This window comes from Arabidopsis thaliana, chromosome 4, assembly GCF_000001735.4.
Source record: "Arabidopsis thaliana chromosome 4, partial sequence".
NCBI classification, from domain to species: Eukaryota; Viridiplantae; Streptophyta; class Magnoliopsida; order Brassicales; family Brassicaceae; genus Arabidopsis; species Arabidopsis thaliana.
Window position 1 is genome coordinate 2,947,449 of NC_003075.7, and position 105,853 is coordinate 3,053,301.

The 105,853-nt window shown below is 38.3% G+C and overlaps 5 protein-coding genes and 11 pseudogenes across 17 annotated transcripts; 7 read left to right on the plus strand and 9 right to left on the minus strand.

Annotated features, from left to right (window-relative positions):
- Positions 1-11,645: 11,645 nt before the first annotated feature.
- Positions 11,646-16,296, plus strand: AT4G05612 (uncharacterized protein; the record flags this gene model as incomplete). Of its 2 annotated transcripts, NM_001160734.1 has the most annotated exons (19): positions 11,646-11,694; positions 11,974-12,042; positions 12,098-12,220; positions 12,508-12,556; positions 12,686-12,729; positions 12,864-12,932; positions 13,220-13,288; positions 13,395-13,466; positions 13,576-13,644; positions 14,110-14,178; positions 14,288-14,356; positions 14,821-14,889; positions 14,999-15,067; positions 15,177-15,245; positions 15,533-15,601; positions 15,711-15,779; positions 15,889-15,957; positions 16,067-16,135; positions 16,244-16,296. In NM_001160734.1, the coding sequence occupies 19 exons, from the start codon at positions 11,646-11,648 to the stop codon at positions 16,294-16,296; spliced, it is 1,287 nt and encodes a 428-aa protein (NP_001154206.1). The 2 variants fall into 2 exon arrangements, with proteins under 2 accessions (NP_001154206.1, NP_001154207.1); NM_001160735.1 differs by lacking the exon at positions 11,974-12,042 and having other exon boundaries at positions 12,152-12,220.
- An 8,446-nt stretch (positions 16,297-24,742) lies between these two features.
- On the minus strand, positions 24,743-27,832 carry AT4G05613 (annotated as a pseudogene; the record flags this gene model as incomplete). Its single annotated transcript has 1 exon — positions 24,743-27,832.
- A 6,815-nt stretch (positions 27,833-34,647) lies between these two features.
- On the minus strand, positions 34,648-36,243 carry AT4G05616 (annotated as a pseudogene; the record flags this gene model as incomplete). Its single annotated transcript has 3 exons — positions 34,648-35,108; positions 35,579-36,062; positions 36,148-36,243.
- Positions 36,244-37,602: 1,359 nt separating this feature from the next.
- On the minus strand, positions 37,603-38,001 carry AT4G05620 (Galactose oxidase/kelch repeat superfamily protein; the record flags this gene model as incomplete). The annotated part of the gene is made up of 1 exon (NM_116800.1): positions 37,603-38,001. One exon carries the CDS (start codon positions 37,999-38,001, stop codon positions 37,603-37,605), a length of 399 nt encoding a protein of 132 aa, NP_192471.1.
- Positions 38,002-40,999: 2,998 nt separating this feature from the next.
- On the minus strand, positions 41,000-41,374 carry AT4G05630 (B3 domain protein; the record flags this gene model as incomplete). Its single annotated transcript, NM_116801.1, has 1 exon — positions 41,000-41,374. The coding sequence occupies one exon, from the start codon at positions 41,372-41,374 to the stop codon at positions 41,000-41,002; it is 375 nt and encodes a 124-aa protein (NP_192472.1).
- Positions 41,375-42,557: 1,183 nt separating this feature from the next.
- AT4G05631 (uncharacterized protein) lies at positions 42,558-45,170 on the minus strand (the record flags this gene model as incomplete). The annotated part of the gene is made up of 10 exons (NM_148244.1): positions 42,558-42,740; positions 43,122-43,187; positions 43,663-43,764; positions 44,163-44,224; positions 44,307-44,332; positions 44,408-44,421; positions 44,494-44,576; positions 44,691-44,862; positions 44,944-45,066; positions 45,120-45,170. The coding sequence occupies 10 exons, from the start codon at positions 45,168-45,170 to the stop codon at positions 42,558-42,560; spliced, it is 882 nt and encodes a 293-aa protein (NP_680610.1).
- A 2,808-nt stretch (positions 45,171-47,978) lies between these two features.
- AT4G05635 lies at positions 47,979-52,460 on the plus strand (annotated as a pseudogene; the record flags this gene model as incomplete). Its single annotated transcript has 1 exon — positions 47,979-52,460.
- Positions 52,461-54,215: 1,755 nt separating this feature from the next.
- Positions 54,216-54,963, plus strand: AT4G05632 (uncharacterized protein; the record flags this gene model as incomplete). Its single annotated transcript, NM_148245.1, has 2 exons — positions 54,216-54,506; positions 54,661-54,963. 2 exons carry the CDS (start codon positions 54,216-54,218, stop codon positions 54,961-54,963), a joined length of 594 nt encoding a protein of 197 aa, NP_680611.1.
- Positions 54,964-54,990: 27 nt separating this feature from the next.
- Positions 54,991-56,987, minus strand: AT4G05633 (annotated as a pseudogene; the record flags this gene model as incomplete). Its single annotated transcript has 8 exons — positions 54,991-55,100; positions 55,347-55,446; positions 55,547-55,718; positions 55,830-55,913; positions 56,017-56,094; positions 56,141-56,209; positions 56,395-56,619; positions 56,695-56,987.
- A 360-nt stretch (positions 56,988-57,347) lies between these two features.
- On the minus strand, positions 57,348-60,012 carry AT4G05634 (annotated as a pseudogene; the record flags this gene model as incomplete). Its single annotated transcript has 1 exon — positions 57,348-60,012.
- Positions 60,013-65,829: 5,817 nt separating this feature from the next.
- AT4G05636 lies at positions 65,830-66,411 on the plus strand (annotated as a pseudogene; the record flags this gene model as incomplete). Its single annotated transcript has 1 exon — positions 65,830-66,411.
- A 1,320-nt stretch (positions 66,412-67,731) lies between these two features.
- AT4G05638 lies at positions 67,732-73,866 on the plus strand (annotated as a pseudogene; the record flags this gene model as incomplete). Its single annotated transcript has 1 exon — positions 67,732-73,866.
- Positions 73,867-75,235: 1,369 nt separating this feature from the next.
- AT4G05640 lies at positions 75,236-76,237 on the plus strand (annotated as a pseudogene; the record flags this gene model as incomplete). The annotated part of the gene is made up of 2 exons: positions 75,236-75,302; positions 75,681-76,237.
- Positions 76,238-84,278: 8,041 nt separating this feature from the next.
- On the plus strand, positions 84,279-85,943 carry AT4G05918 (annotated as a pseudogene; the record flags this gene model as incomplete). Its single annotated transcript has 1 exon — positions 84,279-85,943.
- A 2,894-nt stretch (positions 85,944-88,837) lies between these two features.
- Positions 88,838-89,956, minus strand: AT4G06196 (annotated as a pseudogene; the record flags this gene model as incomplete). Its single annotated transcript has 1 exon — positions 88,838-89,956.
- Positions 89,957-103,746: 13,790 nt separating this feature from the next.
- Positions 103,747-105,326, minus strand: AT4G06474 (annotated as a pseudogene; the record flags this gene model as incomplete). Its single annotated transcript has 1 exon — positions 103,747-105,326.
- Positions 105,327-105,853: the final 527 nt, after the last annotated feature.

Below are 105,853 nucleotides of genomic sequence, written 5' to 3' on the forward strand. Positions count from 1 at the left end.
TTGAGTATAAGAACTAGAACCGCAACCGTTTCCCAAAAGCTAAAGTAGTGTTTCCTTGTTAGAAGCTACAAAGCCAAAGACTCATACGGACTTCGGCTACACCATCAAAGTTTTGAGAAGCAATAAGAAGCTTGGTTAGTATTTTGGAGTCAAATAAGACAAGATGTTATGTGTTTGATTGAGTATAAGAACTAGAACCGCAACATCTTCCCAAAAGCTAAAGTTGTGTTTCCCTTCTAGAAGATACAAAGCCAAAAACTCATACGGACTTTGGCTACACCATCAAAGCTTTAAGAAGCAACAAGAAGTTTGGTTAGTGTTTTGGAGTAAAAAACGACTATATCTCATGTGTAGTATTGAGTATAAAAACTAGAACCGCAACTGGTTCCCAAAAGCAAAAGTAGTGTTTCCTTGTTAGAAGATACAAAGCCAAAGACTCATACGGACTTCGGCTACACCATGAAAATTTTGAGAAGCAATATGAAGCTTGGTTAGTGTTTTGGAGTCAAATATGACTAGATGTCATGTGTATGATTGAGTATAAGAACTAGAATGGCAACCGATTCCCAATAGCTAAAGTTATGTTTCCTTGTTAGAAGATACAAAGCCAAAGACTCATACGGACTTCGTGTACACCATCAAAATTTTGAGAAGCAATAAGAAGCTTGGTTAGTATTTTAGAGTCAAATATTACAGGATATCATGTGTATCATTGAGTATAAGAACTAGAACCGCAACCGATTCCCAAAAGCTAAAGTAATGTTTCTTGTTTGTAGATACAAAGCCAAAGACTCATACCGACTTCGGCTACACCATCAAAGCTTTGTGAGGCAATAAGAAGCTTGGTTAGTTTTTCGGAATCAAATATGGCTAGATGTCATGTGTATGATTGAGTATAAGAACTAGAACCGCAACTAATTCCCAAAAGCTAAATTAATGTTTCCTTGTTAGAAGATACAAAGCTAAAAACTCATACGGACTTCGGCTAAGCCATTAATGTTTTGAGAAGCAATAGGAAGCTTGGTTATTTTTTTGGAGTCAAATATGACTAGATGTCATGTGTATGATTGAGTATAAGAACTAGAACCGCAACCGATTCCCAAAAGCTAAAGTAATGTTTCCTTGTTTGAAGATACAAAGTCAAAGACTCATACGGACTTCGGCTACACCATCAAAACTTTGTGAGGCAATAAGAAGCTTCGTTAGTTTTTGGGAGTCAAATATGACTAGATGTTATGGGTTTGATTGAGTATAAGAACTAGAACCGCAACATCTTCCCAAAAGCTAAAGTTGTGTTTCCCTTCTAGAAGATACAAAGCCAAAAACTCATACGGACTTTGGCTACACCATCAAAGCTTTAAGAAGCAACAAGAAGTTTCGTTAGTGTTTTGGAGTAAAAAAAGACTATATGTCATGTGTAGTATTGAGTATAAAAACTAGAACCGCAACTGGTTCCCAAAAGCAAATTTAGTGTTTCCTTGTTAGAAGATACAAAGCCAAAGACACATACGGACTTCGGCAACACCATGAAAATTTTGAGAAGCAATAAGAAGCTTGGTTAGTGTTTTGGAGTCAAATATGACTAGATGTCATGTGTATGATTGAGTATAAGAACTAGCATGGCAACCGATTCCCAATAGCTAAAGTTATGTTTCCTTGTTAGAAGATACAAAGCCAAAGACTCATACGGACTTCGTGTACACCGTCAAAATTTTGAGTAGCAATAAGAAGCTTGGTTAGTATTTTAGAGTGAAATATTACAGGATATCATGTGTATCATTGAGTATAAGAACTAGAACCGCAACCGATTCCCAAAAGCTAAAGTAATGTTCTTGTTTGTAGATACAAAGCCAAAGACTCATACCGACTTCGGCTACACCATCAAAGCTTTGTGAGGCAATAAGAAGCTTGGTTAGTTTTTCGGAATCAAATATGGCTAGATGTCATGTGTATGATTGAGTATAAGAACTAGAACCGCAACTAATTCCCAAAAGCTAAATTAATGTTTCCTTGTTAGAAGATACAAAGCTAAAGACTCATACGGACTTCGGCTAAGCCATTAATGTTTTGAGAAGCAATAGGAAGCTTGGTTATTTTTTTGGAGTCAAATATGACTAGATGTCATGTGTATGATTGAGTATAAGAACTAGAACCGCAACCGTTTCCCAAAAGCTAAAGTAGTGTTTCCTTGTTAGAAGCTACAAAGCCAAAGACTCATACGGACTTCGGCTACACCATCAAAGTTTTGAGAAGCAATAAGAAGCTTGGTTAGTATTTTGGAGTCAAATAAGACAAGATGATATGTGTTTGATTGAGTATAAGAACTATAACCGCAACATCTTCCCAAAAGCTAAAGTTGTGTTTCCCTTCTAGAAGATACAAAGCCAAAAACTCATACGGACTTTGGCTACACCATCAAAGCTTTAAGAAGCAACAAGAAGTTTGGTTAGTGTTTTGGAGTCAAAAAAGACTATATGTCATGGGTAGTATTGAGTATAAAAACTAGAACCGCAACTGGTTCCCAAAAGCAAAAGTAGTGTTTCCTTGTTAGAAGATACAAAGCCAAAGACTCATACGGACTTTGGCTACACCATCAAAGTTTTGAGAAGCAATAAGTAGCTTGGTTAGTATTTTGGAGTCAAATAAGACAAGATGTTATGTGTTTGATTGAGTATAAGAACTATAACCGCAACATCTTCCCAAAAGCTAAAGTTGTGTTTCCCTTCTAGAAGATACAAAGCCAAAAACTCATACGGACTTTGGCTACACCATCAAAGCTTTAAGAAGCAACAAGAAGTTTGGTTAGTGTTTTGGAGTCAAAAAAGACTATATGTCATGTGTAGTATTGAGTATAAAAACTAGAACCGCAACTGGTTCCCAAAAGAAAAAGTAGTGTTTCCTTGTTAGAAGATACAAAGCCAAAGACTCATACGGACTTCGGCTACACCATGAAAATTTTGAGAAGCAATAAGAAGCTTGGTTAGTGTTTTGGAGTCAAATATGACTAGATGTCATGTGTATGATTGAGTATAAGAACTAGAATGGCAACCGATTCCCAATAGCTAAAGTTATGTTTCCTTGTTTGAAGATACAAAGCCAAAGACTCATACGGACTTCGTGTACACCATCAAAATTTTGAGAAGCAATAAGAAGCTTGGTTAGTATTTTAGAGTCAAATATTACAGGATATCATGTGTATATTGAGTATAAGAACTAGAACCGCAACCGATTCCCAAAAGCTAAAGTAATGTTTCTTGTTTGTAGATACAAAGCCAAAGACTCATACCGACTTCGGCTACACCATCAAAGCTTTGTGAGGCAATAAGAAGCTTGGTTAGTTTTTCGGAATCAAATATGGCTAGATGTCATGTGTATGATTGAGTATAAGAACTAGAACCACAACTAATTCCCAAAAGCTAAATTAATGTTTCCTTGTTAGAAGATACAAAGCTAAAAACTCATACGGACTTCGGCTAAGCCATTAATGTTTTGAGAAGCAATAGGAAGCTTGGTTATTTTTTTGGAGTCAAATATGACTAGATGTCATGTGTATGATTGAGTATAAGAACTAGAACCGCAACCGATTCCCAAAAGCTAAAGTAATGTTTCCTTGTTTGAAGACACAAAGTCAAAGACTCATACGGACTTCGGCTACACCATCAAAACTTTGTGAGGCAATAAGAAGCTTTGTTAGTTTTTTGGAGTCAAATATGACTAGATGTCATGTGTATGATTAAGTATAAGAACTAGAACCATAACTGATTCCCAAAAGCTAAAGTAATGTTTCCTTGTTAGAAGATACAAAGCTAAAAACTCATACGGACTTCGGCTAAGCCATCAAAATTTTGAGAAGCAATAAGAAGCTTGGTTAGTGTTTTGGAGTCAAATATGACTAGATGTCATGTGTATGATTGAGTATAAGAACTAGAACCGCAACCGTTTCCAAAAAGCTAAAGTAGTGTTTCCTTGTTAGAAGCTACAAAGCCAAAGACTCATACGGACTTCGGCTACACCATCAAAGTTTTGAGAAGCAATAAGAAGCTTGGTTAGTATTTTGGAGTCAAATAAGACAAGATGTTATGTGTTTGATTGAGTATAAGAACTATAACCGCAACATCTTCCCAAAAGCTAAAGTTGTGTTTCCCTTCTAGAAGATACAAAGCCAAAAACTCATACGGACTTTGGCTACACCATCAAAGCTTTAAGAAGCAACAAGAAGTTTGGTTAGTGTTTTGGAGTCAAAAAAGACTATATGTCATGTGTAGTATTGAGTATAAAAACTAGAACCGCAACTGGTTCCCAAAAGAAAAAGTAGTGTTTCCTTGTTAGAAGATACAAAGCCAAAGACTCATACGGACTTCGGCTACACCATGAAAATTTTGAGAAGCAATAAGAAGCTTGGTTAGTGTTTTGGAGTCAAATATGACTAGATGTCATGTGTATGATTGAGTATAAGAACTAGAATGGCAACCGATTCCCAATAGCTAAAGTTATGTTTCCTTGTTTGAAGATACAAAGCCAAAGACTCATACGGACTTCGTGTACACCATCAAAATTTTGAGAAGCAATAAGAAGCTTGGTTAGTATTTTAGAGTCAAATATTACAGGATATCATGTGTATATTGAGTATAAGAACTAGAACCGCAACCGATTCCCAAAAGCTAAAGTAATGTTTCTTGTTTGTAGATACAAAGCCAAAGACTCATACCGACTTCGGCTACACCATCAAAGCTTTGTGAGGCAATAAGAAGCCTGGTTAGTTTTTCGGAATCAAATATGGCTAGATGTCATGTGTATGATTGAGTATAAGAACTAGAACCGTAACTAATTCCCAAAAGCTAAATTAATGTTGCCTTGTTAGAAGATACAAAGCTAAAAACTCATACGGACTTCGGCTAAGCCATTAATGTTTTGAGAAGCAATAGGAAGCTTGGTTATTTTTTTGGAGTCAAATATGACTAGATGTCATGTGTATGATTGAGTATAAGAACTAGAACCGCAACCGATTCCCAAAAGCTAAAGTAATGTTTCCTTGTTTGAAGACACAAAGTCAAAGACTCATACGGACTTCGGCTACACCATCAAAACTTTGTGAGGCAATAAGAAGCTTTGTTAGTTTTTTGGAGTCAAATATGACTAGATGTCATGTGTATGATTAAGTATAAGAACTAGAACCATAACTGATTCCCAAAAGCTAAAGTAATGTTTCCTTGTTAGAAGATACAAAGCTAAAAACTCATACGGACTTCGGCTAAGCCATCAAAATTTTGAGAAGCAATAAGAAGCTTGGTTAGTGTTTTGGAGTCAAATATGACTAGATGTCATGTGTATGATTGAGTATAAGAACTAGAACCGCAACCGTTTCCCAAAAGCTAAAGTAGTGTTTCCTTGTTAGAAGCTACAAAGCCAAAGACTCATACGGACTTCGGCTACACCATCAAAGTTTTGAGAAGCAATAAGAAGCTTGGTTAGTATTTTGGAGTCAAATAAGACAAGATGATATGTGTTTGATTGAGTATAAGAACTATAACCGCAACATCTTCCCAAAAGCTAAAGTTGTGTTTCCCTTCTAGAAGATACAAAGCCAAAAACTCATACGGACTTTGGCTACACCATCAAAGCTTTAAGAAGCAACAAGAAGTTTGGTTAGTGTTTTGGAGTCAAAAAAGACTATATGTCATGTGTAGTATTGAGTATAAAAACTAGAACCGCAACTGGTTCCCAAAAGAAAAAGTAGTGTTTCCTTGTTAGAAGATACAAAGCCAAAGACTCATACGGACTTTGGCTACACCATCAAAGTTTTGAGAAGCAATAAGTAGCTTGGTTAGTATTTTGGTGTCAAATAAGACAAGATGTTATGTGTATGATTAAGTATAAGAACTTTAACCACAACTGATTCCCAAAAGCTAAAGTAATGTTTCCTTGTTAGAAGATACAAAGCTAAAAACTCATACGGACTTCGGCTAAGCCATCAAAATTTTGAGAAGCAATAAGAAGCTTGGTTAGTGTTTTGGAGTCAAATATGACTAGATGTCATGTGTATGATTGAGTATAAGAACTAGAACCGCAACCGTTTCCCAAAAGCTAAAGTAGTGTTTCTTTGTTAGAAGCTACAAAGCCAAAGACTCATACGGACTTCAGCTACACCATCAAAGTTTTGAGAAGCAATAAGAAGCTTGGTTAGTGTTTTGGAGTAAAAAAAGACTATATGTCATGTGTAGTATTGAGTATAAAAACTATAACCGCAATTGGTTCCCAAAAGCAAAAGTAGTGTTTCCTTGTTAGCAGATACAAAGGCAAAGACTCATACGGACTTCGGCTACACCATCAAAGTTTTGAGAAGAAATAAGAAGCTTGGTTAGTATTTTGGAGTCAAATAAGACAAGATGTTATGTGTTTGATTGAGTATAAGAACTAGAACCGCAACATTTTCCCAAAAGCTAAAGTTGTGTTTCCCTTCTAGAAGATACAAAGCCAAAAACTCATACGGACTTTGGCTACACCATCAAAGCTTTAAGAAGCAACAAGAAGTTTCGTTAGTGTTTTGGGGTCAAAAAAGACTATATGTCGTGTGTAGTATTGAGTATAAAAACTAGAACCGCAACTGGTTCCCAAAAGCAAAAGTAGTGTTTCCTTGTTAGAAGATACAAAGCCAAAGACTCATACGGACTTCGGCTACACCATGAAAATTTTGAGAAGCAGTAAGAAGCTTGGTAAGTGTTTTGGAGTCAAATATGACTAGATGTCATGTGTATGATTGAATATAAGAACTAGAATGGCAACCGATTCCCAATAGCTAAAGTTATGTTTCCTTGTTAGAAGATACAAAGCCAAAGACTCATACGGACTTCGTGTACACCATCAAAATTTTGAGAAGCAATAAGAAGCTTGGTTAGTATTTTAGAGTCAAATATTACAGGATATCATGTGTATCATTGAGTATAAGAACTAGAACCGCAACCGATTCCCAAAAGCTAAAGTAATGTTTCTTGTTTGTAGATACAAAGCCAAAGACTCATACCGACTTCGGCTACACCATCAAAGCATTGTGAGGCAATAAGAAGCTTAGTTAGTTTTTCGGAATCAAATATGGCTAGATGTCATGTGTATGATTGAGTATAAGAACTAGAACCGCAACTAATTCCCAAAAGCTAAATTAATGTTTCCTTGTTAGAAGATACAAAGCTAAAAACTCATACGGACTTCGGCTAAGCCATCAAAATTTTGAGAAGCAATAAGAAGCTTGGTTAGTGTTTTGGAGTCAAATATGACTAGATGTCATGTGTATGATTGAGTATAAGAACTAGAACCGCAACCGTTTCCCAAAAGCTAAAGTAGTGTTTCCTTGTTAGAAGCTACAAAGCCAAAGACTCATACGGACTTCGGCTACACCATCAAAGTTTTGAGAAGCAATAAGAAGCTTGGTTAGTATTTTGGAGTCAAATAAGACAAGATGATATGTGTTTGATTGAGTATAAGAACTATAACCGCAACATCTTCCCAAAAGCTAAAGTTGTGTTTCCCTTCTAGAAGATACAAAGCCAAAAACTCATACGGACTTTGGCTACACCATCAAAGCTTTAAGAAGCAACAAGAAGTTTGGTTAGTGTTTTGGAGTCAAAAAAGACTATATGTCATGTGTAGTATTGAGTATAAAACCTAGAACCGCAACTGGTTCCCAAAAGCAAAAGTAGTGTTTCCTTGTTAGAAGATACAAAGCCAAAGACTCATACGGACTTCGGCTACACCATGAAAATTTTGAGAAGCAATAAGAAGCTTGGTTAGTGTTTTGGAGTCAAATATGACTAGATATCATGTGTATCATTGAGTATAAGAAGTAGAACCGCAACCGATTCCCAAAAGCTAAAGTAATGTTTCTTGTTTGTAGATACAAAGCCAAAGACTCATACCGACTTCGGCTACACCATCAAAGCTTTGTGAGGCAATAAGAAGCTTGGTTAGTTTTTCGGAATCAAATATGGCTAGATGTCATGTGTATGATTGAGTATAAGAACTAGAACCGCAACTAATTCCCAAAAGCTAAATTAATGTTTCCTTGTTAGAAGATACAAAGCTAAAAACTCATATGGACTTCGGCTAAGCCATTAATGTTTTGAGAAGCAATAAGAAGCTTGGTTATTTTTTTGGAGTCAAATATGACTAGATGTCATGTGTATGATTGAGTATAAGAACTAGAACCGCAACCGTTTCCCAAAAGCTAAGGTAGTGTTTCCTTGTTAGAAGTTACAAAGCCAAAGAATCATATGGAATTCAGCTACACCATCAAAGCTTTGAGAAGCAATAAGAAGCTTTGTTAGTTTTTTGGAGTCAAATATGACAAGATGTTATGTGTTTGATTGAGTATAAGAACTAGAACCGCAACATCTTCCCAAAAGCTAAAGTTGTGTTTCCCTTCTAGAAGATACAAAGCCAAAAACTCATACGGACTTTGGCTACACCATCAAAGCTTTAAGAAGCAACAAGAAGTTTCGTTAGTGTTTTGGAGTCAAAAAAGACTATATGTCATGTGTAGTATTGAGTATTAAAACTAGAACCGCAACTGGTTCCCAAAAGCAAATTTAGTGTTTCCTTGTTAGAAGATACAAAGCCAAAGACACATACGGACTTCGGCTACACCATGAAAATTTTGAGAAGCAATAAGAAGCTTGGTTAGTGTTTTGGAGTCAAATATGACTAGATGTCATGTGTATGATTGAGTATAAGAACTAGAATGGCAACCGATTCCCAATAGCTAAAGTTATGTTTCCTTGTTAGAAGATACAAAGCCAAAGACTCATACGGACTTCGTGTACACCATCAAAATTTTGAGAATCAATAAGAAGCTTGGTTAGTACTTTAGAGTGAAATATTACAGGATATCATGTGTATCATTGAGTATAAGAACTAGAACCGCAACCGATTCCCAAAAGCTAAAGTAATGTTTCTTGTTTGTAGATACAAAGCCAAAGACTCATACCGACTTCGGCTACACCATCAAAGCTTTGTGAGGCAATAAGAAGCTTGGTTAGTTTTTCGGAATCAAATATGGCTAGATGTCATGTGTATGATTGAGTATAAGAACTAGAACCGCAACTAATTCCCAAAAGCTAAATTAATGTTTCCTTGTTAGAAGATACAAAGCTAAAAACTCATACGGACTTCGGCTAAGCCAATAATGTTTTGAGAAGCAATAAGAAGTTTGGTTATTTTTTTGGAGTCAAATATGACTAAATGTCATGTGTATGATTGAGTATAAGAACTAGAACCGCAATCGTTTCCCAAAAGCTAAAGTAGTGTTTCCTTGTTAGAAGTTACAAAGCCAAAGAATCATATGGAATTCAGCTACACCATCAAAGCTTTGAGAAGCAATAAGAAGCTTTGTTAGTTTTTTGGAGTCAAATATGACTAGATGTCATGTGGATGATTAAGTATAAGAACTAGAACCGCAACCGGTTCCCGAAAGCTAAAGTAATGTTTCCTTGTTAGAAGATTTAAAGCCAAAGACTCATACGGACTTCGGCTACACCATCAAAGTTTTGAGAAGCAATAAGAAGCTTGGTTAGTATTTTGGAGTCAAATAAGACAAGATGTTATGTGTTTGATTGAGTATAAGAACTAGAACCGCAACATTTTTCCAAAAGCTAAAGTAATGTTTCCCTTCTAGAAGATACAAAACAAAAACCTCATACGGACTTTGGGTACACAATCAAAGCTTTAAGAAGCAACAAGAAGTTTGGTTAGTGTTTTGGATTCAAAAAAAGACTATATGTCATGTGTAGTATTGAGTATAAGAACTAGAACCGCAACTGGTTCCCAAAAGGTAAAGTAGTGTTTCCTTGTTAGAAGAAACAAAGCCAAAGGCTCATACGGTCTTCGCCTACACCATGAAAATTTTGAGAAGCAATAAGAAGCTTGGTTAGTGTTTTGGAGTCAAATACGACTAGATGTCATGTGTATGATTGAGTATAAGAACTAGAACCGCAACCGATTCCCAAAAGCTAAAGTAATGTTTCCTTGTTTGAAGAACAAAGCCAAAGACTCATACAGACTTTGGCTACACAATCAAAGCTTTGTGAGGCAATAGGAAGCTTGGTTAGTTTTTTGGAGTCAAATATGACTAGATGTCATGTGGATGATTGAGTATAAGAACTAGAACCGCAACCGGTTTCCAAAGGCTAAAGTAGTGTTTCCTTGTTACAAGATACAAAGCCAAAGACTCATACGGACTTCGGCTACACCATCAAAGCTTTGAGAAGTAATAAGAAGCTTGCTTAGTATTTTGGAGTCAAATAAGACAAGATGTTATGTGTTTGATTGAGCATAAGAACTAGAACCGCAACATCTTCCCAAAAGCTAAAATAGTGTTTCACTTCTAGAGGATAGAAAGCCAAAAACTCATAGAGACATCTACTACACCATCAAAGCTTTAAGAAGCAACAAGAAGTTTGGTTAGTAATTTGGAGTCAAATAAGACTATATGTCATGTGTAGTATTGAGTATAAGAACTAGAACCGCAACCGGTTCCCAAAAGCAAAAGTAGTGTTTCCTTGTCAAAAGATACAAAGCCAAAGACTCATACGGACTTCGGCTACACCATGAAAGTTTTGAGAAGCAATAAGAAGCTTGGTTAGTGTTTTGGAATCAAATATGACTAGATGTAATGTGTATGATTGAGTATAAGAACTAGAACGGCAACCGATTCCCAATAGCTAAAGTTATGTTTCCCTGTTAGAAGATACAAAGCCAAAAACTCATACGGACTTCGGATACACCATCAAAATTTTGAGAAGCAATAAGAAGCTTGGTTAGTATTTTAGAGTCAAATATTACAGGATGTCATGTGTATCATTGAGTATAAGAACTAGAACCGCAACCAATTCCCAAAAGCTAAAGTAATGTTTCCTTGTTTGAAGATACAAAACCAAAGAGTCATACGGACATCGGCTACACCATCAAAGCTTTGTAAGGCAATAAGAAGCTTGGTTAGTTTTTTGGAGTCAAATATGACTAGATGTCATGTGTATGATTGAGTATAAGAATTAGAACGGCAACCGATTCCCAATAGCTAAAGTTATGTTTTCTTGTTAGAAGATACAAAGCCAAAGACTCATACGGACTTCGGATACACCATCAACATTTTGAGAAGCAATAAGAAGCTTGGTTAGTATTTTGGAGTCAAATATTACAGGATGTCATATGTATCATTGAGTATAAGAAATAGAACCTCAACCGATTCCCAAAAGCTAAAGTAATGTTTCCTTGTTGGAAGATACAAAGCCAAAGACTCATACGGACTTTGGCTACACCATCAAAGCTTTGTGAGGCTATAAGAAGCTTGGTTAGTTTTTCGGAGTCAAATATGACTAGATGTCATGTGTATGATTGAGTATAAGAACTAGAATCGCAACCGTTTCCCAAAAGCTAAAGTAGTGTTTCCTTGTTAGAAGATACAAAGCCAAAGAATCATAAGGACTTCAGCTACACCATCAAAGCTTTGAGAAGCAATAAGAAGTTTGGTGAGTGTTTTGGAGTCAAATATGACTAGATGTCATGTGTATGATTGAGTATAAGAACTAGAATCGAACCCATTTTCCAAAAGCTAAAGTAGTGTTTCCTTCTTAGAAGATACAAAGCAAAAGAATCATATGGACTTCAGCCACACCATCAAAGCTTTGAGAAGCAATAAGAAGCTATGTCAGCTTTTTGGAGTCAAATATGACTAGATGTCATGTGGATGATTGAGTATAAGAACTAAAACCGCAACTGGTTCCCAAGGGCTAAAGTAGTGTTAGAAGATACAAAGCCAAAGACTCATACAGACTTCGGCTACACCATCAAAGCTTTGAGAAGCAATAAGAAGCTTGCTTAGTATTCTGGAGTCAAATAAGACAATATGTTATGTGTTTGATTGAGCATAAGAACTATAACCGCAACATCTTCCCAAAAGCTAAAATAGTGTTTCACTTCTTGAAGATAAAAAGCCAAAAACTCATACAGACTTCTGCTACACCATCAAAGCTTTAAGAAGCAACAAGAAGTTTGGTTAGTATTTTGGAGTCAAATAAGACTATATGTCATGTGTAGTATTGAGTATAAGAACTAGAACCGCAACCGGTTCCCAAAAGCAAAAGTAGTGTTTCCTTGTCAGAAGATACAAAGCCAAAGACTCATACGGACTTCGGCTACACCATGAAAGTTTTGAGAAGCAATAAGAAGCTTGGTTAGTGTTTTGGAATCAAATATGACTAGATGTCATGTGTATGATTGAGTATAAGAACTAGAACGGCAACCGATTCCCAATTGCTAAAGTTATGTTTCCCTATTAGAAGATACAAAGCCAAAAACTCATACAGACTTCGGATACACCATCAAAATTTTGAGAAGCAATAAGAAGATTGGTTAGTATTTTAAAGTCAAATATTACAGGATGTTATGTGTATCATTGACTATAAGAATTAGAACCGCAACCGATTCCCAAAAGCTAAAGTAATGTTTCCTTGTTCAAAGATACAAAGCCAAAGACTCATACGGACTTCGGCTACACCATCAAAGCTTTGTGACGCAATAGGAAGCTTGGTTAGTTTTTCGGAGTCAAATATGACTAGATGTCATGTGTACGATTGAGTATAAGAACTAGAACCGCAACTGATTCCTAAAAACTAAAGTAATGTTTCTTTGTTAGAAGATACAAATCTAAAAACTCATACGGACTTCGGCTAAGCCATCCAAGTTCTGAGAAGCAATAAGAAGCTTGGTTAATGTTTTGGAGTCAAATATGACTAGATGTCATGTGTATGATTGAGTATAAGAACTAGAACCGCAACCGTTTCCCAAAAGCTAAAGTAGTGTTTCCTTGTTAGAAGATACAAAGCCAGAGAATCATAAGGACTTCAGCTACACCATCAAAGCTTTGAGAAGCAATAAGAAGCTATGTCAGCTTTTTGGAGTCAAATATGACTAGATGTAATGTGGATGATTGAGTATAAGAACTAAAACCGCAACTGGTTCCCAAGGGCTAAAGTAGTGTTTCCTTGTTAGAAGATACAAAGCCAAAGACTCATACGGACTTCGGCTACACCATCAAAGCTTTGAGAAGCAATAAGAAGCTTGCTTAGTATTTTGGAGTCAAATAAGACAATATGTTATGTGTTTGATTGAGCATAAGAACTAGAACCGCAACATCTTCCCAAAAGCTAAAATAGTGTTTCACTTCTTGAAGATAAAAAGCCAAAAACTCATACAGACTTCTGCTACACCATCAAAGCTTTAAGAAGCAACAAGAAGTTTGGTTAGTATTTTGGAGTCAAATAAAAGTATATGTCATGTGTAGTATTGAGTATAAGAACTAGAACCGCAACCAGTTCCCAAAAGCAAAAGTAGTGTTTCCTTGTTAGAACATACAAAGCCAAAGACTCAAACAGACTTTGGGTACACCATGAAAATTTTGAGAAGCAATAAGAAGCTTGGTTAGTGTTTTGGAGTCAAATATGACTAGATGTCATGTGTATGATTGAGTATAAGAACTAGAACGGCAACCGATTGCCAATAGCTAAAGTTATGTTTCCTTGTTAGAAGATACAAAGCCAAAGACTCATACGGACTTCGGATACACCATCAAAATTTTGAGAAGCAATAAGAAGCTTGGTTAGTATTTTAGAGTCAAATATTACAGGATGTCATGTGTATCATTGAGTATAAGAACTAGAACCGTAACCAATTCCCAAAAGCTAAAGTAATGTTTCCTTGTTTGAAGATACAAAACCAAAGGCTCATACGGACATCGGCTACACCATCAAAGCTTTGTGAGGTAATAAGAAGCTTGGTTAGTTTTTTGGAGTCAAATATGACTAGATGTCATGTGTATGATTGAGTATAAGAACTAGAACCGCAACCGTTTCCCAAAACCTAAAGTAATATTTCCTTGTTTGAAGATACAAAGTCAAAGACTCATACGGACTTCGGCTACACCATCAAAACTTTGTGAGGCAATAAGAAGCTTCGTTAGTTTTTTGGAGTCAAATATGACTAGATGTTATGTGTTTGATTAAGTATAAGAACTAGAACCACAACTGATTCCCAAAAGCTAAAGTTGTGTTTCCCTTCTAGAAGATACAAAGCTAAAGACTCATACGGACTTCGGCTACACCATGAAAATTTTGAGAAGCGATAAGAAGTTTGGTTAGTGTTTTGGAGTCAAAAAAGACTAGATGTCATGTGTAGTATTGAGTATAAAAACTAGAACCGCAACCGATTCCCAATAGCTAAAGTTATGTTTCCTTGTTAGAAGATACAAAGCCAAAGACTCATACGGACTTCGGCTACACCATCAAAATTTTGAGAAGCAATAAGAAGCTTGGTTAGTATTTTAGAGTCAAATATTACAGGATATCATGTGTATCATTGAGTATAAGAACTAGAACCGCAACCGATTCCCAAAAGCTAAAGTAATGTTTCTTGTTTGTAGATACAAAGCCAAAGACTCATACCGACTTCGGCTACACCATCAAAGCTTTGTGAGGCAATAAGAAGCTTGGTTAGTTTTTCGGAATCAAATATGGCTAGATGTCATGTGTATGATTGAGTATAAGAACTAGAACCGCAACTAATTCCCAAAAGCTAAATTAATGTTTCCTTGTTAGAAGATACAAAGCTAAAAACTCATACGGACTTTGGCTAAGCCATTAATGTTTTGAGAAGCAATAAGAAGCTTGGTTATTTTTTTGGAGTCAAATATGACTAGATGTCATGTGTATGATTGAGTATAAGAACTAGAACCGCAACCGTTTCCCAAAAGCTAAAGTAGTGTTTCCTTGTTAGAAGTTACAAAGCCAAAGAATCATATGGAATTCAGCTACACCATCAAAGCTTTGAGAAGCAATAAGAAGCTTTGTTAGTTTTTCGGAGTCAAATATGACAAGATGTTATGTGTTTGATTGAGTATAAGAACTAGAACCGCAACATCTTCCCAAAAGCTAAAGTTGTGTTTCCCTTCTAGAAGATACAAAGCCAAAAACTCATACGGACTTTGGCTACACCATCAAAGCTTTAAGAAGCAACAAGAAGTTTGGTTAGTGTTTTGGAGTCAAAAAAGACTATATGTCATGTGTAGTATTGAGTATAAAAACTAGAACCGCAACTGGTTCCCAAAAGCAAAAGTTATGTTTCCTTGTTAGAAGATACAAAGCCAAAGACTCATACGGACTTCGGCTACACCATGAAAATTTTGAGAAGCAATAAGAAGCTTGGTTAGTGTTTTGGAGTCAAATATGACTAGATGTCATGTGTATGATTGAGTATAAGAACTAGAATGGCAACCGATTCCCAATAGCTAAAGTTATGTTTCCTTGTTTGAAGATACAAAGCTAAAGACTCATACGGACTTCGTGTACACCATCAAAATTTTGAGAAGCAATAAGAAGCCTTGTTAGTGTTTTGGAGTCAAATATGACTAGATGTCATGTGTATGATTGAGTATAAGAACTAGAACCGCAACCGTTTCCCAAAAGCTAAAGTAGTGTTTCCTTGTTAGAAGCTACAAAGCCAAAGACTCATACGGACTTCGGCTACACCATCAAAGTTTTGAGAAGCAATAAGAAGCTTGGTTAGTATTTTGGAGTAAAATAAGACAAGATGTTATGTGTTTGATTGAGTATAAGAACTAGAACCGCAACATCTTCCCAAAAGCTAAAGTTGTGTTTCCTTTCTAGAAGATACAAAGCCAAAAACTCATACGGACTTTGGCTACACCATCAAAGCTTTAAGAAGCAACAAGAAGTTTGGTTAGTGTTTTGGAGTAAAAAAAGACTATATCTCATGTGTAGTATTGAGTATAAAAACTAGAACCGCAACTGGTTCCCAAAAGCAAAAGTAGTGTTTCCTTGTTAGAAGATACAAAGCCAAAGACTCATACGGACTTCGGCTACACCATGAAAATTTTGAGAAGCGATAAGAAGCTTGGTTAGTGTTTTGGAGTCAAATATGACTAGATGTCATGTGTATGATTGAGAATAAGAACTAGAATGGCAACCGATTCCCAATAGCTAAAGTTATGTTTCCTTGTTAGAAGATACAAAGCCAAAGACTCATACGGACTTCGTGTACACCATCAAAATTTTGAGAAGCAATAAGAAGCTTGGTTAGTATTTTAGAGTGAAATATTATAGGATATCATGTGTATCATTGAGTATAAGAACTAGAACCGCAACCGATTCCCAAAAGCTAAAGTAATGTTTCTTGTTTGTAGATACAAATCCAAAGACTCATACCGACTTCGGCGACACCATCAAAGCTTTGTGAGGCAATAAGAAGCTTGGTTAGTTTTTCGGAATCAAATATGGCTAGATGTCATGTGTATGATTGAGTATAAGAACTAGAACCGCAACTAATTCCGAAAAGCTAAATTAATGTTTCCTTGTTAGAAGATACAAAGCTAAAAACTCATACGGACTCCGGCTAAGCCATTAATGTTTTGAGAAGCAATAAGAAGCTTGGTTATTTTTTTTGGAGTCAAATATGACTAGATGTCATGTGTATGATTGAGTATAAGAACTAGAACCGCAACCGTTTCCCAAAACCTAAAGTAATATTTCCTTGTTTGAAGATACAAAGTCAAAGACTCATACGGACTTCGGCTACACCATCAAAACTTTGTGAGGCAATAAGAAGCTTCGTTAGTTTTTTGGAGTCAAATATGACTAGATGTTATGTGTTTGATTAAGTATAAGAACTAGAACCACAACTGATTCCCAAAAGCTAAAGTTGTGTTTCCCTTCTAGAAGATACAAAGCCAAAAATTCATACAGACTTTGGCTACACCATCAAAGCTTTAAGAAGCAACAAGAAGTTTGGTTAGTGTTTTGGAGTCAAAAAAGACTATATGTCATGTGTAGTATTGAGTATAAAAACTAGAACCGCAACTGGTTCCCAAAAGCAAAAGTAGTGTTTCCTTGTTAGAAGATACAAAGCCAAAGACTCATACGGACTTCGGCTACACCATGAAAATTTTGAGAAGCAAGAAGAAGCTTGGTTAGTGTTTTGGAGTCAAATATGACTAGATGTCATGTGTATGATTGAGTATAAGAACTAGAATGGCAACCGATTCCCAATAGCTAAAGTTATGTTTCCTTGTTAGAAGATACAAAGCCAAAGACTCATACGGACTTCGTGTACACCATCAAAATTTTGAGAAGCAATAAGAAGCTTGGTTAGTATTTTAGAGTGAAATATTACAGGATATCATGTGTATCATTGAGTATAAGAACTAGAACCGCAACCGATTCCCAAAAGCTAAAGTAATGTTTCTTGTTTGTAGATACAAAGCCAAAGACTCATACCGACTTCGGCTACACCATCAAAGCTTTGTGAGGCAATAAGAAGCTTGGTTAGTTTTTCGGAATCAAATATGGCTAGATGTCATGTGTATGATTGAGTATAAGAACTAGAACCGCAACTAATTCCCAAAAGCTAAATTAATGTTTCCTTGTTAGAAGATACAAAGCTAAAAACTCATACGGACTTTGGCTAAGCCATTAATGTTTTGAGAAGCAATAAGAAGCTTGGTTATTTTTTTGGAGTCAAATATGACTAGATGTCATGTGTATGATTGAGTATAAGAACTAGAACCGCAACCGGTTGCCAAAAGCTAAAGTAGTGTTTCCTTGTTAGAAGATACAAAGCTAGAGACTCATACGAATTTCGGCTACACCATCAAAACTTTGAGAAGCAATAAGAAATTTGGTAAGTGTTTTGGATTCAAATATGACTATATGTCATGTGTATGATTGAGTATAAGAACTATAACCGCAACCGGTTCCCAAAAGCTAAAATAGTGTTTCCTTATTAGAAGATACAAAGCCAAAGACTCATACGGACTTCGGCTACACCATCAAAACTTTGAGAAGCTAGAAGAAGCTTGTTTAGGGGGTGTTATTCGTTAATGGATTTTAATAGAATTGAAATCCAAGCCGAATCCACTGTTATTCAACTAATGATTCTATATCCAACTTTAAAATTTAGTGTTATTGGAACTCATCTTTGTAAATCATGCTTAATAGATTTTAAAGTTTGATGTTATTCAATTAAGATTTTAAATATTTCATTAAAATCCAGCGTTATTAAAAACTAAAAGACTTGTAAAATCTTTGTATATTAATTCATTTGAAATGAAACCTCTTTGGAGTTTCATGAGTAAATCACTAGAATCAAAATCCAAGACATATTGCAGAGATTTTAAAATTCATACAAACATATTCTTAAAAGCAATATCAGAAAACAAGTCTAAAGCTTTAAGAATTGACTTTAACTCCATAATTGAATAACACCACCTTAGTGTTTAGGATTCAAATACAACTAGATGTCATGTGTATGATTGCGTATAAGAACTAGAACCGCAACTAGTTCTTGAAAACCTAAGTATATTTCCTTGTTACATGATACAAACCAAAGACTCATACGGACTACAGCTTCAGCATCAAAGCTTTGAAAAGCAAGAAGAAGCTTGGTTAGTGTTTTGAAGCCACATACGACTACTTGTCATGTGTATGATTGAGTATAAGAACTAGAAACGCAACTGGTTCCCAAAAGCCAAAGTAGTGTTTCCTTGTTTGAAGATACAAATCCAAAGACTCATACTGACTTTGGCAACACCAACAAAGCTTTGACAAGCAAGAAAAAGCTTGGATAGTGTTTTAGAGTCAAAGCTTGGATAGTGTACTAGATGTCATGTGTATGATTGAGTATAAGAACTAGAATCGTAGTCGGTTCCCAAAAGATAAAGTATTGTTTCCTTGTTAGAAGATACAAAGCCAAAGACTCATACGGAATTCGGCTACACCATGAAAATATTTAGAAGCAATAAGAAGCTTGGTTAGTGTTTTGGAGTCAAAATGACTAGATGTCATGTGTATGATTGAGCATAAGAACTTGAACGGCAACCGATTCCCAATAGCTAAAGTTATGTTTCCTTGTTAGAAGATACAAAGCCAAAGACTCATACGGTCTTCGGATACACCATCGAAATTTTGAGAAGCAATAAGAAGCTTGGTTAGTATTTTGAAGTCAAATATTACATGATGTCATGTGAATCATTGAGTATAAGAACTAGAACCGCAACCAATTCCCAAAAGCGAAAGTAATGTTTCCTTTATAAAAGATACAAATCCAAAGACTTATACGGACTTTGGCTACACCATAAAAGTTTTGGGAAGCATTAAGAAGCCTAGTTAGTGTTATGGAGTCAAAATAAGACAATATGTCGTGTGTATGATTGAGTATAAGAACTAGAACCGCAACTGATTCCCAAAAGCTAAAGTAATGTTTCCTTGTTTGAAGATACAAAGCTAAATACACATACGGACTTCGGCTACACCATCAAAGCTTGGAGAAGCAATAAGAAACTTGGTTAGTTATTCGAAGTCAAATATGACTAGATGTTATGTTTATGATTGAGTATAAGAACTAGAACCGCCATCGATTCCCAAAAGCTAAAGTAATGTTTCCTTGTTAAAAGATACAAATCCAAAGACTTATACAAACTTCGGCTACACCATCAAAGTATTGCGTAGCAATAAGAAGCTTGGTTAGTATTTTGGAGTCAAATATGACTTGATGTCATGTGGATGATTGTTTATAAGAACTAGAACCGTAACCGGTTCCCAAAAGCAAAAGTATTGTTTCCTGTTAGAAGATACAAAGCCAAAGACTCATACGGACTTCGGCTAAGCCATCAAAGTTTTGAGAAGCAATAAGAAGCTTGGTTAGTGTTTTGGAGTCAAATATGACTTGATGTCATGTGTATGATTGAGCATAAGAACTAAAACCGCAACTGGTTCCCAAAAGCTAAAGTAGTGTTTCCTTGTTAGAAGATACAAAGATAGAGACTCATACGGATTTCGGCTACACCATCAAAACTTTGAGAAGCAATAAGAAATTTGGTAAGTGCTTTGGATTCAAATATGATTATATGGCATGTGTATGATTGAGTATAAGAACTATAACCGCAACCGGTTCCCAAAAGCTAAAATAGTGTTTCCTTATTAGAAGATACAAAGCCAAAGACTCATATGGACTTCGGCTACACCATCAAATCTTTGAGAAACTAGAAGAAGCTTGTTTAGTGTTTAGGATTCAAATATAACTAGATGTCATGTGTATGATTGCGTATAAGAACTAGAATCGCAACTAGTTCTTGAAAACCTAAGTATATTTCCTTGTTACATGACACAAACCAAAGACTCATACGGACTACAGCTTCAGCATCAAAGCTTTGAAAATTAAGAAGAAGCTTGGTTAGTGTTTTGAAGTCAGATATGACTACTTGTCATGTGTATGATTGAGTATAAGAACTAGAAACGCAACTGGTTCCCAAAAGCCAAAGTAGTGTTTCCTTGTTTGAAGTTACAAATCCAAAGACACATACTTACTTTGGCAACACCATCAAAGCTTTGAGAAGCAAGAAGAAGCTTGGATAGTGTTTTAGAGTCAAATATGACTAGATGTCATGTGTATGATGGAGTATAAGAACTGGAATCGCAGTCGGTTCCCAAAAGATAAAGTATTTTTTCCTTGTTAGAAGATACAAAGCCAAAGACTCATACGGACTTCGGCTACACCATGAAAATATTGAGAAGCAATAAGAAGCTTGGTTAGTGTTTCGGAGTCAAATATGACTATATGTCATGTGTATGATTGAGTAGAAGAACTAGAACCGCAACTGGTTCCCAAGAGATAAAGTATTGTTTCCTTGTTAGAAGATACAAAGCCAAAGACTCATACAAACTTCGACTACACCATCAAAGCTTTGAGAAGCAATAAGAAGCTTGGTTAGTGTTTTGGATTCAAATATGACTATATGTTATGTGTATGATTGAGTATAAGAACTAGAACCGGAACCGGTTCCCAAAGGTTCAAGTAGTGTTTCCTTGTTAGAAGATACAAAGCCAAATACTCATAGGGACTTTGGCTTCACCATAAAAGTTTTGAGAAGCAATAAGAAGCTTGGTTAGTGTTTTGTAGTCAACTATGACTAGATGTCAGTTATATGATTGAGGATAAGACCTAGAATCACAACCGGTTCCTAAAAGTTAAAGTATTGTTTCCTTGTTAGAAGATATGATAGTAGGATTTTTCTCAATTAATCGTAAAACACTATCCTGTCGTTGTAGTATTTTAAGATGTCAATCCAATCCGGTGTGATGCAAACAGATGAGATATGATTAGAAAGCTCTAAGTCAAGCCAAGTAGAGAGTCGGTTGGTTCTAACAGTCCTAGTATGCAATAACAGAAATGAAATGAAACTAAAAGCAGAAATGGCAATAGTAGGCAGGTAAATAACAAAGCAGAAATGATAACTGGCAATCAAATGGATATACGATTCTTAAGGATGGGGTAATCGAATAGTATGGTCTCCTTAATCTATTTAGGTGGTTGACAAAATTTCACGGTTATCCCTAGACAATAAGTTCAACAACAAATTAATTCACTCCCGTGATAGAAATCCTCAAGCAAAGCTAGACACTGATCTAATTCCCATTAGCGATCTCTAACTAAGTAGGTATTATCGAATCAACATGTTAAAGCCAATACCCTATCTACAACCAATCCCTTGGGGTAGAGTCAGATATCTCTGGAATTAATAGGATCCAACGCCCATTAAACGCCAGAAGGGATTCTAGTATTCTAAACTCAACCACCTAAAACGACCAAGTAAACCACAACTAATCTATTCCATCCTCAGAAATACAGTTCACTACTCAGACATAATCAAAGACAATAGCAAAACAACGATTGAAAACATTATAACAGAAATGATGAAAGACTTAGACGAAAACTGAATATCAAATACTTGAAAGTGAAAATACAAAGTCGCAGGAAAACACTGCGGCTATGAAAGTTGCAAAAAAGACAAGATAATAACGGATGCCTTCGGGAAAACCCTAAGAGGCAGTTTATGTAAGCGAGAAATGAAACAAATAAGGAAACTAGATATATAGCGAATCTTCACGTCATGACCCTGCGACCGAATGTGTCATTGGCATCTGATGGGCTGAAATGAGCTTCCATGTGATCGAGTATGTCATTGATCAAACTGGGCTTCAGGGGCTTCGCCTTGCGATCGAGTGAGATGCAGTGAAGTCGAGATTGAATGGTCCAACGACCCTGTGATCGAGTGCGATCGAGTGAATGTCATGAGGTGGTGATCGAGTGGTTCTGATGGGGTGATTCCTCCGGCTTCGCGATTGAGTGAAACTGAGCTGCTAGCTTCTCCGGGGTTGCGATAGAGTGATTTGCCCTGGCACGGCTCCGAGGCTGCGATAGAGTACTTTTGCCGAAGGTGTCATTGGGCTTTCTGACTTTCTGTTATGTTTCTCCTCTGTTTGAACTCAAAACGCATCCAAAGTACCTGAAAACAACCAAATATGCAATGCACATGCAATCCTAATGCAAAATCGTCCTTAGTATGCAGAACACACTAAAACTACTCCTAATGAGATTAAATGTGGACGAAACAATGACAAAGTGGTGAAGAATGAATGCCTAAATCATGCAAAGTATAGACATATCAACTCCCCCAAACTTAGTCTTTGCTTGCCCTCAAGCAAACAAGAAGACATAAGCGGAAGGAGAGGTTTGAAGTTGGGGATTCAGAACCAAAGCATGAGATATGACAATTAAGATCAATGTACCAGCTAACAGTTCTAAGATGCGAGGTGATCGACTTTTACATAAAAACTTTAGCCATTCTCTGTTATGATCCAAACCTACACTCAAATGCACAATGCGTCAAAAACATGAATCAAGATATGCATCGCTAGTGAACGCATTTGGCTAGTGACAGGTTATGAGACAAAGATAGTCCCTTTTAAGTGGTTCAGATTTTTATAGCAGGGGACTCTCAATGAAAAAGGACCGAGCTTTAGAAGAATGCTAAAGGTAAGTGCCAACCTATGCATACAAGAATAGCATCCCATCTACCCAATGACATAAACCGTGAATAACAAGAAGATGGTCCTATCTCTAAACCCAATGATGATCCTAAGTCTACCCTTTTGCACCAAAGGCATATTTCGATTTTTTTCTTGGATCAATGTTTCCTTTTCTTTTCTTTAGCTCTTGTTCTTAAGGAGAAGCTTTTCTTAAACTCTATGAGTCTAGTCTAATGAATTGGATTTTTCTTAAACTCTTATGGCTCTTATCATTTATTTTTATTTTTTTCTTTTCTGTTTTTGCTGCCATCTCTTTTTTTTAGAGCATATCTTAACAATTTTATGCTTCCCAAACATTTACTAGACCTCAATATGATTTTTAGCTTCCTTCTCCTAAAGACTCTAACCCATTTTTTCTTTCTTTTTCTTTTCACACTCAATCCCTATCCCCAAATAAGTTCCCACCTAGTCCTACTAAGTCCAAATATACGGATTGGAACTACATGAGATACTACTCTTGTCGGCTCAAACCTAACACGTTCTACCAAGCTCAATCCTGAAAATAGGCCTCACATGCTCTCATAAAATAACATGGCTTGAAAGAAGGATTGGTTAAGGGTGAACTACTCCAATAATAGAAGCAGCTACTTGGATTAACAAGAGTGGTGAATAAGTGAAAGAAAATCCAAATATGTATTCTATCCACGAGTTCAAAAACGATGCAAACATGATAATTATAAGTCAGATTCAAGTTCAAATTGACAGGGAAAAGGTGTCATGACATGCATCGAGTGGTGTCTATAGAACATGGTGCGGTTTTACTTCAAAGTCATTCAAATGCCTTAGAGAACTAATAACTCATTTTAGTGAATCATCATGCTTCAAGGCTAATTCCTCATTATCCCCTATGCATATGCAACAATCCTATATGAAACACTCTAAACTCTATCCTAAATGTAATGCAACTAAATGATCACTCTGTTTATGTGGAATTCATTTTCAAAAAAATTCAATTTTTTTTTTGTTTTTTCTCTATGACTTAGATGATATGCAGAGTCAAATGATATTCACAAAAACAAGTCAAATACGTCTTGAACCCTCCCCCAAACTTAAATTACACAGTCCCTTGTGTAATCAAAATTTGTGAAAGAATTCAAGATAAACACAGAAAAACAAAAACAAAAGCGGTATTTACAAAGGGTTTTAGTGTGTTACCTCAGTAGGCATGACCGGTTCTTGGTGTGGCTCCGCCATCTCCTCGTCATTGTGCTCGATCGCAACCCGAGCAGGTTGTGCAGCACGTCGCTCATGTGTTCTCCGACCCGACATTATCCAACCCTTGCTTGATGATCGGACCATCCTAGCGCTCTTCCGCCTCTTGTGCTCCATTGGCTCATGAGACTCGTGCCTTACGGGAACTTGCAGAACGGTGTGGTCCCTCTGTTGATAGGTGGATTGCCTTTGTAGGGCAATATTATGGCAGCTGGATGGCATGTCTTCAGGCGGGTTATCATTGAAGTCCTGACGGGCGTTTTCACTTCTCCTTGCGATTGAGTGGTTTGGGCAATTCCACTAGAAGACCACTCAATCACACCACTTCCATGTTGCGATCGAGTAGATTGACATTGTCGTTGAGAAAGATGTTGTCCCAAAACCACTAGATCGCACTCTCGAGCTTTTACTCTCATCTTGCGATCGAGTGATTCATCAAAAAAAAATTGAATTTTTTTATTTGAACACTCGGTTGCATCCCTGATGTTGCTCCAGCTGTTATTCATTTCCTGAGAATCAAAACCAAAACCAAAACAAATCAAAAGTAACTAAATAAAATAAAAACTATATACAGGGATAAGCATGGAACTTCCTCCCAAGTGAGCTTGTTTTAAGTCTCTAGCTTGACTCCTCACACTCATTAGGCTCAAGGAGGATGATAGAGTAGAATTGACGTCTCCTCTCCTTCCTTAGTAGATACAACATCAAATTCAGCATGCTCCCGTGACAGGTCTATAATTGAGTACTCAATGGCCCTTTCTTCGTAAGCTCCTTTTTCATCATCTGGATAGTCGTCTTTTCTAGACTGTTCTAATGTGAATTCACATCCTTCTTTTCTAACCATAGGAATAACTTCATCATTTGGGACGTCCTTGATGTCGAGTGGTGCTTGGTTGGCTTTCCCATGGAGCTCCTTGACTTGATCCTTCAGCTCTTTCACAGTGTGTGTTAGCTCTCTTATAGCTCTGTCGTGCCATTTAGACCTCTCCTTGAGTTCTAGCCAATCATTTGATGCCCTCATGCTTGACTTTAGCTGTTTGGTTGAGCACTCTAGTCGAATATCAATTGAGCCTTCCTCGTTCAATGCAACATCCTCTCTTTCTAACGCAATGACACCTTTAAAGATCTCTGATCCTGGTACTTTGTTGTGTGAGTCTAATGACATCTCATAGCTCAAGGTCTCACTGGAGAGAAATCCAGCTTCACTACTTTTGATCACAGGAGTTTGAAGGTGATCTTTGTTAGTAAGCTCCTCTAGCAGTTCATTAGCTAGCTGACCCATTTCTTCAACTAAGAAGGTTTGTCCTTCTATTGTTGGCTTCTTCATAGTGTCCCTGATTTCATAGTTCATTTTGAAATCCTCCCCCATATTAAGATTAATTTTTCCTTGCTTAACATCTATGACTGCTCCAGTTGAAGCCAAGAAAGGTCTTCCTAAGATCAGAGGATCCTTAGATTCTTCATCCATCTCAAGCACAACAAAATCAGTAGGGACCTCTACTCCATTAATCATTACTGACACATCCTCTAACTTGCCAAAAGGTCTCCTTGAACTCCTATCAGCAAGAATCAAGGTTAGGTCACAAGGCTTGTAGTGAACGAAACCCAGCTTCCTTGCCACAGAGAGTGGCATTATGCTGACTGAGGCTCCTAGATCACAAAGATAATTGCTGAAAGGCAATTGCCTAATGGAGCATGGTAGAGTAAAAGATCCTGGATCTTCCAACTTTTCTTGAACAATCTTCTTGCACTGCACTCATGACTTAATACCACCATTCCTTGGACTTCTTTGATCCTTTCTATAATTAGGTCTTTCACGTACTTGTGCTCGTCAGGTATTAGCGCGAGACAATCCACTAAAGGCATATCCTTTATCTGTTTTTCCAATAGGGCTCAATATTTCGCAACCAGAACTTTCTTAAATCGACCAGGGAATGGAAGTGGAGGTTTTTAAGGCGGTGGCACGAAGACTGTATCTTTGGTCTTTGCAGCTGTCGGTTTTGCAACGAAGGTAGTAGCTAGCGGAGCTTGTGGTCGAGTGCGATGACTGTCAAGGATGGGCTCTTTGATTGTTTTGTCAGCCAAAACATCATCTTGATAAAAATCCTCCCCCTCTAGAATAACACTGTCCTCAGTGTTTGAGGTAGGGACATGTCGAGTTGGCAGCTCTCGATCATGTCTGATAGTGATGGCATGGGCAGTGGCATACTCCTTTGGATTCATGATTGCTTTGCCTGAAAGCTGGCATGGGTTGTTGTTAACAGATGGTGAAGCGAGGATGCCTTCCACATATCTCATCCTAGTGCTCATTGATTCGAACTTGCTGTTAAGTTCGACACCTTGTCCGTCGACTTTGTTGTTTAATTCAGCCAGCTTCTTAGCGATTTCCATTGCTCATGTGGCTTGTCCTTGAATGAGCTGCTGGAGCATAGTCATTATGTCTGAATTCTGAGGCGCAGGTGCTTGTTGTTGATGTGGTGTGAAACCAGGTTGTGGCTGCTGTTGTTGATATCCTCCTTGAAACTGCTGCTTTGGAACGAACCCTTGGCTTTGGTTATAAGGAACAAACGGTTTTGGTTGGTTCTGCTGTTGTTGCTGCTGGGGATAAACTTGGTTTTGAGGGTTGGCGACATTGGTGCTTCTGTATGACAGATTTGGATTGGGTCTGTAATTGTTGTACCCTATGTTGTAGCCACCTTGATTCTGAACATAGCTGATTTCGGCACACTCATTAGTCTCCCCCACTTGGATTTGGAATACTTCGTCTTCAGAGACGAAGTGAACATGCTTCTGCTGCACTTGGAGGAGTTTGCTGATTTTTTCATTGAGAGCTTTAATCTCTCGGTGGTGCTTGTCATCAGATTCAGTACTGGTGTGGATGCTTCTTTCATAATCTTCATTGTAATTGCCATCCGTCTGAGCAAAGTTTTCAACTAGCTCCCATCCTTCTTCAACATCCTTCTTCAGGAAATTCCCATTTGAAGCGGTGTCAAAGAGCATTCGTATCTTAGGCAGGACACCTCTATAAAGTGGGCTGAGAAGAGAAGCTTTCTTAAATCCATGATGAGGGCATTTGGTTTGATAACCCTTAAAGCGCTCCCAAGCTTCAAAGAATCTTTCATTTTGCTTCTGAGTGAATCCGGATATCTCATTCCGGAGTTGGAAAAGTATTTTGCCAAGAAGGCCTTTTTGCAGTCATCCCAGGTCGTGATTGAATTCTGGGGTAGCGTCTTTTCCCACAGATGGGCTTCAACTCCAAGTGAGAATGGAAACAAGCGAAGCTTGAAACCATCTTCACTAACTCCATTGATTTTAGTAAGGCCACGGAGCCTTTCAAACTTGTCAAGATGATCTAGCGGATCCTCCATTGGTTGGCCATGAAACTTGTTCCCCTGAACTATTGCAATGAGACCGCTTTTGATCTCAAAGTTCTTGTTCTGTACTAGAGGTGGAACAATTCCATGACGCTGGTCGTGGTTATGAGGGAAGTCACCAGCACCAACGTTGGTAGGTTGCTCTTGCTCATCTACAACGTCAGCCATTGTGTCGGTTTCTGTCTGTTCTATCAGTTGGCGAGCAATACGGTCGATGTTATTGTTGAATAGGAGGTTCTGATTTCCTTGTGACCGTGTATGCATGCAACATATAGCAGCCGTGCTATAACAGATGAATCAAAGATGCGTCTGTAAAGCGGGTTGCAAGGTACCTGAAACACAAAGACAGAAAAGGCACAATGTTAGTAACTTGTGTAACAAAACCGAACTTGATCTTAACGTTTCTAATGATCTCAAATATAACAAACAAACACGAAACTGGCAACGGCGCCAAATTGATAGTAGGATTTTTCTCAATTAATCCTAAAACACTATCTTGTCGTTGTAGTATTTTAGGATGTCAATCCAATCCGGTGTGATGCAAACAGATGAGATATGATTAGAAAGCTCTAAGTCAAGCCAAGCAGAGAGTCGGTTGGTTCTAACAGTCCTAGTATGCAATAACAGAAATGAAATGAAACTAAAAGCAGAAATGGCAATAGTAGGCAGGTAAATAACAAAGCAGAAATGATAACAGGCAATCAAATGGATAAACGATTCTTAAGGATGGGGTAATCGAATAGTATGGTCTCCTTAATCTATTCAAGTGGTTGACAAAACTTCATAGAAGCTATCCCTAGACAACAAGTTCAACAACAGATTAATTCACTCCCGTGATAGAAATCCTCAAGCATAACTAGACACTGAACTAATTCTCATTAGCGATCTCTAACTAAGAAGGCATTATCGAATCAACATGTTAAAGCCAATACCCTCTCTACAGTCAATCCGTTGGGGTAGAGTCAGATACCTCTGGAATTAATTGGATCCAACGCCTATTAAACGCCTTCTGAGCGCTGGACGTCTGGACTCATATTCCACATTAGTCAGTGAAACAAGCAATAAGCGCAACTAATCCAGAAGGGATTCTAGTATTCTAAACTCAACCACCTAAAACGACCAAGTAAACTACAACTAATCTATCTCATCCTCAGAAATACAGTTCACTACTCAGACATAATCAAAAACAATAGCAAAACAACGATTGAAAACATGATAACAGAAATAATGAAAGACAAAATACAAAGTCGCAGGAGAAACACTTCAGCTATGAAAGTTGCAAAAAAGACGAGATAATAACGAATGCCCTCGGGAAAACCCTAAGAGGCAGTTTATATAAGCGAGAAATGAAACAAATAAGGAAACTAGATATATAGCGAATCTTCACGTCATGACCCTGCGACCGAATGTGTCATTGGCATCTGATGGACTAAAATGAGCTTTCCTGTGATCGAGTATGTCATTGATCAAACTGGGCTGCAGGGGCTCCGCTTGCGATCAAGTGAGATGCAGTGAAGTCAAGATTGAATGGTCCAGCGACCCTCTGATAGAGTGCGATCGAGTGAATATCATAAGGTGGTTATTGAGTGGTTCTGATGGGGTGATTCCTCCGGCTTCGCGATTGAGTGAAACTGAGCTGCTAGCTTCTCCGGGGTTGCGATAGAGTGATTTGCCCTGGCAGGGCTCCAAGGCTGCGATAGAGTACTTTTGCTGAAGGTGTCATTAGGCATTCTAACTTTCTGTTCTGTTTCTCCTCTGTTTGAAATCCAAAAGCATCCAAAGTACCTGAAAACAACCAAATATGCAATGCACATGCAATCCTAATGCAAAATCGTCCTAAGTATGCAAAACACACTAAAACGACTCTTAATGAGATGAAATGTGGACGAAACAATGACAAAGTGGTGAAGAATGAATGCCGAAATCATGCAAATTATAGACATATCAACTCCCCCAAATCCAAAGACTCATACGGACTTTGGCTACACCATAAAAGCTTTGAGAAGCATGAAGAAGCTAGGTTAATGTTTTGGAGTCAAGTATGACTAGATGTCATGTGTATGATTGATTATAAGAACTATAACCGCAACTGGTTCCTAAAAGCTAAAGTAGTGTTTCCTTGTTAGAAGATACAAAGCCAAAGTCTCAAACGGACTTCAGCTACACCATCAAAATTTTGAGAAGCAATAAGAAGCTTTTTTAGTTTTTTGGAGTCAAATATGACTAGTTGTCATGTGTATGATTGAGTATAAGAACTAGAACCGCAACCGATTCCCACTAGCTAAAGTAATGTTTCCTTGTTAGAAGATACAAAGCCAAAGACTCATACGGACTCCGGCTACACCATCAAAATTTTGAGAAGCAATAACAAGCTTGGTTAGTGCTTTGGATTCAAATATTACTAGGTGTCATGTGTATGATTGAGTATAAGAACTATAACCGCAACCGATTCCCAAAAGTTAAAGTAATATTTCCTTGTTTGAAGATACTAAGCCAACGACTCATACGGACTTCCTCTACACCATCAAAGGTTTGAGAAGCAATAAGAAGCTTGGTAAGTTTTTCAGAGTCAAATATGACTAGAACCGCAACCAATTCCCAAAAGCTAAAGTAATGTTTCTGTGTTAGAAGATACAAAGCCAAAGACTTATACGGACTTCAGCTACACTATTAAAGTTTTGAGAAGCAATAAGAAGCTTGGTTAGTGTTTTGGAGTCAAATATGACTAGATGTCATGTGTATGATTGAGTATAAGAACTAGAACTACAACCGGTTCCCAAAATCTAAAGTAGTGTTTCCTTGTTAGAAAATACAAAGCCGAAGACTCATACGTACTTCGGCTACACCATCAATGCTTTGAGAAGCAATAAGAAGCTTGGTTAGTATTTTGGAGTCAAATAAGACAAGATGTTATGTGTTTGATTGAGTATAAGAACTAGAACCGCAACATCTTCCCAAAAGCTAAAGTAATATTTCCCTTCTAGAAGATACAAAGCCAAAAAGTCATAAGGACTTCGGCTACACCATCAAAGCTTTAAGAAGCACCAAGAAGTTTGGTTAGTGTTTTGGAGTCAAATAAGACTATATGTCATGTGTAGTATTGAATATAAGAACTAGAATCGCAACCGGTTCCCAAAAGCCAAAGTAGTGTTGCCTTGTTAGAAGATAGAAAGCCAAATACTCATACGGACTTTGGCTTCACCATAAAAGTTTTGAGAAACAATAAGAAGCTTGGTTAGTGTTTTCCAGTCAAATATAACTGGATGTCATTTATATGATTGAGTATAAGACCTAGAACCACAACCGGTTCCGAAAAGTTAAAGTTGTGTTTCCTTGTTAGGAGATACAAAGCCAAAGACTCATACGGACTTTGGCTACAGCATATAAGCTTTGAGAAGCATGAAGAAGCTAGGTTAATGTTTTGGAGTCAAGTATGACAAGATGTCATGTGTATGATTGAGTATAAGAACTAGAACCGCAACCTGTTCCCAAAACGTAAAGTAGTGTTTCCTTATTAGAAGATAGAAAGACAAATACTCATACGGACTTTGGCTTCACCATAAAAGTTTTGAGAAACAATAAGAAGCTTGGTTAGTGTTTTCGAGTCAAATATGACTAGATGTCTTTTATATGATTGACTATAAGACCTAGAACCACAACCGGTTCCCAAAAGTTAAAGTTGTGTTTCCTTATTAGAAGATTCAAAGCCAAAGAATCATATGGACTTCAGCTACACCATCAAAGCTATGAGAAGCAATAAGAAGCTTTGTTAGTGTTTGGGAGTCAAATATGACTAGATGTCATGTGGATGATTGAGTATAAGAACTAGAACCGCAATTGCTTCCCAAAAGCTGACGTAGTGATTCCTTGTTAGAAGATAAAAAGCCAAAGATTCATTCGGACTTCGGCTACACCATCAAAGCTTTGAGAAGCAATAAGAAGCTTGGTTAGTATTTTGGAGTCAAATAAGATAAGATGTTATGTGTTTGATTGAGTATAAGAACTAGAACCGCAACATCTTCCCAAAAGCTAAAGTAATGTTTCCCTTCTAGAAGATACAAAGCCAAAACGTCATACGGACTTCGGCTACACCATCAAAGCTTTAAGAAGCAACAAGCAGTTTGGTTAGTGTTTTGGAGTCAAATAAGACTATATGTCATGTATAGTATTGAGTATAAGAACTAGAACCGCAATCGGTTCCCAAAAGGTAAGGTAGTGTTTCCTTGTTAGAAGATAGAAAGCCAAATACTCATACGGACTTTGGCTTCACCATAAAAGTTTTGAGAAACAATAAGAAGCTTGGTTAGTGTTTTAGAGTCAAATATGACTAGATGTCATTTATATGATTGAGTATAAGACCTAGAACCACAAACGGTTCCCAAAAGTTAAAGTTGTGTTTCCTTGTTAGGAGATACAAAGCCAAAGACTCATACGGACTTTTGCTACACCATAAAAGCTTTTAGAAGCATGAAGAAGCTAGGTTAATGTTTTAGAGTCAAGTATGACAAGATGTCATGTGTATGTTTGAGTATAAGAACTAGAACCGCAACTGCTTCCCAAAAGCTAAAGTAGTGTTTCCTTGTTAGAAGATTCAAAGCCAAAGAATCATATGGACTTCAGCTACACCATCAAAGCTATGAGAAGCAATAAGAAGCTTTGTTAGTGTTTTGGAGTCAAATATGACTAGATGTCATGTGGATGATTGAATATAAGAACTAGAACCGCAACTGCTTCCCAAAAGCTAAAGTAGTGTTTCCTTGTTAGAAGATTCAAAGCCAAAGAATCATATGGAATTCTCATTCGGACTTCGGCTACACCATCAATGCTTTGAGAAGCAATAAGAAGCTTGGTTAGTATTTTGGAGTCAAATAAGACAAGATGTTATGTGTTTGATTGAGTATAAGAACTAGAACCGCAACATCTTCCCAAAAGCTAAAGTAATGTTTCCCTTCTAGAAGATACAAAGCCAAAAACTCATACAGACTTCGGCTACACCATCAAAGCTTTAAGAAGCAACAAGAGTTTTGGTTAGTGTTTTGGAGTCAAATAAGACTATATGTCATCTGTAGTATTGAATATAAGAACTAGAATCGCAACCGGTTCCCAAAACCCAAAGTAGTGTTTCCTTGTTAGAAGATAGAAAGCCAAATACTCATACGGACTTTGGCTTCACCATAAAAGTTTTGAGAAACAATAAGAAGCTTGGTTAGTGTTTTCGAGTCAAATATGACTGGATGTCATTTATATGATTGAGTATAAGACCTAGAACCACAACCGGTTCCCAAAAGTTAAAGTTGTGTTTCCTTGTTAGGAGATACAAAGCCAAAGACTCGTACGGACTTTGGCTACACCATAAAAGCTTTGAGAAGCATGAAGAAGCTAGGTTAATGTTTTGGAGTCAAGTATGACAAGATGTCATGTGTATGATTGACTATAAGAACTAGAACCGCAACCGGTTCCAAAAACTTAAAGTAGGGTTTCCTCGTTAGAAGATACAAAGCCAAAGACACATACAGACATCGGCTACACCATCAATGCTTTGAGAAGCAATAAGAAGTTTGGTTAGTGTTTTGGAGTCAAATATGACTATATGTCATGTGGATGACTGAGTATAAGAACTAGAACCGCAACTGCTTCCCAAAAGCTAAAGTAGTGTTTCCTTGTTAGAAGATTCAAAGCCAAAGAATCATATGGAATTCAGCTACATCATCAAAGCTATGAGAAGCAATAAGAAGCTTTGTTAGTGTTTTGGAGTCAAATATGACTAGATGTCATGTGGATGATTGAGTATAAGAACTAGAACCGCAACCGCTTCCCAAAAGCTGAAGTAGTGTTTCCTTGTTAGAAGATACAAAGCCAAAGACTCATTCGGACTTCGGCTACACCATCAAAGCTTTGAGAAGCAATAAGAAGCTTGGTTAGTATTTTGGAGTCAAATAAGACAAGATGTTATTTGTTTGATTGAGTATAAGAACTAGAACCACAACATCTTCCCAAAAGCTAAAGTAATGTTTCCCTTCTAGAAGATACAAAGCCAAAAACTCATACAGACTTCGGCTACACCATCAAAGCTTTAAGAAGCAACCAGAGTTTTGGTTAGTGTTTTGGAGTCAAATAAGACTATATGTCATGTGTAGTATTGAGTATAAGAACTAGAACCGCAACCGGTTCCCAAAAGGTAAAGTAGTGTTCCCTTGTTAGAAGATAGAAAGCCAAATACTCATACGGACTTTGGCTTCACCATAAAAGTTTTGAGAAACAATAAGAAGCTTGGTTAGTGCTTTCGAGTCAAATATGACTAGATGTCATTTATATGATTGAGTATAAGACCTAGAACCCCAACCGGTTCCCAAAAGTTAAAGTTGTGTTTCCTTGTTAGGAGATACAAAGCCAAAGACTCGTACGGACTTTGGCTACACCATAAAAGCTTTGAGAAGCATGTAGAAGCTAGGTTAATGTTTTGGAGTCAAGTATGACAAGATGTCATGTGTATGATTGAGTATAAGAACTAGAACCGCAACCGGTTCCAAAAAATTAAAGTAGTGTTTCCTTGTTAGAAGATACAAAGGCAAAGACACATACAGACTTTGGCTACACCATCAAAATTTTGAGAAGCAATAAGAAGCTTGATTAGTGTTTTGGAGTCAAATATGACTAGATGTCATGTGTATGATTGAGTATAAGAACTAGAACCGCAACTGGTTCCCAAAAGCTAAAGTAGTGTTTCCTTGTTAGAAGATTCAAAGCCAAAGAATCATACGGACTTTGGTTACAACATCAAAGCTATGAGAAGCAATAAGAATTTTGGTAAGTGTTTTGGAGTCAAATATGACTATCCGTTAGTGTCGCTCTCACGGAAAAGTGACTTTGTCATCCGGTCCGTTGAACGGTTGCGCCCAGTTACGATTTGAATCGACCTTCGTTTGAGAAGCCTTGATTGAGGCTGTTGTATCTTGACAAAAGGTTGAACCTCCCAAAATCGTGAAGATTTTGCTCCAAGTAGCTTCTTCTTCATCGTCATCTGCCTCGGGGTCGCCCTAACCTCTCTTGGGCCCTTCAGGGTTTGCCGCGGGGACTGCCTACTCGAGTTTCGCCACAGCATTCACCTGCTCAACTCTGGCTTTCTCTACTTCTAAATATTCGATGGTCAAACCCCATCCAATTTCACCCACTAGGAACTTGGCCGCCAATTTAGCTCCAAGACTATGACACCTGGAAGTGTGACGACCGTAGCTCTTGTGCAACTCGCAGTATTGCAATTTAGCTCTTGTGCAACTCGCAGTATTTAGTCCAAGTGTAGGACTCTCTTCCTCGACCTCGGGGCGTGTCGGCTTGGTAATTGTGTGCTCCGGTGAAGTTTTGCCCCTCATGATGCACGAAGGTCCTGCCTTGAGCGCCCTTTTTCTGGCTCGGAGCGCTAGGTTGGGACTTATCAATTCGAGGTGTTTGCTTCGAAGGCTCGTGCTTTTTCGATAACAATTCCATTTCTTCCTCATGGGACATAATCTAAGGCTCAGTGCAGAGCGTCTTGGATCGTTTGCTGTTTGGATAGATTTAATTCCTTACGGAATTCAGACTTGTACCACAGTGCCTTTTTCAAGGGGGAGAGGGCCGCGACGTCATTGATTCCCTCGACTTTGGGTAGGGTGGACCTGAATTTTGTGAGGAAATCTCTGAGTGGCTCGTTTGGCTGCTGAGATAGCAACCAAAGGTCGGCGTCTGAGGTGCCTAGATCAATCAACACTGAGTATTGCTTAAGGAAAAACGTCGAGTGCTCTTGGAAACTGTAAACCGAATTCCCTTCAAGTCTCGAGAACCAATCCAAGGTCGACCCCTTCAGGTGCTCGACAAATAGATGACAAAGGCCAGCATCTCTTTCCTCCGGTCTGAATTTGGCCCGAGCTACAACTATTATGAAAGATTTGAGATGCCCCTTTAGGTCAGATGACCCGTTGAAATACTCGATCTTCATCTTTCATGGCTCTGAGATTATCGCGTTAGAGATTTTACGAGTAAAGGGCGTGTTCTGTGATTCTTCCCGGATGTGGTCGATGTTCGGAGCCGAGGAAACCGTGTTGTGCATCTGTGACCGTACGAGTTTCATCTTGGTTTCTACCTTGGCCAGGGAGAGTCTGATGGCTTTCATCTCTTGCTCCCTAGCGTACTCTTCTGCCCATCGGATGTTTTCTTCCGATTCCTCATCGTCGGAAGCTTCGATTTGATCGGCTCCAGCAGTTTCAGCTCGATGGTTGTGATTTTGCGGATCAAACGCCCCCACCTGGTTTGTTGGGTTCTGTTCTCCTAAACATGTCAATTCTGCTTGGGTTCCAACGAGTGCTGGTGCGATTAGCCGGGGTGGTCTCGTCGTTTTGCCAGGTGTAGCGATTACAAGCCTTGTTGGATTGAGGTCAGTCGTTACTCGACGAGCCTGAAATTGTTGCGCGCCGATGAGAGTGGTCCTCAGCTGTCCTTGGGAAGTAGCCGCCTGGAGCTGCTGCGCCAAAGATCGGTGCACTTTTTTCCTGGTCGTCCACCTTCTTCTAGAGTTGTGCCATCATGCTTCTCAGTTCTGCTAGGACTGTAGGAGCGGCAACCTCAGGAGCGTTCGTCTGGACTGGATGATTCGGGTTTCCCTCCACGTCGACAGTGTTAGCGAGGACCTGGTTGTTGGTCATTGCTTCTTGGTTCGATGGTTTTGTGTTCTTGGAGTAAGAGAAATCTAAATCCCCCCTCCTTCTAGCGCCAAATTGTTAGAGTCGAAACTCGCAAAGAAACAGTCTTCGCGAGAATCTCAAAGATCAACAATCGATAAGTAACCACGGATGGTGTTTTTGATATTATTAATTGGAAACGATGATTTGATCATGCAAGTGTTTAGAAATGTGATTAGAAAAGTGTTTAGCCTTCAAAGTCAGAGCCTTTTTGATAGTCTGAAGTTGAGAGCATTTTTTGTGTCCCCTTTTGCGAAGTCCTTGAGGTCCCTTTTATAGGCCAAGTGACCGCCTCCTGCAATATTCTCGGAAGATTTCCATTTATCTTTAAGTCGGCTAAAAAGGATCTTTGCAATAAAGAGATTTTCCTTATTCTTCGGGAGCTTCAGAAAAACTTTCAGATTTGACAATACCCTCAGAGATTCTCCAATATCACTTCCGGGTTTTTAGGAAATGATTTTTGGGACCTTCACAGAATTTGTACAAGTCTTTTCCTCAAGTAAGTATATGGTCTGGGGAACGCTGGATTTTGGCTTGGGACGAATACTGCTTGATAGGACGTTCACCGAGCCGATCCTAGACGATCCCCGAGGCATGCTTAAGCTTGGCTCGGGCGTGTTTCCTGGAATAACACTCGAACCGTTTGAGGGATTAAAGAGGTGTTTTCTTGAGGCCCGAAGTATTGCTTTCCCCGGCTCTGGGTGTGTTGCTTGGAATGACACCTGAGCCGGATAAGGACTCTCTCGAATCATTTCTACGCCTTTGACGGCGACGAACCTAGTTACCTAGGCGCTTATGACTCTGTTCGGCTCGGTTATTTGGGGGAAATAGGAAATCTGACCCCAACAATTATTCTTCTACTTCGTAACCAACAGCTCTTCGCCCCTCGTGGTGGTCAGGGATGTTGTTGGAGACGACATTAGCACATAGATTTTCCGCTGAAATTTTGAGATTAGGTTTTATTCATAGAAAAACGAAACTCTAAGATTAATCCCAGTCTTGGGCTTAAGCCCATAATTAGAAACCCTAAGCAGCTAAACATATGATATTAGAGGACAATAAGCCCATAAATTAAATCAAAAGATATAGTAGTTGAATTTACAGCTTAATATGGTATAAATCACATTCTAGATGAATTTAGCTGCTTTGGTTTGAATATAAATAATTAGGGATTGAAATAATGAGTGTAAAGACATGTAATTTTCATTAACAGGGTAGGTTTTGTATTTTAGACGATAATTCCATATGGAGTGTTTATAATCTAATTCATGCATGAGCACAAAGATATTCTTATATATGAACACTCTATGGGTGACATATGAGTTAATAAATCCTAGAACCAACCGCTATGAGACATAACCAGTGCGCAGGAGAAGAACTTATAGTTGGAGTTGGGACCAAAAGATTACAATTTGACTTGTTATTGGCTACGATTTGATTAGGTTTCATGTAGAGAGTGAACCAACGTGGATGAGATTCATTGGGGAAACGTAAGCAGACATAAAGACAACTCTCTATACGACCTAAGAGTGAGCGAGTCTTGTAAAGCTCCGGAGAAGCAATGAGTGATCGGAAGTTCTTCAAAACTAAGGAGAGAATCGAATAGTGCAATCTCGAGACATGGGCTAAGCAGCTTACTAACACATCATGAGGAAGGGACAAACTCTTTTTCTGCTTCCTAACCAATGGCTCTTTACCGTTCGTGGTGACTGGAGACGCCATTAGTAGTTAGATTCAACGCTGATTTGAAAATTAGGGGTTTTACATAGATAAGCGAAACCTTCCGGGCTCACACTAGCCCTAGTCTTGGGTTTAAGCCCTTATTAGAAACTTGATGCTATTAAAATCAAAAACAAAATCTCCTTTCGTACTTTTGGACTTGCCTCATCAAATATAAAGTTGACATGTTTGATTGCCAAAACAAAAACAAATTGGAGAAAACTCTCGACTTATGAGTAATAGGTAAAATATATATTATCATATAAAGCCCAATGGATCCATTTCTTATTGAGGAAGTAAAACATGATCTCTAGAAAATATAGTTAAGACTTATGATAGAAATATTAAACAACTTGATGAATACAACATAGAATACACAAATTTTCGGAATGAAATAATTTTAAAAAAGCAACTAAACATATTATACAAATGATTTTGCAAAGATCCATTCCATAAAGTAAGCAATCAAGAGTAGTTGGAAATTCAATCTAAAATGATTTTGCAAAGATCCATTCCATAAAGTAAGCAATCAAGAGTAGTTGGAAATTCAATCTAGAGTTATTGGCATCCCACCAAAACCCAATCATATCGTTTGTCTTGTAATTGTTTAGTTGGAGAACCATACTCTATCCATGAAATTGGAAATTTCCATTTAAATCTTCTTTTATGATAAGAGTTCTTATAATTAAATTCAAAATCGAAAAGTCCAAATAACCTATGAAAATATTCATAGGCCGGAATTAGGAAAGGAAACACTTTGGTTTCTACTATCTCTTTTGAGAACGTTATCATATTACTCAAACCTATGTTTGATGGTGTTTAATGTTATCAAGATGTTCCAAGGGCTGTCCACATTAAACGCGCGGCTTATCTGGATACAGCTCGGTATCTACCTTAAGTTAGAACACAAAGATCTATGGGTATCCAAGGGCTGTCCACATTAAACGCGCGGCTCATCTGGATACAGCTCGGTATCTACCATGAGTTAGAACACAAAGATATATGGGTATCAGTTTTAAGTGTTCTTTTTCTTAGAGATATCTAGGTAAGGTTTGGGTTAGAAATTTTGTTAATGTGTTAAGCATATATATAATGACACAAAGATATATTTTCATTGAGCATTAGTCAAACTTAAATCATATGCACACATATATATACCGATCAAATGAAACCTAATCCGCTTAGTTGAATAATTAGCAAGAAATAACAAACAAATCACTTAAATTTGTATTCAAAACCCTAAAACCCAAGAGAAAATGAACAAGGTTTCATTCATAAGCTTAGAATAGCGCAAGACTATATATATAGACAATAGTAACGAAACAAATACAACTTAAATTTTATAATTTTTTAATTCTAAAATATTATTTTGCAGTGGACCGTACATTTAAATCAAACAAAATAATAGCGTATACATAGATCATCCTAAAAAAATTAATCTTTTATTTAATTAACATATAGGCTCGCGATGTACCGCAAATTAATCTCTAACAAACATAAGGGATACACTTATATAGAAAATGAATTAATCTAATTATCTAACTAATAGAATCATATAAGATATATACATATCTCTAGAATATATTCATAATATCTTCTTGGATCATATGGATCTTCTAGATCCTTCTATAAGAACATGGATCTTTTTGTTTCTCTTTCTCTTGTTCTATGTTATTTTGGTTTAATTAATTTAATTGGTTATCTTATATACATTTTTGCAGCCATTTTGTGAAATAAATCCTGGAGTTGGAACTTATTTACAATGGCTGTCACCGGCTTATTCAATGCGAAAATTAACTACCAAATAAAAGCAAATCTTATTCAAAAGAATATGCTCTTATTCCATGGCCTAATTATTTTTGCCAAAATGGTTAAAAGATTTAAAAATTAAATAATCATTCGAAAGAAAACTTTAAATTGATTTAAATTATAAATATTTTAATAAAAATATTATTAAAAAAATAAAAAAATAATTTCACCGAACATGATTAGATAGTAGGACTAGATGGTATGACGTGTTTATAATATTATAATATATAAACTTTATAACAATTAAAGAAATATTTGAAAGAAAACTTTTAAATTGATTTGAATTAAATATTTTTTAAATTAAAGTATTATTAAAACAAAAATCACAAAATAATGTCTAATTTTACTGAACAGGGTTAGTGGTAGGACGGGTTTGGTCGACAGTATTACGAGATGGTATACTACAAGTGAAATCCATTAGATATGTTTAATTTCACTGTGCATGATTAGATGGTATGACGGGTTTTGATCGATAATAATACAAAACGATATACTACGGATGAAATCCTAGATATAACAATTAAAATCTATATATACATTATCTTAAACACTAAACAAAGCAAACAATATTAATAAAACAAATATCTACATATACATTTTATATAACAAATTTTATTAAAAACCTAGCCCCGCGGTATACCGCGGGTCAAAATCTAGTTAGTTATTATAGCAACTGATAAAAAAAATATAAATTAGATGCCGATTATGTATAATTCAGAAATGTCATCAGATTTGTTACAACATGCATATAACCTTTTTAAAAGCCAAAATATTTAGGCACATAGAAATTGTATTAGTTAGATTAACGCGTGTTAAAATAAATTAAATTTTAATACATATTAATTTTTGTTTTGCTGTCTTGATTTATTATTTATTGCAAATTATGAGAACTGTTACACAAATGATTCTACCACAAACAATTCCTTTTTATGATTTACTATCAAAATATTATATTAAATTTGAATGTATAGATAAAAAATTTGGAGAAATTGTTTCTCTCGACTCTTTTATTATTTACATATATTATCTTATAAATCCAAATATATATATTTATAAATATAAGAGAAAAACATGTTCTCTAGAAACAGGAATTAAACCAACATAATAAAACGACAACAAACTGGACTCGATCAGACAAACCCGGTATAGATGCATATCCGAGAAATGAAGTTGTGAAGATTCGCTCCATCAATTAAGCAACATGTTTGAAATTTAGTCTAGTATGACGAAGATCCCACCAAAATGCAATAGTATCGCCTGCTTTGTAATGTTTTCTTTTTAGAATATCATTCCATCCATGAAATTTAAAATTATTTCCATCTTGTCTTATGATTACATATGTTGTAATTTGAGTATCAATATCATACACTCCAATCATCTTTGGCTTGTCTTGAACTTGTAACAACTGGACGAGAGTACTTATCTCCATGAAAGGAAATAAATTGGTTTCTAGTAACGCTTTTGGCATCATTATCGTAGTACTCCTATCGACGTCAAATGGTGACAACGTTATCATGATGTTATATGGGTTGTTTGAGTCATACTGCTTATCTGGAAAATTCGCCATGAGTTAGAACAGAAAGATATATGAAAAATCGGGTTTCAATGTTCCTTACTCCGTAAAGGCTTATGCAAGGTTTGTATAAAAATATTTGTTTGTGTTAAGGGTATATATAGTGACAATAAGTTGTACTTATGTACGTGGTTAATTGTAATTAAGAGCTTATACCAATAGAGAGATACTATGTTTTCAAGTTAGATTAAAATTAATTAATTGAATATGTTTTGTCTTACCCAAATAACACTAATTTTGTTTGATATATAGTTTCATAATATTATGACATATATAGTTTTGTAGTTATTGAATTCTAACACGTGTTAAAGTGAAATAAATTTTGACAGGCTGACTTAACATCAAAAAGTTTTGAAGTAAATGTCATTTAAGTATTTGACATTTTTTTGGCTCATGTAGTTGTGAGCTTGCAAATTTAACTCTATAAGATTCTGTAAGATTTTTTTTTTACTTAAGACAATAAATAGTTTTTCTTTTTGACCAAACTATTGTGGCACATAAACTTTAATTACATTCATTAGAAATATGGGTAATATGTTAATCAGTGAATTATATGTTAGAATATATATACACAATATTTTCATGAGTATAATAGATTCATTATTAATTGAACATGTTTTCTCTTTCAACAAAAGTAATAGTTAAGTTTTAGGGGATATTATTGGTTTATGATTTCAAAGGAGTTTTATTGACTTAAAATGTCATGTAAAATATGTTGTTATTCAATCAAGATAATATAAAACTATGTTAATGTTTTGTGTTATTCATTTAAGATTTGTAAAAAGTAATCTAAAATCTTCATAAATTTGGGGTTATTGGATTCATATTCTTATAAAGTCAGTAAGAGTTTTGTGGTATTCAATTAAAACAAAAGAATCTCTTATTGTTAATGATTTAAATTATTATGTTATTGGTTCATGACTTTCTATATTTTTGTTTACAAAATAAAGTCATAAAAAGTAATGAAAAATATTATCAAAATAGAGAGATTGTTTAAGAAACTTTACAAGATTATTGTGAAGCCTAATCTATAATTTCCGATTAGAACTTGCGACTTAGTTTAGGGATTTGAAAGAAAATAGAAAAAACGCAAACAAAGAACACCGAGATTTTACGAGTTCAGGTTCCGGTGTGGAACCCTACGTCTCGCCGGAGATTGACTCCGGAATCCACTAGATCATAGCTCAAACTCGAGCTCATACAAGTGACCGTTACAATCGCTCACCGGATTACAGTCACTCTCAAGCTTTCTCTCACTCACCAACACAAAACCAGTTACTCTCTCTACCTCTAACTCTAAGCTCACGTCTCTCGTCGACTTGCGTAGTCTCGTTGTCACGCTTCTCTTATCTGTTTCATTCTGTTACATACTCAAAGAAGAGTAGAGAAGAAGAAGATACAGAGCCAATGATAAAAGACCCTTTTACCCTTCTAGTTGTGACTTATTACTAATCTCACGTGTGTGCTTCTCACGTGAGCCAATGAAGGAAGCTTGGGTCAAACCCTCTGATTGCTTCAGATACTTATCACACTTTAGCATATATCTTGAGATCGGATGACACTAAACCTTCAAATCTCCACCTTGTCATCGATCTTCTTCACGCTCCTTATCTAGCTTCTTGGATTCCATCTCCGGTACTTGAGCTTCACCGCTCATCTTGAACTTCACCGTTCAACTTCAATGCTTCCTTGAAAAATTGTTTCCTCAATGCATCTTAAAATCAACATGTCTTGATTCTACTTGAAGACTTCCTCGCAGCTGCTCCTTAGAACCCTTTAAACTTGCTCTAACCTTGACAACTCCAATCTTCACACTTCAACAACCATTAGTGAACATATCTTCGATGGAAAAAAAATAGCTGTGATGTGAATCACACCGACGTTCCCGAACCATCGACGTTCTAGTATCACTTCTTGAGTTGTGAACCAACTTTAACACAGACTTGTGTCAACAAAAAACTCATGTTTGCTTCACTTGTTTCCTTCACAGCCTGGATCCTTTTTTAACCTCTGCAGATCGATTCCTCGCTAGCCCTTTGATTCATTTCATGTGCACTGAACTTTGAATCAAATTCTCCCTTGAATCATTATGCAAAAATATCTTGGATCGCTTGTGCTTTTCTATCCTGAAACAGTCAATGATTCATCCTGCAAAACAATCTAAGCCAATAACCCGTTAGTAGTAAAATGTATTTAACTAGAGATTGTACTTACAGTGATTTGTTTGAACTTTGAGCATCACTTTGCACCGCCTATGTTACCAACAAAACATGCCTCCTAACTTTCACAGAGAAAGGAAAACTTCCGATACAACTCTTTTTGCTCAATCTGGTTCGAAACCCTTCTGAATCAGCAAACCCTTTCAATCCAACAGATTTGAACCCCTGTTAGCTTCTTTAAACTTGTCTCATATCAACACTCCTGTGACATGCCTGAGACTTCTCCTTTACAGCCCTTGAACTTCACTCTAGAACTTCTCGAAGTCGCTTCCTTGCTGCAAAAAAAACACTCTGCAAAACGTCCTCACGTTTGCAATCTTCACCTAACTTGGCACTTGCATCTTAAAACCATCAGAGATTAATCTGAATCCTTTCTTTATCCTCATAAGCTTCCTTTACATGTGCCTATTTGTTACTTCTTATGAAGCAAAAAAGGTGAACAGAACTTTTCCTTGTTCTACTTCTTCATTCTCATCCTATCTTGGATGAATTCTTCTCAGTTGCTATACCAGCTCTTATGATGAATCTTTTAAACCATGATTTATGCATTGCAATTCACGTACTTGAGGTGAATGAACCGCAGACAAATTCTTTGCAAGACCTTGCACTTGTCTCTTACCGTCTCCTAAGAGAATCACTTCAATAAACTTTTATCTTGAGCTTGTACTTCAGCTTTGCTGATCTTCTTAATCATGCAACTGATATACCAATGTCTGAACTACCATCAAGCATCCTTTAAACCTGAAAAACTTTCCTTTTAACTCCTGTTGCAACCTTCTTATGCTTGAACGTTTCTGACATCTCTTACCCGTTCTCGAAACTCTGTCTTCTTCACACACTTGACCAATCCGAATTATATCCAAACAGCAACTTATTTCTTCTCATAGCTAACACCTGATGCGTTGAAAACCCAGTATACTCAGACCTTGTCTTTGTACTTAAGATAACCGAGAAACTCCTCAACTCTAAAGCTCCACCTGAAATCACAAACCATCTTTTACGAACGTGTATTACTTCCCTGTAATACTGATGACTCCACCTGAAACTTTAAACCATCGATGTTGCTTGTATCTCTCGACATTAATTCTGACTTGCCGAGCGAACTGCCTCTTTGTCACTGTCTCTATAATTCTCAATCATAAAACCTTGTGCGCTTGACTGTATGAACCTTATCACTTGATATATCCATAATTCTTTCCACTTTGTAGCTACACCAACAGTCTCTTTACTCTTTAGCAGTTTGCTTCTAGAGAAGCTCTCAATCTGATTTTGTGATATTATATTGAATACTTTAGTCTTAGAGACCAACTGATCAACCACTACCTTGTTATAGCATTAGAACACTTGACTCTTCACACCCTTATACTGAATTTCTTCCACCATAACAGATGTCTCCTGGAACCATCTCACAAAGCACCACCCTTTCTTATTTGCAGAAATTCTCACACTAACTTGAATGTACCATTTCTGAAAACTCCAAAGAAAACACCCGAATGATGCTAGAGATTTATAAGCAGGACCTTTATTCTTGAGTCTTCATGTCTAGATGTTTCTATAACCAGCTGATCCATTTTTATTCTTGACTCTCATACTTAGCCATAAGAACCAGAAACCAACTTAAAATTTCCTTGGTTTCATTCTTACTGGTTTATACCAGTCACACCTTGATTTCCTTTTACACTAGATGTTTCTTCATCTGTAGACTGTAGTTGAGAATTGTTTGGTGCTTCTTGTGTCCTTGTTACTTTCTCTGTTTAAACAGAGAACACTAATACACAAACTCTTGCAGCCTTGTTTCATTTTTCCTTAAAACACTACTGCCACCAAACAAACACAAAACGATGCTGCAGCTTTAATCCATTTTCACTTGGAATGTCCTAGCTGCCACTAACTCAATGATGACCAGAATTTAACCCTTTGATTACCATATCCTTTTAGCTCTTCTTATCTCTTAAGAATCTGATAATTACCTCTGAGACTGAATCTTTGAAGAACCCTTACTCAAAACTCTTGTAATACCTTGAATTTTTCTGAATTATCAACCCACTTTGACTAAGCAGAATTCTTGATTATTCTTGAACGATCCTGCAAATTCTGTCTTTCAATACCGAGCCTTAACTGATGTCCAAACAACCATTAACCCAATACCAATCAAACAACCAAGGCGTCCCCAAGTTCCTAGACTTTTATGAGCTTCCAATAGCTGTTCTTTACTTATCTTGAACACAAGTTTGCATCAAAAAACTTCCACACTTCCTTAACCAGAAACCACACTAACCAAGTATCGAATCTTAGCTAAAAACTTGTGCAGTGAACATACAAACTTGTGCTTTACCAAATCTTGACTCCTTTATTTGCAGACATGTAGATACCAGAACATCACAATTAACCTTGTGACTTGCAGCGGATGCAAACTTAGTTTCACCAAGCTTTGAGTCTTCATGATGGTGACTTGATTCTGGTTTCAAGACTTCAAATCCAGTACTTGAACTCACACACTTCTTAAACCAGAAATCAAAACTTCTTGCTGGTGAATATTCCTCCACCTAAGCCATCACTAAACATTCTTCTTCTTACATCTCCAAAACTCGTAGTATCATTCTTTCTTTCCATCTGGACCAATTCTCCTTTGCAATTGCACTCACTAGCGAGTCTTTCTTGATCTTCTCGCAATGATGCAGACACAAAACAATTAGAGGAGATAACTTACAACTTCACAATCTTAGAAACTCGAAGTAGTCTTCAATACGATGAAACGTATCACCGTAAAACTTTCATCCTCCAAAACTCAAATAACATTGATCCAGACTACGAAGATCTTAAACTTTCGTGATCTCAACATCATCTCTTGTGAATTTCTTGGACTAGAAATCACAGTGATGTCAAACTTCAGAGTCTAGAAGAGAGAGAGAGTAACTTATCGACTAAACTGATTTCATAAACTTGAAACCATTTGATCCGGTTGGATCTTTCTCCGTGGAGGTTCTTTCCTCTAGCTACGACGTCTTCTTCCGAGAACAACCGCAGTCCAATTCTTCCTTCGCTCTTGACATCACAACATCTTCCGTTTTTCTTATCTTTAGTCACGATATCAACGAAACTTCAAATCCTCCGTTTCTTTCAATTCGCAATGCCTCTGCTTTCCATGAAATCGTAGAACATAGGCTCTGCTACCAATTTGTGAAGCCTAATCTATAATTTCCGATTAGAACTTGCGACTTAGTTTAGGGATTTGAAAGAAAATAGAAAAAACGCAAACAAAGAACACCGAGATTTTACGAGTTTAGGTTCCGGTGTGGAACCCTACGTCTCGCCGGAGATTGACTCCGGAATCCACTAGATCATAGCTCAAACTCGAGCTCATACAAGTGACCGTTACAATCGCTCACCGGATTACAGTCACTCTCAAGCTTTCTCTCACTCACCAACACAAAACCAGTTACTCTCTCTACCTCTAACTCTAAGCTCACGTCTCTCGTCGACTTGCGTAGTCTCGTTGTCACGCTTCTCTTATCTGTTTCATTCTGTTACATACTCAAAGAAGAGTAGAGAAGAAGAAGATACAGAGCCAATGATAAAAGACCCTTTTACCCTTCTAGTTGTGACTTATTACTAATCTCACGTGTGTGCTTCTCACGTGAGCCAATGAAGGAAGCTTGGGTCAAACCCTCTGATTGCTTCAGATACTTATCACACTTTAGCATATATCTTGAGATCGGATGACACTAAACCTTCAATTATGAAAAAACTCTACAAGAATAGTTTAAATTCTTTCATTTATTTATTTTCTAGGATTTGATTGAAGTCATCAATATTCCTTGTAAACTAAGAACCAATAACACCCCCTTAATATTTCATAATATTTTGACAAATATAGATTTATAAATAACTTGATTGAAACATATGTTATAGTACATGACATATTTTGATTTCACACAAAATAAACAATTAAAGTAAATCTGAAACTACGCCCAGAATATGTTGGTTATGTATTTGGACGTATATTAATTACTTGATTCTTTCCAAAATATCTTCCTTCTTAAGAATTTTGTTCTCTATTTATAATTTTGTTGGTGCAGATATGTAATTATATAAGATACCATTATATATTTTACGAATTTTATTAGATTTGTTACTCGTCTAGTATGTTATATAATTTTTAATTTTAGCAAAAATTTATCTGGCACCTAAATTTTGTATACTGTTAGATTAAGACAGGTAAACAAATAAAGTAATTCTTTTTATATGCTGAACACCATAAGAAAATAAAATAAAATCAAAAAATTATCAATTACTTAATATTTCATCTTAAATATCTCACATCGAAAATAGCAATGGTTTTTTTAATCAAAATTTGTCCTAATGGATTAAACATCATAAACACAATTCGTTTGGTTCCTCAAGCACACCATCCCTCCATTTTGCGGAGTTCAAGTCCTCTTCAAATGCAGTTTTTCCACAAAGTTATCTTTGCAGTTGTTTTTTTCTACCATATCCTCAATTTTTCTGTTGCTTTATTTGCATCTCCCAATGAAAGAGTGGCTCTAGTATACAATTTGTTGATGTGGCGATTGTCTAGTCCTTAAGTGTATTTGGGTTGGAATCCTGTTAAGGTAAAAGAGAAATATCAAGTGAGTATAGTTTCAAGATTTATTTGATGTCTTGTAATCACATTTTTACCATGTAATAATGAGAAATGTTTATTTTCGCAATATAAGAGAAGAAACAGAGAACAAAGGCATATATTTATGAAACTACACATTTAGTTCTAGAGTAGCATATTTATGCTTCATGATATATAACCCTATTCTTACTAATTTTAACTATGTTTTAGATATAAGTTTTTGAGTCTTTTTGTTATTTCTAGAGTCTTTTCATGTATTTTATGGAGAGGGACAACAATGGAGATGAGAAGACATTTTGGAGTAAAAGCTGAAGAAAAGAAGCTTTCTAGAGGAACAACTATGAGCTGAAGCCTCGCTACCGATCAACGATCATACCCAGACCTTTTTAGAGGAACAACTATGAACTGAAGCCTGGCTACTTTGCACTGGTAGGCAAGCACCCTTTCCATGGCTTATCTCACGAGCAGCCAATGGACCACATCGAGCATTTTGATGACTTCGTACTAAACATTAAGGCTAATGGAGTCTCTGAGGACTACTTACTGTGCAAGCTTTTCCCTTACTCACTTGCTAGGGAAGATGTTTCTTGGTTGAAGCAATTAAAGGCTAGTTCACTCACTATTTCTATCAAGAAGCATCAAGAAAGCCTTCCTGAACAACTTCTATGATGATGCTAAGTCTGAGAAGGTGCGGAACAAAATGTCTACCTTCACACAAAGTCAAAGAAGCATGGGTTCGCTTCAAGGAATATCAACGGGACTGCCCGCATCATGGCTTCAGCAAGGTACAACTTCTAGGTACCTTCTTTAAAGGAGTTGATTGAAGATACTATATGGCTCTAGATTCAGCGCGCAATGGTAACTTCAATACCAGGTATCCGACAGATGCTACATCATTGATTGAGAACCTTGCGTGCAAGAAGAGTACAAAGAACGCTGACTTTGAGAGGAAAAAGATTGCAGGAGCTGTTTCAAGGAATCAGATGGTTGAGGTACATGCTAAGCTGGATTCAGTTCATAACTTGCTTATAGGGAAGAAGCATGTACACTTTGCAGCTTAAGAAGAGACTATCGAGCCTGAGCTAGATTCAGAAGAAGGAGTCTTCTACATTGATGGTCAAGGTTACAGGAAGTTAGGACAACCACATGGCAACTTTAGTGGCAACATGTTTACAGGGAACCAGAGTTCTTCAGGCTTCACTCCAAAACCTTCCTTCTAGAAGACCTTTCCTTAGAAGAACTTCTAGAGTATTTATGGTAATTCATCTTACCAAAACTCCCCTCCACTCTCAGCCGAGAATAAGATGGAATCAATGCTTGAACAGATTCTTGAGGGTCAGTCCAACTTAGTTATGGACTTTGATGGCAAGTTTGATGCTATCTACACATATCTTAATGGGAAGATCCAAAATCTGAGCTTTCTCATGAATAAGCTAGTTGTTCAAATACCTCAAACTGCATAATCCATTAAGAGACAAGAAGGGTTTCTTCCTGGCACCCCTGATGCTAATCCTAGGAAGAGCTGCAATGCTATCATGGTCAGCATTAAAGAGGAAAGCTGTAGAGAGTGGGCTGCTATAGACGAGTTAGGACACGCTGCTGCAGAGTTGGTGTCGATCGACACACATCAGTGTCGATCAACACAAGGCAACCCGATCTGGGACGAATCAGATGACGAGACAGTGTCAAACAGGAATAGAGAGGATCGTTCGTCACGCGACGGTGTCGACCGACACTCATCTAGTGTCGATCGACACTAAACAGAACAAACACAACATGAGGAGCTCGCACCGATCTACTTTCCAGATATTTTATCAACTCCAAGGCGTCTTTCTAAGCTTGACAATAAGAAGTGCATTGCTGCAATGGAAAAGATATTGACAACCAATCCTTGTTTTGCTTCGGAGACTTCACATATCTATTTTTTGAACAGAAACAAATGGTTTGTCAAAAAGGGAATCAATTATGGAGAAAAACCAATAATCTCCAAGATATTGTGCCAACTGAAATCATCTGAGGTTACAAAGGACAAGCCAAGGAGAGTTGACATTGCTGGGTACATCCGTACTATCACTCCGAGTCAGAGATCCCAGAAGCTCCACGATCTTGGTAGCTTTGTTCTTGACTACTCGATATCTACTAGCAGATTCAGCCACTCCTTGTGCGATCTGGGATCAAGCATTAACCTCATGCCCAAGTTTGTTGTTGAGAGACTAGGCATGACCATCTACAAGCATACAAGGATTACTCTCCTCTTTTCAGATCGTTCCAAACAAATCCATGAAGGTATCCTCGAGGATGTCCCTGTGAAAGTTGGTAACTGCCTCATCCTTGTTGTTTCGTGGTCTTGGCATATGATAAAGAACTTAAGGATCCTCTCATCCTTGGTAGAGCTTTCCTAGCTATAGCTGGTGCTAGGATTGAGGTGAAGAAGGGTAGGATATCTCTCCACATATGTGATAAGGAGATGGAGTTGGGTATGGATGGTTCAGAATTCACATCGCCTATCAGTAGCATTGCCACCAACAAGAACAAGTCTTCTCTGGCTGCTCAGACTTCACTTTTAGAGCCAACAACAGAGACCCCTACAGCTTAGCCCGCATATGAGATTTGCAGAGAACCAGTGTCAATCGACACCACACCCCTTGTCGATTGACACCATCGCGATAGATGCTTCTGCACCTCCTTTAGAGCCCACACCTATTTCAGTTCCCTGTGATAGGTACTACACTATCTCTTCTCTTACTGTTCCTTTGATTATTTCTTTATATTGTTCGAAGTGTGCTTCACCGGTAAACGAGCATCGAGTTTCCCGAAAGCTAATTTTTCTGTTGATCTTGCAGGAAACGGAGAGAGTATCGAATCGACACAAACAACTGTGTCGATCGACACCAACTGCTGTACAAGGCCGATCTGTTTACATACCGCCTTGGAAGGCGCGAATGCAGCACAAGTCCTCCACCCCTCCATCCAAGTCCTGAACTCCTCCAAGTGAACCTATTGACTCTAATTAAGCGCTTAGTGAGAGGGAACCGAGTGGTATGATTTTTTTTCTTTTTATTTCTTTTATTTTTGGTTTATGTTTTCTTCTCTCTTCGGATTTGAATGCCACTGGGGACAATGATATTTAAGTCTGGGGGAGGCGCTTATTAACTATGCTTTTATTTTTGATTCTTATTATTTTTTGTGTTTAGAGTTATGAGTCATTTTATTTTGTTTTCTAAAAAAACATTTTTGTTTAGTCTAATTAGAAATCATGATCTATATTTCTTTAGATTATTTTCTGGTTGATGAATGCAGAAGGGTCAACTCAATCCGACTATTGGAAAATCCAGATAGCAAACCGACAAAGTTGAGGATATCCTGGTTTCCAACACAATCCATTACGGGTGGATCTAATCACACTGCTCTTCCATTTACCTCATCATAACGGTTAGTATTCATAGAACTTGACGTTTTGTTCATACCTGTTATTAAGACCTATGTGAAAAAGGAAAGTATTCCTCTCCCCTTATAAAAAAAAAAAAAAAAAAATGATATGATTTTCGGTAGTGTATAACGGTAGGAATGTTTTCCATGAACCAATTATTATACATTATTAGGAATGATCAATTACAACGGTTGGAAATATGGAAATATGTCAACGGTGTCAATAAGTCTGGGACGAGAAACAATACCAGAAAAATATAAAGAACGGTCGATTTATCATGGTATATTACAGGAATGAGTCTAGAAGGTTCTTGAATATTAGCTTGCTTGATGAGACCCAGCGATGAAAGCAAGGTGGATATAGTTGTGGAACTTAGGTATGGAATCTAGAATGTTGTGTAAACTTGTAGAGAAGTACATGTTGGTTAGGATTTGATTAGAATTACTAGGCATATGAATTTGGTTAGAATGATCATGGCAATAGACTATGTTGGGAGTTCCTTTGTTTTTAGAACCTCTTCCACGGGTTCGGCTTTTGTGTTTTGTTTGAGGGCAAGCAAAAGCTAAGTCTGGGGAGTTGAGATAACCCTATTTTTACTGTTTTAACTATGTTTTAGATATAGGTTTTTGAGTCTTTTTGTTATTTCTAGAGTCTTTTCAGGTATTCTATTGAGAGGGACTACAATGGAGATGAGAAGACATTTTGGAGCGAAAGATGAAGAAAAGAAGCTTAAGGACGAATTCACTTTCAAATCCAGTCGAGAGTATCGATCAACACACTCTTGGTGTCGATCAACACCAGTTGCGGCCCAGAGAAATCCATGATGCTTTTAAGTTTGAAGAATTGAAAATTTGACCCAGAAGACTTCCTTATTTTCGTTATTAGTCCCTGCACATTTTTAAGGTCATATATATAGTTTTAAAAGTCATTGTTTAGACATATCAAGCTTTTTATCAAGCTTTCTATCAAGCTTTTTATCAAGTTTCCTAGCAACCAAGCTATTCATCCCATGTTTTCAGAGTTTCATCAGATTTTCAATAACTGTGAAGAAATCTTTTCTAACTCTTTTCTCTACTGATTTGTTTATGCTTTCTTACTCATATATGTTGTGTATTTCATCCATCATGTCTGAGCAGTATGCTTGTTAGGGATAGGGTTTCTCACTAGGGATTCATATGATTTAGTAGATCGCCCCCTTTGCTTGGTTATTTGTAGGATTCTTCATCTTTAGTTGTTCTTAATGCTAGTTCTAGAGTAATTAACTAGAACTTGATTCCAGATAATAGATATACCCACCATAGGTATCTGTTACCAGAACTACTATTTGAAGAGGCTGGTTTATAGGTGTGTAATAAGAATCGGCCTATCTACTAAGGTGAACTTATCAAACTCGGTTAGCATGCATGTTTAGGTATAGGATTTCACGGCACATCACCGGAAATCTTAGCTCTAGGCATAGTGAGTTTCATGGAACATCACCGGTTATTCTGATATTAGAGTTTGAGTTTAAGAACAGTTGGATAACAACCTAACGATATCTAGACCTACTAATCATTGGTTCCTGAAAATACTCTAAACTTCACAACCAACAAACCTGCTTTTTGCTTACTTTACTTTCTTTTTATTTTTTCTTACACTCTTCTAGCTTAATCTTGATACTTAGCTCATTGTGTGAACAAAAGAACTTTGTGGAATCCGACCTTTAAATATTGTACTCAATCTGTTATTTGAGAGAGAGGTTTTAAGGCAATTTGAACTATATCACTTCACATGAATCAGAAACGAAAGTGCTTAAACAAAACATAATAATCACTTTGTGGCTTTTTAAACAAATTAATATTTGTTACAGAGTCTTAGATTGATTGATATAACGTTAGGGGATCACCAATACGGAAGTAGAGTCATATTGTAGGCGCAAGAACCATGAGAATTGTAAAGAAATCGATGTTTGTAAAAATTAGTTTTGTCATGCTTAACGGTCTAAATCAAATGACACATACCATGACTATAGCGATTCTGAACCGTTTTAGAAATAGCCTGGGTAGAATCGTACAGGTGACAAGTACTTCGCACGGGCCGATCCAGGTTTAAGCACCAAACTCGTCCCTCCAACCTGCCCACGCATAGTACCGTCCCTCCAAATCCCAATATCCGGCTTGCCAACCTTTTACCGGGAAAGGGAGTTATGCGGTTCAGACAAAACCTTATATCATCAACCATCCCCATTTGTTTTTAGAAAACCTTTTTATACATAGTATAATATGATAAAAATCGCACAAACAATCATATAAGGTTTCCGGGGATCCCGTTTCACAATACATAATACACAATAGTAGTCTTTACATTTATACCCAACAATCTACACCAAGAACCTATTGTCCCAACGACCCTCTATGGTTTTTCCCCCTAAGGTCACCTGCAACAGAAATGGTGGAATCATGAATATAAGTACTCAATGAGTTCGGCGCCTAATCTCAGAAGCTAAACAACCCAACCCATAACAATAAACGTTAGTTAAGCAACAAGCAACAAGCAATCAATATGCAATAATAATGCAATATAATGGATGCACGGGTAAATGATAACAATGCAATCATATGGCCATGTGAACGATCCTTCCCATCAAACCAAGTGAACAATCCGCTATTAGCCACCAAGTCTACAAGCGATGTACCACATGGGACTACCACAACATGTATCCTCGTTGCATCGTCATGCAACACTCGGCCCCTTGGGAGCGACCTAGTCTCGCTGAGTCGAACAAAACAGGGAAGCGCACTCGAACACCACAAACTCTATATGCATTTAACTAAGCTACGACAAAGTGTACTTGAAGCATCAAGCATACATGACGTAAATGATAATTCTTATTAATTCTATGATCAATCAACAACAACATCAACAAGCACATAATCATCAAAGCAAGCACATAAGGTAACTCATGTGCCACCACACATGCTTCGGAACTCACTATGATTAAGCGGATCGGATGAGAGTGATCACTTAGCGGAATGACAACGTCGATCGGGAACTTCTGGTTGATCGCGAAGACTTCATCTACCTTCGGAAACTGATCGTCGGATGGTTCATGGAAACTGCTACACCGTTTGGAATTCAGTCGTCCACCTCTACCGTCGGCTTCAGGAGCGGTCGTCACTTCACGAAGATTTTGAATCTATCTCTCTCTCTCTCACGATTTCTGTTTAGCTCCAAAGCCTTTGTTCTACTTATAGAGGAGGAGATTCGACCCATGATGGACAAATGTCGTGTCTTAGGTGACGCAAAACCCACAAGGACACTCTTCCTCTGATTGGCTTGGAGTTTGCGTCGTCCAACCCTATGGGACACGCCACCTTGTCATTGGGTCATAGTTTGTGTCGCCCAACTCATGGCAACACTCGTTCTCCATGATTGACTCGATGTTTGTGCGGCGAAGCTCATCATTACCTCGTTTTGTCCAAAAGAGGTAACTTGCCCAACGATTCGCTCAGAACTGAAATATTGCCTTGATTTCGCCCAAGGAAGATAACTTATACCATGGGCAATATCTTTCTTTTGATTGGGGCAGAGATATAATCATTGTGTCGATCCTGTAAATAAGGTGGACTTTCTCTCTCCGACCAATGATTACTTTTCTTACGCTTTTTCCTCGATTTTCGGAATTTATGCTTCAAATATTTCTCTAAATTCGACCGTTCCAAGAATCATCTAGGCCACAAGTTAGGCCGTCCTCAACCATGGAACGCTCACATGGGAGGGTCACAGCATTCCCCAGTTCCATGACCAAAACTGACTTAGTCAAGTAAGAGGATTTTACTTAGCATTCCAATTATAAGTCTTTTCCCAAGACCTTACAACCCCTTGGCATATAACTCCGACTCAAAATTTCTTACCACAACCGCCCCTATAGTCAATGACCGGGTCACTACATTCACCCTCTCATTATAATTCGTCCCGAATTCCCAATGAGATAAATTGTCGACGTTCTTAACTTGGTTAGAACTTTCACTTTTTCTGTGGGGATCCAGCAAGCCAATCTTGAAGGTCTTCTCCTTCTCGATTGAACTTCGCGTGAGCATGACAAGGCAAGTCCGCGATCTTTTCTCTCGATCCGGTTCCTTTCATTCCACCATGCCATCTTATAACTGGTCGTCTAATTCTCAAAGATTCTGTTACTTGAGACTTAAACTCTGGTACAGGTGCTGAACATCCTCCAACAATCCAAGTTGTGCAAGTGTGGTCAAGCATGGATAACTCGTGCTACAAAACTCTAAGTTTGAAGAGCCTGATATATTCCTCAGCAGGCTATACATCAGGTTTGTGCAGAAGTTTGGTGGCTCAGTGAGTATGCTCAGGCATGTACTCGTCTTCCTGATCCTCATCTATAAGCTCATACCTCTCTGTCATTGCTCTCTTCCCTCGAGCTATCTCAGCTTTTCTTCTGAAGCTATCATATTCTCTGTTCTCTCTCTAGCCTCGAAGATGACGACTCTATCTCATCCATGTTGTAGTCTGGATCAACTGAAGAACTACCACTGTAATTACTCATGATTCTCCTGTAGAAGATTTAGAACTCAAAACTCAAATGTCAATATATTAGTCTCAAAGATAACAATGAAACCAAAATTGTTATCAACAGGCAATGAAATGGACCGAATTGGACGAGTACAATCTTGTACTCGAGTAAACTAAGCTGTTCCCGAGTTCCTTTTACACGAATTGGATCGAGTAATGTAGAGACCGCGGTTGAATAACTTTTCTGAAGTCGAGTGGGTCTGCCGATTTGCTAGTACCAGCGGTGGAGTGGTTCCTCAGTGAACCGGAATTGAAGCCTGGAATCTTGAAACGTGAAGCTTGGTCGAGTGGTCGGCTCCAGGAGGTCGAGTGAAACGTTGAGGTCGAGTTCAGCCGGTAAAGTCCAGAGGTCGAGTAATCCTTCGGTGAGCCGGAATTGGTATGGTCGAAACTACAAGTCGACGGTCTAGTCTTCTCTTTGTAATTGAGTAGTCCCTAAGACTTCGATGGTGAACGAGGTAGGGACTCGACTGCGGCGGCGCAGAGGGATCCGAGTAGATTGAGAACAGAGTAACGGTGAACAGCAAGGTGAGAAGGTCGAGTAAAGAAGCAAATGAACTCGGTGACGGCGGCGAAGCGGTCGAGTGCCTTTCCAGTGGTCGAGTAATCTGATGGGGTCAAGTGCGATACAGTGAATCGTGGTGAGGTGCGTTGAGGAAGAAAGGTTGAATTAGGTCGAGTGGTTGAAAAATGAAGATAGGTAGGTCGAGTGATTTTCGAAAGATGTGGTGGAAGTTGAGTTTGACATTCTCTCTCCATCTTATTTTTAGTGCGTGGTTCACACTCTGTTGACTGAGAAAAACTGCAGAAAATCTACTGTAAATTGCAGGAAATCCTTTAAAGTCTCTGTAGCTCTTGTTGGTCGAGTACAAAGATGATTAAAATTTTTTTGGGTTTTAAACATCACATATACTTGACTGATGTACTCGAATTCAGGGGCTCCCGATGCAACAGAAAACTTTCAAAATTTTGCACTCCACCAGGCAATACACTCGATCTCCAGGTCTTCTGTAGAGTAACAGTTTTGAATTTTTACTCTATCTCCACGTTGTTCCTTTGTTCTTGAGAACCACAAACACAACTAAGACAAATCAAAAATAACAAGAAAAGAAAAAATTATTTACAGAGATAGTCATGGGACTTCCTCCCAAGTGAGCTTGTTTAAAGTCATTGGCTTGACTCCTTTACTCCTTTAATCATCAAGAAGCTCCTAGAGATGAACCGATGTCACCATTTACTGTGAAATCTCCACTCTTACCAGCTAGAGTGACTGCTCCATAAGGACGAACCTCAGTGATACAGAAGGGGCCAGACCATCTGGATTTAAGTTTTCCTAGAAAGAGTTTCAAGCGAGAGTTTAATAGCAGCACCTGATCACCAACTTGGAAATCCTTGGTGATGATCTTTTTGTCATGGAAAAGCTTAGTTCTCTCCTTGTAGATTTTAGAGCTCTCATAAGTTTCTAAACGGATCTCATCGAGGTCACTAAGTTGGATCAATCGCTTCTCCTCAGCAGTTTTTATGTCAAAGTTTAGAAGTTTTACCGCCCACATTGCTTTGTACTCGAGCTCAACAGGTAGGTGACATGATTTTCCATAGAGAAGATTGAAAGGAGTTGTACCAATGGGGGTCTTGAAAGCTGTCAGTTAAGCCCATAATGCGTCATCGAGCTTTGCAGACCAGTCATTCCTTGTAATCCCAACAGTCTTTTCCAGAATTGTTTTTATCTCCCTGTTGGAGATCTCAACCTGCCCGCTCGTCTGTGGATGATAGGGAGTGGAAACCTTGTGCTTTACTCCATGATTCCTCAGGAGGTTCTAAAAAACTTTGTTGATGAAATGCTTCCCACCATCACTGATTACTACCTTGGGAACTCCAAATCTCTGGAAGATTATGGTCTTGAACAGCTTCAGCACAACTTTTGCATCGTTGGTAGGACTAGCAATAGCTTCGACCCACTTTGATATGTAGTCTACGGTAACCAGTATATACTTGTTACCGTATGAAGATGGGAATGGACCCATGAAATCAATCCCCCATACATCAAAGATCTCAACTTCCAAGATTGGATTCTGAGGCATCTCATTTCTTCTTCTGATGTTGCCTTTTCTCTGGCATGAATCACACTTTGGAACAAACTCCTGAGCGTCCTTAAATATTGTTGGCCACCAAAAGCCTGCTTGAAGAATCTTTGACATTGTCTTGAACGTCGCGAAGTGACTAGCATATGCTGAGCCATGGCAATGCAGCAGGATACCTTCTACTTCATCTTCTGAGACGCATCTCCTATAGATCTTATCTTTACAGAGAGTGTAAAGATAATGCTCATCCCAGTAGTAATGGTGGATGTCTCTGAAAAACTTCTTCCTTTCATAACTGGTCAGGTTGGGAGGCTCTACTCCGCATGCCAAGTAATTGACGTGATCAACATACCATGGAGATCCTCCTTAAACAGCATTCAAGTGGTGAAACTCTTTCCCACTGTAGCTCCCATTGAATCGTCTATTGGAATGGGTTCTTCAATTCTCATCCTTGACAGATGGTAAGCTGCACCATTTTCAATACCTTTCTTATCTACTATCTCCATGTCAAACTCTTGCAATAGAAGTATCCATCTGAACAGTCTTGGTTTAGTATTCTTCTTGGCATACAGATGCCTCAAGGCGGCATGGTCTGTATAGATAGTGACCTTTGATCCAACCAAATAGCTTCTGAACTTCTCAAATGCGAAAACAACAGCTAGAAGCTCCTTCTCAGTTGTTGCATATCTTCCTTGAGCTTCATCCAACGTTCGGCTGGCGTAATATATGACATGAAGCTTCTTGTCTATTTTCTAGCCTAAAATAGCTCCTACTGCGTAATCTGATGCATCACACATGATCTCAAATTGATAGTCCCAATTAGGCGCTCGAACAACAGGAGCAGATACCAAACCATCCTTGATGGTGTGAAAGGATTTGAGGCAGTCCTCATCGAATTCAAATTCGGTTTCCTTGCACAATAGTCTGGTTAACGGCCTGGCTATCTTGGAGAAGTCTTTAATAAATCTTCTGTAGAACCCAGCATGACCAAGGAAACTTCTTCTGTCCTTCACCATTTCTGGTGGCTGCAACTGCATCATCACTTCAATTTTCCCTTTGTCAACCTCTATACCCTTTTCTGATATCTTGTGACCCAACACTATGCCTTCCTTCACCATGAAATGACACTTTTCCCAATTGAGAACAAGATTCGTCTCCTCACACCTGCTCAATAACCTGCCAAGACTCAACAAACATGAGGAAAAAGAGGGGCCATAGACCAAAAAATCGTCCTTGAAGACCTCCACCATCTCCTCGAGTTAATTTGAAAATATAGAGGTCATACACCTCTGAAATGTTGCAGGAGCATTGCATAAACCGAATGACATTCTTTTATAAGCAAAAGTTCCATAAGGACATGTGAAAGTAGTTTTCTCTTGATCATTAGGGTGAATTGGTATTTGAAAGAAACCACTATATCCATCAAGAAAGCAATAGTATGGGTGATTAGCTAAGCGTTCAAGCATTTGATCAATGAATGGTAAAGGAAAATGATCTTTCCTAGATGCAACATTTAGCTTCCTATAGTCAATGCACATTCTATGACCAGTTACAGTTCTAGTAGGGATCAGTTCATCCTTTTCATTTTTGACAACAGTCATTCCACCCTTTTTAGGGACGCAATGCACTGGAGAAACCCAAGTACTATCAGAGATAGGGTAGATGACACCAACATCAAGCAGTTTCAAAATTTCTTTTTTCACTACTTCTTTCAACTAATCCAAGTCCAGCACGACCCGCTCCCTGGAGCTACACAAAGGAGAGCATGGATGACCTTGTCTCCACCTACTTCACCTAAGGTAACACCACCACCACCATTGTACATACCATAGCATTTTTATTTTTCTTTGTGTGTTTCGTGTTTTGGTCTTGAATTCTTTCTCAGATTTTTATTACACAAGGGACTATGTAATTTAAGTTAGGGAGAGGGTTGAAGACATGTTTAACATTGTGTTCACTTTTCTTATTTCATATTTTGCATCATCTAAGGTAGAGAAAAAACCACAAAAATTCGAAAATTTTCAGGAAATGATTTCACAAAAACATAATGTCATGTAGATTGCATTTCATCTTAGGATTGTATATAGAGTGTTTGCTTTTGGGATTGCTCATTTGCATAGGGGATAATGATGACTTCAAACCGTTAAGCATGTTTTGATTCAATGAAGTAAGTTCAATGCCCAGGTTGTTAGTTCTCTGTTGCATAACCGATTGTTTCTCTGAAGTAAGACCGCACCCTGCTTTGAATTTACAACTTGACTATACTGCTTTGATTCGAAACTCGCTTATCTTATGCCATTCCCTATCTATTAGAAGCTGAACTGAATTTGCAATTATCATGTCTATGCATTGTTTGTGAACTCATGGCTAACATATACATATTTGGATTATCTTATTTACTTCACCACCCCCTGTTAATCCAAGTAGCTGACTCTCATTTTTAGAGCAGTTTCCCATACCCTGAGCCTAGCCTTATTTCAAGCCAAAGATAATTTGTGTGTGATTGTGAGGTCTTTTTCGATTGAGCTTGGTATAACGTGTTAGGTATGAGCCGACAAGAGCAGTCATTCATGTAGACCTAGCCCACGCTTTTTGGGTTAGCTAGGACTAGGTGGAGACTTGTATTTGGGATTAGGATTGTGTATGGATTGAATGGGAAAGGGAATAGGAATGAAAAGAAAAGAAAAAAAAAAGAGAGTAAGAAGTTAGGCATTGTGATTCAAAGAAAAGGGTAAAACGCCCTCTATGCTATAAGTTTAGAAGAAAAGCCTTAAGTTTACCAAAGTTTAAAACCAAACCCGCTAGACTCTTGAATCATTTTAAAGAAGCACCCTTGAGAACTTGAACCAAAAGAGAGAAAGAATGAGAATAAGGGTAGAGTTAGGACATCTAAGGGAGTGGGATCATCTTCTGAGCTTTCATAATAGATGGGAGTCTGTTCTTGTATGTGTCCGTTGGCTTTTACCTTTAGCATTCTGCTGAAGCTCAATCTTTTCTCTGAGAGTCCCTTGTTATTCGACCAAATCATTAGAGGGACCATTTTTGTCTCTTACCCTAAGCCTGAAACCAAGTAAGTTCATAACCATTGCATTGATTGATCCACTGTTCGTGCTTAATGAATGTTAAAGGGAATTGGTTGATGTGAATGCTTGAATAGATTAAGGCAGGTTGTTAGGTTGCATTGTGACGAGTATGGCTAAAGTTGTTAAGTAAGGGTCTATCATCTTGCAACCTAGAATTAGCTACCTGGACAGTGAGCTTACCCATTCTATATGCATGCTTTGGTTTTTGAATCCCCACCTTCAAACATCTCCTTCAACTTAAGATTTTTTGTTTGCTTGAGGGCAAGCAAGATATAAGTTTGGGGGATTTGATAACACTTTATTTTACTCATTTTAGGTGTGTATTTATCATCATTTAGCTTTTTGATCACTCATTGTATCATATCATTTTGCATCACATTTAGCTTATTTTGCACCCTTAGGCATTTAGGATCATCTTGCATACATATTGCATGTTTGGTGTGTTTTCAGGTGCAGAAGGAGCATAGAAGGTGATAACACTGTATTTTACTCATTTTAGGTGTATGATTATCATCATTTAGCTGTGCATTTGCTCATTGTATCATATCATTTTGCACCATTTTAGCTTATTTTGCATTCTTAGGCATTTAGGATCATCTTGCATATGCATTGCATGTTTTGGTGTGTTTTCAGGTGCAGAAGGAGCTAAAAGGACTCTACTCGATCCATTTACTCGATCCAAGCAGCTACAGAAGAGGCATCAATTCACTCGACCTCTTTACTCGATCCAGGCAGCTACAGAGGAGACTGCAATTAACTCGACCCCTTTAGTCGCTCAAGGCAGCCTCAGTGGAAGCAGCAGATTTATCTACTCGCCCCTCCTACTTGATCCTCTACTCGACCCATTTACTCGACCAAGGGTGACCAACTCTACAAGACTTGTTGATCTATCAAAGCGTCTTTGGATCCTCCTCATTCCCCACTCAACCAGACATCTAAGCATATATATAGGAGAGGAAGGAACATCTACTCGACCAATTGATTACTCGGAGCATAGACACAAAGGCGCAGACTTTGCAGCACCCTCTTTACTCGATCCCCAAGATCGAGCATCCTCCCAAACCGCCTCAAGTCTCTTGTCTTCTAGTGAATCTAGGGTTTCAACATTTTACTATAAATTGATCACTTTGGGGTTTGTCCAAAGAATCTATCTTTTATCCTTTAGTTTTTCTTTGTGTTTATGAATCTTCAAAACTTAATTACTCTTAATCTATTTCGTTTTTGCATTTAGTTGTTTAAGTAAATTTGTTTAACTTGTTTAGATCTACATTTTGGTATGATTTTAATAATTTCTGGGTTTGTGTTCTTGAGAATGTTGCTTGAGTAGTGATTAAGGTTCTTGAGGATGGATTAGATTAGGGTAATCTCTAGGTAAGTTAGGTGGTTAAGATTAGGTTAGAACCCTTCTGGGTTCGCTTGGCCCATATGCGGTTTTCGTTGGCTAATGTGGAGATTCGATCATAGACGTTTAGCGTCCAAAAGACGTTCAAATGGATGTCAAATCTACGAATTCCAGAGATTTGTAGACTCGACCAAGACATTGGCTTGTCTGCTTATTGGCTTTGGTAGATTGTTTCTTAAACCCTGCTCTGCTATGTTTCATCAACGACAGTTGAGATTAGGAAGTGGTAGAGTTATGGGGGTCTCTGTCACGACAGTGGACTGACCCGATTTTTGAATCTATCGTCAAGGGTATCTACCTTTCACCTATTAGCCATCTAATGAACCCTAGAGTTGCCCTTATCAATGAATCCATCCTTAGAACTTCTATTAGATTTATTTGTATTCCTTGTTGATTGCACTTTTATTTACCTGTTATTTGTATCCCCTTTTGATTGCATTTTAGTTACTTTAATTCGTCACCTGTTGGTTCTACTCGACCCAATGATCGAGTAGGGCTCTTAAGCTCTCATTTTTACTTGTTTGAATCCTGACCTAGGATAGTTACTAGAAACCCACCATCATTATAATCTGGCTTGACTTAGTTGCTTATATCCACATCTTGATTGCGAATAAGAATATGAGAGGAAGAAGCAACTACTCGACCAATTGATCACTCGGAGCATGGACAGAAAGGCGTAGACTTTGCCGCACACTCTTTACTCGATCCCCAAGATCGAGCACTCGCCCAAACCGTTCAAGTCTCTTGTCTTCTAGTGAATCTAGGTTTTCAACATTTTAGTATACATAGATCACTTTGGGATGTGTCCAAAGGATCTAGCTTTTATCTCTTTGTTTTTCTTTGTGTTCTTGAATATTCAAAACTTAATTACTCTTAATCTATTTTGTTTTTGCATTTAGTTCTTTGAGTAAAGTTGTTTAGCTTGTTGGTCTCTGTCACGAGAGTGGATTGACCCGGTTTTTGAATCTATCGTCTAAGGTATCTGCCTTTCGCCTGTTAGCCACCTAATGAACCCTAGAGTTGCCCTTATCAATGAATTCATCCTTAGGACTTCTAATCTTCTTAGATTTATTTGTATTCACCCCTGATTGCACTTTTATTTACATGTTCTGTTGATTGCATTTTGGTATGATTTCAGTAATTTCTGGGTTTGTGTTCTTAGTTATGATGCTTGAGTAGAGATTAGGGTTCTTGAGGATGGATAAGATTAGGGTAATGTCTAGGTTAGTCAGGTGGTTAAGATTAGGTTAGATCCCTTCTAGATTCGTTGGCCCCTATGCGGTTTTCGCTGGCTAATGTGAAAATTCGACCATAGGTATCCAGCGTCCAAAAGACGTTCAAATGGATGCCTGATCTACGAATTCCACAGATTTGTAGACTCTAGACCAAGAGATTGGCTAGACTGCTTATTGGCTTTGGTAAATTGTTGCTTAAACCCTGTTCTGCTATGTTTCATCAACGAGAGTTGAGATTAGGAAGTGGTAGAGTTATGGGGGTCTCTGTCACGAGAGTGGATTGACCCGGTTTTTGAATCTATCGTCTAGGGTATCTGCCTTTCGCCTGTTAGCCACCTAATGAACCCTAGAGTTGCCCTTATCAATGAATTCATCCTTAGGACTTCTAATCTTCTTAGATTTATTTGTATTCACCCCCTGATTGCACTTTTATTTACATGTTCTGTTGATTGCATTTTAGTTCTTAAATTTGTTGCCTGTTGGTTCTACTCGACCCAATGATCGAGTAGGGCTCTTAAGTTCTTATTTTTGCTATTCGAATCTTGACGTAGGATTGTTACTAGAAACCAACCATCTCTATAATCTGGCTTGACTTAGTTGCTTCTGTACACATCTTGATTGCTAGCAATAACAGTGGACAGGATTGACAGCCCCTATAGCTGCATCGACATGTTAGTGGTTAAGGGTAATTGAACTGAACACACCACACTTCAGCACATAAGTAGGCCTAAAAAAACTACTTATAAGAGTATAAGAAGCAAAACCGCAACCTGATCTTAAATGCGTAGGTAGTGTTTCCTTGTTAGTAGATACAAAGCCAAAGATTCATACGGACTTTGGCTACACCATCAATGCTTTGAGAAGCAAGAAGAAGCTTGGTTAGTGTTTTGGAGTCAAATATGATTTGATGTCATGTGTATGATTGAATATAAAACTAGAACCGCAACCGAATCTTAAAAGCCTAAGTAGTGTTTCCTTGTTTAAAAGATACGAAGCCAAAGACTCATACAGACTTCGGCTACACCATCAAAGCTTTGAGAAGCAAGAAAAATCTTGGTTAGTGTTCTGGAGTCAAATATGAATTGTAGTCATGTGTATGATTATGTATAAGAACTAGAACTGCAACCGGATCTTAAAAGCCTAAGTAGTGTTTCCTTGTTAGAAGATACAAAGACAAAGATTCATACGAACTTCGGCTACACTATCAAAGCTATAAGACGCAAAAAAAAAAAAGCTTGGTTAGTGTTTTGGAGTTAAATATAATTTGATGTCATGTGTATGATTGAGTATAAGAATTAGAACCACAACCGAATCTTAAATGCCCAAGTAGTGTTTCCTTGTTAGAAGATACAAAGTCAAAGACTCATACGGACTTTGGCTACACCATCAAAGCTTTGAGAAGCAAGAAGAAGTTTGGTTAATGTTTTGGAGTCAACTATGACTTCAGGTCATTTGTATGATTAAGTATAAGAACTAGAACTACAAACGAATCTTAAAAGGCTAAGTAGTGTTTCCTTGTTAGAGGATACAAAGCAAAAGATTCATATAAAATTCGGCTACACCATCAACGCTTTGACAAGCAAGAAGAAGCTTGGTTAGTGTTTTGGAGTCAAATATGAGTAGATGTCATTTGTATGATTGAGTATAAGAACTAGAACTGCAACCGGGTCTTAAAAGCCTAAGTAGTGTGATATGTCTATAATTTGCATGATTTCAGTGTCCATTCATCATCGTTTTGAGTCCAGTTTCGTATCATTCATCACAGTTTATATCATTTCTCATCATTCTTGCATACTTTGCATGATTAGGATAACTTTGCATACATATTGCATTTCTGAGTTGTTTTCAGGTGATTTGGAGCTGTTTGCAAGCAAATTGGAAGAAACGAGCCAGAACCAGAAGACATACTCGACCCCCAGGTCGAGTGACTTTAGAGCCATTCTTCCCACATACTCGACCCCCAGGTCGAGTGACTTTGGAGCCATTCTTCCCATCCACTCGACCACCAGGTTGAGTAACCTCAGCTCAGGCCACTCGATGACACTACTCGACCCCCTGGTCGAGTATCACTTCGCCACACTACCTGACAACACTCGACCGTTCACTCTACCAAGTTACTCGACCCCCTGGTCGAGTATCATCACTCACCACCATCAGCATCACTCGACCGGACACTCGATCACGTCTTCACAGTCTACTCAAATCCGCACTCAACCAGACAAGCTGAGCACAAGGAAGAGAAGAGGAGAAGACAAAGTGTTTGGAAGCGGCCTGGACCTCCATCGGATCAAGAAGCCCATCTCGGCCCATTATCTCTCTATGGGCCGAGCGATTAGGTTATTGGCCCGTCTATTATCATTTTATTTCGTTTTGTATAAATAGATGTCTTAGGGTTCTGTCCTGAGACATCTAGTCGACATTGAGTTTTTGCTTCAGTTTTATTTTCTGTTTTACTCTACTGCGCCGGTTTTGCTTCGGCAACCTGTAATTCGAGATTTTTCAAAGTTATTCAGATTCCGCATTTGATTTCATCTGTCATCTTGTTTCTCTACTCTTTATCTCTTTACTTATGCAATATTATCGTTTATTTGCATTTATGTCTTTTAGCATGTTGTCTGAGTAGTGACTTAGAATTCTTAGGGATAGGATAGAGTAGTTGTGGAATCCGTAGTCTGTAGAATGGTTAAGTTTTAGAATTGATTGAATCCCTTTAGGACTAGTTGCGTTTACTGCTTATTTCTTTCTGATCAATTGGAATTCGATCCCAAGCATTCCCGCACCCAGAAGGTGTTTGATGGAATGCTTGATCCACTAGTTCCTGAGATATGCGTCTCTATCCCAAGGGATTGGCCGTTTAGAGCGTTTATTGACTTTATCAGTCTGTTCTTATTGCCTGCATAGTTAGATTCCGTTAATGGGAATTAGTCTGGGCTAGCTTTGCTTGAGGATTTCTATCACGGGAGTGAATTGATCTGTTGTTGAACCTGTTGTCTAGGGATAGCTTGATTGCGCTTGTTAACCATTCGAATAGGCTAGGATACCACTCTACTCGATTACCCTATCCTTAGGCATTTCTCGTCTATCTTATTTCTCTGTTTTATCGTTATCGCTTAATCGTTCTCATTGCCTGTTTCTTAGTTTTTACAATCACTCGACCATCTTACTCGACCACACCCAGTGTCTGGCAACAGACTGTGCAGTCGAGTAAGATTATCTTGTTTCCTGTCTATTACTCGACCAGTATACTCGACCACACCCAGTGTCTGGCAACACACTGTATAGTCGAGTATAGCTGTTTCATATCCTGTCTGTTACTCGACCTGTTACTCGAGAGATTTTAGTAATTCTGTTATTGCTTCTAATTTCTGCATGTTCGCTTAGGACTGTTAGAAACCCCAAAACTGTTATTACTTGGCTTGACTTAGTGACTTCTGATCACATTTCATCTATTTGCATCACACCCATTTGGATTGACACCTAAAATACTACAACGACATGATTGGTGTTTTATGATAATTGACCATAATAACCTATTATCAATTTGGCGCCGTTGCCAATTGGGTGTTTGTTTGCTATATTTGAGATTTCAGAATATTTAAGATCAAGTTCTTTTTAATTTTCTCTGAAAGTTACTAACTTTGTGTTTGTCTGTTTTGATTCAGGTACTACGAATCACCAGCTTCACCAGTTGGTACTCGTTGTATGCAAACACGGTCACGAGGAAATCAGAATCTCCTGTTCAACGATAACATCGACCGTATTGCACACCAACTCAGAGCACAGACAGAAACAGACAAAATGGCTGCAGTTGTTGATGAGCAGGTGCAACCAAACAACATAGGTGCAGGCGATGCACCACGCAACCACAATCAGCGTAATGGCATCGTGCCTCCACCTATGCAGAACAACAACTTTGAGATCAAGAGCGGTCTCATTGCCATGGTTCAGAATAACAAGTTCCACGGCCTCCCTATGGAGGATCCACTCGATCACCTGGACGAGTTTGATAGGCTCTGCAGCCTAACAAAGATCAACGGTGTCAGTGAGGATGGCTTCAAGCTCAGATTGTTTCCATTCTCTCTTGGAGACAAAGCACATTAGTGGGAAAAGTCACTTCCTCAAGGCTCTATCACCTCCTGGAATGACTGCAAGAAAGCCTTCTTGGCTAAGTTTTTCTCAAACTCCAGGACTGCGAGACTAAGGAATGATATCTCCGGTTTCACTCAGACGAATAATGAGACTTTCTGTGAAGCATGGGAGCGCTTCAAAGGTTATCAGACGCAATGTCCTCATCATGGTTTCTCCAAAGCTTCACTTCTCAGCACTCTCTACAGAGGTGTCCTTCCCAAGATCAGGATGCTTCTAGATACCGCTTCTAACGGGAACTTCCTCAAAAAAGATGTTAAGACGGATGGGAGCTGGTAGAGAACTTGGCTCAGTCGGATGGCAACTATAATGAAGATTATGACAGACGCATCCGCACCAGCTCTGATTCTGATGAGAAGCACCGCAGGGAAATGAAAGCCATGAATGACAAACTGGACAAGCTACTCCTTGTGCAACAGAAGCACATTCATTTTCTGGGTGATGATGAGACGTTCCAAGTTCAGGATGGGGAGACTCTGCAGTCAGAAGAGGTCAGCTATGTGCAGAACCAAGGAGGTTACAACAAAGGTTTCAACAACTTCAAGCAGAACCATCCCAATCTGTCTTACAGAAGTACAAACGTTGTAAACCCGCAGGACCAAGTCTACCCTTCACAGCAGCAGAATCAACCCAAGCCCTTTGTTCCTTACAACCAAGGTCAAGGGTATGTTCCTAAGCAGCAGTATCAGGGCAACTATCAGCAGCAACTTCCACCACCTGGGTTCACACAGCAGCAACAACAACCAGCTTCAACAACTCCAGATTCAGACTTGAAGAACATGTTACAGCAGATTCTCCAAGGGCAAGCAACAGGAGCAATGGATTTGTGCAAAAGATGGCAGAAATTCACAACAAGGTTGACTGTAGTTACAATGATATCAATATCAAGGTTGAAGCACTGACATCTAAGATCAGATACATAGAAGGCCAAACTGGGTCGACCGCAGCACCCAAATTTACAGGACCTTCCGGAAAATCAATGCCAAATCCAAAGGAGTACGCTCATGCTATCACACTTAGAAGCGGTAAAGAATTACCCACAAAAGAGAGTCCGAACCAGAACACTGAGGACAGTGTAGATCAAGATGGGGAGGATTTCTGTCAGAATGGAGATTCCGCTGAAAAAGCAATAGAAGAGCCTATACTCGACCAACCTACTCGATCACTAGCTCCTGCAGCATTTCCTCTTGTTGAAAAACCAGTTGCCGCCAAAACCAAAGACAACGTCTTCGTTCCCCCACCTTACAAGCCCCCACTCCCATTTCCTGGGCGATTCAAGAAGGTCATGATACAAAAGTACAAAGCTCTCCTGGAGAAACAATTGAAAAATCTTGAAGTCACGATGCCTCTTGTCGACTGTCTTGCACTTATACCAGACTCTAACAAATATGTGAAAGACATGATTACAGAGAGGATCAAAGAAGTCCAAGGAATGGTGGTGCTAAGTCACAAATGCAGTGCGATCATTCAGCAGAAGATCATTCCAAAAAAACTAGGAGATCCTGGTTCCTTCACCTTACCTTGCGCTCTTGGCCCTTTAGCCTTCAGCAAGTGCCTCTGTGATCTAGGTGCATCTGTGAGTCTCATGCCTCTCTCTGTGGCAAAGAAACTGGGCTTCAACAAGTACAAGCCCTACAATATATCCTTGATCCTAGCTGACAGATCTGTTAGGATTCCCCATGGTCTGCTGGAGGACTTACCAGTCATGATAGGCATGGTCGAAGTACCGACAAACTTTGTGGTTTTAGAAATGGATGAAGAACCCAAAGACCCTTTGATACTGGGAAGACCATTTTTAGCTACAGCTGGAGCTATCATTGATGTTAAGAAGGGAAAAATCGATCTTAACCTCGGGAGAGATCTCAAGATGACCTTCGATATCACCAACACCATGAAGAAGCCTACGATAGAAGGAAATGTTTTCTGGATTGAAGAGATGGATATGTTAGCTCACGAAATGCTAGAAGAGCTGGGAGAAACAGATCATCTACAGAGTGCTCTAACAAAGGATAGCAAGGAAGGAGATTTACATTTGGAGACTTTGGGGTACCAGAAGCTGATAGATGAACACAAAGCAGTTGAGAATCCAGGAGAGTATGAAGATTTGGGTGAAAGAGCAAGGGAGGAATATATACTCGACCACATCACTCGACCAACAGCCCATTCGGTGTACTCGACCGAGCTACTCGACCACAACACCTTCTCTGAGCCAACTTAGTATCCGATGACTGGTCTGAACTCAAGGCACCCAAAGTAGATTTGAAACCGCTACCAAAAGGGCTAAGGTACGTTTTTCTTGGACTAAACTCTACTTATCGTGTCATAGTGAATGATGAGCTAACTGCTGATCAAGTAAACCTGCTGATAACTGAGCTCAAGAAGTATAGGAAAGCTATAGGATATTCGTTAGATGATATTAAGGGGATTTCACCCACCTTATGCACCCATAGAATCCATCTTGAAAATGAATCCTACTCTAGCATTGAACCTCAAAGGAGATTAAACCCTAACTTGAAAGAGGTTGTGAAAAAGGAGATACTTAATCTATTAGATGTTGGGGTTATCTACCCTATCTCTGATAGCACTTGGGTATCTCCAGTTCATTGCGTTCCTAAAAAAGGAGGTATGACAGTTGTTAAAAATTCTAAAGATGAACTGATACCCACTAGGACTATAACTGGACATAGGATGTGTATTGACTATAGGAAGTTAAATGCTGCCTCTAGAAAAGACCATTTCCCATTGCCCTTCATTGATCAGATACTAGAAAGATTAGCAAACCATCCTTACTATTGCTTTTTGTATGGTTATAGCGGATTTTTTCAAATCCCTATTCACCCAAATGACCAAGAAAAAACCACTTTCACTTGTCCTTATGGGACCTTTGCTTACAAGCGTATGCCTTTCGGTCTATGTAATGCACCAGCTACTTTTCAGCGGTGTATGACTTCTATTTTCTCGGATTTGATAGAGGAGATGGTAGAGGTATTCATGGATGATTTTTCTGTGTATGGCTGTTCCTTCTCCTCGTGTTTGTTGAACCTGTGTAGGGTACTTAAAAGATGTGAAGAGACAAACATGGTGCTGAACTGGGAGAAATGCCATTTCATGGTTAGAGAAGGCATCGTTTTGGGCCACAAAATTTCTGAGGAGGGAATAGAGGTTGATAAGGCTAAGGTTGACGTGATGATGCAGTTACAGCCACCAAAAACTGTCAAAGACATCAGGAGTTTTCTTGGACATGCAGGATTTTACAGAAGATTCATCAAGGATTTCTCCAAGTTGGCAAGACCGCTCACCAGACTGCTGTGCAAGGAAACCGAGTTTGCATTTGATGATGAATGTTTGACAGCCTTTAAGTTAATCAAGGAAGCTTTGATCACTGCACCAATAGTCCAAGGTCCAAACTGGGACTTCCCATTCGAGATCATGTGCGATGCTTCAGATTACGCAGTAGGAGCAGTCTTGGGCCAGCGGATTGATAAAAAGCTGCATGTGATCTACTACGCGAGCAGAACGATGGATGATGCACAAGTAAGGTATGCCACTACAGAGAAGGAACTGCTAGCTGTGGTATTTGCATTTGAAAAATTTAGAAGCTACCTAGTGGGTTCTAAAGTGACAGTCTACACTGATCATGCTGCTCTGAGGCATATATACGCGAAGAAGGATACCAAACCTAGGCTGTTGAGATGGATCTTATTGTTCCAAGAGTTTGATATGGAGATAGTTGATAAGAAGGGAATTGAAAACGGTGTAGCTGATCATCTGTCTAGGATGAGGATTGAAGACGAGGTCCCTATTGACGACTCCATGCCAGAAGAACAGCTAATGGCAATTCAGCAACTTAACGAGAGTGCTCAAATTCGGAAATCACTCGATCAAGTATGTGCAATTGAAGAAAAGCTTCTGTGGTATGCTGATCACGTCAACTACTTGGTTAGTGGTGAAGAGCCTCCGAATCTGTCGAGCTATGAGAAGAAGAAGTTCTTCAAGGACATTAACCATTTCTACTGGGACGAACCTTATCTCTACACACTCTGCAAAGATAAGATCTACAGGAGATGTGTCTCAGAAGACGAAATCGAAGGCACCCTATTGCATTGCCATGGGTCTGCCTATGGTGGCCACTTTGCAACGTTCAAGACAGTGTCGAAAATCCTGCAAGCTGGTTTTTGGTGGCCATCAATGTTTAAGGATGCTCAGGAATTTATCTCGAAATGTGATTCATGTCAAATAAGAGGGAACATCAGTAGAAGGAATGAGATGCCTCAGAATCCGATCTTAGAAGTTGAGATCTTTAACGTTTGGGGAATTGATTTTATGGGTCCGTTTCCTTCTTCTTACGGGAACAAGTACATACTGGTCGCAGTAGACTATGTATCAAAATGGGTGGAAGCCATAGCCAGCCGCACCAATGATGCTAGAGTTGTGCTAAAGCTGTTCAAGACAATTATCTTCCCTAGATTTGGAGTCCCGAGAATTGTGATCAGTGACGGAGGGAAACATTTTATCAACAAGGTTTTTTAGAACCTTTTGAAGAAGCATGGAGTAAAGCACAAGGTAGCCACTCCTTATCATCCACTGACGAGCGGGCAGGTGGAAATCTCCAACAGAGAGATAAAAGCAATTTTAGAGAAAACAGTGAGAAGTACAAGGAAAGATTGGTCTGCTAAGCTCGATGACGCACTATGGGCTTACAGAACAGCCTTCAAGACCCCTATTGGCACGACTCCTTTCAACCTCCTCTATGGAAAATCCTGTTATTTGTCTGTTGAACTCGAGTATAAAGCCATGTGGGCAGTTAAACTCCTGAACTTCGACATTAAAACCGCCGAGGAGAAGCGGTTGATCCAACTGAACGATCTCAACGAGATTCGCTTAGAAGCCTATGAGAGTTCCAAAATCTACAAGGAGCAAACCAAGTCTTTCCATGACAAGAAGATAGTCTCAAGAGATTTTAAGGTTGGTGATCAAGTGTTGCTGTTCAACTCTCGCCTGAGGCTTTTTCCAGGCAAGCTCAAGTCTAGATGGTCTGGTCCTTTCTCTGTTACTGCAGTCCAACCTTATGGTGTTATCACTCTAGCTGGAAAGAATGGAGACTTCACAGTCAATGGCCAGCGGCTCAAGAAATACATGATAGATCAGTTTATTCCAGAAGGAACCTCTGTTCCTTTGGAGGAGCCTTTAAACGCCTAATGAGTATGAGGAGTCAAGCTAGAGACCTAAAACAAGCTCACTTGGGAGGAAGTCCCAAGCCTACCTTTGTACATATCTTTCATTTTCCTTGTTGTTTTTGATGCATCTTGTTAGTGTTTTCAGGAGATAAGTTTGAAGAGTTGCTGGAAATAGATTCTGGCTTTGAAGGAACAGCAATACACTCGACCACAGAGCAATCAAACTCGACATTGTTCTGGCTTCTTCACACCAGGAAATCACTCGACCACACCCTATAGAGACCGAATGACGATGTGGTCGAGTATAGCGAATGATGTAGTCACGACTTCTCCAGTCCCGTAGCTTACGCGACCGCGGTGCTGGCCGCAGCAGAAGAAGAGAGGTCGAGTATCATCATAGCGGTGCTGGCCGCGACGAAGGAGCAAAAGTCGAGTACCCCCAGGGGGAAGCTGAGACACAACAGGGAGATTCTTCGATGGCCTGGGAGCAATCACAGGCAGCTATTGACGACCAACTCCGCTCCTTCTTCCACTGAGGTATGCACCTCACTCCACCACTGTAATATACCATCTCTTGTTTTTATTTTGTTTTTGTGATGTGTTTTGTCCTGAGTACTCTCTTCCAAATTTAGTCACACAGTGGACTGTGTGATTTAAGTTTGGGGGAGGGCTCAGGAAGTGTGTGTTGCATTGTATATAATCTTGAGTCTGCATTCATCTAAGGCATAGAAAAACTAAAAAAATTGAAAAATTTCAGAAAATGGTTTCACAAAAATAGAGTGTTCATGTAGTTGCATTGCATTTAGGATTGAGTCTAGAGTGTTTCGTTTAGGATTGTTGCATATGCATAGGGGATAATGATGAGATAGCCTTGTAAGCATTTTGGTTCACCAGATAAGCTCAGTGCCCTCGTTGTTAGTTGTTTGATGCGTTGTCATTGAAATTGAAGTAAAACTGCACCATGCCTAGATTGCTCTACTCGACCACACTGTTAGGATCTGATATGATTCCCTATCAATTTGAACTTGAATCTGATTTAGAATTATCATGTCTTGGCATCGAATTTGAACTCATGGATACCCTAAAATACTTGGATTTTCTTACTCATTTTAACCACTCTTGTTGATCCAAGTAGCTGACTCTCCTTATTAGAGCAGTTAACCCATACCCAAACCTGAACTTTCTTTCAAGCCCTATATCACTTGTGAGTGTTTGTGAGGTCTTATTTCGATTGAGCTTGGTAGAAAGTGTTAGGTTCGTAACGACAGAGATAGTGTCTCATGTAGTTCTAGTTCGCGTTCTTCGGACTAGATAGGACTAGGTGGGCGCTTATATCATGGGTTGGGATGTGTTTAAAAGAAAAGAGGGAATTCATTGTTGATGAGGAAAGGGAAAGAATTCTAGGGGAAGTAAGCTAAAGAAGTTAGAAAAAAAATCTAGTAAAGGTTTTGGGAATGTTAAAGAAAAGAATGAGGTTCTTGTTAGCTAAAGAAGAAGGGTTAAAAGCCTTTGGTTTTAAAGAAAAAAAAAAACAGGAACCTTAGTTGTTAAAGAAATCCAAACCCGCTAGATGTATCAGAGCGTTGAGAAAGCTTCTCCTTGAGTTAAGAGAAAAGAAAAGAATGATATGAAAAAGAGTTTGAAAGATTCATGAGTGCAAAGGGTAGAGTTAAGTTGGGACAAGAGTTGGGATTACCATTAGAACTTCATTGTTATACTCTGGGTAGATGGGATCTTATCTTTGTATGCATAACCTGGGACTTACCTTTAGCATTCTACCAAAGCTCAATCATTCTTGAGGGATCCCCTGTTACTTAAGCCTATTCTGTTAGGGACCATCTTTGTCTCTTGACCTTCACCTTAGCCAAATGAGTTCATTCATGATGCACTGCTTGATTCACATTCCAGAACTAATGAATGTTAAAGGGATTGGTAGATTTGAAAGCATGTGTAGGTCGAGTATAAGAGACGGATTGATTGATAACAAGGCATGACTAACGTTTTTGAGTAATATTCAATCATATCGCATCTTAAAACTACCAACTTGGACATTGATTTTATTTGCTCTATCATATGCTTTGGTTCTGAGTCCCCGCCTTCACTCCTCTCCTTCAACTATGTCTTCTTATTTGCTTGAGGGCAAGCAAAGACTAAGTTTGGGAGAGTTGATATATCTATAATTTGCATGTTTTCAATGTCCATTCATCATCGTTTTGAGTCCAGTTTCGTATCATTCATCACTGTTTTATATCATTTCTCATCATCCTTGCATACTTTGCATGATTAGGATAGCTTTGCATACATATTGCATTTCTGAGTTTTTTTCAGGTGATTTGGAGCTGTTTGCAAGCAAATTGGAAGAAACGAGCCAGAACAAGAAGACATACTCGACCCCCAGGTCGAGTGACTTTGGAGCCATTCTTCCCACATACTCGACCCCCAGGTCGAGTGACTTTGGAGCCATTCTCCCCATCCACTCGACCACCAGGTCGAGTAACCTCAGGTCAGGCCACTCGATGACACTACTCGACCCCCTGGTCGAGTATCAGTTCACCACACCACCTGACAACACTCGACCGTTCACTCTACCACACCACTCGACCCCACGGTCAAGTATCACTTCGCCACACCATCACCATCACTCGACCATTCACTCTACCAAGTTACTCGACCCCCTGGTCGAGTATCATCACTCACCACCATCAGCATCACTCGACCGGACACTCGATCACGTCTTCACAGTCTACTCAAATCCGCACTCAACCAGACAAGCTGAGCACAAGGAAGAGAAGAGGAGAAGACAAAGTGTTTGGAAGCGGCCTGGACTTCCATCGGATCACGAAGCCCATCTCGGCCCATTATCTCTCTATGGGCCGAGCGATTAGGTTATTGGCCCGTCTACTATCATTTTATTTCGTTTTGTATAAATAGATGTCTTAGGGTTCTGTCCTGAGACATCTAGTCGACATTGAGTTTTTGCTTTAGTTTTATTTTCTGTTTTACTCTACTGCGCCGCTTTTGCTTTTACAACCTGTAATTCGAGATTTTTCCAAGTTATTCAGATTCCGCATTTGATTTCATTTGTCATCTTGTTTCTCTACTCTTTCTCTCTTTACTTATGCAATATTATCGTTTATCTGCGTTTATGTCTTTGAGCATGTTGTCTAAGTAGTGACTTAGAATTCTTAGGGATAGGATAGAGTAGTTGTGGAATCCGTAGTCTGTAGAATGGTTAAGTTTTAGAATTGATTGAATCCCTTTAGGACTAGTTGCGTTTACTGCTTATTTCTTTCTGATCAATTGGAATTCGATCCCAAGCATTCCCGCACCCAGAAGGTGTTCGATGGAATGCTTGATCCACTAGTTCCTGAGATATGCGTCTCTATCCCAAGGGATTTGCCGTTTAGAGCGTTTATTGACTTTATCAGTCAGTTCTTATTGCCTGCATAGTTAGATTCCGTTAATGGGAATTAGTTTGGGCTAGCTTTGCTTGAGGATTTCTATCACGGGAGTGAATTGATCTGTTGTTGAACCTGTTGTCTAGGGATAGCTTGATTGCGCTTATTAACCATTCAAATAGGCTAGGATACCACTCTACTCGATTACCCCATCCTTAGGAATTTTTCGTCTATCTTATTTCTCTGTTTTATCGTTATCGCTTAATCGTTCTCATTGCCTGTTTCTTAGTTTTTACAATCACTGGACCATCTTACTCGACCACACCCAGTGTCTTGCAACAGACTGTGCAGTCGAGTAAGATTGTCTTGTTTCCTGTCTGTTACTCGACCAGTATACTCGACCACACCTAGTGTCTGGCAACAGACTGTGCAGTCGAGTATAGCTGTTTCATATCTTGTCTGTTACTCGACCTGTTACTCGACCACATCCTACTTCTGGCATCAGCCTGTTGTGGTCGAGTGATTTTAGTAATTCTGTTATTGCTTCTGTTTTCTACATGTTCGCTTAGGACTGTTAGAAACCCCAAAACTGTTATTGCTTGGCTTGACTTAGTGACTTCTGATCACATTTCATCTGTTTGCATCACACCCATTTGGATTGACACCTAAAATACTACAACGACATGATTGGTGTTTTAGGATAATTGACCAGAAAAACCTATTATCATAGTGTGTCCTTGTTAGAGGATACAAAGACAAAGACACATAGAAACTTCTGCTACACCATCAAAGGTTTGAGAATCAAGACGAAGCTTAGTTGGTGTCTTGGAGTCAAATATGACTAGATGTCATTTGTATGATAGAGTATAAGAACTAGAACCGCAAAAGGACCCAAAAATGTAAAGTAATGTTTCCTTGTTAGAAGAGACAAACCAAAGACTCATACGGACTTCGGCTACACCATCAAAGCATTGAGACAATGAAGAAGCTTGTTTAGTGTTTGGGAGTCAAATATAACTTGATGTCATGTGTATGTTTTAGTATAAGAACTAAAACCGCAACCGGATCTTAAAAGACAAAAAAGTGTTTCCTTGTTAGAAGATGCAGATCCAAAGACTTATATGGACTTTGGCTACACCATTAAATATTTGAGAACAAAGAAGAAGCTTGGTTACTGTTTTGGATTCAAATATGACTAGAGTTCATGTGTATGATTAAGTATAAGAACTAGAATCGCAACCAGATCCCAAAAGCTAAATTAGTGTTTCCTTGTTAGAAGATATAAAGCCGAAGATTCATACTGACTTTCGCAACACCATCAAAGCTTTGAGAAGCAAGAAGAAGTTTGGTTAGTGTTTTGGTGTCAAATATGACTAGATGGCATGTGTATGATTGAGTATAAGAAGTAGAACCACAACTGGATCTTAAAAGCCTAAGTAGTGTTTTCTTATTAGAGGATACAAAGCCAAAGACTCATAAAAACATCTGTTACACCATTAAAGGTTTGATAAGCTAGAAGAAGCTTAGTTGGTGTGTTGGAGTCAAATATGACTAGATGTCATTTGTATGATTGAGTATAAGAATTAGAACCGCAACCGGATCCCAAAAGGTAAAGTAGAGTTTCCTTGTTAGACGAGACAAAGCCAAAGACTCATACAAACTTCGGCTACACTATCAAAGAATTGAGCAGCAAGAAGAAGCTTGTTTAGTGTTTGGGAGTCAAATATAACTTGATCTCATGTGTATGATTGAGTATGAGAACTAGAACCGCAACAAGATCTTAAAAGCCTAAGTAGTGTTTTCTTGTTTAAGATACAAAGCCAAAGATTCATACAAACTTCTGCTACACCATCAAAACTATAAGACGCAAAAAAAAAAGCTTGGTTAGTTTTTTGGAGTTAAATATAATTTGATGTCATGTGTATGTTTGAGTATAAGAACTAGAACCACAACCGGATCTTAAAAGCCCAAGTAGTGTATCCTTGTTAGAAGATACAAAGTCAAAGACTCATACGGACTTTGGCTACACCAACAAAGCTTTGAGAAGCAAGAAGAAGTTTGGTTAATGTTTTGGAGTCAACTATGACTTCAGGTCATTTGTATGAGTAAGTATAAGAACTAGAACTACAAACGGATCTTAAAAGGCTAAGTAGTGTTTCCTTGTTAGAGGATACAAAGACAAAGACTCATACAAACTTCTTCTACACCATCAAAGGTTTGAGAATCAAGAAGAAGCTTAGTTGGTGTCTTGGAGTCAAATATGACTAGATGTCATTTGTATGATTGAGTATAAGAACTAGAACCGCAAAAGGATCCCAAAATGTAAATTAGTGTTTTCTTGTTAAAAGATACAAAGCCTTAGACTCATACGGACTTCGGCTACACCATGAAAGCATTAAGAAGCAAGAACAAGCTTGTTTAGTGTTTGGGAGTCAAATATGTCTAGATATCATGTGTATGTTTGAGTATATGAACTAGAATCGCAACCGGATCTTAAAAGCGAAAGACGTGTTTCCTTGTTAGAAGATGCATATCCAAAGACTAATACGGACTTCGGCTACACCATCAAATCTATGAGAAGCAAGAAGAAGCTTGGTTAGTGTTTTGGATTCATATATGACTAGAGGTCATGTGTATGATTGAGTATAAGAAGTAGAACCACAACTGGATCCCAAAAGCTAAAGTAGTGTTTACTTGTTAGAAGATACGAAGCCGAAGATTCACACGGACTATGGCAACACTATCAAAGCTTTGAGAAGCAAGAAGAAGCTTGTTTAGTGTTTGGGAATCACAATAACTTGATGTCATGCGTATGATTGAATATTAGAACTAGAAGCCCAGCAAGATCTTAAAATCCTAAGTAGTGTTATCTTGTTAGAAGATACAAAGCCAAAGACTCATACAGACTTCGGTTACACCATCAAAGCATTGAGAAGCAAGATTAAGCTTGTTTAGTGTTTGGGAGTCAAATATGTCTAGATGTCATGTGTATGTTTGAGTATAAGAATTAGAACCGGAAGCGGATCTTAAAAGCCAAAGAAATGTTTCCTTGTTAGAAGATGCAGATCCAAAGACTTATACGGACTTCGGCTACACCATCAAATCTTTGAGAAGTAAGAAGAAGCTTGGTTACTGTTTTGGATTCAGATATGACTAGAGGTCATGTGTATGATTGAGTATAAGAACTAGAATCGCAACAAGATCCTAAAAGCTAAAGTAGTGTTTCCTTGTTAGAAGATACAAAGACGAAGATTCACACGGACTATGGCAACACCATCAAAACTTTGAGAAGCAAGAAGAAGCTTGGTTAGGGTTTTGGTGTCAAATATGACTAGATGTCATGTGTATGAATGAGTATAAGAAGTAGAACCACAACTGGATCTTAAAAGTCTATGTAGTGTTTCCTTGTTAGAGGAGTCAAAGCCAAAGACTCATACAAACTTCTTGTAACGCCCGTGTCCCGCAACAAGGTCTCACACTTCTTCTACACCATCAAATGTTTGAGAGGCTAGAAGAAGCTTAGTTGGTGTCTTGGAGTCAAATATGACTAGATGTCATTTGTATGATAGAGTATAAGAATTAGAACCGCAATCGGATCCGAAAAGGTAAAGAAGTGTTTCCTTGTTAGAAGAGACAAAGCCAAAAACTCATACGGACTTCGGCTACACCATCAAAGCATTGAGAAGAAATAAGAAGCTTGTTTAGTGTTTGGGAGTGAAAATAACTTGATGTCATGTGTATGATTTTATATTAGAACTAGAACCCCAACAAGAACTTAAAATCCTAAGTAGAGATTTCTTGTTAGAAGATATAAAGCCAAAGACTCATACGGACTTCGGCTACACCATGAAAGCATTAAAAAGCAAGAACGAGCTTGTTTAGTGTTTGGGAGTCAATGTAATGTGTATGTTTAAGTATAAGAACTAGAATCGCAACCGGATTTTAAAAGCGAAAGAAGTGTTTCCTTGTTAGAAGATGCATATCCAAAGACTTATACGGACTTCGGCTACACCATCAAATCTTTGAGAAGCAAGACGAAGCTTGGTTACTGTTTTGGATTCAAATATGACTGGAGGTCATGTGTATGATTGATTATAAGAACTAAAATCGCAACCGGATCCCAAAATCTTAATTAGTGTACCCTTGTTAGAAGATACAAAGCGGAAGATTCACACGGACTTTGGAAACATCATCAAATCTTTGAGAAGCGAGAAGAAGTTTGGTTAGTGTTTTGGTGTCAAATATGACTAGATGTCATGTGTATCATTGAGTATAAGAACTAGAAGCGCAACCGGATCTTAAAAGCCTAAGAAGTGTTTCCTTGTTAAAAGATACAAAGCCAAAGACACATACGGACTTCGCCTACACCATCAAAGCTTTGAGAAGAAAGAAGAAGCTTGGATAGTGTTTTAGAGTAAAAAATGACTAGATGTCATGTGTATGATTGAGTATAAGAACTAGAACCGCAACAAGATCCCAAAAGGTTAAGTAAAAGTAGTGTTTCCCTATTCGAATATCCAAAACCAAAAACTCATAAGGACTTCGTCTACACCATCAAAGCATTGAGAAGCAAGAAGAAGCTTGTTTAGCGTTTTGGAGTCAAATATGACTAGATATCATGTGTATGATTGAGTATAAGAACTTGAACCGCTATCGGATTCCAAAAGGTAAAGTAATGTTTCGTAGTTAGAAGAGACAAAGCCAAAGACTCATACGGACTTCGGCTACACCATCAAATCTATGAGAAGCAAGAAGAAGCTTGTTTAGTGTTTGAGAGTGAAATTTGTCTAGATGTCATGTGTATGATTGAGTATACGAACAAGAACCTTAACCAGATCTGAAAAGCCAAACAAATGTTTCCTTGTTAGAAGATGTAAATCCAAAGACTTATACGCACTTTCGCTAGACCATCAAATCTTTGAGATGCAAGAAGAAGCTTGGTTAGTGTTTTGGTGTGAAATATGACTAGATGTCATGTGTATGATTGAGTATAAGAAGTAGAACCACAAGTGGATCTTAAAACCTTAGTAGTGTTTCCTTGTTCGAGGATACAGAGCCAAAGACTCATACAAACTTTTGCTACACCATCAAATGTTTGAGAAGCTAGAAGAAGCTTAGTTGGTGTCTTGGAGTCAAATATGACTAGATGTCATTTGTATGATTGAGTATAATAATTAGAACCGCTATCGGATTCCAAAAGGTAAAGTAATGTTTCGTAGTTAGAAGAGACAAAGCCAAAGACTCATACGAACTTCGGCTACACCATCAAAGCATTGAGAAGCAAGAAGAAGCTTGTTTAGTGTTTGGGAGTCAAACAAAACTTGATGTCATGTGTATGATTGAGTATAAGAACTAGAACCGCTACACCATCATGTGGATCTTAAAAGCCTAAGAAGTATTTCCTTGTTAGAAGATGCAGATCCAAAGACTTATACGGACTTCGGCTACACCATCAAATCTATGAGAAGCAAGAAGAAGCTTGGTTAGTGTTTTGGTGTCACATATGACTAGATGTCATGTGTGTGATTGAGTATTAGAACTAGAGCCGCAATAAGATCCCAAAAGCTAAATTAGTGTTTCCTGGTTAGAAGATACAAAGCCGAAGATTCACACGGACTTTGGCTTCACCATCAATGCTTTGAAAAGCATGAAGAAGCTTGGTTAGTGTTTAAGAGTCAATTATAACTAGATGTAATGTGTATGATTGAGTATAAGAACTAGAACCGCAACCGGATCCCAAAAGCTAAAGTAGTGTTTCCTTATTAGAAGATCCAAAACCAAAAACTCATACGGCCTTCGGCTACATCATCAAAGCATTGAGAAGCAAGAAGTAGCTTGTTTAGTGTTTTGGAGTCAAAGATGACTCGATGTCATGTGTATGATTGAGTATAAGATATAGAACCGCAAACGGATCCCAAAAGCTAAAGTAGTGTTTCCTTGTTAGAAAATACATAACCAAAGACTCATAAAGACTTTACTCTACAAAAGGCCTAGAGATCGAGTACACAATCCAGTGGAGTGCAAAATTTTTGAAAACTTTTTGTTGCACTTGGAGACCTTGCATTCTGTTATCATCTTGCTATTACTCAATTGCTATCATGTTTTCATTCTTATCATCGTTTATGCTTTATGCAATGATGTCTGAGTAGTGACTAGGTTTCTGAGGATGGGTTAGAGTAGTTAGAATTCGCAGTATGCTATGTGGTTGAGTTTGATTTATAGATCCCTTCTGGATTAGTTGTTCTTAATTGATATATCCCTATTTTTACCGTTTTTAATTATGTTTTAGGTTTAGGTTTTAGAGTCTATTTGTTATTTCTAGAGTCTTTTCTAATCCTTTTCAGGTCTTTACATGTTTGGGATGCATTTGGATATTATGGAGCATCCTAGAAATCAACTGACAACTTAAGCTGCAGAAGCAATCTGGAGACGAAAACGCACGTATTTGAGACGCAACTTATTGATGTTTTGAAGATTTTCAAATTCGGCCCAGAACTTTCTCCTATGTTTAATTAAGGCCCAACACGTTTTAAAGACATTTATATAGTTTTTAGGTCATTGTTTTAGACCTAAGCTTGGAGAGGCTATTTTATATCTCTTTTGTACTTTGGGAGCAAAACCCTGTAGAAACTCCCTTTGGATCTTTCTTACTCTTTTCTCTTGTTATTTTCATCATTGATTTCTTATTCAGACTATGATTTGTGTTTCTTTGATCATGTCTAAGTTATCCACTTGTTAGGTTTAGGGTTTCTCATTAGGGATTTAGATGATTTAGTAGATTGCCCCCTTGTTAGGTTATCTGTAGGATTCTTCATCTTGATTATGCTTAATGTTAATTCTAGAGTAGCTAACTAGAACTTGATATTAGATAATAGGTATGCCCGCCATAGGTACTTGTTATTTGATCCATCATAGATGAACATAGGCATTTAAGAAAGAACATGTAGGCTCATAGAAGGGCTCTTCTTTAGATACTAGGTGAACTAATCAAACTTGATAATAATGCATGCTTTAGTTTAGGATTTCTCGGCTTCTCCGGTTATCTTAGCTCTAAGTATAGAGAGTTTCGCGGAATGCCACCGGTTACTCTAAAATCATAGTTTGAGTTTGAGAACGGTTCGATAACAATTTAGTTATTTCTAGATCTACTATCATCTATTTCCTGAAAATTCCCTAAGGCTGACGCTTTTATTATCTTGTTTTACAACCATCCAATCGATTGCTATTGCTTAATTTTGTTTCCCTTTATTTTATTTAGTGTTTTACTTAGCATAATTCGATTTGCCATTAGTCTATTGCGTGATCCGAGAACTTTGTGAATTCAATCCCTAAGTGCTGCAACCGACCTCTTTATTTGAGAGAGTGGTCTTAAGATTAATTTGACCTATATCAAATTTGGCGCCGTTGCCGAAGTTCTCTTTTATTCACCATTAGACTAGGTGTAGAATTTAGACTAGCTTTTATTTTTCTTTATTTTGTTTCTCACGCGTTTTCTTTCTTCTTTTTCCTGTGACAAGGGAGTTAAAAGATGGAACGCAACAAACTGCTGGCAGATTTCGACGATAGTGTCGACCGACACCAACTAGGTGTCGATCGACACCATCTGCAGAACAAACCAGCTACCATAGGCGACTTCAACAGAGCTGATCTTTTCTACTCCAATCTATCAGCGATCCAGCTACCTCCTTTTGCAAGAGAAGACTTTGCTATTCACCATCTACAGAACAGACCAGCTACCATAGGTGACTTCAACAGAGTTGATCTTTTCTACTCCAATCTATCAGCGATCCGCCTACCTCCTTTTGCAAGAGAAGACTTTGCTATTCACCATGCCTACTATACTCTTGTTTCACGATGAAAGTTTCGAGGACATTCTAATGAATCACCACTAGATCATCTGGAAGTCTTCGAAGACTTAGTGTCCTCAATCAAAGCAGCAGGTGTACCAGCTGATTATCTTCTTTGCAAACTCTTCCCACATTCTCTCGCGGGTAGAGGAACATTATGGCTGCGACAGCTAGAACCAGGTTCACTAACCAATTGGACTGACACGAAGAATGCATTCATGATCCACTTCCTTGATGATTCAGTGACAAAATTACTGCAGGAGAAGATCTCTTCTTTTTCTCAAGCTCCAACAGAAGGTTTGAAGGCAGCTTGGATCAGATTCAAATCCTATCAGAGAGAATGTCCTTATCATGGTTTCCAAGAGAGCCAACTCATCAATATCTTCTAAAGAGGGATAATCATGCCATACCAGACTCAACTTGATGCAGCAAGCTACTGTAACTTCATGACAAGAACTACTAGTGAAGCATTACTCCTCATTACCAATGCTTTAACTAGTCTTTCGACACATGAATTTGACACCGCAAGCAAAGAGACTCTTGTTTCAGCAATTTCTGCTCCTTCCCAAGCCCCCCCCCCCTCCTCCCTCATCAGAGACCAGAATGGAGTCTATGTTTACGCAGCTTCTTGCAGGCTTCACAAAGGTTGATAGCAAATATGATTCTCTCTCCACAAAGCTTGAAAGCAAACATGATTCTCTCTACACATATATAAATAGCAAGTTTGACAATCTACGCTCTCATATCTCCGAGCTATCACCTCCATTAGCCTCTATCAATGCAGTCACACTACGCAGCGGAAAGCAACTCAATCCAATACTTCAGCGCGAAAGTTCAGCTCGGACTTCATCTATTCCAGTTGTAGGAAATGTCTCACTGTTAATCGATACATCAGGGTGTCGATCGACACCAATTAATCTTGACGACTCTGTTTTGACTTTGTCGAGTGGAATCGATAATTTCGTAGAGGAGGCACTAATTCTCGATGGTATCGAACGACACCCACCTCATGTCGATCACACCAACACCAAACAGACAGGCCAGTGTTGACATTTGACAGAGCATGATTGATTCCAGACAGTGGTGTCGTTCGACACTCACCTAGTGTCGATCGACAATGGACTCAGACACCACCTATATGCCTTGCATCTCCACCTGTCACTAGACAAGTCTACACACCACAAGTTCCTTGTCTACTGCCTTGAGTGTCTAAGCATGAGATTCCTGAGATGCATTGCATGGGTATCATGGATGAGACTCTACTTCAGTTGCCTCCGGTTGATATAGATAAGTTATCACCCCCTCTTCAGAGTGATATGCTACGAGATGATGCTCCAGAGAATTAAGATGACAAGACAAAGATAATGGTTGTCTCAGAACAGGTACTCAACAACACCAAGCGTCCACATGAAGCAAGCTCCAGATTCGTTGTTGAGAATCGATCTATAGAGATGGCTAAGCCGGAGTTCTTTGTTAGAGCTAGTTTTCGGGTTGAGTTTAGTGATGATACTCCAGGCACTACAGCCACGTCTCCCACCGCACCTCTACCCTTTGCTCCACCTCCGAAACGGCAAAGCTACTCACCTCCTAATTTCGTCAATAAGTGTTTCAAATCTCCAAAAACTGCAGGTTCCACTTAATCCGACTATTAAAAAATCTCTACCCTTTGGAATCATGATCTATATTTCTTTAGATTATTGTCTAGTTGACGAATGCTGCAGGTTCCACTTAATCCGACTATTAAAAAATCTAGATAGCAAACCAACACACTTGAGGATATCCTAGTTTCCAACTCAACCACTAAGGCTGGAGCTAATCTCACAGCTCTTCGTATTACCTCTTCAAACGGTTAGTATTCATAGATATTGACTTCGGCTACACCATCAAATCTTTGAGAAGCAAGAAGAAGCTTGGTTAGTGTTTTTGTGTCAAATATGACTAGATGTCATGTGTATGATTGAGTATAAGAAGTAGAACCACAACTGGATCTTAAAAGCCTAAGTAGTGTTTCCTTGTTGGAGGATACAAAGCAAAAGACTCATACAAACTTTTGATACACCATCAAAGGTTTGAGAAGCTAGAATAAGCTTAGTATGTGTCTTGGAGTCAAATATGACTAGATGTCATTTGTATAATTGAGTATGAGAATTAGAACCGCAACCGGATCCCAAAAGGTAAAGTAGTGTTTCCTTGTTAGAAGAGACAAAGCCAAAGACTCATACGGACTTCGGCTACACCATCAAAGCAGTGAGAAGCAAGAAGAAGCTTGTTTAGTGTTTGGGAGTCAAATATAACTTGATGTCATTTGTATGATTGAGTAAAAGAACTAGAACCGCAACAAGATCCCAAAAGCTAAATTAGTGTTTCCTTGTTAGAAGATACAAAGCCGAAGATTCACACGGAATGTGGAAACGCCATCAAAGCTTTGAGAAGCAAGAAGAAGCTTGGTTAATGTTTTGGTATCTAATATGACTAGATCTCATGTGTAACATTATGTATAAGAACTAGAACCGCAACCGGATCTTAAAACCTTAAGAAGTGTTTCCTTGTTAGAAGATACAAACCCAAAGACACATACTGAATTCGGCAACACCATCAAAGCTTTGAGAAGCAAGCAGAAGCTTGGATAGTGTTTTTGGAGTAAAAATGACTAGATGTCATGTGTATGATTGAGTATAAGAACTAGAACCGCAACCGGATACCAAAAACTAAAGTTGTATTTCATTGTTAGAAAATACAAAGCCAAAGACTCATACTGCCTTCAGCTTCATCATCAATGCTTTGAGAAGCATGAAGTAGCTTGGTTTGTGATTAAGAGTCAATTATAACTAGATGTAATGTGGATGATTGAGTATAAGAACTAGAACTTCAACCGGATCCCAAAAGCTAAAGTAGTGTTTCCCTATTAGAAGATCCAAAACCAAAACCTCATACGGAGTTAGGCTACACCATCAAAGCATTGAGAAGCAAGAAGAAGCTTGTTTAGTGTTTTGGAGTCAAATATGACTAGAGGTCATGTGATGATTGAGTATAAGAACTAGAACCGCAAACTGATCCCAAAAGCTAAAGTAGTGTTTCCTTGTTAGAAAATACAAAGCCAAAGACTCATAAAAACTTCTACTTCACCATCAAAGATTTGAGAAGCATGAAAAAGCTTGGTTAGTGTTAAGGAGTCAATTATAACTAGATGTGATGTGTAGGATTGAGTATAAGAACTAGAACTGCAATCGGATCCAAAAAGCTAAAGTAGTGTTTCCTTGTTAGAAAATACAAACCCTAGACTTATACAGACTTCGGCTACACCATCAAAGCATTGAGAAGCAAGAAGAAGCTTGTTTAGTGTTTGAGAGTCAAATTTGAGTATAAGAACTAGAACCACAACCGGGTCTTAAAAGCCAAACAAATGTTTCCTTGTTAGAAGATGTAAATCCAAAGACTTATACCGACTTCGGCTACACCATCAAATCTTTAAGAAGCAAGAAGAAGCTTGGTTACTGTTTTGGATTCAAATATGACTAGAGGTCATGTGTATGATTGAGTATAAGAACTAGAACTGCAACCGGATCCCAGAAGCTAAACTTGTATTTCCTTGTTTGAAGATACAAAGACGAAGATTCACACGGACTTTGGTAACACCGTCAAAGCATTGAGAAGCAAGAAGAAGCTTGGTTACTGTTTTGGAGTGAAATATGACTAGATGTTTTGTGTATCATTGAGTATAAGCACTAGAACCGCAACCGGATCATAAAACCCCAAGAAGTGTTTCCTTGTTAGAAAATACAAAGCGGAACACACATACGGACTTCGGCTACACCATCAAAGCTTAGTGAAGCAAGAAGAAGCTTGGGTAGTGCTTTGGAGTCAAAAATGACTAGATTTCATGTGTATGATTGAGTATAAGAACAAGAACCGCAATATGATCCCAAATGCTAAAGTAGTGTTTCCTTGTTAGAAAATACAAAGCCAAAGACTCATACAGCCTTTGGCTTCACCATCAAAGGTTTGAGAAGCAAGAAGAAGCTTGGTTAATATTTAGGAGACAATTATAGCTAGATGTAATGGGTATGATTGAGTGTAAGAACTAGAACCAAGGGCTGTGAGACCCAGTCCCGGACGTCTCGGCGTCCGGCGACCGTGTACTCAAGTTTGCGCCTTCTCCCGGCCGAACCTCTTAATTTTTTGCGATTAACCATAGAATTGCCTTTACGAGGCTAAATTCTATATTTGCTTTCTTATTACACAGCGGAAGTCTTTCTAACCTTGGTTTAATACACATCGTTGGAGCCATGTTGTAGTTAACAATCAAAACTGGCCAGGTGCTATACTTAGTGTTTTGAATAGAGAACGGATTCATCCCATCAGTAGAAAGTCCCAATCTCAGGTTTCTAGCTTCAGCAGCAAATTGTGGCCATTTATCATTCACTTGAGCCCAAGCCAAAGAGTCTACAGGATTTCGCATTGTACCATCATCACTAGCATTACTGAAATGCCACCGTAGATCCTCGGCCATTTTCTTGGATCTAAACATTCTCTTAAATCTATCCTTGATTGGAAAATACCTCAGTACCTTAGCTGGAATCCCCTTCTTCTCTTCACCTGTGTGTTTATCCCTTTCCCATCTGGAAGCATTGCATCTTGGACAAGTATCCCTCAGCTCATACTCCTTTCTGTATAAGATGCAATCATTCTGACAGGCGTGAATGATATCATACCCAAAACCAAACATCTTCAGGATGTTTGATCACTAAGCTCATTTGATCTTAGTGATCTCATTTGTTGATGTTGGCAGCACATTCTCTCCTGGTAGTATGTCGTGCACTAAGCTCAAAAGTTGATCAAAATAATTCTCTGACATCCCACTCTTCACTTTGATGCGGTAAAGCCCCATAATTGCAGACACCTTAGTGTACTTCGGACAGCCATGATATAGTGGAGTTTCAGCTTCCTTTAACTTCTCCCTAAAATCAGCTTCTTCTTTTGTTTCTGGCTCCTTACTATCATCTTCATTCTGATTCTGAGAATCAGAATGGACGTCTCCATCAAAATAAACTGTTCTAATCAGCTCATAAGCTTCACATTCACTAGTAGTACTACTAGGCTCAACTTCTAACTTATCAGCTCGTATCTCCCCATGCTTACTCCAACAACTATTTCTCTTGTATTTATGGTCCATTCCCTTAATAACTAGATGCTCCAAAATAGTCTCAATTGGTTGATGACACAGATTCCGGCAATCAATACATGGACAAAACATTTCAGCATGATCTCCCAGACTTCTCGATGATGCGTAAACAAAAGTTGTTGCTCCTTTCTCATACTCAATGCTATTCCTTGGCAGCCATACCCATGACTTATCCATTTTTAAAAGACCACCAAGCTCCAACCCCATATATATGATATTACTTATATATATATATATATATATATTAGCATTCAGCTATATAAGCAAACAAAACTCAAAGAGCAAAGACAAAATGAGAAATTTCATAAACTCAAGTTCACTATCAATTCAAGTTCTGTGTTATTACTCAAGTTCAAATTCAAAATCAATACTCAAGTTCAAAATCGATACAAGTGAATACTCAAGGTCAATTTTATAAGAAACACAAATCGATACAAGTGAATACTCAAGTTCAAAGCTATATGACATTCAAAATCGATACAAGCTAAGTGAATACTCAAGTTCAATTCTATTAGAAACTCAAATCAATACAAGTGAATCCTCAAGTTCAATTCTGAAAGAAACTCAAATCGATATATGCAAACTAAGAACTACAGAAATCTATTCAAACTAAGTCAAAATAACATACCTGTCAAATAGAAACCATTGAAATCTTCGAGACACGGCTACCAAAAGCTTCTGAGAACCTGAAAACGAAACCCTAAAACTGATTAAAACCCCAAATCGATGCTCAAACAAGAGAATTTGGACATGCAATCCCTAAATCGATTAGAAAAGGCACATAACCTTCTCAAATTAGAAACAGATCTGTGACTGAGAAGCTAAGGAGTAGCGAGAGTCGTCAAGAGAGATTGAATAGAGTCGTTGAGCAAGAACACGAACACAAAGTGAGACAGAGAGAAGAAGAATCGATTAGAGCAGAACATGAATAGGGAAGAACACGAATAGGGAGGGAAACAGTCGAGAAAGAACACAAATAGTTTTTTCACTTAGAATATTTTTAGGCTAATTTTTTTGTTTCGGCGGCAACAAAATTAATCCGCGCTATTACATTAGGTAGCGTTTAATTAATGGTAATGCTATAGAACAATAACCCTAAATTCAAAAACATGACCCGCGTCATTTTTTATTTACCGGGTACGAGATTATAGCGTTGTGAAATTACCAAACGCTATAAAAGTTTAGCCGGTTATAAATTATAGCACAACATGGTTAACTGCTATATTATAGTGCTATAAATAATCCATATTCTTGTAGTGGTTCCAAAAAGCTAAAGTAATGTTTCCTTGTTAGAAGATACAAATCCAAAGAGTCATACGGACTTCGGCTACACCATCAATTCTTTGAGAAACAATAAGAAGCTTGGTTAGCGTTTTGGAATAAAATAAAACTAGATGTCATGTGTATGATTGAGTAGAGGAACTAGAACTGCAACTGGTTCCCAAAAGCTAAAATAGAGTTTCCTTGTTAGAAGATACAAACCCAAAGAACCATACGAATGGCTACACCATCATAACTTTGAGAAGCAATAAGAAGCTTGGTTAGTGTCTGAGAGTTAAATACGACCAGATGTCATGTGTATGACAGAGTATAAGAACTTGAACTGCAACCGGTTCCCAAAAGCTCAAGTAGTGGTTCCATGTTAGCGATACAAAACAAAAGCTTCATACGGACTTCGGTTACACCATCAAATCTTTGAAAAGCAATTAAAAGTTTGGTTAGGGTTTTGGAGTCAAATATGACTAGATGTCATGTGTATGATTGAGTATAAGAACTAGAACCGCAATCGGTTCCCAAAAGCTAAAGTAGAGTTTCCCTTCTAAAAGATACAAAGCCAAAGACTCATACTGACTTCGGCTACACCATTAAAGCTTTGAGAAGCAATAAGAAGCTTAGTTAGTGTTTTGGAGTCAAATATGACTAGATGTCATGTGTATGATTGAGTATAGGAACTAGAACCGCAGCCGATTCCTAAAAGCTAGAGTAATGTTTCCTTGTTAGAAGATACAAAGCCAAAGAGTCTTACGGATTTTGGCTACACCATCAAAGCTTTGAGAAGCAATAAGAAGCTTGGTTGGTCTTTTGGAGTCAAATATGACTAGATGTCATGTGTTCGATTGAGTAACAGAAATAGAATCGCAACTGGTTCCCAAAGGCTAAAGTAGTGTTTCCAAGTTAGAAGATACAAAGCCAAAGACTCATACGTACTTCTGCTACACCATCAAAGCTTTTAGAAGCAATAGAATCTTTGTTAGTGTTTTGGAGTCAAATATGGCTAGAGGTCATATGTATGATTCTATATAAGAACTAGAACCGCAATCGGTTACGAAAAGCTAAAGTAGTACTGTTTCCTTGTTAGAAAATACAAACCATGAGACTCATACGAACGGCTACCCATCAAAGCTCTGAGAAAAAATAAGAAGGTTGGTTAGTGTTTTGGAGTCAAATATAACTAGATGTCCTGTGTATGACTGAGTATAAGAAATAGAACCGCAATCGGTTCTCAAAAGCTAAAGTAGTGGTTCCTTGTTAAAGATACAAAGCCAAAGACTCATACGGATTTCGGCTACACCATCAAATCTTTGAAAAGCAATAAAAAGCCTGGTTAGTGTTTTGGAGTCAAATATGACTAGATGTCATGTCTATGATTCTATATAAGAACTAGAACCACAATTAGTTCCTAAAAGCTAAAGTAGTACTGTTTCCTTATACTCAATCATACAGATGATATCTAGTCATATTTAACTCCAAAACACTAACCAAGCTTCTTATTGCTCATACACTTTGATGGTATACTAACAAGAAAACATTATTTTTGCTTTTGGGAACAGATTCATGTTCTAGTTCTTATACTAAATCATATACATGACATCTAGTCATGTTTGACTCCCATACACTAACCAAGATTCTTCCTGCTTCTCAAAGCTTTGATGGTGAAGCCGAAGTCCGTATGAGTCATTGTCTTCGTATCGTCTAACAAGGAAACACTACTTTAGCTTTTGGAACCGTTTGCGGTTCTAGTTCTTATACTCAATCATACACATGACATCTAGTCATATTTGACTCCAAAAAACTAACCAAGATCCTTATTGCTTCTCAAAAATTTGATGGTGTAGCCGAAGTCCGTATGCGTCTTTGGCTTTGTATCTTCTAACAAGAAAACACTACTTTAGCTTTTGGGAACCAGTTGCAGTCCTAGCTGTTAAACTCAATCGTACACATGACATCTAGTCATATTTAACTCCAAAACACTAACCAATCTTCTTATTGCTCATAAACTTTGATGGTATAGCCGAAGTCCGTATGAGTCTTTTGCTTTGTATCTTCTAACTTGGAAACACTACTTTAGCTATTGGGAACCTGTTGCGGTTCTAGTTCTTATACTCAATCGAACACATGACATCTAGTCATATTTGAGTCCAAAAAACTAACCAAGCTTCTTATTGCTTCTCAAAGCTTTGATGGTGTAGCCGAAATCCGTAAGAGTCTTTGGCTTTGTATTTTCTAACAAGGAAACATTACTTTAGCTTTTGGGAACCGGTTGCGGTTCTAGTTCTTATACTCAATCATACACATGACATATAGTCATATTTGACTCCACAACACCTATCAAGCTTCTTATTGCTTCTCAAAGCTTTGATGGTGAAGCCGAAGTCCGTACGAGTCTTTGGCTTTGTATCTTCTAACAAGGAAACATTACTTAAGCTTTCAAGATCCAAGTTAGATTCTAGTTCTTATACTCAATTATACACTTGACATATAGTTATATTTTACGCTAAAACACTAAGCAAGCTTTTTATTGCTTTTCAAAGCTTTGATGGTGTAGCCAAAAATCCGTATCTTTAGCCGAAAACCATTAATTTAGCTTTTGGAAACTGGTTGCAGTTCTAGTTCTTAAACTTCCTCTTGCTTCTCAAAGCCTTGATGGTGTACCAAACTCCGTAAGACTCTTTGGCTTTGTATCTTCTAACAAGGAAACATTACTCTAGCTTTTAGGAATCGGCTGCGGTTCTAGTTCCTATACTCAATCATACACATGACATATAGTCATATTTGACTCTGAAACACTAACCAAGCTTTTTATTGCTTCTCAAAGCTTTGATGGTGTAGCCGAAGTCCGTATGAGTCTTAGGCTTTGTATCTTCTAATAAGGAACCACTACTTTAGCTTTTGGAAACCAGTTGCGGTTCTAGTTCTTATACTCCATCATAGACATGACATCTAGTCATATTTGACTCCAAAATACTAACCAAGCTTCTTTTTGCTTTTCCTAACTTTATTGGTGTAACCGAAGTCCATATGAGTCTTTGGCTTTGTATCTTCTAACAAGGAAATATTACTTTAGCTTTTGGGAACTGGTTGCGGTTCTAGTTCTAATACTCAATCATACAAATGACATCTATTCATATTTCACTCCAAAACACTAACCAAGCTTCTTATTGCTTCTCAAAGCTTTGATGGTGTAGCCGAACTCTATATGAGTCTTTTGCTTTGTACCTTCTAACAAGGAGATACTACTTAGGCTTTCAAGATCCAGTTGAGATTCTAGTTCTTATATTCAATCATACACATGATATGTAGTCATATTTGACTCTTAAACAATAACCAAGCTATTTTATAGCTTCTCAAAGCTTTGATAGTGTAGCCGAAGTCCGTATGAGTCTTTGGCTTTGTATCTCCTAATAAGGAACCACTACTTTAGCTTAGTGTAGCCGAAGTCCGTATGAGTCTTTGGCTTTGTATCTCCTAATAAGGAACCACTACTTTAGCTTACGGAATCCAATTACGGTTGTAGTTCCTATACACAATCATACACATGACATATAGTTATATTTGACTCCAAAATACTAACCAAGCTTCTTATTGCGTTTCTAAGCTTTGATGGTGTAGCCGAAGTTCGTATGAGTCTTTTGCTTTCTAACAAGGAAACAATACTTTAGGTTTTGGGACCGGTTCCGGTTCTAGTTCTTATACTCAATCATACAAATGACATCTATTCATATTTGACTCCAAAAAACTAACCAACCTTCTTATTGCTTCTCAAAGATTTAATGGTGTAGCCGAACTCTGTATGAATCTTTTGCTTTGTATCTTCTTACAAGGAGATACTATTTAGGCTTTCAAGATCCAGTTGAGATTCTAGTTCTTATACTCAATCATACACATGACATGTAGTCATATTTCACTCTGAAACATTAACCAAGCTTTTTATTGCTTCTCAAAGCTTTGATGGTGTAGCTGAAGTTCGTATGAGTCTTTGGCTTTGTATCTTCTAATAAGGAACCACTACTTTAGCTTATGGAAACTAGTTGCGGTTTTAGTTCTTATATTCAATGATACACATGACATCTAGTCATATTTGACTCCAAAATACTAACCAAGCTTCTTATTGCTTTTCCAAACTTTATTGGTGTAACCGAAGTCCGTTTGAGTCTTTGGCTATGTATCTTCTAACAAGGAAATACTACTTTAGCTTTTGGGAATTGGTTGCGGTTCTAGTTCTTATACTCAATCATATAAATGACATCTACTCATATTTGACTCCAAAACACTAACCAAGCTTCTTATTGCTTCTCAAAGCTTTGATGGTGTAGCCGAACTCTATATGAGTCTTTTGCTTTGTATCTTCTAACAAGGAGATACTACTTAGGCTTTCAAGATCTAGTTAAGATTCTACTTCTTATACTCACTCAAACACATGACATGTCGTCATATTTGACTCTGAAACAATAACCAGCTTTTTTATAGCTTCTCAAAGATTTGTTGGTGTAGCCGAAGTCAATATGAGTCTCTGGCTTTGTATCTTCTAATACGGAACCACTACTTTAGCTTATGGAAACCAATTGCGGTTTTAGTTCTTATACTCAATAATACACATGACATCTAGTCATATTTGACTCCAAAATACTAACCAAGCTTCTTTTTGCTTTTCAAAGCTTTGATGGTGTAGCAGAAGTCCGTATGAGTCTTTGGCTTTGTATCCTTTAACAACGAAGCAATACTTTAGCTTTTCGGAACCGGTTGCGGTTCTATTCCTTATACTCAATCATACACATGACATCTCGTCATATTTGTCCCAAGACACTAACAAAACTTCCTCCTGCTTCTCAAAGCTTTGATGGTGTACCAAACTCCGTATGAGTCTTTTGCTTTGTATCTTCTAACAAGGAGATACTACTTAGGCTTTCCAGATCCAGTTAAGATTCTAGTTCTAATACTCAATCATACACATGACATATAGTCATATTTGACTCTGAAACACTAACCAAGCTTTTTATTGCTTCTCAAAGCTTTGATGGTGTAGCCGAAGTCCGTATGAGTCTTAGGCTTTGTATCTTCTAATAAGGAACCACTACTTTAGCTTTTGTAAACCAGTTGCGGTTCTAGTTCTTATACTCCATCATACACATGACATCTAGTCATATTTGACTCCAAAATACTAACCAAGCTTATTTTTGCTTCTCAAAGCTTTGATGGTGTAGCCGAACTCTATATGAGTCTTTTGCTTTGTATCTTCTAACAAGGAGATACTACTTAGGCTTTCAAGATCCAGTTAAGATTCTATTTCTTATACTCACTCAAACACATGACATGTAGTCATATTTGACTATGAAACAATAACCAAGCTTTTTTATAGCTTCTCAAAGATTTGATGGTGTAGCCGAAGTCCATATGAGTCTCTGGCTTTGTATCTTCTAATACGGAACCACTACTTTAGCTTATGGAAACCAATTGCGGTTTTAGTTCTTATACTCAAAATTACACATGACATCTAGTCATATTTGACTCCAAAATACTAACCAAGCTTCTTTTTGCTTTTCAAAGCTTTGATGGTGTAGCAGAAGTCCGTATGAGTCTTTGGCTTTGTTTCCTCTAACAAGGAAGCAATACTTTAGCTTTTCGGAACCGGTTGCGGTTCTAGTCCTTATACTCAATCATACACATGAAATCTCGTCATATTTGTCCCAAGACACTAACAAAACTTCCTCTTGCTTCTCAAAGCTTTGATGGTGTACCAAACTCCGTATGAGTCTATTGCTTTGTATCTTCTAACAAGGAGATACTACTTAGGCTTTCAAGATCCAGTTGAGATTCTAGTTCTTATACTCAATCATACACATGACATATAGTCATATTTGACTCTGAAACACTAACCAAGCTTTTTATTGCTTCTCAAAGCTTTGATAGTGTAGCCGAAGTCCGTATGAGTCTTAGGCGTTGTATCTTCTAATAAGGAACCACTACTTTAGCTTTTGGAAACCAGTTGCGGTTCTAGTTCTTATACTCCATCATACACATGACATCTAGTCATATTTGACTCCAAAATACTAACCAAGCTTCTTTTTGCTTTTCCTAACTTTATTGGTGTAACCGAAGTCCGTATGAGTCTTTGGCTTTGTATCTTCTAACAAGGAAATACTACTTTAGCTTTTGGGAACCGGTTGCGGTTCTAGTTCTAATACTCAATCATACAAATGACATCTATTCATATTTCACTCCAAAACACTAACCAAGCTTCTTATTGCTTCTCAAAGCTTTGATGGTGTAGCCGAACTCTATATGAGTCTTTTGCTTTGTACCTTCTAACAAGGAGATACTACTTAGGCTTTCAAGATCCAGTTGAGATTCTAGTTCTTATATTCAATCATACACATGATATGTAGTCATATTTGACTCTTAAACAATAACCAAGCTTTTTTATAGCTTCTCAAAGCTTTAATAGTGTAGCCGAAGTCCGTATGAGTCTTTGGCTTTGTATTTTCTAATAAGGAACCACTACGTTAGCTTATGGAATCCAATTACGGTTGTAGTTCTTATACTCAATCAAACACATGACATATAGTCATATTTGACTCCAAAATACTAACCAAGCTTCTTATTGCTTTTCCAAGCTTTGATGGTGTAGCCGAAGTCCGTATGAGTCTTTTGCTTTGTATCTTCTAACAAGGAAACAATACTTTAGGTTTTGGGACCGGTTCCGGTTCTAGTTCTTATACTCAATCATACAAATGACATCTATTCATATTTGACTCCAAAAAACTAACCAAGCTTCTTATTGCTTCTCAAAGATTTGATGGTGTAGCTGAACTCTGTATGAATCTTTTGCTTTGTATCTTCTAACAAGGAGATATTATTTAGGCTTTCAAGATCCAGTTGAGATTCTAGTTCTTATACTCAATCATACACATGACATGTAGTCATATTTGACTATGAAACATTAACCAAGCTTATTATTGCTTCTGAAAGCTTTAATGGTGTAGCTGAAGTCCATATGAGTCTTTGGCTTTGTATCTTCTAATAAGGAACCACTAATTTAGCTTATGGAAACTAGTTGCGGTTTTAGTTCTTATATTCGATCATACTCATGACATCTAGTCATATTTGACTCCAAAATACTAACCAAGCTTCTTATTGCTTTTCCAAGCTTTGATGGTGTAGCCGAAGTCTGTATGAGTCTTTTGCTTTGTATCTTCTAACAAGGAAGCACTACTTTAGCTTTTTGGAACTGGTTGTGGTTCTAGTCCTTATACTCAATCATAGACATGACATCTAGTCATATTTGTCTCCGAAACACTAACAAATCTTCTTCTTGCTTCTCAACGCTTTGATGGTGTAGCCGAACTCCGTATGAGTCTTTTGCTTTGTATCTTCTAACAAGGAGATACTACTTAGGCTTTCAAGATCTAGTTGAGATTCTAGTTCTTATACTCAATCATACACATGACATATAGTCATATTTGACTCTGAAACACTAACCAAGCTTTTTATTGCTTCTCAAAGCTTTGATAGTGTAGCCGAAGTTCGTATGAGTGTTTGGCATTGTATCTTCTAATAAGGAACCACTACTTTAGCTTTTAGGAACCAGTTGCAGTTCTAGTTCTTATACTCAATCATACACATTACATCTAGTCATATTTGACTCCAAAATACTAACCAAGCTTCTTATTGCTTTTCCAAACTTTATTGGTGTAACTGAACTCCGTATGAGTCTTTGGCTATGTATCTTCTAACAAGGAAATACTACTTTAGCTTTTGGGAACCGGTTCCGGTTCTAGTTCTTATACTCAATCATACAAATGACATCTATTCATATTTGTCTCCAAAACACTAACCAAGCTTCTTATTGCTTCTCAAAGCTTTGATGGTGTAGTCGAACTCTGTATGAGTCTTTTGCTTTGTATCTTCTAACAAGGAGATACTACTTAGGCTTTCAAGATCAAGTTGATATTCTAGTTCTTATACTCAATCATACACATGACATGTAGTCATATTTGACTCTGAAACAATAACCAAGCTTTTTAATAGCTTCTCAAAGCTTTCATGGGTTAGCCGAAGTCCGTATGAGTCTTTGGCTTTGTATCTTCTAGTAAGGAACCACTACTTTAGCTTATGGAAACCAGTTGCGGTTTTAGTTCTTATACTCAATCATACACATAACATCTAGTCAGATTTGACTCCAAAATACTAACCAAGCTTCTTATTGCTTTTCCAAGCTTTGATTGTGTAGCCGAAGTCCGTATGAGTCTTTGGCTTTGTATCTTCTAACAAGGAAACACTACTTTAGCTATTGGGAACCGATTGCGGTTCTAGTTCTTATACTCATCATACAAATGACATCTATTCATATTTCACTCCAAAACACTAACCAAGCTTCTTATTGCTTCTCAAAGCTTTGATGGTGTAGCCAAACGCCGTATGAATCTTTTGCTTTGTATCTTCTAACAAGGAGATACTACTTAAGCTTTCAAGATCTAGTTGAGATTCCAGTTCTTATACTTAATCGTACACATGACATGTAGTCATATTTGACTCTGAAACACGAACCAAGCTTTTTATTGCTTCTCAAAGCTTTGATGGTGGAGCCGAAGTCCGTATGAGTCTTTGGCTTTGTATCTTCTAATAAGGAACCACTACTTCTGCTTATGGAAACCAGTTGCGGTTTTAGTTCTTATACTCAATCATACACATGACATCTAGTCATATTTGAGTCCAAAATACTAACCAAGCTTCTTATTGCTTTTCCAAGCTTTGATGGTGTAGCCGAAGTCCGTATGAGTCTTTGGCTTTGTATCTTCTAACAAGGAAGCATTACTTTAGCTTTTCGGAACCGGTTGCGGTTCTAGTTTTTATACTCAATCATACACTTGACATCTAGTCATATTTGTCTCCAAAACACTAAGAAAGCTTCTTCTTGCTTCTCAAAGCTTTGATGGTGTAGCCGAACTTTGTATGAGTCTTTTGCGTTGTATCTTCTGACAAGGAGATACTACTTAGGCTTTCAAGATCCAGTTGAGATTCTAGTTCTTATACTCAACCATACACAGGACATATCGTCATATTTGACTCTGAAACACTAACCAAGCTTTTTATTGCTTCTCAAAGCTTTGATGGTGTAGCCGAAGTCCGTATGAGTCTTTGGCATTGTATCTTCTAATAAGGAACCACTAGTTTAGCTTATGGAAACCAGTTGCGGTTTTAGTTCTTATACTCAATCATACACATGACATCTAGTCATATTTGACTCTGAAATATTAACCAAGCTTCTTATTGCTTTTCGAAGCTTTGATAGTGTAGCCAAAGTCCGTGATAACTAGGTTTTTATGCCTAGTTATTTGCAGAAGTGTGGTGTGTTCAGTTCAATTCCCTTTAAACACTAACATGTCGATGCAGCTATAGGGGGTGTCAATCCAGTCCACTGTTATTGCTAGCTATCAAAATTTGTACAGAATCAACTAAGTCAAGCCAAATTATAGAAATGATTGGTTTCTAGTAACAATCCTAGGTGAGGATTCAAACAAGCAAAAATATGAACTTAAAAGCCCTACTCGATCATTGGGTCGAGTAATACCAATAGGCAACAAATTTAAGAACTAAAATGCAATCAACAGGTGACACAAATTACAGGTAAATCAAAGTGCAATCAGGGGGTGAATACATATAAATCTAAGAACAATAGAAGTCCTAAGGATGGATTCATTGATAAGAGCAACTTTAGGGTTCATGAGGTGGCTAACAGGTGAAAGGGAGATACCCTAGACGATAGATTCAGAAACCGGGTCAATCCATTCTCGTGACCGAGACCCCCGTAACTCTACAACTTCCTAATCTCAACTTTCGTTGATGAAACATAGCAAAACAGGGTTTAGAACCAATCAACCAAATTCAATAAGCAGTCTAGCCAAACTCCTTGTCTAGAGTCTACAAATCTCTGGTATTCGTAGATCCGGAATCCATTTGAACGTCTTTTGGACGCTGGATACCTATGGTCGAATGTCTACATTAGCCAGCGAAAACCGCATAGGGGCCAACGAATCCAGAAGGGATCTAACCTAATCTTAACCACCTGACTAACCTAGAGATTACCCTAATCTTATTCATCCTCAAGAACCCTAATCACTACTCAAGCAACATACTCAAGAACACAAACCCAGAAATTATTGAAATCATATCAAAATGTAGATCTAAACAAGCTAAACGACATTACTTAAAGAACCAAATGCAAAAACGAAATAGATTAAGAGTAATTAAGTTTTGAAGATTCAAGAACACAAAGAAAAACTAAGAGATAAAAGCTAGATCCTTTGGACAAATCCCAAAGTGATCTATTTATACTAAAGTATTGAAAACCCTAGATTTACTAGAAGACAAGAGACTTGAGGATGTTTGGGCGAGTGCTCGATCTTGGGGATCGAGTAAAGAGGGTGCTGCAAAGTCTGCGCCTTTGTGTCCATGCTCCGAGTGATCAATTGGTCAAGTAGTTGCTTCTTCCTCTCCTATTCTTATGCTCAAATGTCTTGTTGGGAATCAGGAGAATCAGAAGACGCTTTGAATGATCAACAAGTCTTGTAGAGTAGGTTGCCCTTGCTCGAGTAAACTGGTCGATTAGAGGATTGAGAAGGAGGGTCGAGTAAAGTCTGCTGCCTCCTCCATGGCTGCCTAGATCGAGTAAACCGGTCGAGTAGAATGCTCTTATGCTTCCCTCCTGGTTTGATAGAGTAGAGGGTCGAGTAGAATGCCTTGTAAGCTCTTTCTGCACCTGAAAACACACCAAAACATGCAATATGTATGCAAGATGATCCTAATTGCCTAAGTGTGCAAAATAAGCTAAATGTGATGCAAAATGATTTGATATAATGAGTGATCACTAAGCTAAATGATGATAAATACACACCTAAAATGAGTAAATTACAGTGTTATCAACTCCCCCAAACTTATCTCTTGCTTGCCCTCAAGCAAACAAAAAATCTTAAATTGAAGAAGAGGTTTGAAGGTGGGGATTCAAAAACCGAAGCATGCATATAGAACTGGTAAGCTAAATGTTCAGGTAGCTAATTCTAGGTTGCAAGATGATAGACCCTTACTTAAAAACTTTAGCCATACTCGTCACAATGCAACCTAACAACCTGCCTTAACCAATTCCCTTTAACATTCATTAAGCACGAACAATGGATCAAGCAATGCAATGGTTATGAACTCAATTGGTTTCAGGCTTAGGCTAAGAGACAAAAATGGTTCCTCTAATGATTGGTCGAGTAACAGGAGACACTCAGAGAAAAGATTGAGCTTTAGTAGAATGCTAAAGGTAAAATCCAATGGAAACATACAAGAATAGACTCCCATCTACCCAATGATATCGTATGATAGCTCAGAAGATGATCCCAGTCCTATAGGTGTCCTAACTCTACCCTTTTTCTCATTCTTTCTCTTTTTGGTTCAAGTTGTAAGGGGTTCTTCTTTAAAACGATTCAAGAGTCTAGCGGGTTTGGTTTTAAACTTTGACACACTTAAGGCTTTTCTTCTAATCTTAGCATATAGGGCGTTTACCCTTTTCTTTGAATTACAATGCCTAACTTCTTTGAATTCCAAACCCTTTACTACACTAACACTTTTTGTATCCCCCTTAAGAACTCTAAACTTTTACTCTCTTTTTTTTTTCTTTTTTTTTCATTCCCATTCTCTTTTCCAATCATTCCATACATCATCCCAATCCCAAATACAAGTCACCACCTAGTCCTAGCTAACTCAAAAAGCGTCGGCTAGGTCTACATGAAAGACTGGTCTTGTCGGCTCATACCTAACACGTTATACCAAGCTCAATCGAAAAAGACCTCACAATCACACACAAATGATCTTTAGCTTGAAATTAGGCTAGGCTCAAGGTATTGGAAACTGCTCTAAAAATGAGAGTCAACTACTTGGATTACCAAAGGGTGGTGAAGTGAATAAGATAATCCAAGTATGTATATGGTAGCCATGAGTTCACAAACAATGCATATACATGATAATTGCAAATTTAGTTCAGGTTCTAATAGATAGGGAATGACATCAGATAAGCGAGTTTCGAATCAAAGCAGTATAGTCAAGTTGTAAATTCAAAGCAGGGAGCGGTCTTACTTCAGAGAACCAATCGGTTATGCAAAAGAAAACTAACAACCTCGGCATTGAACTTACTTCATTGAATCAAAACATACTTAACGGTTTGAAATCATCATTATCCCCTATGCAAATTAGCAATCCTAAATGCAAACACTCTGTATACAATCCTAAAATGAAACTTAAATTACACAGTCCCTTGTGTAATAAAAATCGGAGAAAGAATTCAAGACCAAAACACAAAACACACATAGAAAAATAAAAATGCTATGGTATGTACAATGGTGGTGGTGGTGTTACCTCAGCGGTCAGGTGAAGTAGATGAAAACTTAATCGTCCATACTCTATAGAATATAAGAAGGGGCAGATGTTGACGCGGGAGGATTTTGCTCGTTCTGTCTGGTCGAGTAGTTGGTCGAGCGTGTAGAACCTCGTCTCTGCCTACTCCTTGGCTCTCTCAACTCGGAGATCACTTCCCGAGGCTCGAGTGATGAAGCTCGGGGTTGATCAATCCTTTCAGCCCTCCTTTCAGCCCTCCTTGTGGAACCGCTTCTTCTTACTTCGGGGGTGGGAGACGGTGGCCTTGGCTTGCTCTAGAAGTCTTTGATTTGACTAGCCATACTCTTTAGTGATTTCTTCATTGTTCTCATCTTCTTCTTGAAACCCTTCATCGTTTTGCTGTGAAGGTTCCCAAGCTCTTCAAGCACACGGAGCTTCTTGTAAACTTCAGTTATCTCATCTCCTCCTTGATCAGCATCTGCTTCATAATGAGCTTGCTTGAATTCTTTGGTCTCTTGCTCCGGTTGTTCGCTAAGTTGCTCGAACTCGACTTGCTGCTCATAGTCAGCTTGAGTATAATATTCTTGTTGCTCATAGTCAGCTTGAGTATACTCTTGTTCATCTTCTCTAGCTCCTTCGATGTCGATGTTCAGGGAAGAGGGAGATGGCATGAAGTTGATGTTGTGCCTTGTCTTCAATGAAGTCCGGTTCTCGCAAGGTAGAGGTAACAAAGAAGGTCCAAGCTTTGGATGGTTGAACTTGAAGATATAATGATCCGCCGGAGTCTTCTTTTCAAGAAAATCCTTCCCCTTGAGATAGTTGAGGTCGATGAACTTGGGGAACACGTCAGGGGTTCCAAATTGTATCCTTGAAGCTCCTAAGATTGGTGTTAAGAGACCACCAACACAAAGACTTCCGCAAATCCCCGAGAGATGGATGGTTGCAACATACTCTCTATAGCTCAGTAGGTGGTCCAAAAGAACGACAGTCAACGAAGTGTCTACTCTATCACCCGCCATCTTCCTCCCATCCTCGGTCTCTCTCAGAATGAAGACCAAAGCTTGAGCAATCATGAATAGCTCTCCTTCATAAACGAATCTGGTAGTCTTCTTTGGGAAAAGGGTAATGGCGATACATTGGTGGAGGTATCTAATCACGAGACTTCGAATTGAAGAACTCTTGCTCTTGGCGGGCGAGTAGGGCTTTGGACCGGCAATTGTTGTCCAAAGAGATTTTATCTCATCTTGGTCATAGTCTTGGCGGATTCTTTCTCCACTTGGAAACCCAAAAATGGTATCAAGGTGGCTAATATCAAGCTCGACACCCCCAACCTTGAAATTTATGTAACCAAGCCCTCCTCTTTCTTCTTTCTCCGAATCATCAACACAAAAGTGAACCTTGAGGGTTGAAAGGAGTTGGCAGCTCTCCTCTTTAAATCCTCCACATTGGCAGCTCATGAACGTTGCAAGATTGGCCAATTCCATGAAGTATTCCACATCACCACAAATACCAAGCTCAAACTTTAACTCCTTCAAGTATTGATAGTACTCACTTGGGGTTGGCTCTCTCTTCCTCCTTGGTCGGTTTCTTTTGCCAACCGGGGCTAGTGTATCATCCCCGATGATCTCAACCTCTTCCTCATGACCGCTTCTTCGAAGACTGCCTCTTCACGGTGTACTTCCTCAACCTCAACAACCCTCTTTCCCCGAGCTACTTCTTCTCTTAACATGGCTGAGCGGCTTGAGCTTCCACCTAGAATCAAGCTTGATCTTTGAGCACAACGATCTTGGCAAATTTGGCGTTCAGTCATGCCACTCATGTCAAACGCCTCAACTTCTTCGTTATCAACGGAGGATCTTCTACCCCGAGATGAACTCTTTCTCCTTGAATCCATGGAGATTGGTGGTGAGCTTCAACAGGGCAAACAAGAACAACTCTCCAAGGGGTATCAAAGTGGAATGGATTCGGTTTCTTTGGTGATGAAATTTTGTGCTTAAAACCGATTAAATGTGTGAGGATAGACTTGGGAGTGATCGAGTAACTTTGGTGAAGTATTGGTGAAGGTGAGAACGAATTCTTGAAGAGTGATAGGGAGAGTTTGGGATGAAACTTTTGAAGCTTTGTGAGAGATAGAGAATTGCAAAAATGAGATGATGAAAGAGAGAGTTTCAAAAGGGTTTGGCGAATTCAATTCAATGGGTGGAGGAGAATGGTCTTTGGTTTGTTTTTGGAAGAGATAGAAACGTTGATTGGAAATGGTGAGGAGCATGGGTAATTTCTTTGTCCATCGAGTAAAGGAGTGTTGGGGGAATAAGTGGGGTCACACAACTTCACTCCTTGGTCTCCAAATAATTCAAGCTCGAGTAAAGGATCAAGCATCTTCTAGAATTACGCATTACTCGATCGAACGGTGGAGAATTC